General features: G+C 43.8%; 1 protein-coding gene across 2 annotated transcripts; it reads right to left on the bottom strand.

Moving 5' to 3' along the window:
* Window positions 1-33,537: 33,537 nt before the first annotated feature.
* On the bottom strand, window positions 33,538-97,553 carry NWD2 (NACHT and WD repeat domain containing 2). 2 transcript variants are annotated; one of them, XM_064149118.1, is made up of 8 exons: window positions 96,650-97,553; window positions 69,685-69,773; window positions 61,834-61,950; window positions 44,382-44,585; window positions 42,407-42,551; window positions 41,544-42,133; window positions 35,394-39,230; window positions 33,538-34,281 (listed from the first exon to the last, which is right to left on the bottom strand). In XM_064149118.1, exons 1-8 carry the CDS (start codon window positions 96,798-96,800, stop codon window positions 34,273-34,275), a joined length of 5,142 nt encoding a protein of 1,713 aa, XP_064005188.1. In that variant the 5' UTR covers window positions 96,801-97,553; the 3' UTR covers window positions 33,538-34,272. The 2 variants fall into 2 exon arrangements, with proteins under 2 accessions (XP_064005188.1, XP_064005187.1); XM_064149117.1 differs by having other exon boundaries at window positions 33,538-39,230; window positions 96,650-97,551.
* Between the last annotated feature and the right edge of the window lie 46,626 nt (window positions 97,554-144,179).

Below are 144,179 nucleotides of genomic sequence, written 5' to 3'. Positions count from 1 at the left end.
ATGTAGACATGGCACTTTGGGACATGGTTTAATGGTCATGGTCATCTTAGATTGATGGTTGGACTCGATCTTAGAGGTCTTTCCAACTGAAACAATTCTGGTTTCGTGACACAGTCCACCTACTGTCCAGCTCCACTAGGAGCTCCCGCCCTGAAGACTCTGAGTTCCATACACAATTTCTCTGTGTAATGTTGTGTGAAGCCAACCAGTACTTTTCATATGTTCAAGAGAGAGCCTCCATCACCTTAAGGATCAAAGAGAATTGTTTTACTCAAACAATACTCTGTCTTTCCAGAATATGTAACTTGTTCTTCCAAGCTGATCTGAAGATCAGTTAATTGCAGACATTGTATGCTTTGCTTTGTTGGTCAAAAATATTAGAATTCCATGTTGGCCCCAGCAGAAAGTGTTCAGCTATCACCACTTCTTCACCGTAGGAGTGGTGAGAGCTTGGAATGGGTTGCCCAGGGAGGTAGTTGAGGTCACATCCCTGGAGGTGTTTAAGACAGGCTGGATGAGGCTGTGGCCAGCCTCGTCTAGGATAGGGTGTCCCTGCCCATGGCAGGGAAGTTGGAACTAGATGATCCTTGTGTTCCCTTCCAACCCTGACTGATTCTATGATTCTATTAGACTAAATTGTTTCTGTGAATGCTTGGAGTGAAGAAACACTTTATAGAACTGCACACTCCCCTGGACTTCCAAGAAGCAGCTGAGGGACCTGTGGTTATTTAGCCTGGAGAAAAGGAGGCTGAGGGGAGCCCTTCTCACTCATTCTCCACTTCCTGAAAGGAGGTCAGAGGGGGGTGGGTGTTGGACTCTTTTCCCTAGGAACAAGTGATAAGACAAGAGGAAATGGCCTCAAGTTGTGTCAGGAAAGTTTTAGTTCTTAAACACTGGAACAGGCTTCACTGGAAGATGGTTGAGTTACCATCCCTGGAGGTGTTTTAAAGCTGCAGAGATGTGCTGAGGGACATGGTTTAGCACCATACTTGTTAGGGTTAGGTAATGTTTGGACTTGATGATCTTAAAGGTCTTTTCCAACCAACACAATTCTAGATCTGTCTTGGCTTGCTGGGGAAATTGAGAAGGAAGAGAAATGAACAGTCAGCTTTCTTTACGAGAAGTACCTAGGAAATACATTCATATCATAGAAGTGTAGAATGGCTTGTGTTGGAAGAGACCTCAGAGATAATCTATTCCAACCCCCATCCCATGGGCAAGGACACCCCTCAAACAGATAAAACCAGTTAAACTAGAAAATTAGAAACTAAATATCATGTTGAGGTCAGTTATTCCCCATTTCTTAAGTCATTCAAAACCTGCCTGGAAGCTGTCCTCTGCAACCTGCTGTGGCAGGGCAATTGGACAAGATGATCTCCAGAGGTCACTTCCAACCCTTATTATTCTGTGATTTTGTGAGAGATGTTGATAAACAGCTAAAAAAAGGCAGTAATCATCTGGAACAGCTCTGTGGCATTGTCAGTTCCTGGGAACATGGGCTGAGCTTCCAGTTGCCACTTATGTGAGCTGAGCTGCATTCATTTTACTATAATCTGTAAATGTTATACACTGGTAATGTGTTGGCCTGTAAGAAGGAATACATTCAAATATATACAAGAAATCTCTGGAGCATTGCCACCTTTCTGTTAACTAAGGCAGCTTGGGATAGTTCTGTCCATTGAGTTAATCTTGCAGTCGTGTGCCCATTTGTGTCTAGATAGAGGTTCTTAGCTATAGACATCTCCTAGACCCCTTTGAGTCATCAGCAGAAAGAGATATTTTTGTGTTCTGTCTGTTCCACCACTTTGTAGCAGACCATGCTGACTGCTTTATTTTCTTCCTGGCAGCTAGTGATCACGAGGTGGTGTAGATGGCAGTATCCTTGTTCCTAGCAGACTTTCTGCTGCCTGAACTATGAATCACAACAAAATAAATTTGTCTTATGTTTTATGAAGTGCTACAGAGAATCATAAAATAATTCTTTGAAAGGGAGCTCCAGAGTTCATCTGGCCCAACCTGCCACTTTGTAGAGGTCAACAATGGAGTATGAAACATGTAACACCCAAGTTTAGCTCATTAACGTGTAGGAAGCTTTGATCTTTGTTGGCAGTGTCTGCAGCAGCAGCATATGGCTCTGCTGGGCAGGTGGTTCAGTGTCAATACTCCGTCTGCGTTTGTGTAGTTGTTTATTAGTAAAAATCTCCCTGAAGCCCTGGGTGAAAGTTCAGCACCCAAAGTTTTCCACTCTGTGTTTCCTGTTCTTAGCTTGAGTATTAAACACGTTCTGGTTGCTTCCCTCCAGGCTTCGGCCTCAAATCCTAGCAATCTGTCTCCTGTAACCTAGAAGAAGAAAAGAACATCCTGGTGTCATGCTGCATGGTGCTCTTTGTGTGTACCCCTGTGGGCTGTGGCAGTACAGAGACATTCATATTCCTTCTAGAAGAAGAGATTTGTAGCAGTTTTCCTCAGCTTGTTAAAAAGAGCACTTTGGTTGCAGCAGATGACACTACCTCAGGTACTGCTTTCTCATTTTAAAGTTTTTGGTGTCAGGACAAATGAAATAGTGACTAGACAAGAAATCCCTTATGCCTAGGACCTGTTACAGCTTCACCCTGCAATCTGTTTGGGCACAGAGGTGTATGAGTACCCAATTCCTGTAGACACTAATCATCCATCGATGAAAGACCATGCCAGTGTGACAGCACTCTGCGTGGAGCAGCTTCCTTGTCTTCTGCCTGACAGAGAAGGACCTGGGGGTGTTGACTGACAGCCAGATGAATATGAGCAATCAGTGTGCTCAGGTGGCCAAGAAGGCCAAGAGCACCCTGACTCGAATCAGGAATAGTGTGACCAACAGGTGTAGGGATGTGATCGTCCTCCTGTACTCAGCACTGGGGAGGCCACACCTCCAGTACTGAGGTCACTTTTGGGTCTTTTACTCCAAGAAGGACATTAAGGTGCTGTAGCAGCTCTGGAGATGAGCAGTGAAGCTGGTGGATGGCCTTGAATACAGGTCATATAGGTAAAACTTGAGGGACCTAGGGTTGCTTAGTCTTCAGAAGAGGAGGTTGAGAGAAGACCTCATCTTGCTCTATAGCTCCCTGAAAGGAAGTTGGCATGAGATGGGGGTTGGTCTCTTATCACATGCAGCAAGTGATAGGACAAGAGGAAATAAGATTCAAGTTATGTCAGGTGAGGTTCAGGTTGGGTATTAGGAAAAAAAATCTTCACAGAAAGGGTTCTAAGGCATTGGAACAGGCTGCCCAGGGAGACACACAGTGACTCCAGGGGGACACAGTCTCAAGTTGTGCCAGGGGAGGTATAGGCTGGATGTTAGGAGGAAGTTCTTCACAGAGAGAGTGATTTGCCATTGGAATGGGCTGCCCAGGGAAGTGGTGAAGTCACCATCCCTGGAGGTGTTCAAGAAAAGCCTGGATGAGGCACTTAGTGCCATGGTCTAGTTGATTGGACAGGGCTGGGTGCTAGGTTGGACTGGATGATCTTGGAGGTCTCTTCCAACCTGGCTGGTTCTATGATTCTGCCATGGGGGTATTTAAAAGATGTATGGATGTGGTGCTGAGTGACACGATTTAGTAGCAGTAATGGTGGAATTGTAAGCAAGCTGTTGGACTTGATGATCTCAAGGTCTTTTCCAACCTCGCCAGTTCTATGGTTCTTTCTTTGTGGAAACTGAGACCATGTAGCCTTTCATGGGATCAGAATTTGAGTAATTGACCTGCCCAGATGCTTAGAAATTAATTAAAGAGAGGGATAGAGCAGAACTAGCTCCTGGTTCCTGTGGCTGTCAACACCCATAAATCAGCTCCGGTTTTCCTTTTGCAGCAGGACAAGAGCATGAATTTAATTAATGGGTTTGACTTGCTCTAGAAATACAAAGCAGCAAAATTGCCCTGCCCACACCTTTTGCAGATGCTGTAAACACACAAATGTTATTGTGTGTTTACCCGTGGAGGATTTCCAGCAGCATTGCGCTAGATATGGTTGAATGCCTCAGGCAGGTGGCAAGCCAATGACTGCAACAAATCCTTGTTCTGTGGACACTCAGATCAGAAGCAGCAGATTAGCTCCTGTGTTCTTGTTTCCACCCAAGTTCTGCTCAAAAAAGTCATTAATAGTGTCTACTAGGGAAAACTCATGGGGAAAACAAAAAGAGTGGAGTTTGGCTATTTTCTATGATTGGGAATTTAGTTAGCATATGCAAAATAAAAAGTAAAGAAAAGTAGCTTTATCCTGTCTAGATAGAATTATCTAGAATTATTAAGGGGAGGGACTTCTGACAAAGGCATGGAGTGGCAGGATGAGGTGGTGGTGATGGCTTTAAACTGGAAGAACATGGATTTAGATGAGATACGAGTAAAAAATTCTTCCTCATGAGGGTGGTGAAGCACTGGAACAGGTTGCTCAGAGAAGTTCCAAGTCTGGAAGTGTTCCAGGCCAGGCTGGATGGGGCCTTGAGCAAGCTGGTCTAGTAGGAGAGGTCCCTGCTTATGACAAGGGGGGTTGGAAGCAGATGATCTTCAAGGCCTTTGCCATCCTGACCCTGTGATTCTGTGATTCTATGATTGGCTTTTTTTGTTTACACAGATTTCTCCAAGATGTAGAGTTAATCTCCAAGTCAGTTGGGAGGCAGTGGTGCTTTGATGAAATACTGAAAAACAGGCTTGAAAATACCAATAAAATGGTTGAACATTGCCTCATATTCCCTGTGTTGCTTTCAGTATGAGAGTGTTCTGGAAATGTTAGGTGCAGGATGGCATCCACTCTCCTATGGTTACTTGAATCCTGTGACGTTGTACTGGCAGTTCTTAGCCTGGTTTTGTTTTATTTGTTGCTCAGAGAGAATTTGTAGGTAGGACCTATCTGGGGACTGAATGAGAAACAGGCCTTTAAATTTCAGAACAGCATTACCAGAGCTGTGGTGAGCACATTTATGAATATTTATCTAGGATTTAAGATTCAAAGTGATTGTTAAGAGTGTAAACCACTGTCCATTTTAATCAGGAGACATCCTCAGACCTCTCCTCATTTCCCTGTCACACTCATATCCTGACAAGCTCCACAACCCTTGGTTTTTAAAAACTTATGCCAAAACTACAACATCCATAATAAATTTCAGCCTCAAAAAGCTTCCTACTTTTTCTAAGTGTAAATATTTAAACAGACCTATGCTGGCCAGACACTGACACTGGGAGATGTTCACAAAGAATGCCAGACACTGGCTGGGTCTTTGTGTTTGTAACAAGAGAACATTTTTTTCCTTGAGCTGTAGAATAAATATTTTCACTTTCTCATCTATATATAAATGCTTTAATTAAAAATATTATAAGGATTTCTTAGATGATTATTAAAGCTATACCTGGCATCATTTTATCATGTAGAATTCTTCATCATCCTGATTTCACCAGCACAACTTCATGTATGGGTTGTGTTGCACACTTTGGGGTGTCATGTATTATGGCTGAAAAAGTAAATCATTGTCCCCAGCTCTTGCACCTCACTGCTGGACAAGGCCATTTTCAATTTAGGGAAGGTGGAAGAGGCAGCATTTCTTTGTTCCTTTTTACCAAGATTCACAGCACATATTAATGTGAGCTGCAATTTATTGCATAGAATCATAGAATCATCCAGGCCAGAAAGGACCTCCAAGATCATCAGGTCCAGCCACTTGCCCACTCCACCATGCTCCCGAGCACCAGATCTAGATGCTTTTAAAGATGTCCAGGGATGGTGATTCAACCATCTCCCTGGGCAGCCCATTCCAGTGTATGTTCCACCATGTCTTCTCCATGGCTCTGAGCCTTCCTCCAAAGGAAAGGAATTTATGTGGCACTTAAGATTGGTTTGTCAGTCACTTGTGATTTAGCTATGTGTCACTTTGTTACGTGATTCTGGAGAAGAGGTGTGTGAGGGCAGGCTGAGTGAACTGGAGTTGTTTAGTCTGGAGAAAGGGAGGTTGAGAGGAGACCTCATTGCTCTCTACAACTCTCTGAAAGGAGGATGGAGTGAGGTGAAGGTTGGTCCCTTCTCCCTAGCAACAAGTGATAGGATGAGAGGAAATGCACCAGGGATGGTTACAGTTAGACATTAGAAGAAACATCTTGATGGAAAGGGTTCTCAAAGTCTGGGATTGGCACTCCAGGGGGGTGATTGAATGCCTATCCCTGGAGGTGCTTAAAAGCCATCATGCTTTTACCTGTTTGTCTTGTCTGTGTGGTGTAGGAGAAGCTTCTTGGGGAGGTGATGGGGAGAAAGTCTTGTTTTCATCTTTTTATCATGCTCTGCTGGAGAACACTGAGACTGTAATGCCATGGTGTCACCTAATAGTAATAGGCAACTTACAGCTAGGCAGAGACAAGGAAATGCCGTAAGCCTGAGCTTGCACTGCCTCTTGATGCTCTGTTCCCTGCATCCCCTCTTGGCAGACCTGCCCTGCATCTTTCCCTTGCTTGCACTTAACAGAGACATTCTGTTGGCTATATTCTTGCAACAACTCCTATATCTAGCGATGGAGGGGACAGGGAGACATGTGTGCTGTGGATGTCTGTCTTCTCTTTCCACTGTCTATTTCATTAGAACTCTCTGATGTGGCATGCACCACCTGATGCAAATGTATCCATATGATTAGCAAGTCTTGTCAGTTTTAGCTGTGTTGCAACCATCTTGCTTAGGACCTGGCTCTGCAAGCAGCATTCTCAGCCAGCCAGTCATCTCTCAGTCTAACTATTTTCAGACAGTGGTGACAAAGCAACTTCTGAATAAGCTCAAAAAATTCTGAAGGTTTTTGAAGAGTGTAACTCACTGTCATAAGCTCCTTTGGCTGGCAAAGAGCCATGGAAAGCCACCTGTAGAAATGGGATTTTCCTCCGGTCATGTGTTTGAGGACATGGAAGTGGATGACTTTATACCATGGGCTATAATTTAGAGAGAGAGTAGATGGCAGGCTGAATCTGTGAGGAGAAAAATCTCTTTAGGAAACATATGACATCTCCAATCCTGTCAGAAGAGCAGAGATTCACTCGAACTCTAACTTCTATAAATGGCTTAATAGTAAAGATTTGGCCCATAAAGGTAAGAATTGTATTGTGCTGAAGGCTACAAGAACTGGGGAGCTTTGAGGAATGATATTTCTTTCCTTTTTGAGTAGATGTAGTAGCAAAATGTTTGGAGATATAATTAGTTGAACATGACTCTTGCAAGGTTTGAAATAACTGTCATTATGTGAGAGTTTATGAAAGAATCCTAATGTGCTTAGCATTCACTTGTAAGTCTGGATAATGTATGCAGCCTTTAAGGCTCCAAGTTTGGAGTGGGACTTGTTTGTTATGGTTCATCATTGTGTGAAAATTACATTGACACAATGAAAGAATGAATCAGTGTGGAGTAAAGGTGCTTCAGATGACATTTTGAACATGCAGAGCTAGCAAGCACAGGCTTGGATGCAGCTTTACCCCATCATCATATATATATGTGTGTGTATACATATTCCTGTTTGCTGTGTTTAGTTTGTGCAAAGCCCTAAGCTATCAAATTTAAGTTTTAAGCATGCAAAATCACAGAATTGTTTTGGTTGGAAAAGACCCCTAAGATCACGGAGTCCAACTACTGACCTAACACCATCACAGCCACTAAATCATGTCCTGAAGTGCCATATCCACACATTTCTTGAACATCTCCAGCAACCTCTGACCACACTCCAGCTGAAAAAGATAAGTGAGTCACAGTGCCTCCTCCTTCTTTGTCCTGCTTTTGGATACATGTCTATTTGTTATTCAGTTTCACAGAAAGTAGGGTCATTTCAGCTGGAAAAGACCTCTAAGATCATCAGCTTCAACTGCCAAACCAACACTGCTGTAGTCATTAAACTGCCTCAAAGTGCCATGTTCACATGCTTCTCAAACATCTCCAAGGACTGTGACTACACCACCACCTTGGGCAGCAGGTTCCAATCTATGATGGTTTGGGTGTTACTTGCCCCCCCACACTTTAGAGGTCACCCAGACTAGTCTCAGCTGGCTCTGGGAATTTAAATGAAGCTATTTATTTACAGCTAGAACAATATACAAGCAGCTATTTATAATATATACAGTTATATACAGAAATATACAAGGTAAAAGGTAATACAGAAACACAACAGCCCTCCCAGAAACCTGAGTCCCCAGGAGGGGCTCTCAACCACCCCTGCACCTTCCCCCTGCCCTTCTCAAGCTTACCCCAGTCCTAAGGAAGAATAGAGGTTCAGCCAAGAGGTTAAGAAGCAAAGGTGAGTGGAAGGTGAGGTTAGGGAGATGCAGCTCAGTCAGTGCCCAGCCAGAGAGTGCAGACAAAATGGCAAGAGTGTTATCTAGTGTTTACTTTCTTCTTGTTCAGCAAGACTGTGAGGGAAGTAGACATCACCACTGTTTTCCTTTCACAGCCTATAATCTAGTTCTCACCAAAACATTCTAGCCTGTTTCAAACTAGCACACAATCCTTCACCATTCTTTCAATGAAGACATTTCAGAGTCTAGAGAACATGTCTTATGATGAGTGGCTGAGGGAACTAGGGTTGTTTAGTCTGGAGAAGAGGAGACTGAAGGGAGACCTTCTCACTCTTTGCAACTTTCTGAAAGGAGATTGGAGAGGGACATGGTTTAGCCCCAGCCTTGGTAGCATTCAAGAATGGTTGGACTCAAAGATACTATCAATGATTCTGTGATGCAAAGATTTTGAAAATGGAAGCATTTCTTTAGTGTGGTCTCCTACACCCTTTCAAGATCTTTTCCAGGCAAGTTACTGCACCTCAGCTTGACACTGATACATTGTGTTGTGGTCTGAATGGCACTTGGGTTTCAGCACCATTAACTGACAGAGTTTAAATACAGGAAATGTTCCTTGAATGGTTGCCTTGTTTGTGCTATGTGCTCACCTGAACTAGGAAAACTGAAAAAAGGACTTTTGTCATTTGGGCAGATGAAACTTTTTGGAAGGAAAAGAAAGAGTGTTGCAGCCCAGAACAGATTCTACTTCTTCAAGTATTAGAAGTGGAGGTTATAGTCCCACTCCTCTGTATTTATATCATTATCTGTGTGCTAGCTGCCCACAGTGACATATTAAATGGTACAAAACTCTCACTAAACACCTATAAACACAGTCGTGTGCATCACATCCCATAGTTAGCAGAAGTGGGTTTGCATTTAAAGCAGTTTTATTTTGGAATAGCAACTCTTACTGGGCATTTCTTCAGTAGCATCTGTTTTCTTTATTTAACTTAATTAAAAGCTGCTTTAAAATGCACTGATGACATCAACATTTAGCTAAGATTACGGTGTGGTGGTTCTAGGCTTCAAGCCTCTGAAATAAATAAAAGTTCTTGATAAAGTATATTTTTTTTCTCTGGCAACTTATTCTTCAGGTTGAGGGAGCTGGGCCTGTTTAGCCTGGAGAAGAGGAGGCTCAGGGGTGATCTTATTACTGTCTACAACTAACTGAAGGGGCATTGTAGCCAGGTGGGGGGTGGCCTCTTCTCCCAGGCAACCAGCAATAGAACAAGGGGACACAGTCTCAAGTTGTGCCAGGGTAGGTATAGGCTGGATGTTAGGAAGAAGTTCTTCACAGAAAGAGTGATTTCCCATTGGAATGGGCTGCCCAGGGAGGTGGTGGAGGCACCGTCCCTGGGGGTCTTCAAGAAAAGACTGGATGAGGCACTTAGTGCCATGGTCTAGTTGATTGGATAGGGCTGGGTGATAGGTTGGACTGGATGATCTTGGAGGTCTCTTCCAACCTGGTTGATTCTATGATTCTAAGCATGAAGAAGGTCAACAGCATCATGGTCTGCATCAGGAATAGCATAACCCAAGAGGACCAGGGAAGCGATTTTTTCCCCCTGGACTCAGCACTGGTGGGGACACACCTTAAGTACTGCCTTTGGGTTTGGGGCCCTCACTACAAGAAAGACATTGAGGTGCTGCTACAAGTCCAGAGAAGGGCAGCAAGCTGCTGAAGGGCCTGCAGAACAGGGCTTGAGAGGACAAGCTGAGCAAACTGGAGTTGATTAGTCTGGAGAAAAGAAGGCTGAGGAGAGATCTCACTGCTCTCTACAACTCCCTGAAAGGAGCTTGGAGTCAAGTAGTGGTTGGTCTCTTCTCCCTAGTAACAATTAATAGGATGAGAGGAAATGGCCTTAGGTTGCACCAGGGGAGGTTTAGGGTGGATATTAGGACAAATCTTTTTAGTGAAGGAGTGGTCCTAGGGAGGTGGTGACATCACTGTCCCTTGAAATGTTCTAGAAGTAGGTAGATGTGGTGCTTCAGGACATAGTTTAGTGGTCATAGTAGTTGGGTTACAAGTTGGACAGGTATTTTCAAACCTTAATGATTCTGTGGTATCAGATCTTCTGTCATGTGATTTGATTCTCACAATGGATGGCTCCCCAGCTCTGACAAAACTTTGGACTTTAAAGTTAAAATAAGTCAAAATTAAAATCCTGGACCTTGGTTATTCATCTCAAAGACAATATCATTGCAATGATTTTCTGTCACAAATCACCTTTAACTGAGGGTCTAAGGGATCTATGGGAAGTAAAAATGAATATTCCCAATAATAAAGACTTTTTTCTCCTCATCTCTTTGTTTCTTATGACCTAGAGGCAGGAATGTCTGTATGGACCAGGAATGTCTGTGCTGTCCCTTGTACTGCAGTGTTGCAGATCTTCTGCTCTGGTAGTTCACAGTAAACACTTCCCAGCATTTTGACAGCTGGACATAGTCACATTTATTGTATATTTTCTTTTTCAAATGGCATGTGCTAATAAGATTGATTGGGGAATGGTTGAGTCTGGTTTACAGAAGCCAAAAAAAGGTATAGCTTTGTTCTGGTTGAGAAAGCACACAGTTTTTATTTGTGGTTTCCTCTTAAATTCCCAGTGAAAACACCATCTCCTCACTCAATTTATAGGATGATCTTTGTAGTGGCCCTTCCCTGGTTTTGGGAGTTTGAGGTTCTCATATCCCTGGAAAAAATATCAGAGCTTAGTTTCTCTGTTCTTCATCAGTCTGACCGTTTGATATCCAAAGAACAGAGCTTCTTTCCCAGTTTGAATCACAATGCTGGTAAAATGAGATGGTGAAGTGACAGGAAAGTGGTCAAACTGCTGATGGAGACCCAGATAGCTACTAGTCTCTATCCATTTCTGCCTTGTTCAACTCAGAAAGACACCAGGATTTATTTCAGCCAGAATGGACTGGCAAATCTGCATAAAAATGTAGTTGGGCAGCTCCAGAGTTCAAATATCTCCAAAGTGAAGAATTTTCTCCTTAAGTTCAAAGGAAACCTGCTGTGTTCTAGCTTGTTCCATGTACCCCTTGTCCTATCACTGGACACCACTCAAAAGAGCCCAGCTCCATCCTCATGACCTCTAACCTTTAGCCATTGATCAGCACTGGGAAGATCCCCTCTCAGTCTGCAGTTTCCCAGGCTGCAGAACCCCAAGTCCTTTCCAGAGGCAACAAGAGCAAAGAGTTTCCACATCCTTGTCCCACAGGCTACAGCAGGGCTGGTGCTTCAAGACCATGTCACAACAGCCCAGCTGCTGCAAATTAAACAGCAGGCTTGTTTTGCAAACTCCCTGGTTGCCTTCTGACTTTTAAATGCCACCTGAATAAGGAGACTCCTTTGTTAGAGGAAGAAAGGAGAAAATCAGCAGACAGCTGCCTCTCTGTCCTCTCAGCCCTGGGGAAAACCTCTCTTCCATTGCTACAGGGCACCAGATGCTGCACTCATAGCCAGTGCCCAAGGGGACACATTCAGCTGGAGATGTCGTAGGACAATGCTATGGTTTCAGCAGGTACAAAGTCTTTGGCTCACTTTATGGGTCAGATAAAGCTCTAGCCACAGCAGACTGGGGTTTTCTAGGACTTTTGCTCATTGTGAATCTTCAAATTCACTTTTTTACTTTGAAATACACACAGCACAGCACAAAAAAAATAATATTTCTGGAAAGAGCCATCTTTCAGCAGCAGTTGAGCATCACAGAAATTCAGTTGTGACAGGAGACCACCACAAGTCACTCACATGTCACCAGTTCTGGAAGGAAGGTTTGCTACAGAGAAAATAAAAATTATGAGCTCAATACATTTGAAGGATTTCAAGACTTAATATGGCAGAAAGCACAGCTTGAAAAAGCCTGCTTTTCTGCAAAGGACCAAAGTATCTCCTTCCCTCAGAGCCCAGCCTCACCTGATCACAATGAGGCTAGAACACAGCAGGTTTCGTTTGATCTTAAGGAGAAAATTCTCTGCTTTGAACTTGCTGGAGCTCTGGAGTTGCCCAGAGAGGCTATAGAGTCTCCTTCTCTGGAGTTATATCAAACCTGTCTGGACACATCCCTGTGCAACCTTGCTTCAGCAAGGGAGTTGGACCAGATGATCTCCACCAGATGCTCTCCAGAGGTCCCTTTCAACCTCTGTCATTCTGTGATTCTGTAATATATGGCACATAATGTAGAAAAGAAACAAAGTCTGCCTAGATCAAGCTATCAGGAAAGATCTCTTGCTGCTGTATTTTTTGCCCATTTATTACTTTTAAAAGATAATAGAAAGCTTTACAGGTGTGGAAGGAGCATGGAAAGGATGTCTCCATAGGCAGAATTTAAACAGGAGGCAAGCATTAATGTTTGGATGGAGCAATGATTGAGGGAGGACAGCTTTGTGATCAAGAGGCCTGCTCACACCCAGCAGACTGTTTGTGGCCTTCCTGCTGGCACCGTCTGCCTGTGCTCTCTGTTGCCCCAGCAGTGGGTGGAGTGCAGGAGTGGTTCATGAGACACAGCTCCAGCCCAGCTCTGGCAGTGGTCAAATGCCAGATCACAACAGAACAATTCCCAAAGTTCCCATCTAGATGTGAGGGATGTTAGTATCCTTTTATGTATAAGATTTCGCCCTCCAAAATCTGTGTAGCTCTCTGAAGTCCTGTTATCGGAATTGACAGCAGCATACTCATGGCAGGTACCCTTCTGAGCAAGACATCTTGACAACCACCTTGTTCAAATACATATAAGGTTCATAAAACCTGGTGTTTCCTTGATCTTGAAGGGATCTTGCTGCTCTAGATGAGCTCTGAGCCCACCTCATAGAATTACAGAATCATTAAGGTTGGAAAAAACCCTCTAAGTTCATAAACTGTCACCCAGCATCACCATGCCCACTAAACCATGTTTCCAAGTGCCATATCTATGCATTTTTTAACACCTTTGGGGATGGTGACTCCACCAGCTCCCTGGACAACCAATGCCTGACTACCCTTTTCAGTAAAGATATTTTTCCCCCAATATCCAATCTAAAGCCCTGGCACAACTTGAAGCAATTCATCCTGCTCACCACTGACACCAGAATCCACTGCTGGCAAAGCCACATGAGGCAGTGACCACCAAACATTATATAATACAAATAAAATCCTGATGTCATCCAGCATCTGGGATTTCAGGGCTCTGTGGCTAAGTGGCTCCTAATCCATAGGGATTAAAATCCAGCATGTTTATTTCTCAGGGATTCTTAACTAAAAAAGCAAGATGGGCTTGGGTTATGCTTCCTTGTTCTTTCTAAAGCAAGCAGATGTCAGATGCATGGATCCAATCTGGAATTGTCTAGGTAATTGGTAAACATTTAAATAGGCTTTATTTTATTAGTTGTCCCCCTGACAGCCAGAGCACTGAGGCTTTTATCACCTCTGGTGCCTGCAAATGCGGCTGTAACACAAACGGGAATACTGCACAAAACCCCTGGAGACAACTCAGAGGCAAAGCACTCAGACAGGAAAACCCTGCAAGGAAAGGAGGGAGCAAAAGCCCTGAAGTATAATAGGACCTGGGTAATTGCACGCTGTGAATAACAAGCATCTCAGAGTCTTCCAGGCATCTCACCTGGATGCTTCCAGAACACTATTCACTGAAAGCTTTGTGGCAATCAATTGCAATCTTTGTTTCCACAAAGCGAACTTCAGCCCTCCTTGAAAGCAAAAAAAAAAAACACCTGGAGGAAGAAGAAAGGTGAAGCCCAGGCCCTGTTGCTGTTTCTCTTTGTCACCAAGCCTTTCAAAAGGACTCATTGACACCAATGCTTTTTTTGTGTTGCTTTTTTGCATTGCTTTTTTGCAGTTTTTCTTAGCAGGAGAAAATTGCATGGGCTCAGTAAGGAGATTTTCTCACGTCAGGCTTTTCCAGGTTTCATGATGCTCTAGCTTTACTTTTTTCCACATAGGTGTGTTATTTTTTTCCATGGGAGGAAAGCAGCAAAAGATCTCTCCTTGTAGGAAGGTGGCATGGGAGGAGGGTGAAGCAAGTTCTGCAAACAGGCTTGTTTCAAATACCACTCTAGAGAGAAAGACTGCAGATTTTTGGAGACTGGGCTCCATGTGGTAGGTAGGAGGGGATTTCTGTGCTATTGATTAATTCCAAATTGTGTGGGATGTTTTTTGGCATAAATGAATGGGGTCTTTGCCAACTTCAGCTTAATTTTCCTTCTGTCAAATGAGCTGTGTGAGAGCTGTATGAGGAAGAAGTTTTGAAGGTGGGGGTTAGTCTCCTCTACCTAGTATCAGGTGATAGAACAAGAGGAAATGGCCTGAAATTGTGCCAGAGAAGGTTTAGGTTGGATATTAGGAAAAAAATCTTTAGTGAAAGAGTGGTCAGGCATTGGAACAGGCTGCACAGGGAGGTGGTGGAGTCACCATTCCTGGAGGTGTTCAAGAAACAGGTGTACATGGCACTTTGGAACATGGTTTAATGTCCATGGTGGTCTTAGGTTGATGGTTGGACTCGATAATCTTAGAGACCTTTTCCATCCCAAACAATTCTATGGTTCTGTGAAGGACTCTGGAATCTGCAGGGCTTGAAAGCATTAACTTTTCCTTCTTCCTGGGAGAGGGAGCATTGCTTTTCCTGAGCTGTAGTATATTTACACATGTAGTTTCTTTCACAAAGTTTGCAGAACCTTATTCTCAAGAAATCCTACGTATCTTCTGGAGCTCAAAAGGCTTTGAATATTAAGCTCTTCACTGGGAATGCCATGGAGATGAGGAAAACTGAACCAATCTGAATAAAGTGCAAATCCTGCATGACAACAACAGAAATTTGCATAGACTAGGAAACAGAAGGCCAAGCCTAAAAAATGTATGGCTCTTGATGAACCCTGTCCTTGTCTTAGAGAATCTGTGCCATTATCTAAGTGAGCTGCTCAGCTGTGCTAGCACTGCACTGCACGATGAGCTCTGTGGACAAAAGAATATTGCAGGCTGAAGGAATGTAAGGTAAAATAAAATTGAACAGATAAGAAAATAACTCACCTGTTTTACTGAACTAAGAATCCTCAATCTATGATCAACTTTATTTGATGTCGAGAGCAGAAGGTACAAACCTAGGCTCTTCCATGGCATGGTGCTGAACAATGCCAGCCCTGTAACACAAAGAGCATCCCACTCCTGGGTTATCTGTCCTAAATGTGCTCAGAGGAATTCAGTCAGGTTGGCTATATCCTGACAAATGCTCATTTAATGCAGTTATTGGAGCAGTGCAAGCTACGGATTTGCAGTAAGTCACATTTCTGGGGCTCATCTCAAATATTGGCCTCATGAAGGCTGAGGTTTTTTTTGAAGGTTTGTCTTTTTGCATCAGGCTGGAATGACACAGAGGGTGGAAAATAATTTCATAAGATAGAAGAATCAATGGTTTGCACCTCTAAAATGCTGTGACAAAGGCAATTTAACACAGAATTGTGGAATCGTAGAATGGTTTGGTTTGGAACATGAGTGGCAAATCAATGGGTTTTAAAGAAAAACATGAAACCAAATCCTTGAAAGGCAAATAGAACTTAGAGGGGAAAGGGTTGATGTTGATGTCACTGTCTCAAAGAAAATTTAGATAGGTAGATACAGAAGGAGAAAAGGATTTTGTGTGGCTGGCAGAATGGAAAATCTTCTGGGAAGTTACAACTGAATCTTCAAATTGGAATGTAAGCAGAAGGAAAAGACACTGAAACCTGTTTATAAATAGCTTGAGTTTGTGAGAAATGCATCTTTGGTTTGTTACTGCTACCCAAAGTGAACCCTACGCAGAGGAGTAGGTATGACCCACAGCCCAAATGTGTATTTTTCTGGCAAGACTGAAAGAGAACAGCCTGAATTGAATATTCAGCCTCCTCTCCCAATCTATGGCTGCTAGCAGGTCTGAGAGTCAGAATGCTGTGCACAGGACCTGGTGTTTGGGCTAAGGCACACACTTTGCTTATCTTAAAACAATGCTTTGGACAACGTGGTTGTGAAGGTGCCTTGCTCAGAAGGGTACCTGCCATGAGTGTGCTGATGTCAAGTCACATTTTCTGGGTTCAGTTTAGGGGCTCTCACTAGAAGGACACTGAGGTGCTGGACTAGATACAAACAATTCAAGAGAGATGTTGAGGCGCTGGAACGTGTCCAGAGAAGGGCAACAAAGCTGGTGAAGGGCCTGGAACACAAACCCTATGAGGAGAGGCTGAGGGAGCTGGGGGTGTGCAGCCTGGAGAAGAGGAGGCTCAGGGGTGACCTCACTGCTGTCTACAACTACCTGAAGGGAGGCTGTAGCCAGGTGGGGGTTGGTCTCTTCTCCCAGGCAAGCAGCAACAGAACAAGGGGACACAGTCTCAAGTTGTGCTGGGGTAGGTCTAGGCTGGATGTTAGGAGGAAGTTCTTCACAGAGAGAGTGATTGGCATTGGAATGGGCTGCCCATGGAGGTGGTGGAGTCACCGTCCCTGGAGGTGTTCAAGAAAAGGCTGGATGAGGCACTTAGTGCCATGGTCTAGTTGAGTGGCTAGGGCTGGGTGCTAGGTTGGCCTGGATGATCTTGGAGGTCTCTTCCAACCTGCTCGATTCTATGATTCTATAAGGGCAATCTGGTGACAGGTCTAGAGAGCAGGTCTGGTGAAGACAAGCTGAGGGAGCTGAGTTTGTTTGGTCTGGAGAAGAGGAGACTGAGAGGAGACCTCATTGCTCTCTACAACTCTCTGAAAGGAGACTGGAGTGAGGTGGGTGTTGGTCTCTTCTCCCCCTGCCCCTTTTTTTAAACTTCATTATTTCTAAACATTTCAGATTTTTTTTCTACTCAGCAGGGAGTAGAAAAGGATTATTTGAGCTATTGTTACAAAATACTGTGAAAATCAATCATAACCCTTTTAAAACAGAAAAATGCAGAAAACTCTGACAGTTACACTTATTTTTTTCCAAGAGTATCTGCTAAAATACCTTAATAAAGATCCTTTTATGCCATGTGACTTATTCACTTACAGGAGCTCTCCTTGATTCAAAGGGATTTTCTTTCCTTTTGAACACAGCACTTAATTAATGTGTAAATCATGGAGATAATTCAGTCTAGAGCTGTTGAGAGTGCAGGTGAACTCTTCCAGTTGCTTATTTTAAACCAATTTCCTGCACAGACATTGAGTGATGATGGGTGGCTAAGGGAATGATTAGTCACAACGATTTTATGAGCACAAGCAAAGAGGTTTTGTGTTATAAGTACAATAATTATTTCTCAAAATGAGGCACATCCAAAGTATTGACACCACATTAAGAAGGTCCAAATGTGGCTCAGATCTGATAATGATGAGATAGCAGTGAAATACAGCTGCATTTCTGCTGTGTTATTGAATTGCTCATCTTGATTGCATTTCCAACCTTTTTCAGACTCTCAGTAGGGCAAGACTTGAAAGCTACAGAGTCTACATTGTCTTGAAAGACTTAGTGTTGTCTGGCATTGAGCCAGCTTGAGAAAATTCATTTATTTATCTTCTTCTTTCTTTTAATCCCATGCAAAAGAATTACCTTTATTCACAGAAATTGCCAATAAAAATTGCACTATGAGGTCTGATCTGCTGGATCAAGGCCAGGTTGGACAGGAGTCCTTGAACACAAAGAGTGTTCAAGGCCAGGTTGGACAGGGCCTTGAGCAACCTGAGCTAGTGGAAGTGGGGTTGGAACTAAATGATCTTGAAGGTCCCTTCCAACCCAAACTGTTCCATGGTCCTATGATGGCTGTGTTTCAGCAATGGAGTTGGTTGGGATGCTCTATGCTAACAGCAGGCTGACATTTCCAGCAGAACTTCTTGTTCCAGGGAGTTTCTGCTGTGGTTTTAAGCAATGTCCCTGGTAGCTGTATCATAAAGCAAATACCTGTTGCCTGTGTGCTAGAACTTTATCCACCAATCTGTTTGACATACTGCACCATGACGAGAATGTTACTAATATAGAGATGAATTTTGAAAGAGTGTTTGTCTCTAGAGGCAGCTTTGAAAGGGTGTTTGTCTTTACATTTGGCTCTTGGAGTGTTTGGGAGACTTGGCTTCAAATTCTGCTTCTTGCCCAGAGCCAGCAGACTGATTTGGCTGCTTGCTTCTGAAACCTACAAGCCAACGTGGGTAAGTATGTGCGAGCTAGATAGGTGCTTTCTCACTATTTCCAGGAGGAAAGTCCAGCTGCATTGATTTCAGTGGTGCCACTGAAAAGCTTCATCATGGAAGGATGGCAAAGAAATGAAAGAAAACTCTTTGATGACTACTTGGTGCTAGTGTTGGCTGAGAAAGCACTGAGCTGGCCTTCCCCTAGCGTCAAGCTCTTTGTCCTTGGCTTTGCTCTGTTTTCTTAAACTGTCTCTGGAGGTTTTTGATCATCTGTGCATTAACAGAGCCATATGTTTGTGCTCTGTGCAACATAAAGTGAATAGAAATGTCTTTATAGAAGGTAATTAATTGGATAATTGAGCATGGATAATTGCACTGAGCAATTAGATTTTAATGTATATTGGTAAATATGGACTAACCTTTTAGCAATCTATGTGCTCTCATCCAAAGCAATGGAAAATATTCCCAAGTGATTCTAATTTCAAAAGAGATGTTAAGGAAAGAAATTGGACCTTGTACATGGCTGTACCTTCTCAGGCCCCTGGAGGCCTTCAGTTCAGGGCTCATGACCGTAACTTTTGTGTCATTTACATTGCAAATGAAATCTTATGGTGGTTTTGGTCTTTAGTCACGTAGGGAACCGGTGCCTGGCAGTTGCCTCTGTATCTTTGCTACACAGAGGTTGCCTGTTCACTACTGACACACACGTTCTCCAACAGCAGAAATGCAGAGCTGATGTCATGCCCTGCAACATCTGCTAAGTTCACGTGGGGAAAGAGAGTATGAAAACAAATACACAAAGGGCGCAGCTACTGAGATGATAAATATTGTTCTTTCCATGCCACACCCAAACCAAAAATAAAGACAGAGGCCCCCTTAACAAAGCTTTATTCAGGTTCCTGAGGACTGACAGTAACTGTTTGTTTTCCACTGAGCTGTGAGAGATCAAGACTGACAGCTTACTTCAGAAACATGGATTTGCCTGAGATTTACACCTCTTTTACTATGAGTAGATCAGAAGATGAGAAGAAAGCTCTGTGGAAATTGACAGTGTTAAAGATAATGTAAATGCAATCACTATCAAGCTTGCAAGCCATAAGAGGAATAACAGCTGGTAACATTATTTTTCATGGAATCACAAAATCACCAGAGTTGAAACAGACCTCCAAGATCATCAAGTCCAACCATTATGTAACTCTTCCAGGGCCACTGCTACACCATATCCTTGAGCATCTCATCAGGATGGCTTTTAAGTACATCTAGGGATGGGGATTCAACCAATTCCCTGAGCAGCCTGTTCCAGTGCTTGAGAACTCTTTTGATACAGAACTTTGTCCCAATGTCTAACCTAAACCTCACCTTGGTGCAATTTGGTGCCTCTTGTCCTATCGACTGTGAGTTGTGAAAAGAGACCAACACCCACCCATCTATAACCTCCTTTCAGTAGAGTGAGGTCTCCCTCAGCTTCCTTTTGCCAGAGTAAGCAATCCCAGTTCCCTCAGCTGCTCCTCTAAAGACTTATCTTATTTTGGAAGAAAGAAAGTGCCCATGACATCGAGCAGTTTGCATTGGCTAGCCAGACAAGAGGAGCAGCAGGTGAAGGAGCCCAGGAGCTGGCTGCAGTCCTGGAGTTGGGAGGTGCTGTACAAGTGAGCATTCCACCCAGGATGGAGAAGGGGAAATTGCTGAGTGGCTGTGTCAGGGCATAGGTGGTGCTTTCTGCATCTTAGACTCTTGCACAAAGCTCAGGTGCTTAATAAGGTAAAGCTGGGCACTCCCAAATCTGCTGCTGATTAAACTGTTGCAAAATAGCAGTGAGATGAAGGAGAAGGGAGTGTAATAAGTACAGCCCAGTCAAAAAATACAGTCACTGCAATAAATACAGTGGGGAAGACAGGAAGTTAGAGGGGGAACAGCCAGACATCTCCTTAGGAATGGGGCTCTTTAAGGTTCATCTGAGACATTCTCTGCCTCTCCTGCCTGAAAGCTGCCTTCAGAGACTCTGCACCATAAGGGGATATTAGGGAGTGACAAAATCATTGAGGTTGGAAAAGGCCTCTAGGCTCATCCAGAGAAAGCATCAACCCAACACTACCATGCCCAGTAAAGCATGCTCCTGTCTGCCATGTCTACATGTTTTTTGAACATCTCCTGGCATGAATGCTAACCTGCCTGGGCAAAGTGCCTTAATGCCCAGATGTACCTTTCCTGAGCATGGGAGACTGGGCAGAAGCAAAATGTCTGGTTTGTTACAAGTTCACAGAATCGTTTGCAGAGCTTCTGTCCAACACTAATAAACTGCTAATGTGGTGTCAATTCTGCTGCCAGCAGTGTCTAGGTAGCACTGGCACGGCTTGCACCAGGCTGATTCTTGTTCTCCTGGCCTCTGTTGCCAGCATGAAGATTTGATACTATTCTGACAGGAGCCAGAATGAAAAGTTACCTGGATGGGCTTCAGGTAGAAAGGGTTTTCAGTCTTCTTACCATGGGATATTATGTCCTGAGTAACATAGCTCTTTCAGAAAAGCAGAGTGCCTGCTACAGAAATCAACTGGACCTTGTTTACATTAAATGAAACAATCATGGAATAGTTTCAATTGGAAAAGACCTTTGAGGTTATCAAGTGCTACCTCTACCAAGTCTGAGGCTAAACCAGGTCCTTTAGCATAGAATCATAGAATCAACCAGATTGCAAGAGACCTCCAAGATCATCCAGGCCAACCTAGCACCCAGCCCTAGCCAGTCAACCAGACCATGGCACTAAGTGCCTCATCCAGCCTTTTCTTGAACACCTCCAGGGACGGTGCCTCCACCACCTCCCTGGGCAGCCCATTCCAATGCCAGTCACTCTCTCTGGGAAGAACTTCCTCCTAACATCCAGCCTAGACCTACCCCGGCACAACTTGAGACTGTGTCCCCTTGTTCTATTGCTGGTTGCCTGGGAGAGGAGACCAACCCCCACCTGGCTACAGCCTCCCTTCAGGTAGTTGTAGACAGCAATGAGATCACCCCTGAGCCTCCTCTTCTCCAGGCTAAACAACCCCAGCTCCCTCAGCCTCTCCTCATAGGGTTTGTGTTCCAGCATCACATCACTGTGGCTTTTAAACATCTCTAAGTATGGAATTCAACCACCTCCCTGTTCCAGTCTTTGAGGAAGTTTCTTCTAATATCCAACCTAAACCACTCCTGCTGCAACTTGAGGCCATTTCCTCTCCTCCTGTCACAACTAATTGTTCTTTAATAGGTGGGAAATGATGCCAGGTTAAGCCAGGCCCAGTTGGTAACATCAAAAAAAGAGTAAGCCTGAAGGAGATGTGCTACTCCTCACTATTGCAAACAGAAAAGTTATGTGAATTAATAATAGAATACTCAACCAGAAATACTTTTTGTAACCAGAAAGCATCTGTGGTTTTGCAGCAAACATCTGTGGTTAAAGTGGAAAAAAATGGAAGCTAAAGTTGTACAAAAACTGCAGACAGAAAAAAATCACAGAGAAAAAGAGAAAATTTGGTCTTTTTTCCCCCTTGCTTCCTGCTGTAAGTGATTAAATGTTTAGTTTCTAAACAATGTACTCAGCTCTTAATAAAATGCTGAAGTTCTTCCATATGTCTGACTGAAAGTGACTCAGAGGAGAGCTCGCAGAAAAATTGCTGCTTGCTTTCTTTTTTCCCCACGATAATCTCTTTTGACCTTTCTACCAAAACTCATTTATTCTGTCCATTTTGATACCAAGCTTTCAAGAAGTGAAACTCCATGGTGTTTTATAACTGTTCTCCTTAGCAATACACCCTGCTTGCAGCAAAAGTCAGCTCTCACCATGCATCATCGCTTGGGCATGAAGCTCTGACATTACTTCTCCTGCATGATCAGATGCTAAATGAGGTGCTCCTGGTTAAGGAGCAATGAGGATCTGGCCTCTTGCTCAGAGTCAGCTGTGCCTCATCTGTGATAACTTTGTTGTGTGTAAACCATGACCATATATAACCCTCAGATAAACAGGGTCTGAAGGAGGGCTTGTTAGTTTGAAACAAGTATTTATTACCTCGCTATGTTTCGTCATCTTTCGTTTGCTTGTGCTGACTTCCCAACCCCAAGTCTTTTGTGAAATGGCATCTGTGGAAGACGTAGACAACCCTTATTTAACCAGATCCTGAGCAAACATAGCAAAAGGCCATCTCTTCCTGAAAGACCTGCAGAAAGGCTTTCCTTGGCTTTCATTCAGTAAAGCCTGAGAGCAAACACTTGAAGTTAGATTGTTTCTTCGAGATCGGGTACAAACAGCCCTGTGGTTAGAGGAGGGCCTCAGCACTCATTAATGTTTACCTTGCATGGTGACCACATTCAGTCAGGCTTTCCAAGGAAGCCACAATTCCCTTCCCTTTGTTCTGGCTTCCCACCTTCCTAGAGCTGCAGAAAACTCATCAGGTTGGTGGCTTTTAGTATTAGCCTTAAGCCTGGCACAAGCTTCCTGAGATTTTCAAGTCTTTTGGAAGCTCTGGACTGGCTTTTGACCAATGCTTGTCTTGTTTGTGGGTTTGGGGTAAAGAGGAAACTTCCAAACTTCTGGCAGTGCTTTGATTTTTATATTTGTTTGACTTCCTTTGAAGTCCAAGTGAAAACCCCCCTCACTTAAGTTGCCAATAATCTGTTTCCAAGAACCTCTCTTTTCTTCTTTATGAGCAGAAATTACTTGATTTGTGTGTCCTCCCTGTGAAATACTACTTTTGACTCTATTGCTATGACAAAGCGAGGGAATAGGATGGGTTATTGCATTAGGGGAAAAAGAAAGAGTTGTTAAAGCAGTGTAAATTCCTGTAATGAACGTAAAATTGTGGGTATAAAGAGCACCTGAAATGCTGGTAGCCAGAGAGCAAATCAAGGAATGGTAGAGGTTGGAAGAGACCTCTGAAGGTCATTAAGTTCAACCTCCCTGCCAAAACAAGTTCAGCTAGGGCAGGTCAGACAGGGATGCAGCCACATGGGTCTTGAACGTCTCTGAAGAAGGAGTCTCCACAACCTCTCTGGGCAGCCTATTCCAGTGCTCCTCTTCTATTCCTTTCTTGAGGAAAGGAATTACAGCTCTCTCTCATTCCACAGCCAGCCAGTCTCTCTGGCAAAGAAACTTCAGTGTTTGTCCTGCCCTTCACCCCACAAACATACTTTGTGTAATTAACACTGAACAAAGTTACCTGCTGAGCTGCTAAGTGCTGGTTTACCATGGCACACCCCATTTGTACAAACATTTCTGGCTACAGCAGGCTGCTCCTAGCATGTCAGGTGCAAGGTTACTCCTCAGGGAAAGCCTGAGTAATAGGATGGCTGTTTATTCGTGAGCTGGTGAGTTCCCCTCGCTCCCTTAAGCTTTAAATTTAGGTTAGCAAATAAACTCATTATCTTCAAGAGTTTCTAAATGGATTTTTGTAAATAATTGAAGTTCAGAGGTGAGTTGCAGTAAATTTGGAACAGAAATGTAATAGCTTCTTGTTATGTTCCCATCAGTGTAGTTCTAAGCTCGGCTGCTGGGATGTTAGAGGCACAATTAGGTACAATGCTTTGACGTTTCAGGCTGAACATACACCAGGCCATACTAGGATCTTGATCCTTCTCAGCGTTAGACCTGCTACGTTTCGAGATTAGCACTCTGAAAGTGAATGACAGCACTCAAAATTTTCAGCACTACTGGTAAGCTTCAGGAGGAGGTGTCCCTACCCATGGTAAGGGTGTGTGTGTGTGTGAAACTAAATGATCTTGAAGGTCCCTTCAATCCAAACTGTTCTAGCATTTTAAGCTTGTTTAAGCTAAAATTTTAGAATTATAGGCTGGTTTGAGTCAGAAGGGACCTTCAAGATCAAGCAGTTCCAAATCTCTGATGTATTTTAAGTACTGGTGCTGATAAAACACTTTTTTTCCCCCCAAAGAAAATTGAGAGCTTGTGTGGGAAGAAGAAAAAGAGATGGGGTTTATAGAATAAACTAAGGGAAAATACATTGCTTGCAATCACCACCTAACCACTGTAGGAGTAGAACAGTAATCACTGCTTGCTGCTTTTATGCAGTGGGAATCCTCAGTGGGTGGAAATCTTATGATGCACTGGAGATCTTTTAGTAAATATAGATGCTGTAGCTCTATAGAACGTAGTCTGCAATTATAGTCCTATAAAGGGATTAAAATGCTGAATATTTAGAGCACTGTCTGCAAACAATCACCGTTCAAAGACAATCATGGTGACAAAAATAAAGATTTGTGGTACAAATGCTAATACTGTACCCTGAAAAAAACATTTTAGCACAAGTTAAAACAAAAACCCTCCTGCAATATTGCCAACAAGCGTCACCAAAACCTTCTCACTCCAAGTGAAAATGGATACTCTTTAGTGTGACCTGAATTTGTGCTTAACTGGGTTTTAACTGACTTCCCTCTTCCTCCCTGTGTTGTCTGTTTTTCTCACTGTAGTGCTCCCCATCTGCCTTTCATTTGCTTGTGTAAGATTTTCATTTTTTTGATTTTAAGTGCACCAGATTATAGGAGGGGAAATCAGAAATGCTGTAAGTTCCATGAGGAAGCCCCATCTGTTAACATTCACTTTGAGAGAAGTGACTGAAACAATGTGCAATTCATGGTGTAAGCAAAGCCAAGAGTTCTAAATCCCCTTGTTTCAGACATCAAAGACATATTAACTCCCCCTGCACCTCACGTACTCTAACACAACCAGTTCAACAACTAAGAAACAGCCTAAAATACTACTTTTTACATAGATTTGGCTTTAAAAAATCGTTTTGTTTACATCTCTCCTGAGCCAACCCTGCTTCTGAGTATAAAAACAATACCGACTCTACAACAGGTGGAACGAGTGAGGTCAGATATTCTCAGGATAAAACTCTTTAGACTACTCTGACAGCTAAAAAGAGAAAGAGGGTACAAAACACACCCTGCAAACAGTTTCTCTGGAAAGGACAGCGTTGCAAGTTTCAAGGCAGAAGAACTTTTCCTACCTGTAGCTTTTGTGCAGATCAGGAAGTGTGGCTTGTTTCTGCTTACAATCTTCCATGGCTTAGCTGGGCTTCTGCATTTGAATGTTAAATATGTAAGAATGCCTTGTGGAGCTGGGGAGTTTGTATGACCTCTTAATGAGACACTGTAGTTAGTGTCATTGGGTATTAAGGCGTCATGTGACTGCAGATGAAAATAAAATCCTTTAAAGTTTGCATTTAATACTTCCTAGAATCTGTAACCCTTTACCTGCAAGCTGGCTGAAAACCTGTGAGAGCTCACTGGTTTATGGGCTGGGTTTGAGAAAAGAGAAGAGGAAGGACACGTGCCAAGTCATTCCTCCAGGAGAGTCACTTACAAGAACCACAGGTCCGAGCCTGTCAGCCCGTGAATGATGCTGTTTTCATCTGCTTAAAATTAAATCTCCCCAGGTCACAAACGGTGCTGCAGAAAGTTGCTCTGGTTACATCGGTTACTTTTATCTAGCACTGACATTTAATCCCTACTGTTCTGGGTGATGTTCCCCGGAGCAGCTCTGCCCTAAGGTGGATTTGCAGGCATCGCAGTTGCCTCTGAAAGTTGTTGCTGACTTTTCTGGAATCATTTTGGTTTGCATGTGACGTTTCCAAAAGTGGTATGAAAGATGTTCTGCTGTCACAATCCAGTTAGGAGAGTGCTCCCTGGGCAGGAGGAGAGATTTCACCCAGGCAATACCTGCAGGGTCAGGGGTTTCCCAGCTGTAATCTTTAAAGTATATCAAGATACCTGGAAACTAAGAAAAACAGCCCACAGCTCCCGGAAACGGCTAGCACTAACATTGCATCATCTAAGTGTGTGTGCCACAGCTGGGGACAGTCCAAAGCAGCACTAGCAGAGCCTGCTCCATAATAGTTGGAAATGTTCTGCTAAATCCTGCACTTGCTTGTGGCTTGTGCTAAGCCACACGGAAGCAGCTACACAAGGTTCAGCTGCTGTAGGAGTAGGTGTGCTGTTCTCACCTTAAATAATGGTGCCTTCCTGCTGAAGTCCTGCTTGTCTTTCTCATGAAAAGTACCCTCCTCAAATCCTACTCCAGCAGCAGAAATTTGTCCTGTTGTGTTTTGTGAGGGGCAGGTAGGACAATCCTAATCCTGTCAGCGGTGGGCTGAGGAGAGCAGGTGGGTCCTGTGCTGGGGTGCAAAGCTGAGTTGCACCACCTGGCCCTGGCCTCCCTCGGTGAAGCAGTGTGCTGGGGGCTGAAACATCGGATGCTACAAAAAAATGAGTAAAAGCTACTTTGGATCTGGTTATTTTAAGCAATGTCATCACGTGAAGGCCAAGTATCATTCACAGGCTGCGAGCTAGCAAACTGCAAAGCTCTGCAGCAGCTCTTTGGATGATTTTAAGCTTTTTTTTCTCTCCTGCAAACTTTCAGTTCCAGCTGAAAACAGACTTTGAAAGCCAGGAAACGTGTCTCGAAAATCCCTTCACTAAACCTTCCAAAAATCTCTGCTAAATTCTCCCAAAGGCCTCTCTGGTCAGTGAGGGAAGAACTGTCAGGCTAACAGCCCCCCAAGGTGTTGGAGGAAGCGAGGAAGGTGAGAGATGCAACAACTGGGGACCATCTCTGCAGTGTCGAGCATGATGCTGTGCATAGATCCATGCAGGTGTTTACAGCCCTGCCAGGCCGGGGCTGGCCCCAGTGGGCCAACTTTGTGTCTAGTGGTGTGTTGCCATTAACTTCACGGTGGCTGGGCTAATGGGCTGAGAAATGTGGTGAACCAGGAGGCCACTGGATGTGACCTCAGGGAGACTGCTTCCCCCTTTCTCCTGATACCTGATCTCCTCGTCCTCAGACCCTTTTCAGGGCTCCTGTGTTTTTGGCATTCATCCTCACAGTTCCTTAAACCTACACCCAGTATTTTTGCATTAGCAGATTAAGTTCTGCCCCAGCTCCTGCACTGCTCCTATAGTGCTGTTTCTGAAACCTAACCTCTAAGTAACCTAGAGAGATGGGGAACTACTGGAGAAAGTCCAACAGAGGCCACAAAGATGCTGATGGGACCAGAACTTCTCTCACGTGAAGACAGGCTGGGAGACCTGGGGCCACTCAGTCTGAAGAAGAGAAGACCGAGAGGGGATCTTCTCAGTGCTTATGAATAGGCATGGGGCAAGAAGATGAGGCCAGACTCTTTTCAATGTTGCCCAGTGATAGGACAAGGGGCAAAAGACACAAAGTAGAACACAGGAGGTTTCCCTGAAACATGAGGAAAAACTTTTTTACTTTGGGGATGCTGGAGCACTGGAACAGGCTGCCCAGGGTGGTTGTGGAGCCTCCTTCTCTGAAGACTATCAAGACACTCCTGGGTGTATTTCTGTGTGACCTGCCCTAGCTGACCCTGCTTTAGTGGAGAGGTTGGACTCAAAGATTCCAACTCCTACCATTCTGTGATTCTGTAATGTTTTCTATGACTATGTGCAACTATCATATGATTCTATGAAACCTGCTGAGACCTTTCAGGCTGATAGTTTGGTCAGGTTTTCATAGATGTGCCCTACAGAAAACGATCACTTCTCTCACCAATCCATAGTCCTTGTTCAAAACCATGAGTGTGACAAATATTTTTTTCAAAGGAAAAGTAGTCGAGACATTCAGCCTGCAGAAATCCTCTTTTTCCTCTAATCTCATTCTTGTACCTTAGTCAACTGTTTTGGCTGAGTTTTTTTTGGAGAATGTTCCTGCTGAGACAGAAGTCTGCCTGGAAAAACTACAGCCCCAAAGGTCAAACCTGTAACTTCAGCTACTGTTGTCAACATGATATTACAGTGGTAAATGCCAGGCAATTTACTAGCAGGCAATGGAATATCACAGACAAAGGGCATCAAACTGTCCTCTTGCTTTTGGGAAGTTCTGTTTTCATCTGTGCTGCAGCACATCTGCATTTTAACTTCCTCTCTCATCTTGCAAGTGTGTGTATTTCACTTTAAATCCATTCAATAGATTTATTTTGATCTGAAGCTTTCTCACATACACTGAAGTGCCTGTAGAATCAAAGCCAGCAAAATGTGGAGATGGTTTTATTTCTGTTTCATGCTATGTGAAAATAAGACCTGTGCTGGTGTGGCAGTACTGTGTGGTGAAAGCTGTGACAGTGGGAACGTGTGAAGACATCTTAAATCTGCTTTTCTGTATTCTCTGCCGAAGCTGGAGAAGGACTCAGGGGACACAGCACTTTAAGATGTGGTTTAATGACAATATGGGTTTTGGGTCAATGGATTGGGCTCAATGATCTTAGAGGTCTTTTCCAACCAAAATGATTCTATGACTCTATGATACTAAAAAGGCAGGTGCTGCAGGTGATCCATGGCTGTGCTGAGCTGGGATGGGAGCATCACCCATCCTTTTAAGCAAGAGGAATATGAGCCTTGGTTGATGGGGCAGCAGAGGAAGGAAAAAGAGTTTGCCAGAGGCAGATTTTAATGTTCACTTTGGGAACCATTTGTGATTTGAAGAGCATGTACTGCTGGACTAGACATCTTGGGAGAATGTTCCCTGTGTTTTCAAGGGAATGTAGACCTGCATTGCTGGTCCTCCATAATGAAAGCCCCTTTTCCACAGAAGGACGCTGATAAAAACTGCCTTTTTTTGGAGAAGCATGTGATAAAATAGGTCACCCCACCCCAGAAAGGATTGTGATGACTATTCCTTCAGCAATTGACTTCCCTGCTGAAATTAGGAATTGGGACTATGACTTAGACCCATACTGAGAGTGTCACATTGCATCATATGTCAGGAGACTAACTCCAAAATGCAAAGAATTGTGCTCAGTGAGCAGGATGGAATGATAAACCATGGGAATAAAGGTAGCTCATTGCTCTACTTGCTGTGATGTTGTGTTCTGGGAAGAGATGTTGAGGTATCTTTTACTCCTTAACATGGCACAAGGACTTTGTGGTAGGTTATATCTACACCAGAAATGCTTGTTAATGCTGAGTAACAAACCCTCATTAACAAAACTAGCCAGAAGGCTTTAGCCCACATTTGAATGACCACACAACCTGAGCACAAGCCCTACGAGGAGAGGCTGAGGGAGCTGGGATTGGTTAGCCTGGAGAAGAGGAGGCTCAGGGGTGATCTTATTGCTGTCTACAACTACCTGAGGGGTGGTTGTGGCCAGGAGGAGGTTGCTCTCTTCTCTCAGGTGGCCAGCACCAGAACAAGAGGACACAGCCTCAGGCTGCGCCAGGGGAGATTTAGCCTGGAGGTGAGGAGAAAGTTCTTCACTGAGAGAGTCATTGGACACTGGAATGGGCTGCCCGGGGAGGTGGTGGAGTCGCTGTCCCTGGAGCTGTTCAAGGCAAGGTTGGACGTGGCACTTGGTGCCATGGTCTGGCCTTGAGCTCTGTGGTAAAGGGTTGGACTTGATGATCTGTGAGGTCTCTTCCAACCCTGATAATACTATGATACTGTGTGATACTGTGATAATGTGTGATGTAATTAGAAAAAATAGAATCATAGAATCATAGAATCAACCAGGTTGGAAGAGACCTCCAAGATCATCCAGTAATAAACTTCAGCACATGGAGGTGGTGGATGCCTCCTCCCTGGAGGTATTCAAGCCTAGGTTGGATGAGGCCTTGAGCAATCTGGTCTAGTGGAAGATGTCCCTGTCCATGGCAGGGGGATTAAAACTAGATGATCTTTCAGGTTTTTTCCAACTCAAACCATTCTATTAATCTATGAATCTATGTTTAAATAGGTATTTTTATCAAAAAAACAGAACAGTGGAGATTGTTGCCAATAGCCTAATGGTAATAACCCAAAGGACCTATTTTATGATGTATTGCACAGACACACAGAAGTTCCTTTGCCAAAGAGGAAAATCTCAGAATTTTAAACTGACATGGGGCTGAAATAGTACTCCCTGCATATGAACACCTTTATAAGTGATGTAGTTTTGCTTTTAATTCCCTTTGCACCACAGAGACAGCAGGGCTGGGGAACCCCTGGAACCTGAATGCCTTTTCCAGGCTACATGTTAACTCACATTGTGATGTTATCTGACAATAATGTGAAAGAAGTGGAATGGCCACAGGCCTTATGAAATGAAGTCACGGGCTGTGCATTCCCCAGCTGTGGTGCAAAGGAAATGACTGATGAAAATATTTTTTCTAGCTGACCTCTGGCTTACCTTTGTCTGCCAAAGAATTTCCGGCTAGTTCCCCTCTAAAGGCCACAGCCTATTCCTAGAATCTTCTGTGTCAGAAAATACAGACCCCATCTCAGCCTGTTTATTGATGTGCACTTTAGATAAAGAATAAAGGAAAGCTTTGTTCTAGGTATGCAAATAGTTCTCCCAAAAAGAAAGCAAATCACTTTATTCCTACCTAGGAACAGAACAGCGCTTGGCATTTGGATGGTTTATTGTTAGAGAAACTACTTTGTCCCTGTACCACTGCACAGACATACCTGGGGACACATTTGTGAGGGGCTGTGATGTGCTCACCCTTGCAGTACCAAGTGTTTGGACACTGAACAGCCTTTAATAACTACAGTTCAATACCTGAGGGCGACCTACAGGAAGGCTGTGAGGAATTGTTTAGAAGAGCTTGTAGTGACAGGACAAGGAGTAATGGTTTAAATTGGAGCAGGATAGATTTGGGTTGGACATCAGGAGGAAGTTCCTTACAATGAGAGCAGTAAAATACTGGAACAGGTTGTCCAGGGATGTGGTTGAGGCCTCATTCCTGATGATATTCAAGATCAGACTTGATGTGGCTCTGGGCAGCCTGATCTAGTTAGAGGTGTCCCTGACTGCAGGGGAATTGGACAAGATGACCTTTGAAGGTCTCTTCCAGCCCAATGCAAATTGTGAATCTGTGAGTCTGTTAATGCCAGTCAGAAACCTGTGTCTGTTGCTTAGGCTCAGTGCAAGGAGTGTGACTGCTGAGAAATAGATTCAGAAAGCTGGAAAGCTGAATGAGATAGTCTGTTAAGACACATACAACCCATGAGGAGGAACAGGACTTCCAACAGCATCCTTGAACCACAGAATTGTTTTAGTTGGAAAAGACCTCTAAGATCATTAAGTCTATCTATCAACCCAACACCACCATGGCCATTAAACCATATCCTGAAGCTCCATGTCTACATGTTTTTTGAACACTTTCAGGGACAGTGCAATGAGATTAGGAACCCAATACTTATCTGAAGGGTTTAAGTGGATTATGAGTCATATTGATGCTTGTCTTTCTCATTATTTTATAACTAAGAAAAGTAGTAGTTCTGCCCCACTCTTGGCTAGAAAAGAGTAAAGTTGAAAGCAGGACAAGAACACACATGCCATTTTATGTACATCATCACTGCTTCCATGTGTCAGCCTATTGCTTAGACTAACCAGAGAAAGCCTAAATCCACTCCTTCTTTGACTTGAGATGAAGAGAAGACTGCTCTCACTTTTAGGTTGATCCTCTGTTTTGCTGGGGACTATCTCCTGCCCCAGGAAATTGTGCCCTTGTGCAAAAGATCACAAGTTCACTGAGCCAGAAACCAAGACAAGCAAGTCCGGGTACTCTTATCAATGAGCCACTCAGTTGCACTGGGACCAGCTGGGTTCTGGTCATGCTTCCCCAAAAGAACGAGCATTTCCATTTCTGTGTTTTGCTTTGTTTCTGTTACACCCCTTTGCTACCCAAAGTAGCCCTCTCCTGGCAGACAGATGTATTTTCACTCTTCCATGGTACTACATTTCCAACATCATACAACTAATGCACAAGGAGTTCACGGCAAAAATGTATGAGTCATGTCTAGTGTTTGAAAGAAGGCAGAATTTGCTTACCTTCAGGACAGGATCCTAAAAGGCATGGATCCCACAGTCCCTTCCCATGGTACTAAAGGTCTGGAGGAGAATGGAATTTCAGGTGTTCCCCTGAGCTTTCTACTGTGTAGGTTATGTCTGTTAACTTGCACAGTGGCAGTTTGCAATGTAGTCATAAGCAGCATTTAAGCATGGATTGTTTTGGGTACTAAAGGTCTGAAGGAGAGTGGAATTTCAGGTGTTCCCCTGAGCTTTCTACTGTGTAGGTTATGTCTGTTAACTTGCACAGTGGCAGTTTGCAATGTAGTCATAAGCAGCATTTAAGCATGGATTGTTTTGGGTACTAAAGGTCTGAAGGAGAGTGGAATTTCAGGTGTTCCCCTGAGCTTTCTACTGTGTAGGTTATGTCTGTTAACTTGCACAGTGGCAGTTTGCAATGTAGTCATAAGCAGCATTTAAGCATGGATTGTTTTGGGTACTAAAGGTCTGAAGGAGAGTGGAATTTCAGGTGTTCCCCTGAGCTTTCTACTGTGTAGGTTATGTCTGTTAACTTGCACAGTGGCAGTTTGCAATGTAGTCATAAGCAGCATTTAAGCATGGATTGTTTTGGGTACTAAAGGTCTGAAGGAGAGTGGAATTTCAGGTGTTCCCCTGAGCTTTCTACTGTGTAGGTTATGTCTGTTAACTTGCACAGTGGCAGTTTGCAATGTAGTCATAAGCAGCATTTAAGCATGGATTGTTTTGGGTACTAAAGGTCTGAAGGAGAGTGGAATTTCAGGTGTTCCCCTGAGCTTTCTACTGTGTAGGTTATGTCTGTTAACTTGCACAGTGGCAGTTTGCAATGTAGTCATAAGCAGCATTTAAGCATGGATTGTTTTGGGTACTAAAGGTCTGAAGGAGAGTGGAATTTCAGGTGTTCCCCTGAGCTTTCTACTGTGTAGGTTATGTCTGTTAACTTGCACAGTGGCAGTTTGCAATGTAGTCATAAGCAGCATTTAAGTATGGATTGTTTTGGGTACTAAAGGTCTGAAGGACAGTGGAATTTCAGGTGTTCCTCTGAACTTTCTACTGTGTAGGTTATGTCTGTTAACTTGCACAGTGGCAGTTTGCAATGTAGTCATAAGCAGCATTTAAGCATGGATTGTTTTGGGGTGGCTTTAACTGATTTTAGAATGTTTTGATTAACTGAAGTGGGAAAAACACTGGATTTTTTTTCCCTTATGGATATAGCCCTTAAAAACCTATTTAAATACAGGCTGATGGGAGCTGTCAATGCCCTGTACCCCTCTGCCAGAGGGAAATTTCCCTGAAATTAAGGGAAACACACAAATCTGTTTCCTTAGTTTATTAGTACAAACAATGCATACACAAGACTGTATATTGTTCGAAGACTGCAATAGATTTCTAATTTAACAACTCTGTAACAAAAGTTAACTAAATTTGACATTTATGAAAATATAAATCTCTGATTGGGTAGGGTTATTTGTTTTTTTGTTTTTGTCTCAGTTTTTTTTTTTTTTCTCCAACAATACAAAGTTTACATAAAAACATTCAGTATGATCTATTAGTTGCAAACAAGTTAGGAAAAAAAAACCTCATTCAAGTCACTTAATATACTATATTGGCTTGTACATTGAACATTCACACACTACACCAAGTTCTAGCTCAGCATTCATTTCTTGGAAATTTGTGGCATGGAAATCTGCTTTGAAAAAATAAAATCCTTTTGTTGAAATAATTGGAGGAAATTTCCACAAGTGTGCCAACTTGAGGAGGGGAAAAAGCTTTTTATCCCTTTGGATGTTGTCCAGTGTTTTTATTTTACTTTATTTTCTTCAGTTGGGCAAATTGTTGTTTTCTTATTAAAAGCATTTGTCAGTATTTCACAATTTCTGCCTTGAAACTGGTAAAAGTGTACAAAAGGCTCAGAACAGTTCTAAAGCAGAAAGTGAAGCTCGTAAGTAAGAAAGAACCATTAGAAACTGGACCAGTAAAGAACCTTTGGACAGCCTTTATGTTTAGCGGAGCATTTCAGCGCATGTACAAGCAGTCCCAGAGTGTTTGGTCATCTGATCTGTATTTAGCATGGGAAAGAACAGAAATGACAGTAAGGCAAATGTTATCAAGATTAACACATGGCATTTCTGAAAACTTTCTGTTAAGATTACTTTGGGGACACAGGAGATACTTTAGATTTTCTTACCACAAAATGGATAGCAACCTTTAAACATAAAGAAGTGAAGGTGTTTAAACTGCTCATCCTTAACACCTTTTTTTTTTCATTATGACCTGTACTAATACACACCGTGAAGACAAAAAATTCCCCCAGACCAAAAAACAACCCCCCAAAACCTACATTCCTTTTATGACCTAGGTTTTTATCATTTTTATCACAATACAGAAACCTGAAATCCCCGCATGCAGTTAAAAACAAACAAACAAACAAACAAACAAACTCTTTCAGTCCATTCATTGAGGTGAGCAAATACTTAGCAGCTCATGGTTTGTTTGTTTTTTGCAGCTGACTGGTACCTATTCCTTTCAACTCAAAGATTAATCCTGGTTAAGGAAAAAAAAAAATCAACAGCAACAAAAAAGTAGCTATTTTTAAATGATGGAATGTATCAAGTGTTCCAGGTTGGCAGGTGACATCTTGTCATTGCACCATCAAGCAGGAAAACGTGTTTTTGCAAGTGGGTATAAAGTTGGTTGTTAGCTATAGAGCCATCTAGGCGACTTGGAATATAAAATAGTGGTCTGACTCTTCTCACCCATCACGTGGAGCTTTACTTCTAGTTAAAAGAGTTTGTCAATCCCAGATAAGATCACCTAAGAATTTTGATAGTATTGCTAGAATTTTTAATCAAGGCCCTGGTGAAATCCTGGACTGAACCTTGTATTCTGATATTTAACAAAAAACAACCCTGCAAATATCCTCTGTAAGGATATTTGTGGAGGAAAAACCATCTGGTCTGCCCTCTGCTGTTCCCATCTCTCTTCCAAGAAACACACTGATTTTTATGTGAATTCAGAAGACAAATCTACACATCTATACTATTATTCAGACAAGCTAGTCCAGAGAGTTACTCAGTTGTCAGCAGCAAAACCGTGTCCTCGGCAATCTATGGCTGCACACACCTTCTCATAGCAATAGCTGTGTCTTTTGGTTGGGGTTGCTTCACTCACCTCAGGCTCTGTAACTGTAATGGGGCTATCCCTTGCAAATACCTCAGTCGACTCCCTCCAAATGCAGTCTGCAGTTGCTTTGAAGCTGTAATTGTGACATTTTGGCCTAATCACTTGCGTTGTGTTGTTGAAAATCTGGCGGCTGTTTGAAGTGGCAATCTTGATTTTCAGCGCGGCGTCAACCCGATCCACTACAGTGTAAGTACCTATACTTCCGTCATCAAATCCAATGATAATATTTAAATGTCTCTGAGAGAGTGCAAGAAAAGTGGGAGTTTTATAAAGAGAACAGGCACCGATGTTTTTGCCATCTGCTAGCCTCATTACTATTAAAGTCGAGACTGCACCGTTGTCATCGTCTTCTTCACCGCGAAAACAGATGTACACGAGGTAGCGGCCATCCCGGGACAGCCTCTGCCGCCAGATGATACCTGGAGCATGAACCACACGAAGTTTACCACTGTACAGATCAAGCACATTGATGTTCTCATCACCACGGGTTATAATACCTAGCTTCCCATTTGGGGAGATTTCAAAGTCCTCCAGAGTTTTTAAGAAGTTGGTAGGCAATTGCACACGTCTGCAGATGACTTCCTCTGTCAGGCTCCAGATGTTCACAGTTTCAGTGGATGTTATAAATACTATAATATCTGGGCAGTCTGGTATCAGCTTAATATCCACGATGCTTGCCCCATCATCACAGCAAAACTTCTTGGTTATACTGCCTGTCCAGAGACTCACTGCCAACACCTTATTCTTTGCCATTCCGACCACGAACGTATTTGCAGTTGTTATAAATGCATTCTGTAAGGCAACCAAAATATTGCACACCCTGTGTCCTGTAGCCAGTCGCCAAACTCTGGATGCGTTCTGCTCACAGAGGGAGACCACAAATTGATCGTTATGAGTAATCATTAGCTCTGAGATTCTTTGTCCGTTAATGCGGAAGATATTTTCGCCACTAACAGTGTGCCACACGTACTGGCTGCACTTATCATCTGATGTAACCATTATCTCTCCAGATGAAGTCAGCACGCAGTTTTCAACAATACCTTCATGCTTGAACACAGCTTCAATAAATCCAGTGCTGAAGTTCCACTTATGGACAGAATCTGACCCATCCAAGGTGTATATCAATTCCCCTCTGGCTGGCAACACCAGTCTCTGGATAGGCTTGCCAGATTTGTCAATATTGGACATTGCGGTGATGATGTCTATATCCCAAATCGAAAGGACACCACTGGTGGATAAAGATAGCAGCATGTTATGATGATTTGATTTAATTAGCCTGACTATTGTTCCTGAGATTTCCTGTAAGCTTGCCATACACTGCCCTGTATCTCTCCTCCAAACAAAAATGGCTGAGGTATTTTCCATTGAAGCAATTATACAGTTGCCATTTTTGGACAGCACAGCAGATATGAAGCGCTCGTTGTGTTTAGCTCTGAACTTTTCAGCCACCTTCCACACATGAGTGTCAAGAAGTTCAATGCTAAGAGCCTTACAAATTAAAATTGCACTTTGGTCTTCAGAAAGCTCTATGCTGACAACTTCACTGTCTTCTCTCCTGCAGTCAAAGTCATCTGTAAGCTGGGGATTCGTGATGTCCTCTGTATTCCAAACAGAGAGGCTACCCTCACTGTCCACCATCACCATTTCTTGGGCCGTGTCCAGAATGAGAAGGAATTTCACAAATCCACTAGAAAATTCAGAGGTCACAGTGGTCAGCTTCTCTCCACTGCCCAAGTGGAAAATGGTTGCAGTGTTCAAGTACTGCCCACAGAAGGCATAGACTCCATCTGGGGAGCACTGCACGCAGGTCACCTCGTACCAGCAGTGGAAATGATAGAGAGGCCAACCATAAATCATATCTATAACAGTAACATCTTTGCTGGCTTCCAGCCAAGCCAGCGCATGGTTAACTGATAATGTAAATCCATTTATGAAACTGGAGCCCCCTCCAATCCCACAATGCTTTGACCCCTTAATTTCCACCTCAGACAAAAGACAGGAGTTTACGTTATCATATATCAAAAGAGTGTTGTTTGTGGTGGCCACTACAAGGTACTTCTCATCACTTGTGAGCTTCATCCCTAAGATAACTGAGGGAGCTGTTGTGATCTGCCTGAGTAACTGGCGGGTCTCTACATCCCAAGTGCTGATGGAGCCGTTTTCTAAAGCAGTGATAACAGTGCTGGGATTAAAAGTAGGCAGAATCTCAGTGACATGCACGCAGCTGGACGAGAGTGGGAGGCGCTCAGGGCTGTAGGTCACATCCATGGAGGAATGCAAAGGGACTATAGAGCAGTACTTGGGTCCATCTTTGTCACATTCTAAGAGGAGATGTCTGAGTTTAGGCAGTGAACTTACAACTGGGAGAAGCCTCTGCTGCAGCTCAGCAGAGAGTGAACCTGGGTATTTCACTACTTTGAATTTTATGCTGCGGAGGGTACTGGCCAGAAACTTCAGCTCCTTTTCTTGAGAGTAGCTGTAAGCCAGCTCTATGTCAGAAAGTGCTTTATCAAACTGCCCTATTCTAATCATGGTGTACAGCCAGCTGAAGTTCATAATGACTCCATATAAAAGATCATCTGTTTTTCCACATCTTGTCAAGTGATGAATAAGCTCTGTCATTTTTCTGTGATTGATGAAAAAGATGTCAGGCTCTAATGGATTACACTGGAAGACCCATGGCTGATCAGGCACCTGCCTGTCGAAAGCAATCTGATCCATGCAGTGCTTTTCATCCACATGCAGGCCTTGACTGTCACGGTCAGGACAACCATTCAGATACTGGTCATTGCTGTAGAAAGGTTTTCTTCGTCCACCTGACCAAACCCCAAGAAAATACTCTGCCATGACTGTGTGCATTTCATGTAAGTCTTCTTCATTGTGCAGGTACAGTTTCTGGGCAATGAGCTGCAAGTGCCTATTTGCCCATAGAAGAAGTGTCACGTTTTTCACCTGCCGCTCTATCAAGTAGCCCTGCAAACCCTCCTTCAGCCTTGCAATGTATATATATGGAATTCTCAGTGGGTTACTTTCCCTGACGCTCTCCCTTAGTTCGTACATGACGCTGTTATCAAGGGCTAAAATATCTTCGAGCTCCATTTCGCTCAGGCCAGATTTGGACATAGTGATGTAGCCAAGTGCTCTTGACAACAGTCTTGACCCACATTTATTTTCCAGTGACCAAAACAGCTGCTCTATGCTTTCGTGGACAGTGACACAGAGGGAGGACTCATCCACATCTTTGTGAGATCTCCAGTTCCTGACTTCTCTGAAGGTCAAGTTCACAAACATAGGCAGTGTGCACTTGGAGAACGCTTCATTGACGTAGATTTGTTGCCCTGATGTTACTTTTCTTTTAACTCGCAGCAGCTGATGTTTCAGTACTTGGCTACACATCTTTCTGTCCCTTGCAGTCAATTCAATGTAGTTGTCTTCTTCATGAATAAGGCACCTCAGTTTTTGCAGGATCCCATGCTTGTTTGGCAGTGTTGACAAAATGATCCGCACGGAACGGGGAAGGTGAATGGGAAGCCACCAGAGCTTCCTACCATCATCACTATCTGTTAGCTGTTCTAGGGCATCAAAGATTATTACCAGCGGTCTGTGGAATGAAGACTCATTCAAGAGATTGATGAACAAGTCCCGAAGGTCATGAATCTTTTTTGGGTAGCTTTGTACAAGGCAACGATAGTTGACTGCTAGTTGCTCACAGATGCTTTGAAGGATATTCTTCAGATCTGTACTTGTTTCGGTAGATCCCAAAAATCTTATCACTACCACAGGGTCAGAATCTGGTCCCATCTCTTCTTGCAGCCAGGAATAGGACTAGAATACAGAGCATAGTTTAGTTAATATCTAAACACACTACCAGAGTTTGTAACTAGTGACTGCCTATACACAAATCAACATTTGGAAACCTCACTAGTTGAATGGGTATGCTTTCACTGGCAGAGTTGAAGGCTGCTTTGATTTACATGCACTGAATCAAATTCCTATCCTACATCATTTCTTTAGACCAGGTAATATCCCAGAATGCTATGACCCAGACACACAAAAAGGCTTATGTCTAAGGAGACATGAGGACAATGTAGTCCATGAACCCCAGGGTACTCCTTGCAAAATCCCTGTCTCACTTCTGAAAGTAGCGAGTAGGCTGATCCTCTTATTAACAAACTTCCTCAGACACTAAGCAATGTCACCCTTGGCCAGCCAGACCAGCTTGCCACCTAAACCCCTTTAACACTGATTCCCAGCTGAGTTTAAACCTGCTAGTAAAGAGCAACCTGTACTCTGCTCCCTGTCCTGACAGCTTTGGAGGGCAGGGAGCAGAGTACAGGTTGCTCTTTACTAGCAGGTTACCTTAATTCCTGGATCACAGAAGTACACTCTCTCTTGGTGTGCCTGTGACTTTTGCTCTTATACAGTGCTGCAGTGGGTAAAAAAATCTCTCTTGCTGTTTTTTTTTCCTTTGCTTACCATACTCAAAACAACAAGAGGATGTGGCTTTAAATCCTCTCAGTCTGTGCAGGCTAACACACTCAGTTCTCTTACTTGGTAAGTCTTTGTCACCTCACTTTCAGTTATTACACAATATTCTAACAGTATAAACTGAGTCTCTAGATCAGTTTATGTATACAGATCTGGAATTAGATCTTGAGTGGTAAATCTCAAGTTCATGTATGCAACTAATAGCAACCTTCAGGAAGTCACATTTGGGAAAGATATGGGATTTTAAACATTATTATTCCCTTCTCCATTTCCTTCTGGCTGATTCAGCTGTTTCTCAGCCCTAAAGTCTCTGAGCACCCTTCAGGGAACTCAAAGTTGTAACTCTCAGCTGAAGAATTAAGCTTAGATATGCCATCTTGGTCTTCTTCTGCATCTGGTCCTGCCTTGCACAAAGTATTTTGCTCATCTCCCTGTAGTACTAAGCTGAATCATTTCAACAGCCTACAGTAGATAAAGGAGTACAGGTATTTCTGCAGGGCCATTACAGACAGGCTGGTAGCAGCTGTATCAGACTAATTCTGGAATAACTTCTGATGATAGCATGAGATGGCATGACTTGGCAAGGCATGTTGTATTTGGGAATAAGACTAAAACCAGCACGTGATGTTTATATGGTTGCAGATTCACAGGACCTCAGTGAGAAAAGAGAGAAAGAGACCCTTCTAAAAGAGATGTTGTTGATTTAAAACTCTATTGATTCCTCTTAGGTTTGTATTTTTGTTTTGGCTAAGCACAAGATACAGGCACCCTATTATTGAAAGTCTTTTTCTTAATATGCAGAATATATTTCATATACTGAGGTCTGACATCAGATCTGTTTTAGAAGGAGGAATGAGGACCAAGTTGGCCCTTGCACACTTAGGCTCCTGCCGCCCCTATGCTAGGAGAGGCAATGGGTACAAAACGGAACACAGGAAGTTGTACGCCAACACAAAAAAAACATGGATCTGCTGGAATGGGTCCAGCAGAGGGCCACAAAGATGACCAGAGGGCTGGAACACCTCTCCTCTGAAAACAGGCTGAAAGAATTTGGGCTGTTCAGCCTGGAAAAAGGAAGGCTCCTAGGAGACCTTACAGCTGAATTTCTGAAAGTGATCCACAATAAGGCTGGGGAGGGACTGTTTAGAAGGGCTTGTAGTGATTGGACAAAGGGCAATGGTCTGAAACTAGAGAAGGATAGATTCAGGTTGGACATTAGGACGAAGTTCTTTACAATGAGAGTGGTGAATATTGGAACAGGCTTCCCAGGGATGTGGATGAGGCCCTGTCCCTGGAGACATTAAAGATCAGACTTGACATGGCCCTGGGCAATCTGATCTAGTTGAAGATGTCTTTGTTGACTGCCAGGGGGTTGGACAAAATGGCACTCAAGGGTGCCTTCCAACCTGATACAACCTGTGAATCAGGAAAAACTTTACTTGTGAGGGTGCTGGAGCACTGGAATAGGCTATCCAGAGAGGTTTGTGGAGTCTCCTTTTGTGGAGACTTTCAAAATTTGTCTGGACACATTCCTGTGTGGCCTGCCCTAGGTGAACCTGCTTTGGCAGGTAGTTAGACTAAATGATCTCCAGAGGTCCCTTCTAACTCCTGCCATTCTGTAATTCTGTGACACGTGAAACATTAATTTACCTTCTTTGCTACTTCAGCTAACAGAAGAGTCTTCCCTGTGCAAGGCCCTCCGTAGATGATAAGAGGGTTAACATGTCCTATCTTGCTTGGCAGAATGTACTTGTGAACTATGTTTAGTGCCTCGCACCGATACTCATAGAAGGTGGAGTACATTTTACAGAGAGACGAGTGCTGGAGAACCTCATCGTACAGCAAGTCTGTCTCGGTGTCAAAATTCTGCTGCACTGTTGCCTGGATGATATCAATCATGTCCTCATAGAACTGTTTGCCCAGTCCTTCGATGTAATGGTTCTCCACCTCCTGGGAGTAGCCCAGCTTCATGTCGCAGTGAGTGACGGATGTGTAGACTCTCAGATTGGACGATGCGACGATGGTGGGAATGAATTCATCCCTGAGCTTGATCAGTTTCTCGTGGGCTTCAGGGTCTCGTAGGAACTTGCCAGCTGTATGCACCACATCCATGTATTTTCCCATCTCCGGAATTTTAACGAACCGCTCGATGTTGGCAATTTTCCGAATGTAGCAAACGCACTTCTTTAGGAAAGCTGGGGTTTGTTTACCCAAGGCAAAATCGAGTTCATCCTCAATAGCTGAAGGATAAAAAGAGAACACAGAGTCTCTGTTATCTTTCCTTTTGAAAGAGTTCAAGATCCAACCCCACCCCCAACATGCAGATTTGGAGATGTCTGCATCAGAAAAAACATCGTTGGGTGCTCTTGTGTGGGTTTTACTCTCAAGCAAAGACAATGAACTTTTTGTCTATCTCTTCGGTTAAATGAAAACAGAAACAGATTTTGTTGTGTTTGTGGAAAGGTTGATGGAAGAGACAATAAATGTATACACAGAAATAGTCTGAACTTTACCAGAGGAAAGGTATCTCTTTGCTTGGCTGTGTTTCATTTTTCCTTTCTCATACAGCAGTTTCACAGAGGTCTTAAAAATCTTCTTAATCTCTTCCGATATGTCTTGCCATTTGGTCTCAGCCATGGAGTTTGAAGAGGACTCCATCTTTTAAAAATACCCAGAATTAAACAGTAGCTGTAATGCACACATCTACAACTTCAGAAAGCAAAAGTTTACTACCCATGGCCAGAGTTGACATGGTAACAAAGAAATGCATACACTAAGAAGAACTAAAGGAGAGTTCAGCTTTTAATGCTGCAATCGCTATGTATTCCAGTTTGGAATGATGTTAGCTATGTGGAGTATTATCTGAATTCCTACTTGAGGCAGCTAATGCAGTATTTTTGAGGAATAAGAGCAGTAACACCTTTATAGAATGAGAATTTTGAGAACCAAGCCTGAAATAATGATAAGAAAGCAGTTACACTGCTAAAATTATCACTCCTTTAATGAGAAGAAATAATGATAATTTAAAATTGGATCTCAAAACTGAAAATTAGATTCCTTGAGGAACCTAAAATGACTTTCCTGTAATTATGTATCTCATATTAGCTACTATATTTGAAAAATACTATATTTGACACTACGTTTGTTCACTCGTTGCTATGGTAACAGTAATATCACTTTCATCAGAGAAGGACCTTGATAGAAATTCACTAATCCTTTCAGATGGTATCTCCACAATGGAGGTTCCTCTAAGGCAGTCACTGCTGCATTACTTACTGCAGGGAAAGTGTTTAAGAGGTCTCCAGTTTTCCTGAAGCGTGTAATAGGAAAAAGAACAACCCCCTGGATAAGCTCCCTAGCACTTCTTTCTTGACATGTTCAGAGCTGTGTATCTGTTATTACTTTCTGTAAGCTTAGGAGATATAACTCTGTGTTAGCTTAGAGTTATGAACTTCAAGTTATGAGTTTACTGCTGTGTATCAGTAGCTTGAGGAAAGGTAACAATAAAACAGCCAAGCTTTAATCAAAGGGATGCTGTGGCTGTTAGCAGAACAATGCAAAGGTACAAAACTTGCTTCCTCCCTATGATCAGTAGTACCCTAAATACAGAAATCCCCTAAAAAACTAAATGACCTTGTTTGTAAGCTATTAAAAAAAAAAATCTAAATACTAATTATTTTTAAAGCACTCATCATAATGAAAAGCTGTTTGCAATAATTAGCCACGTTATACTGTCTTCAGTCTATGTTTTTGGTGCTTTCAATGCTTTTTTTCCATACAACAGAGTAAGTAAATGTTGTGCTAATGTTAAGTGAACATAGTACAAGGGTTTAATTTTGTTTTCTTGCAAAATAACAGTGTGCATTCAAAACAAAGTGAGCACTCCGCTAAGAACTTCCCTTTATTGTACACTGAAATCTGTCCTTGGGTATACAGGATGTGTAGGAGGGTAGAGCTGAGCCCTGGGTAATACACAGTTTCTATTGTCATCAATTAAAGGCATTCTTCATTTAAAAATGATAATTAACAGAGTTAAAAAGTCTGTCAGAATACAATTAATAAGTTGAAAGTATGAGCTCTGACTCAGGGCAGCACTAGACACTTGTTTGGCTCTCAAAGAGCTTTCCTGTACAGGCTGAAGGGAAGATGTGCATCTCCTCTGCAAATCCTGTTGACTGAAATCTAGCAAAAGCTAGGGCAGGAGTGCCTGAGCTGCAACATCAGGGAAGAGAAATCCATACAACTGTCCCACTGCCCCCAGCAGCTGACCAGTTACTGCAATCCACTTGCTCTAGGTGTTGTCAACACCATGACCTATTGTGTTTCTTGCTGTTTCACAGCCACTCCCTTCACCTTGCCTGGGAAAGAAGCACCACCACAGCACCAGTTGCTTAGATGTGCACAGGGCTGGCAGTGCTTGGCCCCGGGGACTGCCCATCACAGTCACTGGCTGAGAAGAATTTTGTGAGGAGGTGACTAGGGACTTACCGTGTTCTGGTAGTTCTTCAGCATTTCAGATTTTGGTCTGAGGTAATAGGCTGGTGGCACCGCGTTCTCATCCCTGCAGTACCACTCCTCTAAAACCCTTGTCTCTAGCTTGGCTTCTACAGCAGCGTCCAGGATCATTTCGAATTCTGCTGACTCAACCTCCCCTGGGATTCGGATGTTCCCATACTTCTCTCCCAACAGGCCCTGTGGATTTGCAGGAAAGCAGGGATTAAATTTTTATTCTTAGCTATGTAAAAGCCCTCCTCAGCATCTGACTTTTCATAAGAATCAGGGTGGCAATACTTTAATGACTTTGAAATTTCTAGGAAGGGGAGCAAATCCTGTGCAATGCTCCAGGCTTGAGACAGCATGGCTAGAAAGCTGATTGGCAGAAAAAGATCCGGAGGTGTTGGTTGACAGCTCATTTGAGTCAGCAGGGTGCTCAGGTGCCCACGAAGGCAAACAGCATCCTGGCCTGGATCAGGAATCCTGTGTCCAGCAGGAGTAGGGAAGTGACTGTCCCCCAGTACTTAGCGCTTGTGAGTGTTCAGTTTTGAGGCTCTCAGTGCAAGCAAGACACAGATGCTGGAGGAAGTCCAGCAACAGAACTGGTGAAGGCTCTGGTGAGGTGAGGAGCAGCTGAGAGAACTGGGGTTGCTTATTCTGGAGAAGAGGAGGCTGAAGGGAGACCTCATTGCTCTCTGCAACTCCCTGAAAGGAGACTGGAGTGAGGTGAGGGTTGGTCTCTCCTCCCTTGTGTCAGGTGATTGGATGAGAGGTGATGGCCTGAAATTGTGCCTGGGGAGGTTTAGATTGGATATTTGGAGAAAATGTCTTTAACCAGAATGGGCAGGCATTGGAATGGGCTACACCAGGAAGTGGTGGACTCACCATCCCTGGAGGTGTTCAAGAAATGTGTGAATGTGGCATTTTGGGACATGGTTTAATGACCATGGTGGTGTTAGGTTAATGTTTGGACTTGATGATCTTAGAGGTCTTTTCCAATCAAAACCATTCTATGATCCTATGAAATACAGTGTGAGATGCTTTACTTTCGAGGGTACTAACTGATCTGCATCCTGATATGGTGACTTGGTAAAGTTTCAGGTGGGCACTAAACCCAAAGGCTTTCAAAATACATGAATAATCCCCAGGGAGGTGGTTGAATCTCCATCCTTAGAGGCATATAAATGCCACAGAGATGTGAGAGACATAATTTAGCAACAGACTGATAGAGTTAGATTACAGTTGGACTCAATGATCTTAAAGGTCTTTTCCAACCAAAATGGTTCTATCATTCTATGAAGAGATGAAATGAAAAAACACCCAACCTACTTTCTTAGCACAGTATTGACTCATGTATTATTGATTCCCATTAGTCACAGGTTGGCATTAATCATGCATAAAAAAGCCAGTGTTGAAACCCATGCCTTTGGACTCAGGCTGCATCTCTGGTCTATTTATCTCTGGGTTGGTTCTTAGTTTCCACACCAGTGAAACAGATTTTTATGTCCTGTTTGATGAGAATTGACATGATGTTATGTACAGCTTGTATTGATACCATTAAAAATGTGGCTATACCAGCAATGCCAAGGATCAGTGTTGCCCAACCTCAAGCTGCTTTGCTGTCTTAAAAATGTTAAATGTCTTTGCTCCAGCAGCTCTTCAGTGGAGGGAGCAATAGGTCAAGGGAAAAGTGTTTTTGATCAACTACTAGACAGAAATAGACATTTCAGTACATAAATTCACATATTTGGCATGCAAATGCCAAAGGCAGCTTACAGGAGAGCTGGAAAGAGATTTTCATAGGGATGTCTAGAAACAGGACAAAGGTGAACGGTTTTAAGCTAAGAGAGAGTAGGTTTAGGCTGGATCTTAGGAGGAATTTCTTCAGCATGAGGGTGGTGAGACAGGAATAGGTTGCCCAGAGTGGTTGTGGATGCCTCCTCCCTGGAGGTGTTTCGGATCAGACTGGATGAGGCCTTGGGCAACCAAGTCTCTGCCCATGTCAAGGAGGGTTGGAGAACATGATTTTTGAGGTCACTTTCAACCTAAGCCATTCTATGATTCTGTGATTCTATGCAGGCAAAGGTTTGAGAAAGTAATTTCTGAAAGTGGCACAAAAGATATTTCCCCTTCAAAACTGAGGATTAAAGTACTGCTTACAATGCTGTGAACACATATTTTGGAATTTATTTCCATATTCTGTTGTCCATAAATATTTATAAAAAGAAACTGGATAAAAACTTTATAGAAGATAAAACTGCAGGACATTCCTGCATTCTTTTGACAAATCTGTGATCATCAGCTTAATTCTGCATTCAAATCTTGGTCCAGAGAAGTCAATGAGAACTGTCACTTCCTTTGAAGTGGGATTTTTCTTTATTTAACTGTACTCAGTAAGACTCTGAGTTAATGAGGAGAGCTTAATGCAGAGGGGAAGCAGCAGTATCGGCATCTTGATCTGAATCAGCAAGATGTTAGAAAAGTAACACTAATGCAAGTACAGTGGTACCCTAAAAAATGTAAATGACCTTGTTTGTAAATAGTACAGATGTTAAAGTTCATTATTATGAAAGCACTCATCATAATGAGAAACTGTTCAAGGTTTTTTCATTTGGAACTAAAACCTTGACAATCAACAACTGATGATGATGATGATGAAGCTTACTTCAACCATTATAAAAGCATGAAGCTGCAGACCCCTTTTCTGAATCCAGTTGTGCTGAAGGTACTCAAAGGACTCATAGAATCCTAGAATGGTTTGGGTTGAAGGCACTTTAAAGATCATCTAGTTCTACCCCTGCCAGGGGCAGGCACAGACACCTCATACTAGAACAACTTGTTCAAGGTCCCATCCAACCTGTTTTCCAACACTTCCACCTGGGAGCCTTCACAGCCTCTCTGGGCAATGTGTTTCAGTACTGCACTACTGTCATGGGGAAGAATTTCCTCTTAGTGTCTCATCTCAGTTGAGCATCTTTCAGTTTGAAGCCATTACCTGTCATCCTGCCATTCCATGCATTTGTCCAATGTTGCTTTCCAACTCTTCTAGGGGCCCCCTTCAAATACTGGAATGAGGCATCATGCTAGTGTGGTGAAAGGTCCAAATTACACCTAGAATGCATATCCAAGACATGCCCTAAACACCTACATGAATACTCACCTCGGCCCCCCCACCTCCTTCCTCCTGGGTAGGAGGAATGTGGGAAAACAGACAAAAGCCTTGGCACCTCTCAGTCTATCACAGACACCATATTTGGCCTTGTTTTGCAGCTTGCTTTGTCCTTGGTAGACACAGGTCATGGATGCTAGGTATGTGCATCTCCTCTTTTAGGTGAAATAACTCAGGCTTGGTTCTAGGAGTGTTTTTATTTCTTGCTATTGGCCAAAGACACTCATCAAAATGCTTAAAAACCTAATCAAATTGTTTGTTGGCTGCCGCTGCCTTTGCTTTGTCTGCTACCCGTTTGTCTTGTGTGCCTTGCACTGTGTGCAGCTGGGGACTTGCCTTCCCAAGAAGGGAAGACCTGACCTTGTCTGTCTTCCACCCTGAGCCGAGGGGCTGAACCAACTTGTCCCACGCTGGGATACAGCTGTCCACTTGAGCTCAGCTGAGCCCGAATCTGTTTGACTCTGGCCGAGTCTAGCAATGAGTTGTGACACTGGGACCTAGCAATGAGTTGTGACACTGGGACCTGCCAGACCGCCACTCCGGCCCAAGGGCTGACTCCTTTGCTATACACAGCACCTGATGAGACTTTTTCAGCCCACAAACCTGGATCCTGCTTCACCCAGGTAGCTAACTGTCCTGGTAGGGCATAAATCCTGCCAGGACGGTTTCGCCCTTGCTCTGCTCCTCCTGTTGCGGGTCTGGGGAAGTTGAGGCAGATGAGCAAAGCCTTGAGGGCTAGGGCCTTAGCACCATGTGTCAGGTGCCTTGTGCTGCCCCTCAACATGCCTGTATGGTCAAAGAAGGCATGAAGCTTTGAATTCATTGGCCAGAACAATGGTGCTAGTGCTTGTTGGCCAGTTTGCTTTTCCAGCTGAAGTATTTAAAGGGAGGTGATTTAGAAACTGCACCTTTCTGCATTCAGCCTTTCTACGCTGAGCCTCTCTGCCATTCCTCATTCGTGGCTTGTTAACCAGGAATCAAACTGGCCACTTGTATACAGCTAGCACTGGCAGCTCAGCAGCATCTCTTCCCTCTGCCTGGAAGGTTTTGTGTTTTACCCAGGGATCATTATCATGAGTTTGAAAGCATCTTTGATACAGGAGACTTACTCAGGGACCAAAAAGCATCATGAGTACATATGCTGGAGTGAATGCCAAGACTCCATAAACATAGTTAGAACTTTTCCTGTTTTCACATTTCTATTTTCCAAGTTCTGATTGTTTAAACTGTTTAATTCTGTGCAATTACTTCCTGTTGACCAAAAACCCAAAGATTCTCAGGGAATTTTCCCAAATTTTAGCCTGGAGAAGAGAAGGCTCAGGGGTGACCTCATTGCTCTCTACAACTACCCGAAAGGAGGCTGTAGCCAAGTGGGGGTTGGCCTCTTCTCCCAGGCAACCAGCAACAGGACAAGGGGACACAGTCTCAAGCTGTGCCGAGCGAAGTATAGGCTGGATGTTAGGAGGAAGTTGTTGGCAGAGAGAGTGATTGGCATTGGAATGGGCTGCCCAGGGAGGTGGTGGAGTTGCCATGCCTGGAGGTGTTCAAGAAAAGACTGAGTGCAGCACTTAGTGCCATGGTCTAGTTGACTGGATAGGGCTGGGTGCTAGGTTGGACTGAATGATCTTGGAGGTCTCTTCCAACCTGGTTGATTCAATGAATTTTTAATATTATTAATAAAAAATAATATCCATACAGAAATTAATAGCAGTAATTCATAACTGATTATTAATTTCCAATACACTGACCACTCTGATGGCCTCCTGAGAGCCATGGAGGATTTGCCTTGTATCCATGGGTCTTCTCAGGCAACGTGCTCAATCTGAGCTACACAAGCAGCAAAGCCCTGCAGCATCATCACCACATGGAAGGCCACCACGTGGCTGGAACTGTATTTTTACTTGTTTATGCTTCTACCTATATTTTTGGATTGCAAATATTGAGACTTTAAGCAGTGAGTAAACCAAGTCTCTTTTCTGAAGTTTATGAAAGGTTATGTTTAACACTTAAGTGGCAGTTTGTGCTGCAAGACTCTTCAGTGGTTGAAATTTTCTAAAGCCTTTCCTAAATCATTTACATTTAATCTGGCTGTATATATACATCCTGGAAAATGAGTTTTACCAACCACGTAATAGAATCTCCAGATCTCTATGTGCCAACTGTAAGTAAGTTTGGGGAAATTTTCTTTATATGTTTAATAAATCATTTGATATTTTTTTATATCAGCCTCATTACAATTCACTTCTAACCCAGATGCAAACCCCTCCTTAACAGCTAGGTAGCTGCATCATGCTGTAGTTTCAAAACAGAGAGGTCAGAGCAGTGCATGTGAACACTTCCTAGGCTCTTCCAGGCCAAATCACTGCAGTTAGCTCAGATCACAGCTCACACTGTCTAAATTAACCTGGCTGATTTCTGCCTGGAGCAGGTCAGGAAGGGCTCACATGAATACAGAGCTTACTCTGATGGTAAGCCTCCAACAGAGGAGCAGTGACAAAAAGCTAGTGGACAGAAACAAGTCAGTGTCTACTGCTTAGGAGAGAGGAAGAACAGTAGGAATAGCAGCAGTTCACATACCGCATGTTCAAGTCCCTGACCAAAGCCCCAGCACCCTAGTCCTCCAAGAAGCTGCTCCAACAGAGAGGCACTAGAGGAAACAAATTTGCCTGGCTGCCCATTTGTATTCCAGAGTAGCTTCACTCAGGGGCACATTAAGGAGCCAGGAGAAAGCAAGAAATATATCCAGTAACTAGCATTAAATAATAGCATTTTCTTCCAAGTGATCATTCTAACCGGTAGCTCTCCTCATAGAGTGCTGCTTTGCTCCTTCACATAATGAGATAACTGGTGAAAATCTGTACTTTTTACTGTTCCTATCTATTCATAGAGCCCTGTAATTTTAAACTTCTGACACTGCAAAGGTTAAATAAAATATAATATTATTTTCCTTCTTTCTCAAGTGAGGTTAATAACTCATATCGTGTTGAATTGCAAGCATTTCCACATTCAGGTTGGTGCAGAAAGCTCAGAAATTTCTCTCAGAGGAGCTTGGCCATGCAAATTTTGTAATTATTTCAAAGCAATTATTGCTTGAGATTCATTAGGCTGCTCTTTTTCTGAACTGAAGTCCAGTGGATTCAATAGACAGTTGCCCAAGCAAAGATCAATAGCTGGGCCCCTCATTAACCATCCAAAAATGTCAACACTAAAATGCCTGGGTTTAATGTACTGCATTTAATCAACTAGATTTGTTTTGGAATTATTCTGTGTACTTTTCTGCTTCTCTGGTACAGTACATGCTGTTCTCTGTCCTCTGTACTACAGGGAAGTAAATAACAAAAGGCAGTACTTTAAAATGAAGAGAAAGATGTTCTTTCCTTCTATCTGGTCTGTCATTGCAATAGACATTACGTAAATAAGCCTGTGTTAGGGATCATCCTCCTGGCTACTAGAATGAAACACAATAAAAAGGAACTTGGACACTATCAGAATACTGGAATCGTCTGGGATCACAGAATCACACAGAAACATCCAGGTTGGAATAGACCCTCAGGATCACCAAGTCCAATCAATATCCCCACTCTACAAGATTCACCCTAAACCATATCCCCAAGCACCACATCCAAATGGCCTTTAAACACATCCAGGGTTGGTGACTCCACCACCTCACTGGGCAGCCTATTCCAATACCTGTCTGCTCTTTCTGTGAAAATACAGTTTCTCACAACCTTCATGTTCTTTCCTACTCAGTCAGCAAATAACAATATTGTTACTTCAGACCTGTGTGAAAAATACCCCACTACTCCACAGCAATAACCTCCAACTTAGATGTGTGATAACAACATTGCAGCATTTTGATGATGATTACAGGAAATTGTTTTAAAGGGAACAGTAATATTTATGCTATGTTCAGTACCAAGAGACAGAATCATAGAATCATAGAATCATAGAATCATAGAACCATAGAATCAAGCAGGTTGGAAGAGACCTCCAAGATCATCTAGTCCAACCTATCACCCAGCCCTAACCAATCAGATAGACCATGGCAGTAAGTGCCTCATCCAGGCTTTGCTTGAAGACCCCCAGGGACGGTGCCTCTACCACCTCCCTGGGCAGCCCATTCCAATGGGAAATCACTCTCTCTGTGAAGAACTTCTTCCTAATATCCAGCGTATACCTACCCTGGCACAACAGCTTTATATGTAGACCTGTGCATCAAAATCTCCCACCTGATGAGTCATTTTCCTTTAATAGTAAACCAACGAATTAAAGACGCATAAGATTGAAGGTTAATTGAACTGCTTAAAGCTACCAGCCAGCCAAACAGGCAAAAACCCCTCAGCAATCGTTTGTATCTAACAAAACTTTATGGCATTTTACATCGATTGAAGCACAGGGAGGGCATATTTAGACTGGATATTGGGAAGAAATTCTTTACAGTGAGAATGGTGAGACACTTGAATAGGTTACCCAGGCAGGACATGGATGCCTCTGGAGGTGTTCAAGGCCAAGTTGGATGAGGCCCTGACCAACTCAGTCTAGCTAGGAGGTGTGTCTGCCCATGGCAAGGGAGTTGGAAGTAGATGATCTTTAAGGCCTCTTCCAGTCCAAACCACTGCATGAATCTATGAACTAACATGGGGCAAAAATCAACAGTAGTCTTCTTAGTTTTGCTGAGCCCAAGGCTGAAGTTCCTATTAAATGAGTAAGAAATCACTGGTTAGATCCAGTTAGGGAATATTTTCCCCTCTGATCTTCTTGGTGTGCAAAGATATTAAAATTATAGGCACAGTCACAAGAAGAGAAAAGCAGATTTGAATTTAACCTTGATCTGGAGTATTGTGTACAGTTCTGGAGCTCCCAACACAAGAAGGACATGGAAATGTTGGAGCGAGTCCAGAGGAGGGCCATGAAGATGTTCAGAGGGCTGGAGCAGCTATACTATGAGGACAGGCTGTGAGAGTTGGGGCTCTTCAGCCTGGAGAAGAGAAGGCTTTCGAGGAGACCTTGCAGTAGCCTTCCAGTACCTGAAAGGGGCCTACAGGAAGCTTGGGGAGGGACTATTTACAAGGTCTTGTAATGACAGGATGAGGAGTAATGGGTTTAAACTGGCAGAGGGGAGATTTAAACTAGATGTTAGGAAGTTCTTTCCAGTGAGGGTGGTGAAACACTGGAACAGGTTGCCCAGGGAGGTTGTGGATGTTCCCTCCCTAGAGGTGTTCAAGGCCAGGTTGGATCAGGCCTTGAGTGACCTGTTCCAGTGGGAGGTGTCCCTGCCTATGGCCCAGGGAGGTTGGAACTGGATGCTCTTTGAGGTCCCTTCCAATCTAAACCATTATATGATTCTATGATACGCTGGACTCATACTGCATCTCATGTTCAGACTACATCACTAAAATGCCCAGGCTCCCTAATACAATACCTTTCATTAATACAGAACAAAATAAAATTGAATAGAATCATAGAATCACAGAATCAGTTTGGTTAGGAAAGTCTTTTAAGATCAAGTCCAATCACTGTCTAACTCTACCAAGTCTGCTGCTAAACCACATCCCTCAGCATCACATCTGTTTTTTTTTCCTGGCTTTATTAATATATTATAAATTTGTGGGAGGCTAGAAAGGGCAGTAGTGTAGTTAGAGGATGAAAGGAACAAACTCCTTTGAGAGGAACCTATAATCTAAACTTTAATTACACCTAAGGAGAGAAAGGAAAATGTAAAAGTGATTTCCAAAAAAAGCTCAACTGAAGAAAAAGCATTTTGATGACACAAGTTAAAGCTTCTCTTGGCTTTATAAACCACACCTCTTATACTCTTGCCTGAAGTTGATGAAGAACAGAATTACTTTAAGCACCCAGAGTGTCAACAATCTTTACAGTTAAACCTCATAATCAAATATTACAATGAGAATGCTAAACCTTCTAATTTCATTTAAATTAAGTACAAATCCATCTCTTCATAAAGCCACCTCCAGAACTGCCACATTTCAAAACCTCTTGTTCTTCATTTCTACTCAATATTAGTTTTCCATTTACAATACAGATGAAAACATAGAATCATAGAATCAACCAGGTTGGAAGAGACCTCCAAGATCATCCAGTCCAACCTAGCACCCAGCCCTAACCAGTCAACTAGACCATGGCACTAAGTGCCTCATCCAGGCTTTTCTTGAACACCTCCAGGGATGATGCCTCCACCACATCCCTGGGCAGCCCATTCCAATGCCAATCACTCTCTCTGTGAACAACTTCCTCCTAACATCCAGCCTATACTTCCCCTGGCACAACTTGAGACTGTGTCCCCTTGTTCTATGTCCTCTTTGGTTTTACATATACACCTTCAAAACTGGAATAGCTTAAAATCCTACCTTGCCTACAGTAGCTTTCTACTGGCATATCTTCATGCCTTTGCTAACACTAATTTTTAACTAGAAGGTAATCAGATCTACTATTAATTGTAAGTGTACAAGCACTAAATGCTAGACACTACCTGCAGGGAATAGGTCAAGTCATTAGCTAAATGTTAAAAATTTCTGTAGCAAATCCCCAGGGGAAACAAATGAAATATGGCAAAGAACATCAGGTCATGACACTTCTCTCATTAAAACACTACCTTGCCTATGCCATGCAATGGAATGGCCAAAAGGAACAGCCTGTGCTCTGCAAAAGTGTGTGGCCAGGCAGTGAACTGCTTTTCCAAGCAGGAGCTGCACTATTATTCTCAATTCTTTTAAACAGTAGTTTCTGTAGTATGCAAAACAGTTAACAAGAAAAGACTATGTATGTTACTCATCATAATTACAGGTTCCATTGCATCTCCATGGTACCTCCTCATGACGAGCTGACCTGCTTAGTAGATGAAGGAATGGCTATGGATGTTGTTTACCTGGACTTCAGTAAAGCCTTTGGCACTGGTTCCCATGGCATCCTTCTGGGGAAACTGGCTTGTATGGATGGACACTTCCCTGGGTGAAAAACTGGCTGGATAGCCAGGCCTGAAGAGAGGTGGTGAATGGATTTAAATCCAGTAGGCAGCTGGTCACTATTGGTGTTCTCCAGGACTCAGTATGGGGACTAGTTCTCTTTAATATCTATTAATAATCTGGATGAGGGAACTGTGGCATCCCCAGTAAGTTTGCAGATGACACTAGGTTGGATGGGAGTGTTGATTTGCCTGAGGGTAGAGGGACCCGCCCAGCCTGGATTGATGGTCTGAGGCTGTGCTGGTTTGAGGCTAATTGGAATATTTTAATGAGTTACTGCTAGGTGGATTTAGCAAGAATCAGACTGAAAACTGAGCTATTTGATTTGTGGATGGCTGTTTCTGGGTCTGTTACTCATAGCAACATTCCAGTACAGGAAGGGGGCTACAAGAAAGTTGAGAAGGGACTTCTACAAGGGTTTGTTGTGACAGGATGAAGGGGAATGGACTGAAGCTTGAGGAGGGCGGATTTAGGCTGGATATTAGGAAGAAATTCTTTACAGTGAGGGTAGTTAGACAATGGAACAGGTTGCCCATGGAGGTCATGAAGTGCCCCTTTCCTGGAGCTGTTCAAAGCCAGATTGCATGAGACCTTGAGCAATCTGAGCTAGTGGGAGGTGTCCCTGCCCATGGCAGAGGATTTAGGATCAGATGATCTTCAAGGTTCCATCCAACCCAAACCATTCTATGAATCTCTGAATCTCTGAAGTGAGTTTCTGTATTTGAGGAAAGGGAGGGTATATACCTGAGATGCAAGCAATATCATTAAGGGTTCTCTTCAAACTTATCAACTGCCTGCTTAGATACAGTAAAGTTTAGTCTTTTTTTAATACAAAACTAAGACTGCAAGATTTGGGATCTCACCCCCCTTCCCCTTCTTACTTCTGCAGAATAGCCAATGCAGACTTTCTGCTCTACAGTTTCATTTGTAGAGCAGAATGATACATCTAGCTTATGACAATACTACCTCAGAAGATGGTTTGGTAAAGCTCCTGAGGGTCAAGAAAAAACGAATTTCATACATCTCATGTATCCTGTTTTTTCTTCTACATATTATACATAGAATGATGGAAATCTGAGCTCATGCTAATCTTGTTCTCACTAATATGGTCATTTATATTAAATATAATACCTAACCTTTCTGGAAGGCAGCACCAAAAATTGTCATACTGTCAAGAAAAAGAAATACAGTGACTGAGCAGAAAATATGAGTGCAGGCTGAAAATGAAACTATTTTACCATCCCATCAAACCCCATGAAGTTTCTGTGTCCCACCAAAATGCTGCCTGATGAATCTTTTCAGTGGGAGATGTTTAAAAAAAAAAGGGTACCATTTTTAGACTCTAGATCTTAGATTTAGAGAATCACAGATGATTGACAGGAAAATATATTCCCAGCCCTAAAGCACATCAAGGAACTCACAATAGCTTAATCACAGAACTTCACCCTGTGCTTGATTCTGCTTGGTGTTATGTGTGGCATTCAGAGACAAACAGCAAGGAAATGGGTGTACAACCTTTGTATGTTAGTGTGAAGGCTGTGAAACAAGACCAGGTCTTGCTGAGGGGAAGGTTGCAGACTCTTGTCTTTAAAATGGAATTGCTTTTTCTGTTCTGAAGGATTGACAAAAATATACAAAGCTCCACTTTGACATTCACAGAGAAATCTTTCCTGTTGGCCAAGTCTATCTAAAACAGGATTAGTGTCCACAGACATGCACTTCACTTTAGATTAATGTCAGCAAGTTCCAGGGAGCAATTCCTGACACGCTGTATGACACCAAACCCACTTATGTTAGAGGGAGTTGTTGTTTGGATCAGATGCAGTGTGAGACGAAAATTCAGTCTGGTATTTGTTTTTTGGAATGTTTATTGGGAGTGGTGGGTTATCCTGCCATGTCTGGTTTCAGCTCTTGAGGATTAGAGGAAATGGCCTCAGATTGCACCAGGGGAGGTTTAAGTTGGATATTAGAAAAGCATTCTTGACTGAAAGGGTTCTCAAAGACTGGAACAGGCTCCCCAGGGAGATGGTTGAATCCCCATCGCTGGAGGTGTTTAAAAGCCACAGAGATATAGTGCTGAGAGACATGGTTTAGCACCAGACTTGTCAGAGTTAGGTGATGGTTGGATTTAATAATCTCAAAGGTCTTTTCCAACCAAAACAATTCTGTGATTCTGTGATTCTATTTCTCCCCATTCACTTAAAAACTACTTGCAGAGCTGCTTCCTGGATGAGGCACTTAGTGCCATGGTCTAGTTGATTGGATAGGGCTGGGTGCTAGGTTGGACTGGATGATCTTGGAGGTCTCTTCCAACCTGGTTGATTCTATGATTCTATGATTCTATGATTCTATGATTCCTTGAGGAAAATTCAGCTCTGAAATGCACCAAGCACATGTCACTAATGACTTCTTTAGGAGCACTGGGTGCTGGGCAGTCACCATAAGCTGTCTCACTACAGACACATTTGCCTGACTTCAGCCTTCCTGACCTAAACTATGGCCACTTTATCATAGAGCAAAAGCAAAAGGTAACACAGGTGTTCCAGACCGTGGATATGTTTGGTTTTCACATGAGGAATAAATCCTAATGTAACACCAGAACCGAAATGGGAGTTGATAAGATTTGGTAGGGCTGCAGTAATATCACTTGGAATTTTCTCTGAGATGGAATGTGATCAGAATTAATGCTCAGCCATTTGTCCTAAGCAAAAGAACCAAGTAGCAGTGTACTTCATGGGCTGATTAAAGCATGCATTGCACTGTAGGAACAAAGAGATCCAGGGATGTAAAAAAAACATTTCACTCCTCAAATTTCCATCTTTTTTCTTCAGTTTCAGGGTGATTTTAAAACGTGCCAAATATTGTAAATTGTTAATACATAATTCCTACAAGAATCTCAGTTTTATAATGATCTGTCTTTTAAAATGGTTTATTACTGCTGAAATTAACAACAAGCTGTCAATAATTGGAGAGGAATAATGTAAATTACAACAGCTGTTTGGAGCAGATAAAAAATGCTTTTACTCTTTTTGGGACCAGATGATTTAAATGATGGGTGGAGAGAATCTCTTAGGTTTGTGTAAACTCAAACATATCAAATTAAGCAGATCATGGCAGGCTACAAACTATTTAATTTACATTTATCCCTTTCATTTCACACTTTTTCAGGACACAGTCATGCAAGAACAGCAGCTCTGGCAGAGATTGTGTGGTGTTGCACAGATGGAACAGAGCACCCATGTGTTAGAACTTGCAGGATGTGCTTGAAGAGAAGTGCAGAGAAGCTTGCCAGTTCTCTCATCTGAACTAAGGCATAAGGTTTAGACTGGGTATTAGAAGAAACTTCCTGACTGAAAGCATTCTCAAACACTGGAACAGGTTCCCAAGGAAGCAGTGGAATCCCCATCCCTGGAGGTGTTTCAAAGCTGCAGGGTCGTGGTGCTGAGGGATGTGGTTTAGCAGCAGACTTAGTACTGAGTTAGGTTGGACTTAAAGGTCCTTTTTAAACAAAACTATTCGATAATTGTAGGATTCTACAAGCTGGAGAACATATCAGTGAGTCCTGATAAAAGGGCAATATGCCTATTCTGCAAATAATAATTACAAATAATCGTTAGCCTAATGAGCTTGGTGCCTTAATTAGTATCAAGCACTATACTTGGCTTCCTAACTTATTAGTTCAATTCCTTAGTACCTCCTTGCTGTTAATGAAAAACTCTCATCCAGGAAGTGACTCAGATATTCACAGAGCTACCTCTATCTTTCTACTAGTTATTAAAGGTGTCCAGACTATAATAGACAAATCCCATTCATGATCACTACTGAGTGCGTTAAGAAAAGTCTGTCCAGCAGGTTGAGGAAGGTTCTCCTCCTACTCTGCTCTGCCCTGTTGAGACCACATCTGGAGTTGTGTCCAGTAAAAAGTCTCTTCCTGGCTTTCTTGTATGCCCCTTTCAGGTAGAAATTTTGCCAGTTTACTGTCTGGGGGTGCTATCATTGTGACCTGGAGAACCTAGAATCAATACTGAGGTTGTTGTCTCACTGCAGCCTCTTTGTTAACTTCTATTCTGTTTTAAATGCCTGGTTTGCCTTGATTTCTTTGCTCAGTAACAATTTTGGGCATGGACTTCTTAACAGCTTCAAAATTCTGAGCTGCTAAAATATGCAGCAATGGCACATGAAGAGGTTTCCTTCACTGTTTGAGAACATCCATGCCTAAGGACACTGGGTGTTGCTACAGTGCCGTGACTTGCTGCTCCAACTCTGTTTCTTCATCAAAGGGAAGATAAAAAATAGAAAACTAAACCCAGAAAACTAAATTTAGTCATGAAAGATGGAAGCTACCCAAACTGTGTAGAGATCTGGGCCAGTGTGTCCTTGTAAAAAACAGTGTCTTGACAGCTTCAAACTCAGCCTAGACTCAGAACTCCAAGAGCTGGACTTGTTACATCAAATGTAGGATGGCCTTTGTTTCCCAGGGCTCTGAAGCTAAATGACAGTGAGGCAAGCAGGTGAATGAAACAGAGCCAACAATGTGGTTGTGAGGGTGTGATGAAAGTGTAGAACAACACATGCTACAGCTTGCTTTTAGCCTATTTGGTAAGGAAAGACAGTATCTCTAGTCTTCACAGCAGGCAGTGCTTTATATCCTCTCCATTCCCATGGGATTCTGTGCTCTTAGTTCACTACATCTTTCAAATTCTTTCCATAGGAAAAAAACCAAACCAAAACCATTAATGGCCATAAGGATGATCCCAAGGGCTGAAGAGCCTCTGCTATGAGGACAGGCTGAGGGACCTGCAGTTGTTCAGCCTGGAGAAGAGAAGATGCTGAGGAGGTCCTTTACAGCTGCCTTCCAGTACCTGCAGGGAACCAGCAGGAAGGCTGGAGAGGGACTTTTCATAAGTGTCTAGTGATAGGACAATGGGGAATGGTTTTAGGCTGAGGGAGAGTAGGTTTAGACTAGATCTTAGGAAGAAGTTCTTCAGTACGAGGGTAATGAGACTCTGGAATAGGTTACCCAGAGCGGCTGTGGATGTCTTCTCCCTGGAGGTGTTTAAGGCCAGATTGGATGAGGCCTTGGGCAACCAAGTCTAGTTGAGAGAAGTCTCTCTGCCTATGGTAGGGAGTTTGGAGCAGATGATCTGTGAGCTCCCTCCCAGCCTAAGCCATTCTGTGATGCTATGACATTTTTTCAGAACACCTCATTATGACAAGTCAGAGTTGATTTAGCTGTGTACAGAGGAGAAATCTACCTTCTCTAGATTATTTTCTTAGGAAATATGGCAGAAAAAAACTGGAGTAGTAACATGATGGTTTTGAATTGTTTTTCCATTGAAATCTTAACACCAAAACACCAGCTAATAAGTTGGCATTAAATCTATCAAAGAAGAATGGCAAGTGTTCTTTAGACATCTGAGTGATGTGCAGTTCCACTACCCTTCCCACTGTGACAACAGACTGTGGAGAGGACAAGCAGTAGTACATGGACAGTAAACAGAAGCAAAGCTCATTTACTTTCAGAGCAATCCTTGTAATAAAGACATGTAAAAGCAAAATCCCTGTAGTTCAGTAAAACTTCTATAATTGTATAACTGATAAATTCGTTAAGAAGGGTGAGGCATCTTGAAAACATCCAGCCTGCCAGATACTGAACATGTCTGTCTTTGCCCTGTGTGCTCTGGTAGGTCTCCAGCACTGGAACAAAAGTGGAATTGAATTTATCTAATGGAGGCAGGATGCCTGTTTTCCTCTCTGCAAGCACTTTTTTCTTAAAATAACATTGGTTGTCTTCTTAAGCACAAATGAAGGTTTGCAGATGTTATTTTAACGTTGGAGTTATCCTAATATAGATTAATAGCCTGTTTTTTTTGAAAGGGATCAAAAAGATAATGTAGTTCCAACCCCCATGCCATGGACAGACACCTCCTACTAAACCAGCTAGCTCAAGGCCCTGTCCAACCTGGATTTCAACACTTGGAGCTTCAGCAACCTGTTCCAGTCTCTCATCACCCTCATGGGGAAGAATTTCTTCCTCATGTCTCATCTCAATCCATTTTCTTCCAGTTTGAAGCCATTACCATTCATCCTAGCATTACATGTCGTTGTCTGAAGTCCCTCTCCAACTCTCTTGTAGCTTGCTTCAAATATTGGAAGGCTGCTTTAAAGTCTACTTCTGGATTTTATTGTGTGACACTGAAATTATTATATCTAGTAATAAGTGATAGGAGGAGAGGAAATGGTCTCAAGTTGCACCAAGGGAGCTTTAGGTTAGATATTAGATGAAACTTGACTGAAAAGGCTCTTCAAGACTGAAACAGGCTGCCCAGGGAGGTGGTTGAATCTCCATCTCTGAAGGTGTTTAAAAACTGCAGAGATGTGGTGCTGAGGGACGTGGTTTAGCCCCAGCCTTCACAGAGTTAGAGGATGGCTGGACTTGTCAATCTTAAATGTCTTTTCCAACTGAAATGATTCTGTAATTCTGAGATTCAAAGCTTGCAGATTTCATCCCTGTTTAGCAGATGAAAATCACAGTAACAGCAGAGGCTGGAATTCATTCACTGTTGCTCTATCTTCTAGTTCAGTCTCTTCACTCCCAGACCACTCTTCCTCCCAGCCCTGTAAAGGGCACGCAGGTTTCAAAGAGCTTTTTGAATTACAAAGACATCACTATTAACAGTTGCATGCTGTTAGAAGCTAAGTTGGAAGCTAAGTATTATGTAGTGATATACTGAGGCTGGCTCTGTGATCTGGTTGCAGTCAGAATCTCCGTTTTGGTAACAATAAGGAGAAGGCAGAGAGTAGGAAGAACACAAAGATTCATACACTCCTCAGGTGGTCACCAACCTCCAGTCTTTTCACATTCTCTTACCTGGATGCTATCTTGTCCTGTCTTTACAACAAACAAGCAAAACAAAGATCACAGAAGACAGGTTTGGGCTGCTCTGCTTTTGTAAGTCCTCCTAGGCCAGATGATAATGTATGTGTGACAAGTGCCAATAATTAATTACTGGCCCCCTTAGCAAATAGTCCATACTTCCGTAGGGACAGCAGCACAGGTGTACCTTGTGCTTTCTAAATCCACCTTGCAATGGGAACTGATCATTACAGATCCTTCTTTCTTTTCCATTAATACTGAATGATCACTGCTAGTCTACACTGCTGTGTAGGGAAGCATTTGGATGCAAACCAGCAAATGTAGAGTCAGGAATATCAAAGAGAAAAAGAGAATGCATTTGTCACTGAATCATACATGCGTTTTTGTGGTAAAGTAAAACAGTATTTTTATACCCACAACAAAACATGGACCTGCAGAACTTTTCAAGCAATCTTCTAACAGCTTCATTCGAGTCTTCTGCAGCTCAGGACTGTCCCATTCATCTGCTTCAACTCCCCAGTATAAGTCTATGACCTGGAAAAGAGGATGCAACGTTGGTACTCTATCAGATTCCCTTTTTACCCATCAAATTAAAAATGAACTTGGTCAACCTTTCATGTACTGCTATGTATTGTCAAAGTCAGTGACCTCTATAAGCAGTCCTGGCACTGACTGGCAAGGTTTCCTGAGGTAAATGGCAACTCAAGTCTCTTACTTTCCTTCCCAGGTAGTCCCTCCTGGGACAGTCTCTCATTTCCTCTTTGTATTTTTTGTGCAGAGCTTAGCATGACAAGATCTTGATTTGATGTAGTCTTTATTTTGCTGCTGGACTGCACAGAATTGATAGGTAGGGACAGTAACAAAAGCATTGATAAAATCCTGGCTCCATGGAAATGAATGGGAGTTCTGCTGTGGATCACAGTCAAGACCATGACTTGTATCCACAGGATATAAACTCATCCTGTGCACACGGCTAGAAAGAAAGATGAAGTGGAGCTCTGTAATATGCGACTTCCTTTGTCAGCTGCTCTTTGTTACTTTGGGAGCAGAGATGAGAGATATGCAGTGGCAGACAGCTTGCTGTTCTGCCTTTCATCTCCAGCTACTGTCTCAGTTTTGTTATGCTAATTAGCTGCAAACAAACTCCTGGAAGAAACTGGAATATGGATGTTAAAAATTCTTGGAAGAAATTAAGTGACAAAGTGAGATTTCACTTCATATTTTAACTAAAAGGCTGAATTCTTACTAAGGGAAATTGACTTTGAAAGAGTAGAAATCATACATATATACATTTGTTTTAGAACACAACTTTTGGTGCATGCTCATACTCTTTTATTTAAGCAACTGTTGATTGTCAGCATCATGTGTGCACCTTGAGCAAAGAAAGTCCAAATGGGTAGCTAAAAGAAATAACATTATGTGTGTACCTTGAACAAAGAAAGTCCAAATGCATCGCTAAAAAAATTAATATCATGTGCATGATCCTACTTTTGGCAGGGAGGTTGGACTTGATGATCTCTGGAGGTGTTCTCCAACCTCTAACACTCTGTGATTCTGTGTGGAGTATGAAAGAAAAAATTCCAAATGGATAGGTAAAATAAAATAACATTAAGTATGTACCTTGAGCAAAAGAAGTCCAAATGGATAGCTAAAAAAAATAGGATTGTGTATGCACCTTCAACAAAAAAATTCCAAATGGATAGCTAAAGAAATTAATCAAAAGAATAGTATTAAGACAGGAAGTTAAGACATGAAGATATGACAGTAATGTTTATTGGAATATGATTTATTCTGTAGAAGCATCCTGCTGTTTCCATAAGAAACAGAACCAAGGAGCTAGCTGCTGTCTAAACAAATGACAAAGTTGTCCTGAAGACCTAAAATGCAAATGAATACCAGGTTGATGGAAAATTTACCAGCCTGCAGCTGGGTAATCTTGGGCAAACTTCTCCTAACAATAAATGCCAAGGTTTAAGACCTAATCCTAGAAGCATTTATGCCCATGTTTAATTTTACTACCAACAGCCTCGTTGGTTTCTTCTGCCAGAAAAGTTTGGGATGTGTGTCAGTGTTTGCTGGAGTGGGCATGCTGTTGCCAAACAAGAGAGGTAACATACAGTCTGATTGATGATGAGTGAAACAGCCCGGTGTGTAAGATACATTCTTGCTATACTGCCAAGAAAATACACTTAATATACACAAGCTCTGTTCCAAAATTCTGCTGAAACAAGCAGCTTTGGCTTTACAAAACTGCATCTCAAACAGCCTTCTTATCTCCCCTCTACTCTGCACTGGCAAGACCCTACCTGGACTACTGCATCCAGTTCTGGAGCCCCTATTACAAGAGGGATATGGATGTGCTGGAAGCTGTCCAGAGAAGGGTCACGAGGATGATCAGAGGGCTGCAACTAAGTCCCTAAGAGGGGCTTCTTAAGATGTCAGGTAGTGATAGGACTGGGGGGGGAATGGAACAAAGCTAGAAATGGGTAGATTCAGACTGGGAATTTCTTCACCATAAGCATGGTGAGATCCTGGAATGAGTTGTCCAGGAAGGTGGCAGAAGCCTCATCCCTGGAGGTGTTTAAGGCCAGGCTGGATGAGAATTTAGACAGTTTGATCTAGTGTGAGGTGTCCCTGCCCATGGCAAGGGAGTTGGAACTAGATGATCCTTGTGGCCCCTTCCAATCCTGACTGATTCTATGATTCTATAGTACAGTCTTTTCCTGCCCTCTCTTTAGGAAGAGGGCAGGTAAAAAGTGCTCCCTTCTTCCTCTCCCCCTTCTGTTATTTATCTATATGACTTCATTACTGAACTTCACACTGCATTCAGCTGTCTGATTACTTGAATGATGTATGACAGATCTTAAGTATTCCAGCCATAAAATTAGAGCATCTCAGCATACAGTCAAGAATATTTGAATTGCTAGTCAAATGAACTTAATGTGCTGCTTGAGTCCATCTGAGACAGAAAAGCAATTTCTATTCTAATTAACTGTTCAGAAATCACACTAACTCTGTCAGTGAAGAGCAAATTCTCTGGAATAGAAGATATCATAGGGGTTGTCTCCTCTGCATTACAACATTCTAGATTATTTTCATTGAGCAACACAATTTTGGCCCATACTATCTTAATGTGTACTCATTTTGTCTGGCAAGAAGTATTTTAGCCATCAAGTCTCTATGGGCATCAAGAATTTCAAAATGAGAGGCTTATCAGTTATTCCTTCTACTAGCTGCAATAAATAAGGTTTACAAAATGAAAGAAAGAGAACAGAAAGAAAAAAATGAGAAGGAGTTTCTTTACTGTGAGGGTTGTGGAGCACTGGAACAAGCTTCCCAGAGAGGTTGTGGAGCCTCCTTCCCTAGAGACTTTTAAGACCTGTTTAGATGTGTTCCTGTGCAACCCACGCTAGGTTATATGGTCCTGCTCTGGTAGGACAATTGGATTCAAAGATCTCCAGAAGTCACTTCCAACCTCTAAAATCCTGTGAACCTATGAACTGTATCTTAAAGCACATTTTTACTTCTATGTGGTAAAATTGAGACAAACCTTGACTCCAACTTCAAGTAAGGCTGTCAAAGTGAGATGACAACCAGTGCCCTGTGTGAGAGCAACTCACAAACAGTGGGCTGACACTGGTCTAGCTCAGTTCCACATGAGTCACCCAATGGAGGTTTTTTAATTCTTCATTCAGTGCTTCCTTTTGATTTTTTTAGCTTTCATCCTACCAATCTTAGAGTTTCACAGTTTTTTCAAAGCAAATGAAATACTTTTATCTTTGTCATAGAATCATAGAATCATTTCAGTTGGAAAAGTCCTTTAAGATCATTGACTCCAATCATTCTCCAACTCTACCAAGTCTGATGCTAAACCATGTCCCTCAGCACTAAATCTCTGTGGCATTTAAACACCTACAGAGATGAGGATTCAACCACTTCCCTGAGCACCCTCTTACAGTCTTTGAGAACCCTTTCAGTCAAGAAGTTTCTTCTAATATCCAACCTAAACCTCCCCTAGTGCAACTTGAGGCCACTTCCTCTCCTTCTATCAGCAGCTACTTGGGAGAACAAACCAACCCCCACATGCCTCCAGTCTCCTTTCAGGGAGTCACAGAGAGTGAGGAGGTCTCCTCTCTTTCTGATTTCTCCAAGTGCCTAAAAAAACACTAAACATTTTCATCCATGCAAAATTCCACTTTCCTTCTAGCAAACATCATATGGTGAGAATGATTTGAACTGGTTTATTTTTCCTGAGGAGGAAAGAGTGCACTGCTAATTAACTAGGGAGAATGGATCCAAGCTAGAGGAGGGTAGAGTTAGATTAGACACGAGGAAGAAGTTCTTCACCAAAAGAGTGGTGAGACACTGGAAGAGGTTGCCCAGGGAGGTGGTGGAAGCCTCATCCCTGGATGTTCTTAAGGCCAGGCTGGGTGTGGGTCTAGGCAGCCTGATCTAGTGTGAGGTGTCTCTGCCCATGGCAGGGGAGGTTGGAACTAGACGATCCTTGGGGTCCCTTCCAACTCTGACAATTCTGTGATTCTGTGATTAATTCTTCTCCAGATTTCTATATTACAACTCCTCCTTTTACCCTCTCCTTTTTTATCCTCCATTAAAGTACACTCTCTTCCAGGTACAGAACACCACACACTCTGTAGGTCTTTTTCTCAGCTTACTTGCATTCTGCCTTCATCAACACCTGTTTGTCAGAACTATTTTCTGATTCAGTGGAAAACAAAGCCCATTGAGCAAACTGATTCACAGAGCAGTTGAATATATTCAGTTCTGCTTCCACACACATCATGTTCTCTAACATCTCCCCCAAACTTGATGACACCTGACAGATCTCCTGCTTTGCAACAAGTGGAACACTTAGCAGTGCAGCCAGATGACTCAGAGGAAGCTGGAGCAATGAATACACTCAAATGGATTTCATTTGGGGCATGATCTACCAGGAAGAGGGTGTCTTCATCACACCCTGTATTTTAGCATGCAGGGCAGTGCTTGTTTTAGCAGTAGATTGCACAGCAGTTACATGTTCTGCTCTGTTCAGGGAAACAGAAATGTATCCCCCTATGTGAAAATTACATAATGCTTTCTTGACACCTAGACTGAAAACTCTAGTCTTGATACTAAGTTCATAGATTCACAGAATGGTTTGGATTGGAAGTGACCTCAAAGATCATCTAGTGTCAACAGCCTGCCATGTCCAGGGATGCTCTCCACTAGATCAGGTTGCTCAAGGCTTCAACCAACCTGGCCTTGAACACTTCTAGGAAAGAGGCTTCCACAACCTCCCTGGACAACCTGTTCCAGTGTCTCACCACTCTTACAATAAAGTTGATGCTCAGTTGATGGTAAGCTAAGAAGTTCATTCTATCAGGAATAGAAAAAGAAAACAAAACAACAAACAAACAAGCCCAAACACTTTTGCTGAGTTCTACCTCCAAGCCTCCTCCAAAATGCTTTACTATGCACCCAGGTGGCCATAAGAGCCTGGCCAGTGGCATCCTGGCCTGCATCAGGAACAGTGTGGCCAGTAGGACAAGAGAGGTTATTCTGCCCCTGTACTCAACACTGGTCAGGCCACACCTTGAGTACTGTGTCCGGTTCTGGGCTCCTCAATTCAAGAGAGATGTTGAGATACTGGAATGTGACCAGAGTAGGGCAACAAAGCTGGCAAGGGGCCTGGAGCACTGCCCTGTGAGGAGAGGCTGAGGGAGCTGGGGGTGTGCAGCCTGGGGAAGAGAAGGCTCAGGGCAAAACTCATTGCTGTCTACAACTACCTGAAGGGAGGCTTTAGCCAGGTAGGAGTCAATCTCTTCTGCCAGGCAACCAGCAACAGAACAAGGGGACACAGTCTCAAGTTGTACCGGGGGAGGTATAAGCTGGATGTTAGGAGGAAGTTCTTCCCAGAGAGAGTGATTGGCATTGGAATGGGCTGCCCTGGGAGGTGGTGGAGTTGCTGTACCTGGAGGTGATCAAAAAAAGACTGGATGGGGAATTTAGTGCAATGGTCTAGTTGATTGGATAGGGCTGGATAACAGTTTTGACTGGATGATCTTGGAGGTCTCTTCCAACCTGGTTGATTCTATGATTCTACATTCCTTGGGCATTTTTTGGTAGAGGTTTTCCTACTTTGCTTCCACAGAGATGTGAGAGCTTTCTAGCTGCTTTCAGAAATGTGTCAGTGGAGCTGTCTCTCAGACCTCATATCACACAGAGATGCTCCTGGAACTGAAGCTTTATAATAAAATAATTTGCTTCCATGAATATCAAGTAGACTAAACTTAATTATTCCTCCCCTGGAGACTGCATTACAATCCATTTGGAGAAAGACATGTTTCCTCTCACAAAGTATTTGGTGGATTATGATCTACTTGGAAGAGACATTTCCCTCCTGTTGCTGAGATGTCTCCTTGAAGATGACTGAGAAATAGAGTTTATATTTTCCATTAATATCACACAGTAGTAGCAGGAGAAGAATGCTTTATTATTTAAATACCTTTTGCTATTCCTTGCATGTGCCACTGCAGCTGGGACTTCCCAATCAGCTGATGAGCTAGGACCTTCAGATGAAATTCTTTTATGGCTATAATCAAAAATCCCTCTGGAATTTACCACCATGCAGATTCAGCAATTCCCTGTGACTCAGGGAATTAAAACCAAATATCCTAATTTAAGAAGTTGTTATTTTGATTAAAAACCAGCTGCATGTGCATCAAGAATCATACACTGGGAGGAGCAGGATGTTGCAAAAATGGCATTAACTGTTTCCAGGCTGCACTCTGGAGAGCTGAGTTTTTGGGTCACTAAGATGGGAGGTTACTACATGTGTGTGAGGAAGGCTTGAGGATGTAGAAACAGGGTTTTTGAAAATCTGGAAAATATTTTACATCCTCACATGCTCTATTTGTATCTCTCAGCACAGAACCAGCTCCAGGCCTGCTGACATCTACAGGATTTTACTGGATGAATCCTGGACTGCGAATTAGGATATACGTGACCTAAGGTACAAGTGACTTAAGCTGTGATCCCAAACTCATGTCTTTTAAATCAAATGCAAGTGTATTTACCACCAGCTGGTTCTTACCAAAGGTGCAGATGGGTCTATGCCTTCCAGAAAACAAAGGAAAACATGAACTGACTGAAGCAATGGGGATTTTACAACTGACATGGAAGGAAGCAAGTTCCACAGTGTACAATCACAGCTGAAATGTTCCACATTCAATTGATTTTGGTAGTCAGTTTCAGTATTCACCTCCTTGGCTTATTTTCTACATACCTGAATGGACATTGTAGCCAGGTGGGGAGTGGCCTCTTCTCCCAGGTAACCAGCAATAGAACAAGGGGACACAGTCTCAAGTTGTGCCAGGGTAGGTATAGGCTGGATGTTAGGAAGAAGTTCTTCACAGAGAGAGTGATTTCCCATTGGAATGGGCTGCCCAGGGAGGTGGTGGAGGCACCGTCCCTGGGGGTCTTCAAGAAAAGACTGGATGAGGCACTCAGTGCCATGGTCTGGTTGATTGGATAGGGCTGGGTGCTAGGTTGGACTGGATGATCTTGGAGGTCTCTTCCAACCTGGTTGATTCTATGATTCTATGATTTCAGTGAAAGACAAACCTGAAGTCATATGCAGGGGTTGCTACTTCCCTGATGGCTTCATGTAATTAAAAATAGGTAGCATTAGGTATGGTTTATAGAATTACAACACATTAGTTTAGGTGTAACATTACTTCTTCAGAAATACTTCCAGTATTTAAAATAGACCTGGTTTCAGTAAGTGTCTAATGTGAAAGTCAAAACCTTGTTGCCAAATTGTTTCCACAGTGTTGGATTGTAAAACTGTGTGGGTTGTGGGGTTTTTTTTCCCATCTGTTCAGAATTTACCTGAAATATGACAGTAAAACAGTTTTACTGTATCAGTACAATTAACATACAAAAGGAGTCTTTTTGTAGAATCATAGAATGGTTTGAGTTGGAAGGGACCTTAAAGATCACCGGGTTCCAACTTAGAGACACCTCCTACAAATTGTTCATGGCCCCATCCAGCCTGGCTTTCAACACTTCCAGGCTTGGAGTCTCCACAGCTTCTCTGGGCAATCTGCTCCAATGCCTCAGCACCCTCGTGGAGAAGAATTTCTTCCTCATAGCTAATCAAAATCAAGGTTCTTCCAGTCTGAAGCCATCATTGTTTTACCAATGATATTTTAAAATGTTTTAAAGGAGTTCAAGAAAAAATAATGCAGGATCCAACACAAGAAAACCTACCTGAAATTCCAGACCATAGTTTTCCCTGCAGAATTCTCTCAGCTTTGGATACACATGTTCTCTTAGGGCACTCCTCTCAGCTATTGTATCTGTGGTGGGGAAAAAGCTGTTAGTAACAATCCTAGCATGGTCTGAGTTGGAAAAAAAGCTTTAAGATCATCGAGTCCAAGCATTTCCTAAATCCACCAAGGCTGGTACTAAACCATATGAACTCCTTTCATTCAGAGATAAGATTTAGCACCTGAAGAGCCCTTAGCATATACAAACACACACAAACTTAATAAACATCAAGTGCTGGGATTTAACCTTCAAACTGTATGTTGTACAAGCACATAGATGTGTCTGTAAGTGCCTCATTAGGCTTCATCTGCACCCTAATATTGCAGCATATTTCGATGGAGGGCAGATGAATGAATTTTGTAATTCAGCAGCCAGATTTTATCAGTTTGCCTTCTATTTAATTTTCAATAAGCTGAATTCTATGCATTAGAAATCTCACAGAACAAAGAAATATATCACAGATAAAAAAAGATTTCCATACTTAGAAAGAAATCAATCACACAAATTAAAGACATTGTGCCAAATTATTACTTCCTTCCCCATTTCTAATCCTTCTTTCTTCTTAATAAAGGAAGAAAGCTTTTGATGGCATTATTTATGGTATCTTTTGGTTCAGTTAATTCCTGCTATCATACTAAATGCTGACATAAATTCTGACTAAATGCTGTCATACTGACATCAGATTATTCTTACCACACAAAATGACCTGTGTTTTGTTAACGAAGGACAATATGGTAATGACACCAAAATTATGATTAAGTTCTGTCTGTCCAGATTAATCTGAACACATTTATATCAACCATATCACTCAAGAAGCATCCTGTCAAAAATAACCTTGGCTAGGAATGCAACCTTGCAGAGCTAATACATTTTATTGTCTTTCCCAACAAAACTAAGGTGTGAGATGGATTTTGCTAGGTAATGGCTGATGAGCAGTGTCAACTGAGTTAAGACACAGAAGGATGACACCACTGATGTCATTATCCATGCCATATCTATTTCAGGGCATTTTACTATAGATTGAGGTCGACCCCCACAAACTTTTGGAGCACGTTAGGTGACATCCTAGAGTTATACTCCTGTTTTTCATCCAAAAGAAACCCAGTTTATCCATATAACAGAATCACAGAAACAGCTGGTTGGAAGAAACCTCAAAGATCATCCAGTCCAACCCTGGACCCAGCACTGAAGGGTCAACACTAAATCATGTCCCTAAGTGCCAGGTCCACATGCTGTGGCTGCTTGAACACCTCCAGAGATGGTGACTCCACCACTGCCCTGCGCAGACCATTCCAAAGTTTGAGAGCACTTTCAATTAAGTATTTCCTAGCATCCACCCTGAACGTCCCCTGTCACAGCTTGAAACCATTTCCTCTAGTCCTGTTGCTTGACACCAAGGAAAAAAGACTGTCCTCTTCTTGCTCCAGCCTCCCTTGCAGGTAGCTGTAGAGAGCAATGAGGTGTCCCCTCTGCCTCCTCTACCCCAGACTGAAAAACGCCAGCTCCTTCAGACACTACTTGTGGCCAGATTCTGCAGGCCCTTCATGAGCCTTGTTGCCCTTCTCAGGACAAGGCTCCAGCCCCTCAATATCCTTCCTGTAGTGAGTGGCCCAGAACTGAACACAGTAGCTGAGGTGTGGCCATGCCAGTGCTGAGTACAGGTTACAGGATCACAGGATCACAGGATGTCAGGGGTTGGAAGGGATCCAAAGAGATCATCAAGTCCAACTCCCTTGCCAGAGCAGGACCATACAATTTAGCTCAGGTCACACAGGAACACATCCAGACAGGCCTTGAAAGTCTCCGGAGAAGGAGACTCCACAGCCTCTCTGGGGAGCCTGTGCCAGTGCTCTATGACCCTTACAATAAAGAAGTCCCCCTTTGTGATGAGGTGGAACCTCCTGTGCTGCAGCTTACATCCATTGCTCCTTGTCCCATTACAAGGAGCAAGCGAGAGGAGCTTGTCTCACCCTGGATGATCACCTCCCCATTCCTCCTCTGTCACATGAGATATTTTAGGCAGTGATGAACAAGGAATTCACCTCAGAAATGTACTACAGATCTGGATAAAGACAAGTGCTACCAATATTTAGGAATGGAGTGCAAAATCCAGTGCCCTCAGCCCAGAGCCGCCCGAGTCACTACATAAGGAACAGGACAGATGAGTTGCTCCCTCCTTAGGAACCACAGTCATTAATTTCCCCCCACAGTTTAGTGCCTGAGTCAACCTTTTCCTGCAGAATGTAGTGCACAGCTCACAAGGCTAATTAGCCAGAGGCTTGTACTGTGCCAACACAGCAGCATTAATTTGGCTCCAAAGCAACTCTTCTCAGTGCTAGGCTTGGAATCACTGTATTGCTTGGTGCTGTTGCACCTTGTGTTAAAAGCTGCCTGCCTGCTTTGCATCATTTGAAACACTTGGCTTTTTGTTTTCACCTTTCCAGTAACTGAGGCCCGTAGATCAGTCAGGGATGGAAGACTCTATGTCCTATATTTTTTGCCTCAGGACAAGTAAATTTTGGCACACAAGTCGGGAACAACACAAAGGCATCATATCCTCACAAATGAGAAGAAGAAAACCTGTTGAATACCAACTTACTACTTGGGTACTATGATTAATATGGTCTGGAAAACAATTCCTATTGGGACCAGCAGAAGGAATTTGGATTGTTTAGTCTGGAGAAAAGGAAGCTGAGCTGAGACTGCATAGAATCATAGAATCACAGAATCAACCAGGTTGGAAGAGACCTCCAAGATCATCCAGTCCTACCTAGCACCCAGCCCTATCCAGCCAACTACTCTATGGCACCAGGTGCCTCATCCAGGCTTTGCTTGAACATCTCCAGGGATGGTGACTCCACCACCTCCCTTGTTCTCTACAGCTCAATGAAAAGAGCTAGGAGCCAGGTGGGTATGGCCTCTTCTCCATAGTAAGAAGTGATAGCATGAGAGGAAATGGCCTCAAGTTGTACCAAGAGAGGTTTAGGTTGGATATTGGAAGAAAGTTGACTGAAAGAGTTCTCCAACACTGGAACAGCCTCTCCAGAGAGGTGGTTGAGTCCTCATCCCTGGAGGTGTTTAAAAACTGCAGAAATGTGGTGTTGAGGGACATGGTTTAGCAGTATACTTGGTAGAGTTAGGTCATGGTTGAACTCAATGCTCCTGAAGGTCTTTTCCAACTGAAATAATTCTATGATTCTATAAATCAAAATGAATCTTGCCTTCCTGAATGGAAATTAATCATGACTACAGCTTTGTTAGTGAGGAAACAGCGATTCGCAGCTACTGTCTGCAGTTAATGAAATGATCAATGTGAGAGCAGACAGAGTGGTCCTACTAGAGAACTCAAAAATAGTTGCAGGAACAAAAGTATTGGAAAAGGGCAGAAGTTGATGATGATTAAATAATAAATGGGAAATATATTATCTGAACTACAAAACAGATAAAGCCATATTCTGCTGTAAATCCCAATGCCCATGGGATTTACACTGCAAGCTCCACTGGCTCTCATTTCAGAACAAGGTGTTTGCTCTCATCAGTGTAGTTTGGGAAGTCTTGCTCAGAAAATGAAACAAAGCACAGCAAGAGTAATGCTATCTTTCTATCATATAGAATGAGAAACATTACAAAAACACAAAATCATAGAATGTCAGGGACTGGAAGGGACCTCAAAAGCTCATCCAGTCCCCTCACCCTGCAGAGCAGGATCACCTATATCAGACCACACAGGAATGCATCCAAGCAGGTTTTGAGTATCTCCAGGAAGGAGACTCCACAACCCCTCTGGGCAGGCTGTTTCAGCATTCCTTCAGCTAGGCCTGTGTTATGGATAAGACCCCTGGCATACCCATGCTGCATTTTTTATTCTCATGTCCAAATCTAATGGGATGGTGCCCACCTAAATAGAATTTGAGTCTGGTGCTTATACAAATGGATTTTAAGAATTCCTGTATTTGTCTTAGGTTGAGAAATTTTAAGGAAACAGAAGTGCATGCAGTTAAGATGAACTACAGTAATTAGTATGGATGGCAGATAAGCTGGTTCAATTAAATAATATCTAACCTGATTTACAGTGACAGCAAATCTGTGAAGCTGGCAGATCCTAACAACAAAAATGTCACACAGGCAAATTCCACCTTCCAGGCTGATGCTGTAGATGAACAGATTAGCCAAATGACATTCTTCAGGCAGCCAAAAAGAGACAGTAGCTGTGAGATGAGCTTTATACACCTCCTAATGCTAATTCTAATACTATAAAATCCAAATGATAGTCCACAGTAAAAGACAGGAATGAAACTACATATGCAAACCTAAGATGACATAAAAAAACCCCAACCCTGAAATTGTCTTCATTATTTCACTGAAACCAAAACATGACATGATCTTGAGCAAGACAGTGGTTTCCTGCATGCAAGGAAATGCTTCTATACAAGAACTTCTCTACAAGTTCTAACTCATGAAGATGGTTTATAGGCTGAGGCCAATTGTATGAGATTCAACAAGGCCAAGTTCTAGGTCCTACACCTGGGTCACAACAACCCCATGAAAGCTACAGGCTTGAGGCAGCATGGCTGGAAAGTGCCCAGCAAAGACCTGGGAGTGTTTGTTGACAGCTGGCTGAACAGGAGCCACTGTGTGTCCAGGTAGCCAAGAAGGCCACCAGCATCCTGGTCTGCACTAGGAATAGTGTGGCCAGCAGGACCAGAGAAGCGATTATCCTCCAGTGCCTAACACTGGTGAGCCCTCAACTTGTGTGCTGTGTTTAGTTTTGGGGCCTTCATTACAAAAAAGATACTGAGGTGCTGGAGTGTGTCCAGAGAAGGGCAATAAACCTGATGAAGGGTTTGGAGAACAGGTTTGGTGAGGAGCAGCTGAGGGACTTGGGATTGTTTAGTCTGGAGAAAGGGAGTCTGATGGGAGACCTCCTGGCTCTCTACAATGCCCTGAAAGGAGGCTGGAGCCAGGTGTTGATCTCTTACCCCTAGTAGCAACTGATAGAACAAAAATAAATGGCCTCAAGGTGTACCATGGGAGTTTTAGGATGAATATGAGAAAAAATTTCTTGCCTGAAAAGGTTCTTAAACACTGGAACAGGCTCCCCAGGGAGGTGGTGAATCCCCATCCCTGGAGGTGTTTAAGAGATGCAGAGATGTGGTGCTGAGTGCCCCTTGGCAGAGTTAGATAACAGTTGGGCTCAAGGATCTGACAGGTCTTCTCCAACCAAAACAGTTCTGTGATTCTGTGGTTCTGAACTGCCTGGGGATGTCACAGCAGCTCTCCTCCCCACACATCCGCCGTGCAATGCTGAGAACTTCACTGAATCACCCTCACAGGCATTTACAATATCAGGCAATGGCTGTTCAAACACGACTTTGTGTTAGGTGTGATTTCTGGAGGCTTGTGGCTCAGTCAGATCACTGCCAGTTTTCATTAGAGCACTCCAAGATTATGCTTCTTGGCATGAACTATTTCCATGCCAAAGCCTGACCTTCAAACTCAAGATGTTCTGCTATTAAAATTGCTTCTTACGTTTTTAGTAGGAAAATTGCATTTCACATCCCTGTGTTACTACACAGATTATTTGTATTTACAAACAGTTGCCAAGCAGTCATCTCTGGGATGAAATGGGTCATGGAAAATAGAATCATAGAAGGATCTGGGTTGGAAGGGACCTCCAAAAGTCATCTAGTCCAACCTGCTCTACAGTCAGCAGGGACATCCTCAACTAGATCAGGTTGCTAAGAGCCCTGTCAAGCCTCGCCTTGAATATCTTCAGAGATGGGGCCTCAACCATCTCCCTGGACAACCTGTTTCAGTGTTCCACTACTCTCATGGTAAAGAAGTTGTTCCTTAAATCCAAAATAGCCAACTTAAAATTTCAAAACACTTATGCAAATGAACTGAAAGAATTAACATGGAAGCCTGAAGGGAATTGCCCACCAGCTGTCGTGCCCTAAGACCAAAAAGCTTCTCTTCTTGCTGGTGGTGATACTGGTTCAGCCACAGTGATGGGAGTGGCTGTTTCATAGATTCATAGAATGGTGCCAACTCCCCTGCCATGGGCAAGGACACCCTCCACTGGATCAGGTTGCTCAAGGTTTCATCCAACCTGGCTCTGAACACATTCAGTGAGGAGGCACCCTGCTTCCTCAGGCAACCTGTGCTAGTGTTTCCCCATCCTCACTGTAAAGAATCTCTTGATCATATGCAGTCTAAATCTACCCTCCTCAAACTTGAATCCATCCATTCCCTCTCATCCTGTCACTGCAAGCCCTTGTAAAATACGTACATAGGCTGCAGTCACATGATGGCTCTTATTCAACCAAGGCTTGATGCAGCTGAGTAAGGAGTTTGCTCAGCCCCACGATGCAAGCTGAGGCCCTCAAGCAGGGGACAATCCTAAGCAGGGAGGATGTTTGTGCTGCCATGGTTTGACTGGCAGAGCAATGCTGCATGATCCAGTTAGCGGGAGCTGGCGCAAAAATTACTGACTGACACTAACAGGTTGAGGCAGGCAGCTGAACCTGGAAGAATCAAGGCAGAAAAATAAAGAAGTAAAAAAGCTGCCCTTGCAGCTGTTCAAGGCCCCAAGAAAACAAAGTTATGCAAGGTCACAGAGCTGCCTGAAGGTTTCACCTCCAGCCCACCAGCCAGGAAAGAGCAGCTCCTTGTATGCAGGAGAAGAAGCAATTTCACAGAATCATAGAATGGTCTGGGTTGGAAGGATCCTCCAAGGTTATCCAGTCCAACCCCCTCTGCAGCAAGCAGATCAGGTATCCCTCCCCTGTCTTTGGTGTTTCTGCACTTCACAGTGGGTTGGGACAGAAGGTTGTTGGGGGTCTTGACCTCACCTTTTTCACAGCCTGCTTCTCAGCTAGCTTAGTCTCCTGCACAACTGCACACAGATATAACAGGATTATAGAATTGTTTTAGTTGGAAAAGCCTTCTAGGATCATCAAGTCCAACCTTCAGACCAACACCACCATGGTCATTAAAAAATGTCTCCAGCTGCCATGTTTACCTGTTTTTTGAACACTTCCAGGGACAGTGACTTCACCTCCCTGAGCAGCCTGTTCCAAAACCTGACCACTCTTCTAGTCAAGATATTTTTCATAATATCCAGCCTAAATCTCCCTACATGTTTATTATTATGTAATGTCAGAGTCTCTTTTGCAACTCTGGAAGGCCTGGATCAGCAGAGAACTTTTGATGTAGTTCTGAATATCCATCTACTATGATACCCAGCTCTTTGCTTCCTCCAAAAACTCTACATCCTTAGATCTGCTGGGTGCATAGGACAGATTCTTGCCATGAGATTTCTGTCTTAATGGATTGCACTATTAAAGAATGTGAGTATTTTATAACCATTGTATTTTAGCTGCAGTGAGAATTTCTGCACTTGATTTACCTAAGGATGTGATGCCAATAAGGTTAAACATTACTCGGCAGCAGTAGTAAGGAAGGAAGTGGCTGGCAAGAGCCTTAATGCTAGCATGTCCTTATCACATATGACTATTCAGCTGAATCATTCCTTTTAAACTGCCTTCTTTTTAACCAGTAGCACAAAATAGCATTTCTGTTACCTCTACTACTAAAACTTTCAATACCACTAAGTAACAAATATCCCTAAATATTATGGAAACTTTGTCTTTGATAATAATACCATAATAAGAAGTCATTTGCATTTCTATAGTGCCTTTCATCTGAGAATCTCAGAGCACTTTGCAAGCAAGGATTTTGAATCCTAGTTGGTAAGAGAGGAAAAAATGACTTGAGCTACCTAGTACAATTGTCTTCTTAGAAAATGAGCTTCAGAGATTGTTATTGATGAGGCATTTAGTGCCATGGTCTAGTTGACTGGCTAGGGCTGGGTGCTAGGTTGGCCTGGATGATCTTGGAGGTCTCTTCCAACCTGGTTGATTCTATGATTCTATGATTCCCTTATGGTTTCTGTGAGTATGAGCAGAGAGCATTATAATAAGCACCCAAAGCTTCCCATGACTCTTCTTAGGTAAGAGACTAGTCTGGGTCACTTCTTCCAGTGTCATCTCCCAAAACCACACTGCCAACCTTCAGGTCTCTACAGGCTCTCTAAGAAGACAAATGAGAAACTGAACAGACTGAAAACCATTCATGAAAGAAACTAAACCCCACAACTGACTTCAACCCTCCAAACAAATTCTGACTATGAAAATACTGCAGTGTTACTGTGATGTCCTTATCCAGAATGCTGGTGGGATCTATCTCATGGGATGTGCAGGAAGGTTGCTTAGGGAGGTCATAGATGCCCTCTTTGTGGAGGTGTTCAGGGCCAGGTTGGCCTTAACCAATCTAGTCTTGTGGAGGGTACCTCTGCCCATGGTAGTGGGGATTGGAACTAGATGATCTTGAAGGTGCTTTCCAACTCAAACCATTCTATGAACCTATGAGTCTATGTATGTACAACTGTGCCTGACTCTATTAGACTAGGGAGAACCTGGATTGTAGTCCCTTAGTGCAGAGCTTAGCCCTCCAGCCACCCAGCTACAGTATAAAAACACTGGTGGCATCATCCTCTCTTCTGCCTTCTCAGTTCTTAAACAAAAGAGCTACAATCAGAGTGGGCTGAGCATTTGAGCCCAAAGGAATGGCTGGTTGGCATGAAAATCAGAAGAAAGCAAGAAAAATAGAATGAAATTGGTAATCAGTCCTGAAATGTGTCTCTCGATTGTGAAGGAATGACAAGATTTGACTACAAATTTGTGGTCTACAGCAGAACATTTAAACAAACATATTTTCCAAACAAAAGCACTAACTGGCTGAGGCAGGACTCAAAATGTAGGGCATAATTATAAGCCCATAATGTCTACGTGCAGCAATGAGCTCTTCTTTTTCAGCCCCAAATGAAGCAATGTCCAATTTAAAATAAGAGGTCGTTCTAAAAGCTGTCTCTCTGAAATGTTCCTCACTGTTGGAGCTGGAATAGGACAAATTTAAACCATTTAAACCAACATGTGGAATACAAATCTACTATTTTCTTTCATTATAACATTCAAGAGCTGCCCACACTTCACAGTGACATCTTACTTCTGCATCTTGACTGGCAATACGATTGACCAGTGCCACCTATTGGCTCAGCAATGACACTCAAGTGGCAATTTCACAGAATCACAGAACCTTAGGGGTTGGAAGGGACCTCTGGAGATCGTCTAGTACAAGCCCCCTGCCAGACTAAGACCACCTTAGAGTACGTCACAGGAACTCGCCCAGGTGGGTTTGAAATGTCTCCCTAGAAGGAGGCTCCACAACCGCTCTGGGCAGCCTGTTCATATGGATAAAAACATGAGGCAAGTGGTAAAAAGGGGGCAAGATCCAAGCTAAAATACAGAACTTAGCAGAAATGTCTCTGTGCAACTGACATGACAGAAGAGCAACAAAGCTGGTGAAGGGTCTGGAGAACAGATCTTGTGAGGAGTGGCTGAGTGAACTGTGGTTGTTTAGTCTCCAGAAAACAAGGCAGAGAGGAAACTTTTTCATGCTCTACATCCCTCTGGAAGGAGGTTGGACCCAGGTGGCAGTTGGTCTCCTCTCCCTAGTAAAAAGCAACAATCATACAATCATAGAATGGTTTAGGGTGGAAGGCATCTCAAACATCATCTAGTTCCAACCCCCCATCATAGGCAGATGAGAGGAAATGGCCACAGGCTGCACCAAAGGACATTTAGGTTGGATATCAGAAGAAACTCCTTGACTGAAAGGATTCTCAAATGCTAGAACAGGCTGCCAAGGGAGATGGTTGAATCCTCATCCTGGAGGTGTTTAAAAGCCACAGAGATGTGATGCTGAGGGACATGGTTTAGGACCAGCTAAATCCAATGCTGGTTGGACTCAATGATCTGAAAGGTCTTTTCCAACCAGAACTATGTTGTGATTCTATGTTTCTATGAAAAGCTGTTCCTAGAGTCAAATTGCCAATATTTGCACATGGAATCATAGAATCATAGATTCTCAACCACCTCCCTGGGCAACCCATTCCAGGCTCTCACCACTCTCATGCTCAACAACTTCCTTCTCACATCCAGCCTGAATCTTCTCATCTCCAGTTTCGCTCCACTCCCCCCAGTCCTGTCACTCCCTGATAGCCTAAAAAGTTCCTCCCCAGATTTTTTGGAGGCCCCTTTCAGATACTGAAAGGCCACAAGAAGATCACCTCAGAGCCTCCTCTTCTCCAGAATGAACAGCCCCAACTCTTTTAGTCTGTCCTCATAGGAGAGGTGCTCCAGCCCTCTGATCATGCTTGTGGCCCTTCTCTGGACACACTCCAGCATATCCACATCCCTCTTGTAATGGGGGCTCCAGAACTGGATGCAGTACTCCAGGTGGAGTCTCACCAGAGCAGAGTAAAGGGAGAGAATCACCTCCCTTGCCCTGCTGGCCACACTTCTCCTGATGTGGCCCAGGATCTGGTTGGCTCTCCAGGCTGCAGGTGCATACTGCTGGCTGTATCTGTGCTTGGGATTGCTCCGACTCAGATGCAAGACCTTGCACTTGGTCTTGTTTAATCTCATGAGGTTGTCTTGTGCCCACTTCTCCAGCCTGTCCAGGTCCCTCGGGATGGCATCCCTGCCCTCCAGCCTGTCTGCTGCACCACACAGCTTGGTGTCGTCAGCAAACTTGCTGAGGGTGCACTCAGTGCCACTGTCCATGTCACCGACAAAGATGTCATGACTGGGTTCTCAATTTAAACAAGTATTGGTTTCTGAGACCTCTCTGTCCCATCATGTCTGCAGTATGCTTACATGAGACACATTTGGAGTCTGATCCAAAGGTTGGTGAAGCTAATGGAAAGATCTGTTAATCTCAGCAGATTTTAAAGAAGCTCTACCCTGATGGCACATTGACATCCTGTACCTCCTGATGTCTTACTGTCTTCCATAGAGCTCAGATGAAACTTTCCATCCATAAATAAACTAATAAACAAAGACTCCTCATTAAATCTAGTGAGTATGGTATGACTGAGGACTCTGAAGCATTTTTACCTTAACTCACCTCACCTCACTCCTTGGAAGCACAGCACCTTTAAGAACATCTGCACAACACGTAAATGTCCTTCAAGAAAAAAAAGAGGAGCTGAGTTGACCTGGAATCCTTTGCCAGCATTGGAAAGAGCTTGGGTGCCTAGGCAGCTCTTGCTTCCCTCGACTCTCATTTGTGGCAGACACTGCAAGTGTATCTGCATACGAATGCCAAGGCACAGGTGGGAGCTTCAGCAGCACCACGGGTGGAAAACTGCATCTCTCTCTACAGGGGGACACTTTTGCATCCTGCAAACTGCACGAAGTGGAAGAATTCAACAAAACCCAATTCTTTTGTTTAATAAAGCAAACTAAGGAAAGGCATTTTACAAACAGTTGTTGTCATACAATGAAACGATGTGGCAGGAGAAACTAAAGATACAGCATGCTCACAAACAGCAAGATTGAGTCTGAAAATTATCTCTGCAGAACAACAAAGCTTGTCACAACTAAGTGCTGGATAACCACAATGCCTGCAAGGACAAGGAAGAATTTGCAACCACAATCAAAATAAATGTGGAAGAAAAACTACTTGTGACATCTGAAATAGGACTTTTCAATGAGCTGAGCAGAAAGGAGTAAGAGAAGACCTAAGAAGGGCCAGCACAGTAACGGAGGTACATGCAAAAATCCCACTAACTCATCTGGAGGTGTCAACTCTTACTTCAAAACATGATGGAATTACCTAGAAAGCAGAAAAAAAATGCTGAAGATGGAAAATGCTTTCAAGAATGAAGTTGTGTGTACTGCAGGAGCTTTAATTTCCGCCCCCCTGACATCACTAGACCAAAGAGAAAACAATCAGGGTACATTACTAAAGCACTTGAGGTAATGAGGCAGTGGCAATCAATAGAGCAATGGGATGTTACAGACATTTTGCCTCCTAGCTGAACTGCACAGTCAAGTGCTGGAAGCCCATGAAACAGTAGGTTATAGGTTTTGAGAAGGTATAAAGCAGAGGTGAGACATAAAAACCCACGAGAGTAAGGCTCATAAAAGCACTCACAGATTGCACAGTGCAGGCTGGAAGAGGCCCATTAAACACACCTCATTCTGAAGATATTCCAGTCAACACTCCTATAGGACTTTTCATCTGGACAAGCTCTGAAAGAGCTCTGGAAGCATTATTTGCTCCCTTGTAAAGTTGCCCTTGCTTTCTCTAAATATTCTACTCAAGTTCACAGATCAAGTTCTAGAAGAGGTCTTATGAGGAGCAAATGAGGGAAGTGGGATTGTTTAGTCTGGACAAGAAGAGTTGAGAAGACTGGAGTGAGGTGGGTGTTGGTCTGTTCTCCCAGGTAGCTAGCAACAAGGTGAGAGAAAGTGGCCTCATGTTGTGCCAGGGGTGGTTTAAGTTGGATATTAGGAAAAATTTCTTTCTTGAAGGGAGTGGTCAGGCATTGGAACAGGCTGCCCACGGAGGTGGTGGAGTCACCATCTCTGGAGGTGTTCAAGAAATGTTTGGACATGGCACTTTGGGACATGGTTTAATGACAATGGTGGTATTTGGCTGACAGTTGATGATCTCAGAGGTATTTTCCAATCTTAATGATTCTATGATTCTATATTCTTTCTTAAGTTGTGTGGAAAACTGTAACCTCACTGTTTGGGTCACTACAGCTGAAGTCAGTCAAGTCAGCTGGAAAAAGCATGACTGGTAAATGTAGTTTTAGTGCATGGGCTTTAAGTGGAAACTTTCAGATAATAAGATGAAAAAGACTTGAACCTGACACTTGTGGGTGTGTAGAGACACCCACAGAAGAAGTGAGAGGTGCTGCTTGCTACCAGTGCAGTAAGCCTGCATCAGTAAAAAGGAGTTTTCTTTACAACAGACTTTTTTTCCTCCTTGATGCTAAATGTAGAGGACTATTAAATAGCACTGCACAGTCAGAATAGATCTTGGCTGCCTATAGAAGCAGTTACCAAAGGTAAAGAAACTGAATGACAATCCCAACACAGGAGAGCAGCTGCAAGAGGGCATTAAGCCCAGAACAGCAGGACTGTAAGAGGGAGGGATGCCAGAAACTCAACCACACCTTACCTAAAAAAAGAGAACCTGAGTCAACCTTTACAGGACTACTCCACATAGTGACAGACAACTGCTGCCTAGCGCTAACCACCCACTCTCAGGCACTGCAGTACAGTAGATTTTAAAACTGAGAATTCCAGGTGGGGTCTCTGCTAACAAAGTCATTGAACATGACCAAATAATTCATAAAACTGGCTCGTTTTGACAGATTATGTAACATCTCAGAGGAAAACAGTGATTGACATGTAAAGGAAGAATGATTTATCTTACCTCTGTTCTCCCTTAGCCTTTTCTAATGATTCATTTAAGCCTTATTTTTAGGGAGGATTATATAATCCAGTTGAAAAGGCCATTTAAAATAAATTCTATAGTGGATCTATTTTCATAAGTCAAATATTTCTTGATGCCTTGATTTTACTAGATGTAAGGTTGGATGTGGCACTTGGTGCCATGGTCTAGCCTTGGGCACTGTGGTAAAGGGTTGGACTTGATGATCTGTGAGGTCTCTTCCAACCTTGGTGATACTGTGATACTGTGATACTGTTGTTTTCTTGTTCCAGATTTTATTACTCTCTTCCACTTGCTCACCACATTGACAGGCTGAGGGAGCTGGGGTTGTTCAGCCTGGGAAGACTCAATAACAACTTCCAGTACCTGAAGGGGGCTACAAGAAGCATGGAGACAGACTGTTTACAAAGGCCTGCAGTGACAGGACAAGGAGCAATGGTTCAGACTAGAGAAGAGTATATTTAGATTGGATGTTAGGAACAAGTTCTTTATCATGAGGATAGTGGAACAGTGGAATAGGTTGCCCAGGGAGGTGGTTGAGGCCCCATCCCTGGAGATACTCAAGGTGAGGCTCAACAGGGCTCTGGGCAACCAGATCTAGTTGAGGATGTCCCTGCTGACTGCAGAGTTGGACTTTTGGAGATCCCTTCCAACCCAGACCATTCTATGATTCTATGATATTAAGGCAATAGGAAAAGTGCAGTTTCAAATTCTTGAGGGGTTCACCACTGAAGAAGGACAATGCATGTTCCAGTCACTAGCTCTGCCTGACAAGCAGATGTAGCTGAAACAATTAAGTTCAGTTTCTCACAGATACCTTTCACAAACTTGACACAGAACTTCCACAGCTGGCACACCAATTTAATCAATCAATGATTGAGCTACAGACTCTCTTCCTAATTAGGACTTGTAAATGACTTCAGTCATCTTCCCCAGCTCTGCTCTTACTCTGGTTCCAATCCTGGAAGTGCTGAAAGTCAGGTTGGAGGGGACCTTGAGCAACCTGATCTAGTAGGAGGAGTCCCTGTCCCTGTCTAGTTGGAATTAGATGATCTTCAAGGTCCCTTCCAACCTAAACCATTTTATTTATAGATCCAGAGAATGGTTTAGGTTGGAAGGAACCTTAAAGATCACCTAGTTCCAAATCCCATGTCATGGGCAGAGACACCTTCCACTAGAACCCATCAAGCTAGCCTTGAACACCTCCAGGGAGGGGGCATCCACAACCTCCTCAGGTAACCTGTTCCAGTGTCTCACAACTCTCACTGCCAACAATTTCCTCCTAATCTCCAGACTACATCTCCCCTCCTTAAGCTTCAAACCCTTTTGTCTTTGTTCTATCACATCAAGCCTTTGTCAAAAGCCCCTTCCTAGCTTTCTTGTAGGTACCCCTCAGGTACTGGAAAGCTTCTAGAAAGTTTCTCTAGAGCCTTCTCTTCTCCAGGCTGAACAACCCCAACTCACAGCCTGTCCCTGTGGTGGAAATGCTCCACCCTTCTGTCATCTTCATGGTCCTCCTCAGTAACTGCTCCAGCAGTTTGATGTCCCTCATCTGGTGCTGGGGGCACCAGAACTGGATGCAGCACTCCAGGTGGGGTCTCAGGGAGAGCAGAGTAGAAGGGGACAATCACCTCCCTCATCTTACTGGTCACATTTCTTTTGGTGATTCTTCTATGATTTTCACAGCAATGAAACCCAGCGAGCTACCTTTAAAGGAGGGTAAAGATCTTCTATGATGCTATACTCTCAACAGCAGTGCAGAAGATGGCTGAAGCTGTGGGCTTTGTTTCCATTTCTTTCTCTGCCTGTAAAGGAATTTGTCCCTGGCTAAATAACAGATAAATCATCTCCTACCTTTCACATCTGCATACAGTTAAACACAACTGAACCCACAGCTGGAGATCACATTTATTTTATGGGAAAGGACTTTGCATTTCTATAATGCCTGTGAGGAGCTGACTGTGGTATTTACCACTGCAACAATAGCCAGCCATGGAACTGCTCAGTAGGATGATAGGGTATTATACATGGGCGATTATAGGAAGCATAAAATAGAACAGTCATCATTAAAGCAGGTGGAGTGCAAGGAGATCATTTGCATTTTTTAGCTGTTTCCTATAGAAAGGAGGAATAAATGATCTTTGTCTTCTGCATGTCTTCTGTTCTCTTGGGAGAACTATTTTTAACTCATTGCCTGGCATTAAACAAATCTGACCAGGTTATATTCTGCTATAAGGACAGGCTGAGGGAGCTGGAGTTATTCAGCCTGCAGAACAGAAGGCTCTGGGGAGACCCAATAACAACCTTCCAGTATCTGAAGCGGGGCTAAAAGAAGGATGGAGACAGACTGTTTACAAAGGCCTGCAGTGACAGGACATGGGGCAATGGTTTCAAATTAAAGAGTAGATTTAGATTGGATGTTAGGAACAAGTTCTTTAAGTTGCCCAGGGAGGTGGTTGAGGCCTCATCCCTCAGGGTGGGACTTGACAGGGCTTTGGGCAACCTGATCTAGTTGGGGATGCCCCTGATTATTGCAGAGGGAGTTGAACTAGATGACCTTTGGAGGTGCCTCCCAACCCAGATCATTTTATGTTTCTATATTAATCTCAGATAAAACAAGCATCCTTCAGGAGAAGAAATCACAAGGTAAATAGGAGGAATCTTGTGAGCAGCTCTCCTCCACCCATTCATAATTAAACCCCCAAAGGAAAAGCTATAATGTGAGCTATCAGACAATTCAGAAATGTCTCACATGTAGGTAAGCTTAACCTGGAACAAATAAGCCACTGCAGGATACAGAGCCACGGTAAAATAATCCTTATGGGAGTTTACAGCTTCATGTTAGCTATCTTCTGGCTGAGGCACCTGAGGCTGTTTAGCCAAGAGTGCAGCCTGATAGGGCATCTTCTCAATGCTGATCAACACCTAAAGGGTGGGGGGGGGGGGTCAACAGGATGGGACTGAGCTCTTTCCAGTGATGCCTAGTGATAGGACAAAAGACAACAGGCACAAACTGGAACATAGGAGGTTTCACTCAAACATGAGAAACTTCTTCACTTTGAGGCTGCTGGAGCGCTGGGCCACGCTGCCCAGAGAGGCTGTGGAATCTCATCCTCTGGAGACTTTCAAAACCTGGACAAGTCTTTGTGCAACCTGCTCTGGGTCACCTTGCCTTAGAAGGGGGCATTGGACTAGATGATCTCTGGAAGTCCTTTCCAGCCCTTACCATTCTGTGAGATTTCTAGAGCATAGGCGAGGCTGCGAAGCTACTCAGTTGCTAGAAGAGTGAAATGGTGATGAAATAGTTAAAAATACATAATTACATGTGTGGTTGTAACCATTCATGTACATTATCTACATTATATATATATATAAATGTGTATATATATATATATATATATATATAATGTACATTAATTAATGTAACAGTAATTGTAACTAGTAATGAGTAATGGTTGGACTTGATGATCTTAAAGGTCTTTTCCAGCCTGGATGATTCTGATCCTGTGATAACTGGACTCTAGTATTAACCATTTTCAAGTGTTTAATCACACCACAGAAGCAAGCTACTGTACTGAAGGCTGCAGCTGTGCCACCCCAAGCAAATGCTAGGAGCAGGCTGTATAAGAGCATTGTCAGCCCCTGACAGTTTGAAATCTCGGTTTGTTGAGCTATTTAGTCAGCCCCAATGGCTGATACTAAGCAACGGCATGACTCTGGATTAAGTCCAGTGTTCAAGTCCTGCCATTTGCTAGTCTTTCCAGCTTCTGGCACCAACAGAGTGTGTTTTCAACAGCCTGATAAATCTGAAGTCTGTAGAGGTGACTTTTAATCTCTAGATGGAGATTCTGTACAAGAATGGCTGTAGATTGCCAGTCATAAGGGCTGCCCATCACAGCATCTTGTTGTCAACAATGGGCAGCAGCAGTTGCTTATAAGGGGAGTTTAAGACCAAGTCAAATTATGGTGGTGATGGGGTGGTTTGTAAGTCGTATGTGGTACAGCTCTCTCTTGCCCAGCACAGCAGCATGCACATGGTGAAACTCTGCACTGACCCAGAGCTCCCTTCTCTTCACCTTGCTACACTTCTCATGTTCAGCTAGCTGTGATGTAGCCCTACTCCCCTTCTGACTAAAGATTTTGTAAGTAAAAGCCTCTCTCTGATACAAACCCTAAATTAATATGAGTAGCATCAGGCCAGTGGAGTTATTTTAATGTTACACTGGCACTACCATGATTAAATTAGGTCTCTAATTCTATCTATTATTATCCTTCTTTAATTAAAATTCCAGTAAGGGGATAAAGCAGTTGCCTTGAACAGCAGTGCCCAGATTAAAACCTGCCACATTTCTCTGTGTTGCTTGCACTTGACTATCTGTCACCACATTAGATCTTCACCTTCAATGTATCAAACCCTCCAAATCCTGCTAGCTAAATATTACTAATGTATTATTACTGCAGCCTGAAATAAGGTCTTTGAACAGAGGAAAATTCAAAGGAGTTTCGTTTGTTTCAGATAAAAATTTCTTCTGCTGAGACATTGCCCTCATATCTTGAAGTTCAGTGACTCTTTGATCTAAAGTTTGCTTTCCATAATATTCTGCAAACAGAGCTTAAAGCCCAGTGTAGGACTCTCTCTTGTGTTTGCACATCTGTGGGCACATGCAACTGCCCTCACAGTCATGTATGCAAGTTCTTTAAAAGCAGTTATTTTACTGCATAAGCTTAGAGGTAGGATGCCAAATGATCCACCCTTTCTACTGCCCAATTCTTATGTGATTACACAAATCCCATCATGGACTGCACATGGTCTCCTTGAAACACAGCCTTGGAAATCCTCCTGAGTTTGCTGCACAGCAGACTGCTGCTTAGCTGCGAGGTCATCCCACTGCCCTTCATCAAGCTCAAAAGAAGCTTCTGTATTGATGGGGGAAGGCACTGCAACGGTGCTGCCTCTCGTTTTGAGCTAGGTCTCACATCTTGCTGTGGGAACAACTCATTCAGTCAGAATCTTAGACTGGTTTGGGTTGAAAGGTACCTTGAAGATTATCTAGTCCCAACCCCCCTGCCATGGCAGGGACACCAGGTTGCTTAAGGCCCCATCCAACCTGGTTTTCAACACTTCCAGGCTGGAAACCTCCACAACTTCTCTGGACAGCTGGTTTCAGTGCCTCACCACCCTCATGGGGAAGAGTTTCTTCCTCATGTCTCATCTTAATCCAGCTTCTTTCAGTTTGAAGTCATTATCCCTCGTCCTGTCGCTCTATGTCTCTGTCAAAAGTTCCTCTTCAGCTCTCCTGAGGCCTCCTTCAAATCCTGGAAGGCTACTGTATGATCTCCCCAAAGCCTTCTCTTTTCCAAGCTGAATGATCCCAACTCTTTCAGCCTATCCCCATAGCAGAGGTACTCCAGCCCTCTGATAATCTTTGTGGCCTCCTCTGAACTTGCTCTAATTGTTCCATGTTTTTGTGGGCTTCAGAACCGGACACAACATTGCAGGTAGGGTCTCACTAGAGCAGAGTAGAGGAGCAGAATCTCCTCCCTCAACCTCAATCTGCCCAGGGAGGTGGTTGAGTCACCCACTCTGGATGTGTTTAAGGGTTGTTTGGATGTAGTGCTTAGGGATATAGTTTAAAGTTAATCTCGTAGAGTAGGACTGGACTTGATGATCCTGGGGGTCTTTTCCAACATGGATGTTTCTGTGATTCTGTGATTCACTGTAAGGATTTGATCAATACTTCTGCTGTCCATCATCTAACCTATTATTTGAGAAATGAACAACCCATGGAATTTGCACAAGAGTTTTGTTGTCCCTCACTGTACTGGAGCTGGGCCAGTGTAGAGGAGCTGCAAGCTCCTCTTTGTCATCAAAAGGCTGGCCACTTGGCACACCATCAAGGTATGCCCTGGTGTTGTATGCACATCTGGGCCAGTCTAAGTCCCTAGCTGAATTAAAAAGATGTATACATATATACATAAAGGGCATTACGTGGAATCAGTCTGCCATGAAAATACTTCTGAAGAAATTAAGTCATGTTTGTAAAGTTCATAGATTGGTAGAATGGTTTAGGTTGGAAGGGACCTTAAAAATAATTTAGGTCCAATGCCCCTGCCACGGGCAGGTACACCTCCTCTAGATGAAGTTGCTCATGACCTCATCCAATCTGCCCCTGAACACCTCCAGGAAAGGGGCATCCACAGCCTCCCTGGGCAATCTGTTCCAGTGTCTCACCACCTTCACTGTCAACAGTTTCCTCCTAATCTCCAGTCTAAATCTCTCCTCAAGTTTCAATCCATTCCCTCTTGTATTATCACATCAAGCCCTTGTAAAAAGCCCCTTCTTTGCTTTCTTGTAGGCCCCCTTCTGATACTAGAAGGCTTCTAGAAGGTGTCCCCAGAACCTTCTTCAGGATGAACACCTCAACTTTCTTAGCGTGTCCCCATAGGGGAGATGCTCCAGCCTTCTTCACAGTCTCCTCTGGATCTGTTCCAGCAGTTGCATGTCATTCTTATGCTGGGGGCACCACAACTGGATGCAATACTCCAGGTGAGGTCTCAAGAGAGCAGAGCAGAGGGGGAGAATCACCTCCCTCATCCTGCTGGTCACACTTGCAGCCCTGGATACAGTTGGCCTACTGGGCTGCAAGCCCCATTCCACTCTGGTTTAATATTACTTATTTCATCAGAGCAAAGAAAAAACTGTCATAGAACCTAAGCTTCAGGTGGCAAACAATACCTGAATGTTTCTAAGTTTACTTGTAGACCAAAGCTCCTCTGTAAAGCTTTAACTTTTAGTTTTACAACAGCATTTAACACAGTCAAGGCTGTTTTTCAGTACTGCCAGAGTTGTAGCCTTGAGTGATGCCCTTGGAACAGAAATAGTCAGTTCTCACAAGGAGCTCTAAACAAGAAGTTTGAAAACAATCCACTTATAACATTTTATACTATTTTATACAGTATATTTGTGTATCTGTGTGCACACATAGACAAAAATAAGAAAACATGTGGATTTGAAATGTTAAGTGCTCCAAATTTTTGTGGCTGATAATACCATATGCTGCTTGGCAGGAAGGTGACTGGGTTCCAGGTAATTTTGCTCATTTCTACTCTATCAAGAAAGAAAACAAACCCAATAAACTGAATAGTTTCCTAGTTTACTAACAAAAACATAGACACGACCCCACACCTCTTGGTCTTAGTTTTCCTCCCCAAACTCACATTCTACCTTTTGAGTACCTGAATGAAAAAAAAATGGCTGAACATTAAACAAAAGTTACCAATGTTTCCAATTGAATATTTGGTACATTTAGAGCAAACCCTTAGCCCAATCCCTGCATAAGCAAAGACCCCACAAAAAGAAGATGAGGACATGAAGGGCAGATCTTTTCATACAGTTTATCAACAGTTTCTCAACTTTATCTGTTGAAGCAGAATAAACTTCAATCCAATTCAGTCTCCATCCTAGTCCAAAAAAAGGATCATTTCTTCTAGCAGGAAGAAAGGCTTAGAGGATCCACCCAGCAAAATGTCATCTCCTACTGGTTCTGCTTGCAAGCTGCCTTGTAAAAATAGTTAAAGCCTACATGAGACTTATCATACAGTCTCAAAGTCTTGGTTTTTGCTCAACCACACAAAAAACTGAGCTCTTCTGTGGCATAAAAGAGAAACTTTCACACAGAGGCAGAAACACTGAAAATGTCAGCTTTCTTTCCAACCTTTCTCTGACTTCTGGGCCTCCTGAAATCGGACATGTTTCAAATCAAGGCCCAGATACTTGAACTATGCTACTCTCCCAAGCTCTTGAAATACTCAACTTTTAAACTATTGAACATTCTTTTCCCCCCACAAGGGTAGCTTGGTTTGTAGCTCAAACACTACAGTGATGTGCGTCACGGAAACCCATAAATAGGTCCAAAGTTAGGTAACCAGAACTAACACTTAGCACAAAAAAATTCTGGAGTTATTTGTCTCCACATCTCCGCAACACCTCCCTTGCAATTTCATACACTTGAACATCTGTGTTTTCCTTTAGCTAAGGAATAAATTCCACCCAGATTATATAAAATTGTCTTTATAAAAAGATCTTTGTGCACTGCATCCAAGTGGGGACACCATATGGTATTTGGGGCTGGCCAAAATGGATCATCATTAGCTAAGCATTATCCTGACTTTTGAGTATTCTTTCACATTAACATTTTTTAATTGTATTTTTATTAAAACAATAAGATTTCAGGTGAAAATAATACAATGCAGCTGGAACATGCCAAGAATGCAAAGTGATACCTTTCTCTTGTCACACATGGCAGGAACTTTGCAATTAAAGCAATCACAGTTCTTCATCTGTTAGGGAGCTATCCACCCTCGTGTTCAGCAGCACCAAACTACAAATGCACATAATGTTTTGGGGTTTTTTATTTTCACATATATATGAACATGCATAAAATCATATCTAATTCCTGCAAAGCAGCCTCTAACAATAGGCTCAAAATAAAACATGGATAAAATCCATTTCTGCAATCATAGTTTACAGGAATAATCCTTTTGTAACCTGCAGGTGAGAGAATTTCCCTTTCTGTATCATGAGAAATTATGTAAAATTGGCATCAAACATTTGACCTTCATTGCTGGGTGCTAGGTTGGACTGGATGATCTTGGAGGTCTCTTCCAACCTGATTGATTCTATGATTAGACTTGAGTGTGCTTCAAATTAATACAATGTTTTGGATGATGGAAATGAAGAAGGTTGAAAAAGTCTGTTATAGCTCTAGTGAACTCCAACCCATTCAGTAGTGTAAGGCAATGAAATCTCTCTCAGGCAGTCTACAGGGAAGCTGGTGAAGTTCACAGGATCACAGGATCACAGAGGATCACAGGATATTAGGGGCTGGGAGGGACTCAAGGAGATCATCAAGTCCAATCCCCCTGCCAGAGCAGGACCACACAATTTAGCACAGATCACAGAGGAATGCATCCAGACAGGCCTTGAAAATCTCCAGGGAAGGACACTCCATTACCTCTCTGGGGAGCCTGTTCCAGTGCTCTGCGACCCTTACAGTGAAGAAGTTCCCCCTTGTGTTGAGGTGGAACCTCTTATGCTGCAACTTACACCCATTGCTCCTTGTCCTATCACAGACAGCAAGTGAGCAGAGCCTGTCCCCCCTCTCCTGACCAGCCCTCAGATGTTTATAAACATTTATTAAATCCCCTCTCAGTCTTCATTGCTTGTACCATGGAGGCATTGAAGTAGTATGAGTGATATCTCTATTAAAAGATTATCTTTATTTCACATTCCTTCCTGCATGCAGAGGACTGAGTACTTAAGATTACCACACCAAATCTAGTATCAGTTAGGTTTTTTTGTATTTGGCTGGTTTTATGGTTTAAATGGGTACTTGAGGCACAGAAACCCTGAGTATAGCCTTTCTGTATTAAAAATGGCTGTAAAAACAAAACTTGTTTATGATCTCATCATGGTTGTTTCTGTTTGTGCCACAGAAATGTTCTGAATGGATAAAAACTGTCTAAAAAGTACTGACTGGCAAGACCCAGAAGAGGCAGTGCTGTAGTGGAACTTCAGAAGCTTGCAGAGGTGCTGCAGAGAGGAGAGTGAGCAGCTTGCAGCTGAAGTAACGGATGAAAAGGGAACATCCTTGCTACCTGAAGTGCTAGATGCAACCTTGTTTACACTTGAGGTAAGACTGGCTAACACCACCTCTGCCAGGACACACTCAGATGCTATATAAGGTATCGTCATCCTGTCTTCAATGGAGCCACCTGTGTGTAAGATTTGACTTCATACAATCCCTCAGCACCACATTCATTTGTCCCTGCTAAATTACATATGTCAAAGGCATTTTCATAATCAAACTAAAAGAGCTAAGAGTAAAAAACAACAACAACAACAACAACAACAAAAATCAATGGCTTAATTAATCAAAGCAATAACAAGACCTGAAGTCAAACTGGCAAAGAGCTAACATTCCCACTTCCAGGAGAGCCAAGAGAATTTAAAGTTGTCAGAGTTTTGACTCTGGGTTCCAGTTAAAGGATTTAATTTTCAGGACAAACTCCTAACTGCAGTTAAGGCACCAGTTTCAACCCAGGTGTGTAATGCTGTCTTAGATCACCACATCATTTCCTGAAATAGCAAACTTTGTAAGCCCATTTTCTCTTTGAAGCAGTGGTGAGAATCACTGGATGGCTCTGAATCTACACAGTGCTGATGTTGAGGCTTCATGTAATGGGAGCATCTGGAGTTCTATACCTGTTGTCTTTACTATGAGTTGTATGTTAATGGAAGGCATCTACACTGGCACTGTCAAGCAGCAGAGAAGCTGTCATTAACTGATTGCTGTTACAGTCCACAGGTTTCTACATAAAACAGTAAAAGCATTTATATTTCAATCAGGTGAATCCAACTTACTTTTTGCTTTGAAGCAATAAAAATATCCTGAGAAAAATCAATAATTTTTTACAAGCAAAATCTTCAGCTCCTGTTAGCCAAAACATATATGTTTAAAAATATATCTGATTGCTTTTATGTACTGAAATAGAACAAGTAATTATTGACAGGACACGAGGAAATGGCTTCAAGTTGCACCAGTAGAGGCTTAGATTGGAGATTAGAAGAAACTTCTTGAGTGAAAGGGTTCTCAAATGCTTAAGCTACCCAGGAAGGTGGTTGAATCCCCACCTCTGGAAGTGTTTCAAAGCTACAGAGATGTGGTGCTGAGGGACATGGTTTAGCACCAGCCTTGTTAGAGTTAGATAACTGTTGGACTTGATGACCTTAAAGGTATTTTCCAACCAATATGATTCTATGATCTATAAATGACAAAAGAAACTTATTTCTATTCAAGTAATAAATAAAGGAACTTCAATGTTGCTAAAGTTCCAATATGTTTAATTCACAGATTGCATCAGGTTGGAAAAGACCCTCAAAGGTCCTCTTGTCCAACCCCACAGCAGTGAGCAGGGACACCTCCAACTATATAGATCAGGCTGCCCAGCTGATTGATTAATCAGTATTAACAGTGTGAGCAAACCAATACTGTTAGTTACTAGGGGAAGAGAATTTCATTTAGCTACAAAATTCCTCCCAGAAAACAAGAGATTATAAAAGGAAACAATTTTGGTCCTATATCCCATACTCATCCTTTGTGTGTATGGGATACTCTTTTGTTCTTTTCAGGCATTTCTGGTTAAGGAATTCTACAGATAAACATAATTTCCCTAGTTGCATTATAAACCCACACAATATATTTCAGTTCTATGAAAGTATGTTCATAAAGAACAAACCAAACACTGACACACCAGACTTCTCCAATATAACATTATCTCCAGTAGTACAAGTATTTCCTATATTAAATTGATATAACTCAAGAAAACTACTTTTAATTGGTACAGTTTAAACTGTGGATGAAGTTTCTTTGTGATCCTTAGCAGGATTAATCTCCAAGTTTCTCTAGCACCACTACAGATACACATAGAGCTGTCATGGTTTAACCTCAGCTAGCAACTAAGCACTGAAACACAGCACTGTTCTAGCTAGCAAGAAGGAATATTAGCTCCATCCCAGTCAAACTAGGACAAGAGCACAGCCAAGGGATACTCATTACTTACCTCTGAGAGTCTGAGGACTCAATATCCCTCTACACTTAAAAGGATGAGTACAAACTGTACTAAGATGCTGGAAATACAGAAAACTTTAGTCTTGCAAGCATGCATTGTGAGCTGGGGCTTCAATATGCTAAATAGTTTACTAAATTGGAAAAGTTTAACCTTTTATTCCACCCCAGAACTCTTCCATTGTCAACTCTTCTAGGTATCTGTAAATATTTTTATTTCTAAGTAGGTTTATCCATGCACTCTTTTTTTTTTTTAAGGTGACCTGCAGTAAATAATACCTGTGTCAATAATACTATTGATAAATAGCCATGGCTGCTTCATGGTTGTTTTGAATCAAAATGTGTAATCCCTCTGAAATTTCCATTCCCCAAACAATCACTTCTGGAAGCATTCCTGTTGCAGATACATGCAAAGTGTTAATCACTCTGCCTGTCTAATTCTGCAGAGAACCTAACATAAATAATCCTCAACTGACCAAATTATTTTCTTCCTTCCCCTTAGTTGTTTGTTTGCTTTGTTTTTAAAGCTGAAATGTTGAAGTAACCATGCAATGGAGGGATATAGCTTTAAACCCTAACTTTTAGAATGAGTTCAGTGTTGTTTTTTGTCCTGAGGAGAAATGCCTCTCACTTCGAACACAGAGTCATCAGTAGCTCCATGGTTAGGGCAAAGCTGGCAGAAATCCTCCTCTCATGAATAATACAACTTCAAATATCCTTTATTTCAGGAGCCAAATGTATTTTCCCCCTCCTTCAATTATCACTCTTTATATAACTTTGCTTATATTTCAACAATAAACCACAAACATTTGCATGCCCTCCTTAAGGAATGGCACCTTTGTAACAGGGACATTGGATGTGAGAGCTGAGTTTTCTTGTGCTGAGCCCTGGAGGTGTGGGATTTTTTTTGCTTGTGAGCACTATTTCTCATCCTTTCGTACGTACTGGTGCCAAGGCAATTTTCACTTCAAAATTCAAACTCTTTTGTCATTTCAGGCTCTCTGATGTTGGCATAAAAGGTGAGGGTATTGTTGAATTAGGAGTGCTGGGGGGAGGAGAAGGTGGTGGGCGGTGGCGTGGAAGAGATTTGTGAATGCAGCCGGCTCATTTTTACAGGCAAGAAAAGTCATAGGTGTGAAAGCTTAATTAATTATTTCCCTGCTTCGAGTGGGACTATGCTTCAGCGACTTAAATCTTCCGAGTGGGAATGACACCTCCTGAGTGTATGCAAATGCCTCGTCTCAAAGGGTGGATTTAAAAATAGGTTGTAAGTAGCAAGCTGCCTAATTAGTTTGGATACAGAGTAGCGATCCCGACTTGATGGGATTCAAACCGCAGCTTTCAGTGCTTGCTTCCTTGGAAGCAGGGCAGGACCGGAATCTAAGGAACACGTCTGCTGTAACCTTAGTCGGCTGAGACCTGCTTTCACTGTGCTGCGAAAGCATCGCAAACTATTAATCAGCCTCCCCAGGAGAGCTCCACAAAATACCCATCCTGGGAAACGTGCTGGAAAGCAGCTCGCTCCCATGTCCTCAGCCCCCGTATGCCCCACTGCTCCGACACCGCAAAATAGAGGCACCTTCTCCTGCCCGGTGACTTCCAGACGTGTCATTTACCGGGATAAAACTTCAGGAGAGGTGCATTTCGGCTCCTCCAGCCCCGCTCCGAGCTCGCACGCCCCGCGCCTCGCCCCGCCAGCCCACATCGCCCGCGGCCGCCTCGCCTCACACGCTCCCCGCAGCGCTCCGGTAGGAACGAGGAGCAGCTCCTGACCGCGCCGCGCAGCCCCCTCAGCCTCCCGGGAGCGGCCGGGCTGGGGCCGAGTGGCAGAGCGGTGGCCGCGGGCGGCAGGGGGAGCTGCGGGGCGGGCCTGAGGGAGCGGCGGGGCCCGGCGGGCCTCGGGTTACCTTCGGGGTTGGCGCTGATGAAGACGCGGACGCTTCTGCCGCTCGGTACCAGGTGGGACGGCAGCGCCGAAAGGTTACCGGAGAAAGCTGCCCGCCTCAAGGCTGCCTCCCGCGGGCAGGGCAACCTGCCGCCCGCCCCGGCCGGCCACATCCCGCCGCGCTGCAGGGCGATCCTGGCAGGCGGCCGCCGCGCCCCGGCTCAAGGCTGCCCCAGGACGGCGGCGGCAGTGACAGTAGCGGCCATGGGGACACTTCGGCTGCGCGGCGCGGCTGGGGCTGCGGCCGCGGGAAGAAAGTTTGCGGTGGAGCGGTGGCAGGCGCGGTGGCAGCCGCCCCCCTCCCCGCGCCGCCCGACCGCGGCCCCGAAGAGCCGGGCGCCGGCAGAAGCCGCGGCGCGCTTGGAGCGACGAGTCTCTCGGCTTCCCCTCTGCCAAGGAGGATTCGTGATGTCCAAGGCAGGGACGTCTCCGGCGAAGCTGCCGACGCCTTCCCTCCTCCGAGTGTGTCACAGCCCCGGGACCGGGTTTTTATAGGAGAACTGCTGCCGGCTCATCCTTGGGGCTCCGAAGAGTTCAGAGCCCTGCCTGGGTTTGTGATCGCCTGCGCGGGAGTCCCACCTGCTCAGAGACAAAAGGGATGCTCTTGCTGTTTGTTTTGTTTTGTTTTGCTTTCTTCTTTTATTTCTTTGTAATCAGTTATTCATTTATCGGAATAAATGCAAAGCCGCGGTTGGAAGAGTGCCAGAGGAAGGAAGGCAGGAAGCAGCGAGAGCAGCGGCGGCGGCGGGATGCGGTTCCCTTTGCAGCAGTCAGCGGCGGGGCGTCCCGGCGGGCAGCGCCCATCAAATATTCAGCAGGGCGGCGGGGTCGGGGCCGCGGGGCTTAGAAACCTCCCCGGGAGGGGCTAGGCAGGCAGGGAGCCGGCAGCAGAGAGGAGAGGAGGGGAGGGGAGGGGCTGTAGCGGAGTAAGGGAGGGGTGGCACCCGTGTTTAAGTTAGCCCGGTGGGGCTGGCGGCAGGAGGAACGTCTTCTAACGGGGACGGGGCAGCTTTTGGCAGCGGAGTTTGCAGGGGTTTCTGCAGGCTTAGGAGCTTAGAATCGCAGAATTGGAGAATCTTAGAATCCTGCAATCGTAAAGACTTCTCAGATCATCGAGTCCAACCATTATCTAACTCTACCAAGTCTGTTTGGAAGGGAAAGCCTTTAATGCAGCTGGTATCTCTATAGGTTCTTTCGTATGGTATATAAAAGACAAAGTTGATACAAATGTGTAATGTACCATGCTATGTATTTAACAGCTTTAGTGTGTGTTCATACTCAGTGTCTGGAAGCCAGACTCTTCTCAGTGGTGTCCAGTGATAGGACAAGGGGCAGTGGACACAAACTGGACCAAGGCAAGTTCCACAGAAGAATAAAATTCTTCATTTTGAGGCTAACAGAGATCTGGAACAGGCGGCCCAGAAAGACTGTGGAGGCTCCTCTGGAGGCATTAAAACTTCACCTGGACATGTTCCTGTGTGATTTAATCCGGGTCATCTTCCTTTAGCGGGGAGGGGGAGTGGACTAGATGATTTCTAGAGGGCCCTTCCAACCCTCACCATGCTGAATCTGTGATTTAAGAGGCGAGGTTTTGCTCTCCCTGTCCTTTTGGTCTTCTCTCGCTGTTCCTCAGCCTCGCTGCGGTCTCAGCCAGAGGAGCAGCCTGCTGTGGCAGGCAGTGCCAGCAGCAGAGGCTGAGCTGGCTTTCACAGAGGTGATGCTGCTAAAGTAGGCAAAAGCAAACTGCTCAGCTCTGTTTCAGAAATGGCAGTGACAGCCAGATGGGTTCTCTCAGTATTGCTGAGCAGATTTTTTTCCCCCTAAATCCTGGTTTCTTAAAGGAATAAGTCATAAGCAAAAGCATTCTCCCATGTGTATTTGCATGTGAGTATAAGGGAGTAATTTTGTTGCTCTTTGCTTGCTCTTGCTTTATTGATTCTGCACCATGCAAATTTGGGGCTACTTTTAACCAGATGAAACAGAAGGGTAGCTTTTAATATACTACTTCTCCAAAGGAGTGTTTCTGTAAGTTCTGTGAGCACAGCTGGCAGGGGGGAGTGTTTACCTGCAAGAAGAAAGATCTGCAGCATGCATTTAGACCATTGATACTGAAACGTCAATGCTGGCCTGAGAGGTTGTGTTGCTGTGTTGGGAAGTGAATGCCTGCGAATTGGAAACCCTCTCTTTTGATTAGAATGTGCATCACTCAGACAGGCTACCCAGAGAGGTGTTTGAATCCCCATCCCTGGAGGTGTTCAGAAGCTGCAGAGATGTGATGCTGAGGGACATGGTTTAACACCAGACTTGGCAGAGTTAGGTTATGGCTGGACTTGATGATCTTAAAAGTCTTTCACAACCAAAACAGTTCTATGATTCTATGATGTAGGATTCAGTGGTTTCCAGCAAAGAGCAACTCCCCCTTGAAGCCCCTCTTAGTAGACATGGGTGTTTCTCTTCTCTGTGGATTCTCTGATGCTCTGTTTAAGACAAACCTGAAGCTTTGGTATTATTCAGTTAAAAAATCTGACAGTCATAAGACACAGTTCCCTTGGAAATGAGGTTTCATATATGTCAGTGCTTAACAAAACTATTGGTCTTATCTGCACTTCACTTCTCTTTGTGTAGCCATTGTACTAGACCTGCTTTTTCCTGGCTTGTGTCATGAACAGGTAATTTCTCTGGTACAGAGCTGAAAAGCAGCTCCTTGAGGCTGCAGACAGATAATTAATGCATGGAGGAAATGATTTATAGTGTAGGCTGAATGATGTCTTTGGTACTTTGCTAGGACTGGCTCTCAGCTGGGCTATCTCCTTGACTTCTCCAGCAGAAAGTACAAGGCAGTTCTTCAGTATGAATGTGCTTCTGGAAGCAGCTCCTGGTAAGGGTGCAGAGACTCCCACTTCAGATTTCCGCTCCCTTAGTGTTGTCATTGATGCATTTCCCAGGCAGCTTCTTTGGAAGATGAAGCTCATTAATCTACCCCTTTACCATGCCTGCCGTAATACAGTGGATTTTTAAAGACTCCTTGGCAGTCATCTCTACTAAGTTGAAAACTTGAGTTTGCATAATTTGAATTCTTTTGGAATTGTGTCTTTGACAGCATTGACAACAGCAGCAGCTTTTGACTGAATATATTGTCTCAGGAAGCCAGAGGCTGGATGAAACAGGACCAGGCTTGTCATTTCCAGCTGCTCACCCTGTCTGTCTGCTGTCTGGGTGTTACCTCTTCTGCGGCAGGCACAGTTGCAGGGCATATGAAGCAGGTAGTCTGCGCAGCTTGCAGGTTCCTGCTGTGCAGGTCAGAGCCAGTGCTGATCTATCTTACTATTTTGATCTGAAAACTGGCCTTTATGCATGACTCAGCTTGCTGTCATGGTGCCTGCCACCTCTGCCGAAACTGAACTGGACAGATACCTCTGAATGGTGATCTCTTCAGCTGTCCAGCTTCAATCTGTTTGTGTTTGGGACTCGACATGCTCAGGTTCAGCCCCTGTGAATATAAAACACTGGGAACGAAGTACAGTCAGGCTGAAATGGAGAGGATAAAGAAGCGATTACACAGAAACCAGTTCACTGCTTTACCTGATCAGGACTTCAGTAGTGTGAAAGCATCTTGGGTTAACTCTATTTGGAGATCAGTCGATAGCTTCTCTTAAGTAAAAAAAATAATTACTCTGCTAATTCCACAAGAAGAAAAAGTGTATCAAAGGATGCTATATAAACCCAAACAGGAGTCATAAAGAGCATACAGCTGTGTTCATGAGAGAACATGCATCAAAACGATCCTGTTTCTTGTTGAATAACAGAGTTTGTAAAATTTTCATTTAGGCAAATGCACTACTTTGGAAGTGATATTTTAGAATCAGTGTCTGGGTTTTGAGTCCCAACCTAGTTATGTGCAAGCTGCCTGAGCAGAGAATCTCATCCTCTAGAAAAAGATTGCAGAACACAGCCTGAAGGCATGAGCCCTAAACTTTCACACTGACTTTACTGTGCTTGAAGCAGATCTTTTGTGTCTGTCAACAAAGATAACGGAAAAGGTATCCTTGTGCTGAACAGGAATAAAAAGAGATCTGTAGTTCTGCAAGTGACATCGTGTAAACATGGCTAGTAGCTTGATCCTGAAAAATTAGATCAGCAAAATGGCAGGGAATCTTTACGTGTATGCATTTGGGATCTGTGTTTTCCCTTTCATCTGGATGGGTTTTTGTCATCCTCCTGGCTTCATTTTCTCTGAGCTCAAATGCATTTAGATGAAGCTACAGAATGCATCCCTTGGTAAATGAGTAAACCCAAGGTCTGTCTAATAGAATCAGAATTAGTCAGGGTTGGAAACGACCACGAGGATCACCTAGTTCCAACCCTCCTTCCATGGGCAGGGATACCTCACGCTAGATCAGACTGTCTAGAGCCTCATCCAGCCTGGCTTTAAACAACTTTGGGGACGGGGCTTCTACCACCTCCCTGGGTGACCCATTCCAGGGTCTCACCACCCTCATGGTGAAGAACTTTTTGCTAACATCAATTCTAAATCTCCCCATTTCTATATTTGCTCCATTCCCCCTAGTCCTATCACTACCTCATATCCTAAAAAGTCCCTCCCCAGCTTTCTTGTAGGTCCCCTTCAGATACTGACAGGTTGCAACAATGTCACCTCAGAGCCTTCTCCTCTCCAGACTGAACAGCCCCAACTCCTGCTGTAATTCAAAGCAGTGCTCTGCTTTACTTCTTGAGCAATCACACAGGAAACGAGGAGACACTGAAGGTGTGAAGGACACCTCAGAAGTCTCGATCCAGATCCATGGAGATCAATGAAAATTGCACCAAGTTGTTTGGCTTAAACTCGGCATGGAGAAGGGTTTGCAGTTCACAAACAACTTTCTGAGATATGTCATTTTGAGTCAAGATTTGTGCAAAAATGAGCATTATAGATCAGCTCTAAATGTCTGAGGAACTTGGGAGATAACCTGAGTGATGGCTACAGGCAGTGTTGTGATACAGACTTAACTATGAGAAACAAATTTAATCTGTCTGCAAGTTAAATTTATGTTCTTGTTCATAGGTGCCTTAATACCTTAATACATGTTGTGGCATGTGTAGAAGTACTCACAGTGGTTCAGTTTGCTCTCCCTGCAATCACTAGAGACACTCAGCAATATTGTTTGAGTGAAGATATGCCTGTAGGTAACACTTCTGGAAAGCCTAGACCAAATATGCAATGGGGTCATGATAGCTGAGGGGTTTTGTTTAAATGGTTTTTAAGTAAAATGAAAGACTATGGGGAGAACTTCTCACTTTTTATATCTGCCTGAAAAGAGATTGGAGACAGGAGGCTGTTAGTCTCTTCTCTTTAGTGACAAGTGGTAGGACAAGAGGAAGTGGCCTCAGGTTGCACCAGGGGAGGTTTAGCTTGGATATTAGAAGAAGCTTCTTGACTGAAAGTGTTCTCAAAGACTGGAAGAGGCTCCCCAGGGAGATGGTTGAATTCCCATCCCTGGAGGTGTTTAAAAGCTGCCTAGGTGTTGTGCTGAGAGGCAGGGTTTAGCACCAGCCTTTTTAGAGTTAGAGAATGGTTGGATTTGATGATCTTAAAGGTCTTTTTCAACCATAACAGTTCCACAATTTTGTTTCTGTGATTCTGTAAGTGTTTTGTCCTGCATTAAAACACAGCCACTGAGGTATGACCCAGGTACTTAAAATACCCTTTGGGTCTCCTCAGATGTTTAAAGCCTGCTTCTGCCAGGAGCTGCATGTTCAGCCTTCCTGCTGTCTTCCTTCCAAAATGGTAACTGTTTGCAGGAGTTGGGAAGGCAGAGTTTTAAGATCAGGGCAAAAATCAAAGTTCTGGGGTCATCAAAGTGACCAGTATTTCCCCTTTCATGTGGAAGCTAAAAGACTCCTGTATGGAGTGACATCTTCTGATTAAACACTCACTTAAAGCCAAGTGGGCTTTGCAGCTCCCTAGCAAACTGGCCCAGTTTTAGGAGCAGGCAAAGTAGGCAGTTGCCTAGAACGACAGGCAAAAGGAGGCAATAAAATCTCATTTTAAGCAAGAAAGAGTCCCAGGTTCCTACCCATTTAGTAAGGATTTCCTAGGAGTCATTGTCTCCCAAGCTATTGAGGTGCTGAGACTGAGCAAACTCCTTGCTACTAGAACCGTGGCCACAGCCTCGTTGTTTCAGTGTCCCACCTCTTTGTTCTTGTCTCTTCACCTTGCTGAAGCTGAAACTGGAGGGAGGAACTTGCTATGTTCCTTCCCTGCTCCTTTTCCTGTAGTACTTTCTCTGTGGTGATTGGATTGGCAGGAGAGCAGGGGCAGATGTGCTGAGACTAGAGAGCTCACAGAATTCATGCTTCACTTAAGAAGAAGAACCAAAACCACCCTGTTACTATTATCTTTGCAAATTAGGAATGACAGGCTGCTGAGACTTACTGACTTTATATTTATGTCAGAAAACTGATTGCAGGAAATAGGAGATGTCTTAGCAAATCTTACATTGGTACTGGATTCCCATGAGGACCTTTTGCAGGCATTTCAGGGCTCAGTTAACTCATTGTAGACTTCCATTTTCCATCCATTTTTGAGGGCTAAAAATGTTTGTTTCCTTTCTTCCAACCCCCCCCCTCCCCACCTTGTGCTCTAATTCCTCTAAGTTTTTGGGCTGAACCTCTTCCATGCTGTGAATAGGTTGCTGTATCAGACTTTGCCAATAGGTAGACTCAACAGTAGCCTTCAGGCTCACAACATGGTTACAAGCTGCACCAGAGAACCTCTCCAAAGTGACAATCATTTTGCTTTACTGCTCTTCAGAGGGGCCACTTGGAGCCCTAGATTTGTGAGGTGACTGCAAGGTCTGTATTGGTTTGTATTAGGTTCACAGTTAGGTTTATTTTGTCCACTAAAAGCAGTGGTAGGTCGACCTTCATCACACAGCAGTGTAGGAAGTTTTGAACCTCCATCCTTGGAGGAGTTTGACATCTGCAGAGATGTGATGCTGAGTGCCATGGTTTAGCCCCAGACTGAGTAGAGTTAGGTACTGGTTGGACTAAATGATCTTAAAGATCTTTTCCAACCACTCTGGTTCTTTGATTCTATAGATGAGAATTACAACAAAAGACATCATAAATAATATGAATTTGGAAAGCATGTTACATCTTATTGGACTGTGGAACTTCACTGTCACATCAAGAGGAGATGTATGGCAGGCAGATTGGCCCACCAGAATGTTCTTACACTTTCTCTGAAACATCTGCAATATTACATCCAGAAAAAGATGCTAAATTCTGGGCTCATAGAACAAAGACAAGCTTGAGCTTCTTTCTTTTTCCAGTCTGTGAATACATTTCTGCCATGGGTGAGCCTGTAACAAAATCTGGTAGCTTCTCCATGCTCTCTGCATAGTTTTGTAGTGAAAATAGTGGATTTCCCCCCCATTTTGCTATTGTGCTTTTGAAGCTACAGCAGTGGCATAAGTGTTAAGCTTTCCAACCACAGCACTTTCACAAGTGCTAAGGAGGGACTCCAGTGTGCAATAAGATTTCCAAACAGAGAAGCTTAAGAACCATCCTGGTTTTCAGGGGCTGCCAAGCAATGTAGTTATGCACCTGCACAATGCACAAATGAATCTATATTTCAAGGGAAACTGTGAAGATGATACCTCCAGGCTGGTGAGGTGTATACCTTCGTAGGTACAATGCTACTTCATTCTCATCTCCAAGCACCTGCCTGATTTGCCAGCTGGCATTGGCACAAGGAATTCTACTTCATCCTAAAAACAGTGCACCATTAGGAATCTGCCTTAACTCCCAGAATGATGATGGCCTGGAGATAGGAGAGTTCTGTATGGTTGGGTTTTTGAGGAGTTTTTGTTCTTCTTGATGAGCATCTTTAGAAATGTTCTGGTTTTCTCAAGGCAAATATAAGTTCTGAAATGTAAGCAGCTACACCACTTCTTTATTCTTATCTCATGTCACACTTGATTGAAAGATTCTATGCAGCTAAAATAACATGAAGACATGGAAACTATTTTTGTCTCAATTTCTACTAGAAGCTTAAAAGAAATGTGTTATTTGTTTGTTTTTTCCCCTACAGAATTAGTGTCCTCTTGCACACAAGGATAGATGCATACCCACAAAAGCCCACTCAAAGGCACACCAGGATGTATGGCTTGCTAAATTCATACAAGGACTACACAGTAGTAAGATTTACAAGTTAAGTAATTCAAATTTACCTATATGACTTTAAATTTTACCCTGTTACTCATACAGATTGTGGCATTGTTTAACTAACTGCCCCAGTACTCTGTCATCTCTTGATGTAAGTCAGTGCAGGCAAGAGAGATGATCACTTTGTGAGCAGTATTCATCTGCTGCTCAGTGTGCATGTGGTGGCATGCTTGAGGCTCACCATTCAAACTCTGCTAGAAGACAGAGTTGTCTTTTTTTCCCTGAGCTCTTCCATACCATTTCTCAAGCTAGCAGGTATATAAGCACTTCCAAAATCTGAGTGATACCCAAACCAGAGAAAGTTTTGTTACTGCAGCACACTTGCTCCACTGAAGTGCAGGGAAACTAACACCTAAAGTGTCTGTTAATTTTGGATTAGCCCCTCTGAGTGACCAAGGACTGTTTTTTTCCAAAGTAACTGGTACAAGACATGATTTTGATCAGCTTTGGTTGTAGTTGAGAGCGTTAAGTGGGTTTTTTTTTGTGTTTAACCTTCAGACCTCCAAGTCAGGTGCCCAGAAAACAACAAAGAACTTAATGACCACTCCCAAAATATTTACATTATTTACTTAACATCCTGGAAGAATCTAGGGTGGAATGCAATTCCCTCCTCCTCTGGAGCAACCTGCACTTTCTTAGCCATGAAATTATCTTTTCTTTTCCTGAAATTCTTTGCCTCATTCTTGCACCTCCTAACCTCAGCTAAAAATAGATCAGCAGTCTGCTTTGTTTTACAGTCATCCCTAAAGGTTAGCCATAGTTACAACCAAACAGGCAAAATATGTTCCCACCTGTCTTGAACTTCATTAGGTAAGCTGTAATTTCCCTCCTTAGCCTTCTCACGTGCTTAGTCTGCTTCCCTAGGGACTTTATCCTGCTTCCCTTTTTGTTTCTTTATCCTGGCTTACTCAGTCCTTTTATCCTTTTCCCAGATTCTTCTCCAACATGCCTATCTCTTTCCATTGCCCACCAGCTATTTTTAGCTTTCAGTTGTAGAGCCTGGTGTCCCCTTGCACTCTTTGTGCAGTCTCAGTGTTTGGTTTTTGTCTCTGCCCTTGTCCTCGTTAGCCAACCTTCCATTCCTATGCTTTCTAGGGAACATGACTCTGCAGGGCTGTCTTTAGTTTCCTTTCTCACCTCAAGGTTGTGGAGTTTCCTTCTCTGGAGACTTGCAGATCTGCATTCCTGTGCAGTCTGATCTAGGTAATCCTGCTTGAGCAGGGGGATTGGACTAGGTGATCTCTGGAGGGCCTTCCCGGCTCTTACTGTTCAATGATTCTCCCTAGTTCCACGTTTCAACCCTTTCTGCTTTGCCTGCTATGCTCCCTTCTGTCCTGGGGTTAGGATGGCCCCTGCTACTTTCTGACACACACTTCTCCTAGGACAGTATAAAGGAGCTTTAGTCTTTAAAATTATGTACTGGTAGTGGCAAAGTTCCATATGGTGAGAACATATGGTAAGGCTGCCCAGGGAGGTGGCTGAACTGCCATCCCTGGATGTATTTAAAAGCTGTCTAGATGTGGTGCTCAGAGATAGGCTGTAGTAGTGGTGCTGCTAGAGTTAGATAGTGGTTGGACTTGGAGGTCTTTTCCAGCAGTAGTGATTCTGTGAATCTGTGAACATTTGAGGTGAACCTGGAGGCTTTTGGGTGCAGGAGTTGCTTTCGGCAGCAAAGAAGATACACATTGCACTTCCTCTGAGGAAACACAATCCAACTAGGAACCAGAAAGTGAAAGAGGAGGAGGGACAGAAGGCTGAGATGTTTCTCTGCGAGTCTGTCCAAGTTTCTGCAGCACAGCTTTTGCATAGATTGTTAAGGCAAGTCATCTTGGAATCGTACCCAAAGCAGCAATTAGGGGGAGGCTGAGCCTGGGGAGCACGTATGTGTCTGCAGTAGAGTTTAGATCAGGCCATCTGCTCTGCAGCATTTCAGGAGGGTTTTCTTCTTCAGTGTGATCTACATCTGCTGCACATGTGGCAAGTGAATTTGAAACAAGCAGGTCCAAATATTTCCTGCTGCAAGGCTGCTGAATAAAGCTGAGTGGTCTGATTATGCACGTGTGTGTATGTGTGTGTTTCTATTTATTTGTGTGTATTAAATGGAAAACAGAATCACTACACTCTGATCTTTCTGTGCTAATAGAAAATGAAGCCATTTACACTCCCTTGTTAATGTGGTTTTATGGGATTTAATGACATGGCAAGTTATTTTGGGCATATGAAGACCCAGGGACTATAATAGCATCATTCATTTGTCTTCTTAGCACTAAGAAAGAAAAAAATCCCCAACAATCCAAAAACCAAACTCAAACCAAACTTGCTAAGCTTTATTTTACCTGCAGGGCTTGTGAGAAAGCAGCTGTCACTTATTTTAGTCTTCTTTAGTATATGCCATCATTTTTCATCTGGCTCCTGAATTGATACTGCAGCACTGCTGGGGGAAAAGGAAGCTCTCCACCTGCTCCAAGTTCAGAATGAAGTTATTTAATAACCTTGGACACAGGCATTGGGAATTTCTCTGTGCGAATCTGGTCGCTCTGCCACGAAGATGATGGCAGTGGATTTCTGTCTCTAGTCTACTGTTGCTAATCCTGATTTCTGTAAATTGATGGAGCATGGAGTACCTTATTACCAAATGCCATCACAGACATGTTTTGCAACCATTGCCATGCCACAGTTGTACAGTGCTGTGCTCTGAAGTGTTATGAAGGCGTTTAGGCAGCCAGGATGTAAAAACATTTGCTGAAGAGCCATGAGGACAACTATCCAAGGATTAATTTTAGTTTGAAATAATCTTTCTCCCCAAATAAAACCTGTAATTGCTTCTGTAAAATGATTTTACATTTTTTAAACACACTAGTTCAGATCTACTCTTGAGAGTTAACCACATTTGATATGCCCTTTAAATAATTCAGTCAGTCTCTATAGTGAGTTGGGCATTGCTCCTTGCAAACAATGGCATCAGATTCTACCCTTTCAGCAATTTAGGTGTCAATAAACTAGCAGGTCCCAAAATGTTTCAAAGCTCTTGGCTATGTAGTTGATCTCTTCTCCCAGGCAACCAGCAATAGAACAAGGGGACACAGTCTCAAGTTGTGCTGTGGGAGGTCTAGGCTGGATGTTAGGAGGAAGTTCTTCCCAGAGAGAGTGATTGGTATTGGAATGGGCTGCCCAGGGCGGTGGTGGAGTCACCATCCTTGGAAGTGTTCAAGAAAAGCCTGGATGAGGCACTTAGTGCCATGGTCTAGTTGACTGTATAGGGCTGGGTGGTAGTTTTGACTGGACGATCTTGGAAGTCTCTTCCAACCTGGTTGATTCTGTGATTGTTACGATTATCAAGGTTGCTGCCATGGTGAGATCATAGAATTATTTTAGTTGAAAAAGACCTCTAAGATCATGGAGTCCAAACATTGACCTGACACCACTATGTACCAGGCCCTCTTGTGCATTGTGAAGAAAATCTGTGTGGTTGGGCTGCAAACAGGCACCAGACAGAGAGACAAATGTCCCTATACTCACTGACTGCTTACTTTGCAAAGTATTCTGTGAGCAGGCAAGTACTGAATGTGTGATTTAGAATCACAGAGCCATACCATCATTTTGGTTGGAAGAAGACCTTTAAGATGATCCAGTCCAACCATTATCCAACTCTGCCAAGTCTGGTGCTAAACCATGTCACTTCATGCCTTTGAAACACCTCCAGGAATGGGGATTCAACCACCTCCCTGGGAAGCCTGTTACAGTCTTCTTTCATAGAATCATAGAATCATAGAATCAACCAGGTTGGAAGAGACCTCCAAGATCATCCAGTCCAACCTAGCACCCAGCCCTATCCAGTCAACTAGACCATGGCACTAAGTGCCTCATCCAGTCTTTTCTTGAACACCTCCAGGGATGAATTGGTGCCTGGTCTTTCAACAGACACAGTTTCCTCTTCTTTGTCTGGATGCCAACTGAAATGAGTTGGACAGCTTTAATTCTTTTCTAAAAATTACTCTCTAGTTAAAAGCTTTGCTGTGCTTTAAGGTATCCAACTACCCACAAAAAACCCCAACCAACCACCACCACCACCAAAAAAAAGCAAACCCACAAAAACTCCCCACCCTAAAAACAATGAATCCCCTCTCCTGCAGAAATAGAGCCCTTGTCTAAGGAATGTGTGAGTTTTTGGTTTATTGTCCTTCTGGTGTGGCCCTCTTCCATTGACAGAAGGCCTCGAGATACTAAGTGACAGTTCAAGCATTTGGGCAACCAAATCCTGAGTTCTTGAGTCTCAACAGAAATGCCTGAAACTTAAGTTCAGGTCTTACTCTTTTTCTGTTAATAAAAAGGAAGAAGAAAAAAGTCAACTGAGAGCATTTTATGACACCCTCCCACTCCCCCATCTCTGTCTTGTTCATGAAAGCACATAAAAGCAGGCAAGCTGAAGAGAAATCCCTTCCTCTGAGAATATGAGTCCAGTTGATTTCAGTAAGAGACAGAGCTCAGCTAGAGCTGGGATCATAGAATTGTAGAATTGTTTTGGCTGGAAAAGAGCTCTAATATCATTGAGTCCAACTGTCAACCTAAGACAACCATGGTCATTAAACCACGTCCCAAAGTGCCATGTCTGCACAGTTCTTGAACTCTTCCAGAGATGAGGACTCCACCACCACTCTGGGCAGCCTGTTTCAGTGCCTGTCCACTCTTGCAAGAAAGAAATTTTTCCTAACATCCAACCTAAACCTCCCCTGGCACAATATCAGGCCTTCTCCTCTCATTCTATTGCCTTGTACTAGGAAGAAGACACCAACTCCGACCTCACTACAACCTCTGCTTCCAACTAGGTTATGTTTTGTGTTGCTAAATCTGAGTCAGGAGGCTGATTCCTTAGGGGCCTGGTGGGCTGAGACTGCTGGCTATTGTTCCTCTTCACTCTTATGGGTGGCTTGATCTGCTTCAAGTGGTCAGTGAGTATTTTCACCCCACTACAATCTCTGCTTCCAACTGGGTTGTATTTTGTGTACACTCATAGCTGGGCTCAGGGGAGACCTTATTGCTGTCTACAACTATCTGAGGGGAGGTTGTAGTCAGGAGGAGGTTGCTCTCTTCTCTCAGGTGGCCAGCGCCAGAACAAGAGGACACAGCCTCAAGCTACACCAGGGGAAGTTTAGGCTTGAGGTGAGGAGAAAGTTCTTCACTGAGAGAGTCATTGGACACTGGAATGGGCTGCCCGGGGAGGTGGTGGAGTCGCCGTCCCTGGGGCTGTTCAAGGCAGGATTGGACATGGCACTTGGTGCCATGGTCTAGCCTTGAGCTCTGTGGTAAAGTGTTGGACTTGATGATCTGTGAGGTCTCTTCCAACCTTGGTGATACTGTGATTGCTAATTCTGAGGCAGGAAGCTGATTCCCTATGGGTCAGATGATCTGGAACTGCTGGCGGTTGTTCCTCCTCACTCTTACGGGTGTCTTGATCTGCTTCGAGCAGTCAGTGAGTATTTTCACCCCACAAATTCTCATGCCTACAGTAATTTTGTGACTTTATAGTGTTGTAGAAAATATACAACCTTCAGTTTGTTGCTGGGTGTTGAAAAATGTGTTATAGTGTGAAATAATATGTAACTAAGTAAAATGGATTTCCTCATAGGCTTTCTTTGGCCCAAATATATGTTACGTGTTCTCTTCAACTCATTGTGAGACTCCTCTGCTGAATGAGGCAAGTTCAGGGTGTCAGGAAACTTGGATTTAATTCACAGGCCTGTCACAATTTTCCTGTGCCATGACTCAGCAAGTAAATTACAACGAGGTGTACTGAGAAATTTAAAGATATAACTCCAGGTGATCACAATCCTTGTTTGACTGCTGAATCCTTAGCTCCATAGTTACTAATTTAGGGCTCTCTACCTTCCAGCTTCTGAACGCTTCTTTTATAGAACCATAGAATTGTTTTGGCTGGAAAGACTTCAAAAGTAGTTGAGTCCAACTGTTAACCTAACACCACCATGGCCATTAAACCATGTCCCAAAATCTGAGGGCTGCTTCCAGGATCAGTGTTGGGGAGGGTGCCCCTCAAGAGGAGACTGAGAGGGAACCTCATCAATGGTTATAAATATGTGCAGGGTGAGTGCCAGAAGGCTGGAGCCAGGCTCTGCTCGGTGATGCCTGATGACAGGATCAAGGGGCAGTGGGTGGAAGCTGAAGCATAGGAGATTTCATTTAAACATGAGAAGGATTTTTTTCCCTGTGAGGGTGACAGAACACTGGAAGAGGCTGCCCAGGGCAGTCGTGGAGTCTCCCTCTCTGGAGATATTCAAAACCAGCCTGGACACATTCCAGTGGGATCTGGTATAGGTGATCCTGCTCTGGCAGGGGGGGTGGACTAGGTGATGTTTTGATCACTAGGTGATCTTTTGAGATCCCTTCCAGCCCTTCACATTCTATGATTCTATGAATCTGTACAGTGGGAAGATCTTTTCCACCAAGTTTTGGGCCCTTCGGTATTAGGATGTTGAGTTGCTGGAGTGTGCCCAGAGAAGGGCAATGAAGCTGGTGAAGGGTCTGTAGAACAGGTCTGGTGAGGGTTGCTTGATCTGGAGAATAACTCATCCCAAGGATGTTCAGGAGCCAGGGAGTCAGATCTGGGGCTGAAGACTGAACAGCTTTATCAGTGAGTTTCCGTGCACCCCTTCCTCATTTGTAAGCTGTGAGGAAGCTAAGATACAAGCAGTAGTATCTCCTCACCTCACAGCGTGCTGGAACCATTAGACATCATGAGCAAAACATAGACATGAGACCCTCCAACTGCTACTGGATTTCCTTACAGATTTCAGTGGTTGTGATAATTAAAAAAGGAAGAACTTAATTAAAAATAAATGAAATGACCTAATTTACCAAGTCAGAGGTTGGTCAGGAAAGGGGACTTAAATCTGCTCCTCTTGACAGACTTGCATCTAGTACTCTTGTAACCCAAGTGCATAAGATGCCATTTAGCTTTCTACCTGGAAAACAACATTTTGATCCACATCCTGTGCTAAATTCATCCTGTGGCACTGTCTCTAAGAGAGCAGATGGGTGTTGCAAGTTACCATGGCACCTCCTTAGTGATTTTCATTTCATGGTTCCCTTGAGCTGCAGGGTCTTTGATACAAGAACACTGCTTCCTGGGACAATGTGTTTGTATTGTGTTGGTGTTTCTGGTCTAGTTTTCATGTATATCACTCAAACCAAGCTCTTCAGATCAAGCACTTTGATCTAAAACATGAATCTGAGGTGGTGATCTAAGGGATCTGCATTGGGACCACTTCTTTTTAACATCTTTATTGATGACCTTGATTCAGGCATAGAGAGTGTCATCAGTAAGTTTGCAGATGACACCAAGTTAGGTGGCAGGGTTGATTTGAATGAGGGTAGAGAGGCTCTGCAGGGAGACTTGGATAGGCTTAGATCAGTAGGCCAACATTAATGGGCTGAGTTTCAACAAGGTCAAATGCCAGCTCCTGCACTTGGGTCACAACAACCCCAAGCAATGCTACAGGCTTGGGGCAGTGTGGTTGGAGAGCTGCCTGACAGAAAGAGACCTGAGGCTTGTAATAAACAGAAGCTGAATATGAGCCAGCAGTGTGCCCAGGCAGCCAAGAAGGCCAATGGCATCCTGGCTTGGATTAAAAATGCTGTGGCCAGCAAGAGTAGGGAGGTGATTGTCCCCTTGGACTTGGCTTTGGTGAGGCCACACCTTGAGTATTGTGTTCAGTTTTGGACACCTAAATACAGGAGAGAAGTGGAGGTGCTGGAGTGGGTCCAGGGGAGAGCAACTAAGCTGAGGAAGGGCCTAGAGAATAAATCTTATGAGGAGCAACTGAGGGAGCTGGGGATGGTTAACTTGGAAAAGAGGAGGCTGAGGGGAGACCTCATTGCTGTCTACAGCTACCTGAGGGGTCATTGTGGAGAGGCTGCTGCTGGTCTCGTCTCACAGGTAATGGAGACAGAACAAGGGGAATAGCTTCAATCTGAGACTGGGAAGGTTTAGTTTGGATATTTGTGAAAAGCTTTTCATGGAGAGAGTGGTCAGGGACTGGAATGAGCTGCCCAGGGAGGTGGTGGAGTCACCAACCCTGGATGTGTTTAAGGGTCATTTGGATGTGGTGCTTAGGGATATGGTTTGAGGTGACTCTTGTAGAGTAGGGTTATGGGTTGAACTTGTTGATCCTGAAGGTCTTTTCCAACCTGGATGTCTCTGTGATTCTGCGAAGTGTTGAGATCTCAAACCATGTGCTGAGGCTGCTTACATTGCTGGACCTGGCCACCCCATCAGAGCTGCTTGGCAAGTATTTTGGGAGGCAAGCAGCACAGAGGCTTCTTGACATAGAGGTAGCTTGTGTTTAGGAAAGAATTAAAGTTTCATTCTTCACATTAAGGATGTCACCAAGGTCTTCTCTGGAAGACATGGACAGCTAAGCTGTTCAGAAGCTAAAAGCTCACTGCCAGATAATCTGTTGAGCAAATAACTGCCTTCAGAGTGTGATGGTACCGTGGTTGTTCAGAGAAAACAGCACTGAGAATGTCTTAACCAGAGTAAAGTCTGACAAACTCTCATCTCACAAGCTTATTACTCATAAACTTAATTAGCTATCACAGTGAAATGCATAAAGCTGTTTACTTCTGTACTCTCAGGGGCTTTGGTGACATTTTGCACCAGTATAGAAGTAGGTGGCACCTTACAGCTGTTACATCTCAGTCTTGCTGTTTGCAGGAAACACTAAGGTGGGGAGGTATCTTTTCTCTTGGTTAGAATCATAGAACCACAGAATGGTTTGGGTTGGAAGGGACCTTAAAGATCATCTAGTTCTAACCTCCTGCCCTAGGCAGGGACACCTCTCATGGCTGGAGGGCAGCCCTAGGGAAAAGGACCTGGGGGGCTGATTAAAAGCTCAACATGAGCCAGCAGTGTGAGTGCAGCCCAGACAGAAACCATGAAGAGAAGCGTTGCCAGCAGGGCAAGGGAGGGGATTCTCCCTCTTTGCTCTCCTGACACCCCACCTGGAGTCCTGAGTGCAGTTCTGGAGCTCCCAAAACAAGAAGGACTTGGAACTGTTGGAGTGAGCCCAGAGGAGGCCACAAAGGTGCTCAGAGAGCTGCAGGAGCTTTGTTGTGAGGACAGGCTACAAGAGTTGGAGCTCCTCAGCCTGGAGAAGACTTCAAGGAGACCTTATAGTGGCCTTCCAGTATCTGAAGGGGGCCTACAAGAAGGTTGGGGAGGGACTATTGACAAGGTCTTGTAGTGTCAGAATGACAAGTAATGGGTTTAAACTGACAGAGGGGAGATTTAAACTAGATGTCAGGAAGAAGTTCTTTCCAGTGAGGGTAGTGAAACACTGGCAGAGGTTGCCCAGGGAGGTTGTGGCTGCTCCCTCCCTGGAGGTGTTCAAGGCCAGGTTGGATGAGGCCTTGGGCAACCTGCTCTAGTGAGAGGTGTCCCTGCCTGTGGAAGGGGGTTGGAACTGGATGATCTTTGAGGTCACTTCCAACCTAAACCAGTCTGTGATTGTGTGACACCTCCTGCTAGACCAGCTTTCTCAAAGGCCCTCTCACATGTATTCCAAGTAAACAGGACCAGATTTCATGAGCCGTGGTTTTCTGAGATGTGAATTGCTTTGCTGTCATACCTATGCCATAATGTAATTAATGTTTTATGAGATACTGACATTAGTATTTTCTGGTCAGAGATGGGTGCTAGGTTGGACTGGATGATCTTGGAGGTCTCTTCCAACCTCATTGATTCCATGATTTCATAGAATCATAGAATCATAGAATCAACCAGGTTGGAAGAGACCTCCAAGATCATCCAGGCCAACCTATCACCCAGCCCTATCCAATCAACCAGACCATGGCACTAAGTGCCTCATCCAGGCTTTTCTTGAAGACCCCGAGGGACGGTGCCTCCACCACCTCCCTGGGCAGCCCATTCCAATGGAAAATCACTCTCTCTGGGAAGAACTTCTTCCTAATATCCAGCCTATACCTACCCTGGCACAACTTGAGACTGTGTCCCCTTGTTCTATTGCTGGTTGCCTGGGAGAAGAGGCCACCCCCCACCTGGCTACAATGCCCCTTCAGGTAATTGTAGACAGTAATAAGATCACCCCTGAGCCTCCTCTTCTTGATACTAATGAGAAGAGACTAATCCTTGCCTTACTCCAACCTCTTTTGTAGAGAGCAAGGAAGTCTCCCCTCAACCTCCTCTTCTCCAGACTAAACCAGCCGAGTTTCCTCAGCTGCTCCTCACCAGACCTGTTCTCTAGACCCTCCACCAGCTTTGTTGTCCTCCTCTGGACTATCTCCAGCACCTCACTGTCCTTCCTGTGGGAGTATATAAATATAGTAACACATATATCTTATCATAATACTATGGCATGATAATAAGTGTGTAATATTATAAATCTATGAATACACTGGAGTGAATGAAGTCAATATTTAGCCTTATAAATGATAAATATTTTTCCCTGGAAAGTTTTTCCTGAAACATTCAGCCACACAGTGTCTATAACAGAATAAAATGCAGAGCAAGCAGATATGGAAGCATGTATTTAATTCATAATCAGACAAGAGAGAGCATGTTCCTTAGGTCCAAACCAGCCAACTTTTTATTTGTTTCTCAGTGTTTTGGCCACAGAGATTCCATTCTCTTAAATCTTTGCATCTGCTTCACTTCCATCAGCTGGGGCTGACTTCTGTCTCTGTAGCTCAAGGAAGATTTTCATTATGCTCACTCCAGTGGCCATATCTTCACAGGACAGGTACTTTGCTTTGAAATCCTGTTTTCTGGGACCCTGCAGGAAAGCAGTGGAGCAAGACTTATAATGAGTTATTGGAGTTACTGAGTCAGGCATGTGCCAATAGCTTGTTCTAAGTGAAAAACAGTGTGCAGTGAATAGAGGCAGTTCCATGTGATTTTCTTCTTGTAGTGGCTTTTCAGCCTCTAAGAAGTGAAACTGAGAATGTATTTTGAAGTGGAAGCTGGAGTGTTTTCCCATCTTCTGAGCTGGTGTGAGCTGTATGTCTCTTTGAAGCACAGGGCTTGGGGAGCACTTGGGCTCTGCAGTGTCTGTCTTGGTACAGCCAAATGCTCGGTTGTGCTTTTGGTTTCCAGAGGAGGTACACACAACTCAGGGAGAGGAAGATAGGATGTGGGGAGTCCAGGTGTTAGGGAGAGAGACTTTGGACACAGAATCTCTTTAAGGACTCCTCAGTGAGAATGCCATAGAATCATAGATATTAGGGGTTGGAAGTGACCTCAAAAGATCGAGTTCAACCCCCTTACCAAAGCAGGATCGCCTTGAACAAATCATGCAGGAACATATCCAGATGGGTCTTGAATGTCTCCAGAGGAGACTCCACAATCTCTCTGGACAGCCTGGTCCAGTGCTTTGGCATCCTCACAGTGGCGAATTTTCTCCTCATACTGAGGTGCAGCTTCCTGTGTTCCAGTCTGTATCCACTGGCCCTTGTCCTAACACAGGTCACTACTGTAAAGAGCCTGACCCCCTCTTCTTGGCACCCACCCTCCAGATATTTATAAATACAAAGAAGATCCCCTCTCAGCCTTCTCTCCACTCCTCATCTCAGCCTTTTCTCATTAGACAGCTGTTCCAGCCCCTTCATCATCCTCACAGCCTTCATTGGACACTCTGTTACTCTTGAACTGGGAAATGCCTTTAAAATCATTGAGTTCAGCCATTAACCCAGCATTGCCAGGTTAACACAAAATCTAACTCCTCAGCACCATGTAGGAAGACTTGAAGAGAAGGATCTTGGCTGTGGTCTGCAAGAGGTCTGTGCAGGCAGGGGCAGTGGAGAAGGCCTAAGAGTAGGTACTGCTGGGAGGGTTCCTGGGCAATGGTGAAGGAGGTCAAGTTGCCGATGGGAAGAGATCACTTCCCACTGATTTAACAAGCTAAGCCTCCAGTACTGCACGTAGAACATTATCCTGTGTCCTTGATTCTCGTCTGGAGGTGGTGGCAGAGGAGGAATCCTAAGCTTTATCAGCGGCTACCAAGCGTTAATATGACAAAGGAGCCCTGAAATATGCACTTACTGGGGAAAGCCAATTTGCCTTGCTTGTTTAGAATGATAATTATTTACTGGGGGGGGGGGGAAGAAGACATATTTGGAGACACTGTAAATCCAGGTGGCACATAGCTGTCAGGAAGAAGAATAAAAAACCACAACCAAACAAAAAAAACCTAAACCACCAGAAGGGACTATTTTTGTTCTGGAGCAAATCTTTTCACTTTCCTTCTTTCAAAGCACAATGACAGTTAATGATTAATAGACACAATCCTCAGCACTCCCAGCAGGAAGCCAGCCTAAGTGTGTGGGAAGTCTAAATAATTGAAGGGAAAAGGTGACAGAGGCAGCCATTAGTTCTTTGGGATGAGAAAGTCTTCATTGCCTGGCTACTTGCCCAAATAAAAGGGAAAATTTCTTATTTGAGTAATGCAATCTCTAGACTTCATAAGGCTCTTCCTCTGGGGGGTGAGGGCAAGAAATGACAAGGCTTACTGTTTCTAAATTGGTAGAAATGATGCAACCTCCCTTCATTTCTAATTGCATTACAGCACACCAGTGGGCTTGCAACAGAACCATCTTGTTAGGAAGAAGTGGGCAGCATTCCAGAGCAAAAACTGAACACCCTATAGCAGAATGAATTACATTGCCATGGGCATTTGCTCTCCATGGATGTCCTGGTGGTCATGGGAAACCCTGCATGCTTGCAAAGAGAGTCAGTAAGTTTTAGGGCTGAGCAAATTATGAAATCCCAGAATAGTTTGTGGTGGCAGGGACCTTCAAAATCACCTAGTTCTAATCCCCCTGCCATGGTCAGGGATATGTCATTCCAATCAATTCAAAATCACTTAGTTCCAATGCTCCTGCCATGGGAAGCAACACCTCCTACTAGACCAGCTTGCTCAAGGCCCCATCTGACCTGGGTTTGATGACTTCCAGGCTTGGAGCCTCCACAACTCAGCTACCTGAAGGGAGGCTGTAGCCAGGTGGGGGTTGGTCTCTTCTCCCAGGCAACCAGCAATAGAACAAGGGGACACAGTCTCAAGCTGTGCCAGAGGAGGTCTAGGCTGGATGTTAGGAGGAAGTTGTTGGCAGAGAAAGTGATTGGCATTGGAATGGGTTGCCCAGGGAGGTGGTGAAGTCGTCATCCCTGGAGGTGTTCAAGAGAAGACTGGATGGGGCATTTAGTGCCATGGTCTAGTTGACTGGATAGGGCTGGGTGGTAGTTTTGACTGGATGATCTTGGTGGTCTCTTCCAACCTGGTTGATTCTATGATTCTCTGATTCTCTGGGCAACCTGTTCCCCATAGTGGCAAACGTTCAATCAGAGTGGCACATAGTGAGAAGAAAACTGGTTCAAGTCTTCCCAAACTGTGTGGTGAGAACTAGAGTTGTCCAAAATAAGCAAAGATCTTTCAAAGAGCAAGCTTTGGTTTGTTTGCTGAAGGGTCCATTTTGAAGCTCTGTGTCATGGACATAAGTAGAGAGTATGGAGAGAAGAAATAGGTTGAGGTCACAAAAGGGGAGCTTTAGTTAGATATTAGAAGAAACCTCTTGACTGAAAGGGTTTCTATAATTTCTATGATTATTCTCCTCCTTATTCTCTTATAAAAATATGGAGTGTCCTCTTAGGGGAACAAGAGGATCCTCTCCACAGTTTCTGAACAAACTGTCTTTCACTGTTTAACTCCACCAGCAGTAGGCACCACACAGGTGCTTAATTGTTCCTGTCCTGCTGAGTAAAAATCATAGGTTGAGATATGAACAGTTTAATAATTCAAATCAGGACAAAATATAATGATATTAAATATATCAATTGCAACAATAATAATGGTAATGAAAAGGAAGATTACAACAAGAAGAAATAAACCCCAGGAAAGACAACTGTGCGCAATGCAATTGCTCACCACTGCTTAACTTGAGCTTAGTATCCCAGAAAAATCCTGAAACAACATAAAGGAGGGAGGTGTAGTAGAGGTTAATGCCTTTTTCAAGGAGGTTTTGGATTAAGGGGAGCCACAAATATGTTGGATTCTTTTCCCAGAGTAGTCATTCTGGATAGTAATATTACCAGGAACAAAAGCTAAAGAGAGAAACTAGAGTTAAGGGACTTTATTTGAGAGCAGAAAACGTTAATAGTTCTTTGGATGTCAATGAGAAGGAAAGATGCCAAAGCAGAAAAAAAGTAGATGGAAAGTAGCAAGCAAAGTCAAGCAGGAGAAGCTTATGGAGGAGGAAAGAGGCTGTAGCAGGAGAAAGTTGGTTGATTACAGGAGTAGGAAGAGTGGCAAGACCCAGACTGAGAAGCTTTTAGCTAAGTTACAGACAGCTCATGAATGAATGAAAGTCAATGATGTATTCTGTTGCTTATTTAAGTGTGAAACATCTATAATAGTATTTCCTGGTGGCATTTTGCCTGCACAGACTCAGGATGTAGCAGCTGCCTTCCCACAGTGACAGTCAGCACAGAAAACCACAGAGGCCATGTCCTGATCCCACCACTATTTCCCATCTGGTGAGGCTGAGATGATTTGCACTTCCCTACTTAAGAACTTTGCAATCAAAAGCGGCTGCAGCCAGGTACCAGAGCAGTGTCTTTGGGAAGGATTTCAGAGAGGTGGCATGGGAGAGCATGACACAGATCATAGAATCACAAAATGGTTTGGATTGGAAGGGACATTAAACATCATCTAGCTGCAACCTCCCTGCCCCGAGCAGGGACAACTTTCGCTAGCCCAGATTGCTCAAGCCCCCATCCAATCTGGCCTCGAACACTTCCAGGGAGGGGGCATCCACAGCCTCCCTGGGCAACCTGTGCTAGTGTTTCACTACCCTCACTGTAAAAAGCTTTGTAATCTTCCCTCTTCCAGCCTAAATCCATTGTCCCTCATCCTGTCGCTACCAGCCCTTGTAAAAAAGGTTTGAGATGGCTCCTGCCAAACAAAACAAAGATAATAGAAGGGACTGAGCCCTGAGGGCTTAATCTGGGACCATCCAGGTATTCAAGAAGGGGCACATCTAGTCCTGATGGGAGGGTGTGCTGGAGACTTTTGCTGCCTTGGGTTTTCTGAGGCAAAACTCACAGAATGCACCAGGTTGGAAGGGACCCTTGACAGTCATCTTGTCCAACCTCACTGCAGTAAACAGGAACATCTTTAACTAGATTAGGTTGCCCAGAGCCCCATCAAGTTTGACCTTGAATGTCTCCAGGGATGGGGCTTCCACCACCTCTCTGAGCAACCTGTTCCAGTATTTCACTACCCTCACTGTAAATAGCTTCCTTCAGGTCTCTCCTGTGTGATCTTGCTGTGATCTTTCAGAGGAAGTGAAATTTAAGTTGGTTTTTTTTTGAGCAACACTTTCTGTGCAGGCAGTTTGAGTAGTGAAGCTGTGGATGGCAGTTGTAATGCTCTTCCTAACACGGCTAAATTTTGGTTTATCAGGTAACACATTCTAAGTCTGCAGTGATTCTGAGAGAGACTGGGGGGGGGGGGGTGGGGGGGGGTGGGAAATGAAAATTGCATGTGGCTTATTTTGATTGCTGCGTCCATCATGTTTCTCTTCTGATTTCTCTCTCCACAATTTTAATATCTTTAAGCTTGATAAATAATTTCTAAGCTTAGAAAAGATGAAACAACAAGAGCTGCCTGGCTGTAAGACTGCTTAGAAGCTCTGCTTTGTGGGGACAGTTTTCATTAAAACCCTACCATGTTTGCAAAACACTCAGACATTGGGATTTTTATGTCTCCTAGGCACCCTGCACTGCTTAAGCTGATGTGAAAGTCTGTGTTAGAGGTAGCTACTATCAGTTTTCAAATCCCAGACTAATATTTTCAACCCACATTTTAAGCAGGTCATTGCTCAGCTCCATCATCACAGTAATTTCAAGTTGACTTCTTCACACGAAGCTGACTGAAGTAATATTCTCAGTGCATTGATATCCTTAACTCTTTCTGTTCTCTTGTGCTTTTTTGAAGAAGGGAAAGGTGCTGCAGGCTCTTCCTACTTTCATTTCTCATCTGGCTTGCAAAGGAGTTTAATTGGCTCTTATTCACTGAAGAGTATCTCCGTCCAAAGAGTTCACTTACTGGCAGAAAGGTCAATGAAGTCATAAGGGAACCATTAATGTCTCCATTCCACATCCGTGCTGTAAAAGCACTCTTAGTCTCTCTGCTAGCAAGAACATCAACATTTCTCAGACAAAAAAAGGGCAATCTTTCTCTCTCTTCAGTGGCTGCATCTGTATTTCAAGCTTTCATCCCTGGGTTCAGACAAGTAGGCTTCTCTGGAGATCAGTTGCTCGTATGCGGGTGTTGATTGGTTGTTAATAAGCAAAGGCAGTGGTGAAGAGTGAGTCCTCCCCCTCCATAAGTATATGATGACAGGAGTTGTTTTGATGATGGTAGGATGCCATGGCCTTTCTGAGCTCTGCACCCACCACGTCTGAGGCAGCTTCCCAGGTGGAGCTCCTGTGAAACCAGGCAGCTGCCTGGGTGCGTCAGGCTGCAGGTTGTGCCTTACCCTGACACTGCTACAGGACAGCAGCAGTGAGCACACTTGGGTGAGTTGTGCCCACCTAGAGGAGCTCCTCCACTTAGTGACAGAGCCTCAGGAGAAGCACTGGGGAGTGCGAGAGGGAGATTGGCTGCTGGAATTGTACCCTACTTTCTATGGGCCTGGCCCAACAGGCAGACAGGACATGGCCCTAGGGGTTACCTATACTGACGGAACACAATGACTGAAGGGACAAGGGGCAATGGTGACAAGCTCCTGCTTGGTGTAGCAGGCACATCTCCTCTGGGCCTACCCCACCTTCCCAGGTGTTGTTGTGTTACAGGTACGAGGCTCTGCAAGTGGAACCTGATGATAGCAAGAATAATGTCTTGTCTAGCTTGCAGGCCTTGCTGAAGTTAAGTTAGCCTCTGCCTGGCATCAAAACTGCTTCCATAAAGAGAAACAGATGGGTCACTGTCATGGGTGACTCCCTTCTGAAGGGAACAGAAGGTTCCATATGCAGACTGGACCCACTTCTTAGCAGAGTCCACTGCCTGCCTAGGACCTGGGTTAAGGATGTGAAGAGAAAGCTTCCTGCCCTGGCAGAGCCCTCAGACAAGTGTTTGTTTCTGCCTTTTCAGGTAGGCAGTGATGATACAGCAAGAAATCTGAGGGCAATCAAGAGAGACTTCAGGGCCTTGGGATAGCAGAGGATCAGGAGCACAAGTAATGCTCTCTATCCTTCCAGCAGCAGGGAACGATGAGGGCAGAAACAGGAGGAGCCAAATGATCTATAGCTGGCTGCCAGTCAGGTGTCACAGGCAGAAATCTGGGGCGTTTGACCCTGGGTTTGCTTGCAGAACAGCAGGGCTGCTGGTGACAGACAGGGCCACAAATAGGGACAACGATCCCAGCACAGCAGGCGGCAGTGTGCACTGAAAGAGCTTTACACTGGGTTTGAAGGGAGGGAGATATAAAATGAGACTTGCTGGGGATAAGCCTGTGGGCAGCACACCCATGTTTGAGGGATGGTGTGCTAGGGAGGTCCTTCAGTCTGCTGTCTCAGTGGAGGCAGAAGACAGTGATCCACGCAGCTGCAGGGACAAGGGTTGTCGATGGATTAAGAGCAGAAGCTCCTGAGAATGGTCACAAATAAATTAGGACTTCTTATCCCCAAAAAATTAAGGGGATCCACAGTCCAAGCAAGTACCAATGCACATAGCATGGACAACAAATAGAAGGATCTGGAAGCCACTGTGGCAGCAGGGAGACTGTGACATCATGGAAACACTGTAGGGTTGCTCTTGGTTGTTCATCGAAGGATCCACCCTGAAAATGTGGACCTGGAAAGGGCTGTACTGCTGACTTTGGGAAGATCCTAGGGACAGGCACCTCTGGACCAGCGAGGGCTCTTGATTTTCCTAAGTTCCATCTCCTAGAGCACTCAGTCAGCATTTGGCAAAAGCTTGTCAAGCCTGTGGGATATTTTTAATAAAGCAGTTTGAGTTCCACGCAGATTTTCTGACAAACACTCATAAGAACATTTCCAGAACAAATTTAATTCCTGAGTAACAGGAGCAGTAAGATTTCAACAAGCAGACCTACAACAATGGGATATATTTGGGTCAAGCTACAGTATGGATCTTCAGTGCTAAGTTAATATCCTCTCTGCTATTGTCAGTCCAGGCAGCTCATATCTAGTTGAAGCACAAGAGAAGCTGATATGAAACATTACTGAGCCGTGGCTAAAATGGCCAGAGAAATGATAATATGTCTTGGAATTGTCTTGATATTTGAGGAGGCAAGTTAGATATTTTACATATGTATACAAGTCCACCATATTATTGTCTTTGGACTGATTTACCTGCCTTTGTCTAGTCAGAATTAAACACAAATTCTGTGAGTGACTCTGAAATGTGCAACTAAAAATATTCAGACTGACCAATTATTCAAAGTAGAACTTATGGACAAGGATGGTTCTCTACTGAGTTAGTTATAAATGATGAGGGACTTAGCCCTGGGGTTTTGAAATAGTTTTGCAGTGGGTTTTCTCAGGAGTGAAGCTCAAATTCCACATTGTGTTATCTCTGCCATATGGATTATCTTTGCCTCCCCCACCTAGACATCGCAAATTGTCAGTGACAACATCTACAGCTCCTGCTCTGATCCTGTGCTAGATTATTTTGCAGTGGAGATAGAGCAGTGCTTCAGAGTTACTGGCCACAGATGAGGTTCTGCAGAGGCAGCAGAGCATGATATAATAGCAGAGCTTCTTTACTACGTTGCTAGGAGGATAAGATTTTATGTACCTCCTCAGATACCTGTGATACATTTACTTCACATATCTGTATGCTGAAAACTCATTTTGTCCCAAAGATAAAAGTAGTTCTTTCTGCCAAATCCCTGAACATCCTCTTTTCAACCCAGCAACCTGCTGACCTCTCAGAAGCAGTCAGTGCCTCCCAAACTCAAATCAGCTGCTTCCAGATGGAACAGGTCTGTGCATTGGAGCAGGTTGTTGAAGAAGGTGATTGGACTCAAACTACATACATGCCCTGGTTGCCACTCTTTCAAATTGCCCCTAATATGTCAAATCTTTAGGACTGATGCAGAGTAGCTGTAGCCCACCTGTGGAGAAAAAAAGTATTCAAGGGTTTTGTGAGAAGTATATGAGCCCTATTAAGAGGTTATAGAACAGGATGGAAAAGGTCTGTTTAGAGCCCAGAGAGCAGGTCACAAATGTGATGGAGGTCAAATGCTAGGTGAGTTGGCTTGATCTCAGTTTGGTGCTTTGTATTTTTTATTGTGTGCTTGGATGACTTCAGGTGTAGCAGACAGTAATGGTGTGTGCATATGGCAACAAATCAGATGGAAGTGTTGGTCTGCTCCAAGATAGGAAGGCCCTGCAGAGTGATCTGCACAGGCTGTATCCATGGGCTGAGGTTGACTGTATGAGATTCAACAAGGCCAAGTGCAGGCACTTGGGTCACAACAACCCCACGAACACTCCAGGCTTGGGACAGAGTGGCTGGAAGCTACACAGCAAAGACCTGGGGGTGTTGACTGATGGCAAACTGAACACAAGGCAGTGTGTGCCCAGGTGGCCAAGAAGACCAGCAGCATCCTGGCCTGGATCAGGAATAGTGTGGCCAGCAGGGCCAGGGAAGTGATTGCCCCTGTGTATTCAACACTGGTGAAGCCACACCTTGAGTGAGTATGGAGTCAAATTTTGGGGCATTCACACCAAGAAGAACACTCAGGTGCTGGAGTTGGTCCAGAGAAGAGCAACAAAGCTGCTGAAGGGTCTGGGGAAAAGCTCTTGTGAGGAGCAGCAGAGGTTTTCTAAACCTCATTTTGAGTGAGGATTTTGTTTAGAAGTGAGAAAGCTCTGCAGAAAATAAGAAAAACAATCATTGGCAAGTTAGATATTATTAAGCTAAATCATAATGAGCAGATCTGTGCAAATTAAGTGCAGAATTTACTCTGCTGCTTAAATGAAGCCTGTACCATGAAGCAAATTTATCTGCACTATGTGAGGATTAGTTCATTTCCTATTCTGCAGGACATGCCTATAGTGGGAGTAATTCTTCAATGTCAGTTTAGCAACAATATGTCTATTTGTCTGTACACCTCTTCTGAGATAGAGCTGGTAATCCATCCATTAAAGGCTTAAATACTTCTTTGATGCTAAAATGTTTGTATTTATTCCATAAACATCTGGTGGCACCTTATTCTAAACTGCAGAGGGATGTAATGCCTAATGAGACACAGCAAGCTGTGAACTCAGAGCCAATGAGCAGCATCAAAAATGCCTTTTTCATAGCATTTATTCTGATAAAACTTTCCTGAATGCATTCAGTATAGGCTGGGGGAGGAGTGGTTTGAGACTGGTCTAGAGGAGAAGAACTTGGGAGTGTTAGTTGATTAAGACTCACCGTGAGCTGGCAATGGTTGCTGCCAACCCAGAAGGCAACCATGTCAGAGAATCATAGGATCATGGAATGGCTTAGGTTGGAAGGGACCTTAGAGATCATAGAATGGTCTGGGTTGGAAAGCACCTCTGAAGGTCATCTAGTCCCAACCCCCCTCCAGTCCAGCCTCCTCAACTAGATCAGGTAGCCCAGAGCCCTGTTGAGCCTCAATTTGAATATCTCCAGGGATAGGGCCCCGACCACATCTCTGGACAACCTGTTCCAATGTTCCACTACACTAATGGTGAAGAATTTGTTCCTAACATCCAGTTTAAATCTGCTCTTCTCTACTCCACTTGAGAACATCTACTCCAACTGCCCCACCTTGGGCAAGGATGCCCCTCAACTAGAATTGGCTGCTCAAGATCTCATCCAACCTGGCCTTGAACACCCTCAGGGAGGAGTCTCCTCTCAAGATTTTCCAGGCCCACCTGGATGTGTTCCTGTGCAAGCTGATCTAGGTTATCCTGCTTTAGCAAGGCATTGGACTAGATGAACTTCAGAGGTCCCTTCCAACCCCTACCATTCTGTAATTCTGTGGTTTTCTTAGTCTTGGTCAGAGGAATAAATGTGCCAGATCTTCATCAAGAAGAAATGCAACAGAACCAAAGATAAATGACATTGCAATGCACTGACTTTGTATTTATCTCATAGGCTTTTACCTGAATTAAAAGAGATGTGGCTCATATCCCTGTCTGATTGCTGTCCTGTGTAAGGCAGGAGGACAAGCTGGATGAAGTAGCAGATGTAAACACAAGAGCAAAGTTATTTCAAATGCATGCTGATATTTATTGACACCTTGCAGAGTCATCATTAGATTGAATTCAATCTAAAAGTCTTTGATAGAAACAGCAGCAGCAGCAAGTCTTGCACTGCTGCTATTGCTGCTTTGGGGATTTGATTGATATTACAAAGTCGTATGAAAGCTTCAGAGCTGTTGCCAAGGATGAGCAAAAGCTGGAGCCTTCAAATTGTGGTGTTGAACCAGCAGAAAATTAATGGAAATTGGTAAGTTTTTACAAAGCAATCTGTGATTTCTGTTGGGGGGAAAAGGAAACCGTTAGCCCATGTCAGTGTCTGCATGAAAGTCACTTTGATTTCTCATCCGTTAAAGGTTAGTAGTAATAGAATCACAGAATCATAGAATCAACCAGATTGGAAGAGACCTCCAAGATCATCCAGGTCAACCTATCCCCCAGCCCTATCCATTCAACTATGCCATGGCACTAAGTGCCTCATCCAGGCTTTTCTTGAACACCTCCAGGGACAGTGACTCAGGAGAACTTAACAATGACTTCATCTTAAAGGTTGGAGGGGCCTGATCTCTTGACATGATACGTATGCAACATTTATGGGGCCTGTGTTACTCACTGAGCATCATCTCTTTAGAATGGAAGACATCACCTCAGCTGGTGTTACACTGGGACAGTCTATGTGTATTTCTGAATGGAAACTCAGAAAGCTTTTTTCTTTTAGAAACTCTGTGATCCTGGGCTGTGGATGACCCCATGGCATTTTATGTAATTGTTTCCTGACACATCCATAGTGGAATGATGTCAGTGATGAAATGTGGCCAGCAGCTCAGGACAGGGGATTCTGCCGCTGTACTCTGCTCTGGTGAGGCTTATTGATTTGAGGAATTACAGGATCACAGGATCACTGGGTCACAGGATGTTAGGGGTTGGAAGGGACCTCCAAAGATCATCAAGTCCAAACCCCCTGCCGAAGCAGGACCACAGAATCTAGCTCAGGCTGCACAGGAATGCATCCAGACAGGTCTTGAAAGTCTCCAGAGAAGGAGACTCCACAACCTCTCTGGGCAGCCTGTTCCAGTGCTCTGTGACCCTTAACAGTAAAGAAGTTCTTCCTCAGATTGAGGTGGATCTTATTATGCTGTAGTCTATACCCATTACCCTTTGTCCTAAAGAGCATTAAAGTGAGATATCCTGAATCTTTGTGTCTTTAAATTGCAATCAAAGGCAGGCATTATTTTCATCATTGTTCTAGGATTTTGTGGCCATTTGTGATACTCCTCATCTTTGATGACTCCTCTTTATGTTAGGAAGAGATGGTGGAGAGAAATCACAGTCCAATTTCTTTGGACAGTTTGCACCTTTGAGAAGACAATGTTTAGTTATTTCACGAAGATCCTGAAGTTGATTAAAGCCAAAGAGGATCTGACATAGGTAGAAGTGTATCTATTTTTGCTTCTTCATGTTTTCCTAGTGAAGCACATAACAGCTTTGGTTTTAGATTTTTCTGATCTAGGAGGGAGAATATTGATAGAAACCAGATTGAGGTATGATGCTCTGTTTGTGATTAAATCACTCAGATGACTTTAGGAAGCAGATCAGTAATTTCCATCATGATTTGCATTAATAATATTCTGGAAGAAAACATGTCAGAGAGTGATTTCTCTCTGGGTCATAACAGTTCTTGACAGCTGAAGAATTCCCTCAGTAAGTGCAAAGGAAACATCAGAGACGAAGCAGTGGAGGGGCAGAGGAGTCAGCACAGATAAGCCAGATGCAGTGACTGTAAGAAAAATGCATGCTGCCAGTGTCTCCTTAGATCACAGTACTCACCCCCTCCTTCTGTGACCTACACTGGCACCACACTTCTGCACATCCCTGGCTTTCAGGTCTTTGTTGAAGTCTTTAGAAACATGGTGATTTACAACACAGGGTGCAGTCTCCATTTCTAAACTATTCCTCCACTCCCTGGCTTCAGCATGTTTGAGGAGAGTAGGTATAATTTATCTGCAATGGGGATGTTCCTCATAGTTTTCTTACTTGTAGAAATGGAAGAAATTTTGTGCAGTAAACTTGGTGAGACCCTGGAGCAGATTTCCCAGGGAGACTGTGGATGCCACTTCTGTGGAGGCATTCAGAGCCAGGTTGTATGAAGCCTTAAGTGACTTGGTCTAATCAAAGGTGTCCCTACCAATACCAGGGGGTTTGGAACTAGATGATCTTGAAGGTGCCTTTCAACTCAACCCATTCTATGAATCTATGAATCATGGAATGATAAGAGTTGAAAGGGACCTCTGGAAATCATTGAATCCAACCTCTCAGCCAAGGCAGGTTCACCTAGAGAAGGTCACAGAGGAATGCATCCAGACAGGTTTTGAAACTCTTCAGAAAAGGAGACTCTATGACCTCTCTGGACAATCTGCTCCAGTGCTCTATCACCCATAAATTAAAGAAGTGGATCATAGAATGCTTTGGATTGGAGGGGACACTTGAAGGTCATCTTGTCCAACCCTTCCACAGTGAGCAGAGACTTCTTTAACTAAATCAGATTGCTCAGGGCCCCAATCAAGTTTAATCTTGCATGTTTCCAGAGATGGGGCCTCCAACACCTCTCTGGGCAATCTGTTCCAGTATTTCACTACCCTCATTGTGAAGAACTTCCTCCTAATGTCCAGCCTAAGCCTGTGCTGCTCTAGGGCTGCACAAAGAAGCTCTGAGGGATGTTTATGATGTTCTTAGTCTTATTTGTGCACTTCTGAAGCTTCTCGTTGTGACTGGAGACAACATATGCATGTCTTGGGCCATTTAAATAAATGAATGTCTAGGCTGGAATCATCTCTGCAGGGATGAAAAAGAGAGGAAGGTTAAAAGCTAAATGAGACCATTCAGAAGATTTCCAATCAGCTGTGAAAGATGTCTCCCTGCACTAGGGCTAATCAAGACAAGGAATTTTCATGTTTGCCTTGTAGAACAGAGGAAATTGAATCAGATGTCTCCTGGGGATTCCTTTATTATTTGGTATTCACACACTGGCACCCACACTTCCTCAGCTGCTGGCAATCAGATAACTTCCATCACATATGGTAGCTAGGCTTCCTGCAAGACAGTGAGGTAACAACATTTCCCAACAATCCCAAATGGCATCTAGAGAAGAGACATCCAGCTCTTGGATAAGGAATGTCTTCTTTGCCTGGCTGTAGGCTGCCACAGCTTTGTCAGCCTGGGACAGATTTGGGCTCCAAGATCCCTTGTGAGCTGGTTTTTTTCCTCACTGCTGGCCGTGGGGAAATGACTGTTGCCTAATACAAAGAGCTGGTTGGTGCTAGTGGGTTGTGGGCAGTGCTTGTGAGTAGTGGTGAGAGGTGAAAGCTTCCCAGCTGTAAGCAGTAGGAGGCACTGTTCAGGCTGAATTCAGCGAACAGACTGCTTCCACAGAGTCACAGAATGCTGGCGGGTGCAAGGGACCTCTGTAGATCATCTAGCCCAAGTGTCATGCTGCAGAAGGGTCACCCAGACCAGGCTGCACAGGAACATATCCAGGCAGATTTTGAAAGCCACTGAAGAAGGAAACTCCACAACCTCTCTGGGCAACCTGTTCTAGTGTTCCATCCTCAAAGGAAAGTTTTTCCTTGTGTTCAAGTGAAACCTCCCATGTCTTAGTGTGTGCCTGTTGGTCCCTTGTCCTGTCACTGGGTACCACTGAAAGGAACCCAGTCTCATCCTCTTGCCTCCCACCTTTTAGCTATTGATAAAATCCTCTCTCAGGCTGCTCTTCCCCAGGCTAAATGGCTTCAGGTCTCCTAACCTCTCCTCATAAGAGAGATGCTCCAGTCCCCTCAGCATCTTCATGGTCCTCTTTCAGACTGTCTCTAGTAGCTCCCTTCTCCAGGCTAAAAAGCTCCAGATCTCTTAGTCTCTCCTCGTAAGAGAGATGCTCCAATTCCCTCAACATCTTCATGGCCCTCCTTTGGATTCTCTCCCTTCTTCTTCGAGTAAGGGGAAGCCTTACTCAAGGCATGGCTGCCAGTTAGGCCAGGCTGCAGAAGGACTGTAAATCAAAGAGAGCTGAAAAAACACTGTGCCTTGTTTCTAGGCACAAGCTTATTATTCTCTAACTGGTTCAGCTTCTTATTCTTTTTTTTTTAAAGAGGGGCACAGAATGAAAAGTGACCCTCTGAGTGCCTCGCTGTGCTAGTTTGAGGCTAGCTGAAGCATTTTAGTGAGAGGAATTAGATTATAGGCTGTGAAAAGGAAACAGTGGTGATGTCTGCTTCACTCATAGGCTTGCTGAGATGTACAAAAACAAGAACACAAAACACAGATAACACACTTGCAGTGGGTCTCTGTTGCAGCTGGTGCCTGTACTTTTCTCCCTAACCTGCTTTTTGTGTAACTAATTGTGATGGTTTGGGTGTTCCCCGCCCCCTCTACTTTGGAAATCACCCAGACTAGACTCAGCCAGCTCTGGAAATTTGAATGAAGCTATTTATTTACAGCCTAGCACAACATCCAAACAGATATTTACAGGACATACAGTTATATACAGAGATATACAAGGTAAAAGGTAACACAGAAACACAACAGCCCCCCCCAGAAACCTGAGTCCCCAGGAGGGGCTCCCAACCTCCCTTCCACCTTCTCCCACCCCTCAACCTTAGCCCAGACGTTGCCTTGTGCCCTAAGGAAGAATGAAGGGTCCTCTGGGGGGGGGGGGGGGGGGGGGGTTAGGAAGCAAGTGGATTAATCAGAGAGATGGAGGGTGAGGTTAGAGAGAGAAATGCAGCCCAGAGCTCAGGCAGTGCCTGAACACCTTATCTATGTTTATACTCTTGTTCTTATACATCTCAGCAAGCCTATGAGTGAAGTAGACATCACCACTGTTTCTCTTTCGCAGCCTGTGATCTAATCCTTCCCACCAAAACATTCTAGCTAGCTTCAAACTAGCACACTAACCCTTCTGCTTTCTAACCCCCCTGGCCAATCCTCCAAACTCACCTTGCACGTAAGGCAAAGTCTGGGACAAGGTAGAGGAGTGGAAAGAAAGTGGAAGGGTGATTGGGAGCCCCTTCTGGGGACTCTGGGAGGGCTGTTGTGTTTCTGTATTACTTTTTATAACTTGTATATTTCTGTCTATAGCTGTATATATTGTAAACATCTACTTGTCTATTGTACTAAGCTGTAAAAATAAAGCTTCATAGAATCATAGAATCAACCAGGTTGGAAGAGACCTCCAAGATATCCAGGCCAACCTAGCACCCAGCCCTATCCAATCAACTAGACCATGGCACTAAGTGCCTCAGCCAGGCTTTTCTTGAAGACCTCCAGGGACAGTGCCTCCACCACCTCCCTGGGCAGCCCATTCCAATGCCAATCACTCTCTCTGTGAAGAACTTCTTCCTAATATCCAGCCTATACCTACCCTGGCACAACTTGAGACTGTGTCCCCTTGTTCTATTGCTGGTTGCCTGGGAGAAGAGGCCACCCCCCACCTGGCTACAATGCCCCTTCAGGTAGTTGTAGACAGTAATAAGATCACCCCTGAGCCTCCTCTTCTCCAGGCTAAACAGGCCCAGCTCCCTCAACCTCCCCTCATAGGATTTGTGCTCCAGGCCTCTCACCAGCTTTGTTGTCCTTCTCTGGACACATTCCAGCACCTCAACATCTCTCTTGAATTGAGGGGCCCAGAACTGGACACAGCACTCAAGGTGTGGCCTGAGCAGTGCTGAGTACAGGGGCAGAATAACCTCCCTTGTCCTACTGGCCACACTGTTCCTGATGCAGGCCAGGATGCCATTGGCTCTCTTGGCCACCTGGGCACACTGCTGGCTCATCTTCAGCTTACTATCTATCAGTACCCCCAGGTCCCTTTCCTCCTGGCTGCTCTCAGCCACTCAGTCCCCAGCCTGTAGCGCTGCTTGGGGTTGTTGTGGCCAAAGTGCAGAACCCTTCATTCCTTAATTTCCAGCTGTCTCATCTGGATGATTTCCTAAGAGTGGGGGTGCAGGTAGCACCCAAACTGTCACACTTGCTTTGGTAAAGAGAGAGACTACAAAGTAATAACTCTGCTGAAACTATGATGAACAGGTGCAGCTAGAGTTAAATCTGACTCAGGTCATCTGCTTCAGAAGATTAGTCTTGGTTGGGATTAACTTCCTCTGGTGCTAGCACATCATGTTTTGGTAGTTAAGACTTATTTAGTCAATTGCTTTCTGGTATGTCTAGGTTCATAAACTGTAAGCCAGTTTCTTACTTTTCAGGCTCTGTGAAAGGCTTAAATCAGTAAAAGAAGACTATTCAGCAATCCCTGGCACATAGAAAAAGTCATAGAATCATAGCATTAGGTCCATGACAGATAATTAGGGCATGTTTTTTTTGTCTGCAAAAAATGAATGCAAGATGCTATTTGCTTGAAGAAAATGTGTTGCAGACTGCAGAGAACTGAAGTTTTCATAGATCATGTAAAACCAGCTAAAAAAAACCCCAACCCCTCAAGCTGGTGGTTCCTAAAAGATAGTGCCTGAGCAGAGACACTTTCAAAAAGCAATGCCATAGCTGTCTCTAAGAGAAACACCTGTGGAAATCTGGTGGGGGGGGGGGCACTGGAATGAGTGCAGTTGCTGACATTGCAGATCTTTCTAAGCTCTGAAAACTAATTGAAATTGCTATGGGCTCATTGCATAGAAAGAACAAAACCAAACCAAACCAGAGACCAGCAGCAGGTGTTCCCCATTTGGCCCTAATGGAGACCAGGGTGGACACCTGGTCAAGCTGGATACAGAGAAGGCTGAGGTGATCAGCAACTGCCCGCAGCAGGCAGGTTGGAACTGGATGATTGAAGTTCAAAGTCTCTTCCAACCTAAATCACCTGCGATGCAGCACGTGGGGTGGGGGGCACCTGCACCTAAAAGGCTTGCTGCTGGTTGCTGGGGAGTGCTTTGTGCTCTTCGCTTCTCCCGAAGTCGCAGAGGTACCTGGAGGACTGCTTTTCTGGCTCTCTTTGGGATTTTGTTTTTAGAAGCAAATGCGGTGGGATGGAACTTTCTGCCTGCTTGTTGAGACAACAAAAGGGTAAGTAGGCGCTAACTTTTCCAGGGTTTAGGGGAGAAAATGAGGCAGGTAACAGTTTCTATGGCGGGGCTGTGGAGTTCTTGTTGCGGTAGAATCAGAAAAAGGATTTGAAAGGGAAGGAGGACCTTGAAGATGTGTTTGTGTTGTTGTAGTATGCTTTAGCATATTGTGATTTCTTTAGACTCATACCCCGTGAATGTTCCTGCTCCCCTGTAAGTGTTGAAAAGGAATTTGTGACCCCATTGAGAGAAGCTGTGAACTAATGTACTTATGTGTGCAACTGCAGGAGAACAGAAGCTGTGGTTTTCTGTGACCACGGCAGTGTGATCTATTGGCTTGTAGATTGTGGTGGTTTGAGGGGTTTCCATGGAAAGAGAAAGGGGGACAGAGGAAAGGCTGATAAAGGGATTCCTGGTAATCTTTCTCCGATTTTCCTCTGGAGAAAAACTTGCTCCTGTTCTTCAGGAACATGGCAAGGCTGCCCTGAAAGGGGAATGTGCAAAGGCTGAGAAACTCCTTTGAGGCTGGTAGGTCACCGAAACAGACTGCCCAAAGAGGTGGTGGTGTCTGTCTCTGTAGTCATTCAAAATCTGCCTCACATCTATTCACAGATTGCACTGGGTTGGAAGGGACCCTCAAAAGTCATCTTCTCCAGCTTCCCTGCAGTCAGCAGGGACTTCTCCACCTAGAGCAAGCTGCTTCGAGCTGTATCTAGTCTAATCTTGAATGTCTCCAGAGACGGGGACTGAGCCACACTCCTGGGCAGCCTGTTCCAGTATTCTACCACTCTCATTGTGTAGAACTCCCTCCTTATGTCTGTCCTTAATCTACCCTGCTCCAGTTTCAGACTATTGCCTTTGTCCTATCACTACAATCCCTTCCAAACAGTTTTTTGTAGGTCCCCTTTAGTTACTGAAATGCTACTGTAAGACTCTTCTCCTGGCTGAACAACCCCAGTTCTTTCAGCCTCTCTTCATAAGAGAGTTGCTCCAGTCCTCTTCTGCAATGTGGTCTGTGCGATCCTGCTCTGGCAGGGGGGTTGGACAAGATGATCTCCAGAGGTCTTTTCCAACCTCTATCATCCTGTGATTCTGTGAGGAAGTGCTTCCTTGTGTTGTAGGTTTTGTGAAGTGGTTATTATTAGTCACAGGATCACACAACTGCACGTCTGATACCCCTGTGAAGTGGCAGTGCCAGAGGAATTGCTGTGATCCAGAAAGAGGTCTGTGAAAATGTGCAATTCAGGCTGGAAAAATAGCTGCATTGGGGATTTTTTTTTCCCCCCTTTCTGTGTTGTATTTCTTTTTCCCTTCCCACAGCTGGAGCCCTGATGCTGTAGCTGTATTTGAACAGGCTCTCCCGTGGAGATGCTTTTTGCTAATGCACATAAATGCTCTTCTTTAATGACTGGAATATCTGTAAATGGTAGGGTATTGAACCATCTCCTCCTGTACGTGCACAGCCCGTGCACGTTGGCTTGCTGCTGGCACAGTGAGATGACTTCAAATGTCACTGCTCCTTCCTGCAGGATGGGTTTGTGTGTGAGTGACTGTGGCTCTGTGCTGTGCTCGCAGCCTCCTTGCATGTGGCAAGAAAGTAAACAGACCCTTCAGCAGGAGGAAGAGGGGAGGGAGGAGGGAGAAGATGACATTGCTTGGTTTTTAAACCGATCAATGACCACTGAGTTGTGCTGATCAGGTAGTTTACTTCGTCTGAGTATAGAAATTAAAACATTGCTTACTTCTTACAGGCTGTTCTCTCAATTTGTCTTATTTTACTTCGTATTAAGTGTAGTTTTCCTCTGAAACAGGCTTGGTAAACCCCTTTCTAGTGTGGGTGCTGTACTTGTGCTGTTTGCTCGTCCATACATCTGTTTGAAGCTGTTGTCTGTGTTCTGAATGAGCAATTGGAGTTTTGCAACAGGAACCTGCAGAACTTCTGAGGAATGGCTGCTGTTCTCACAGACAATGCTTCTCTGTCAGATAACTCTGAGCTTGGATGAAACAGTTGCTCAAAATGTGTGCAGGGAAATCGCTTTAAACTGACCCTTGGTGGAAGGGGAATTGGTGGCTTTAGTGAAGCCTGAGATTTGTCTGTATAAGTGTGGTGGAAACATGAGCATGCAGGGAAGCAATTCTGAATTTCAGGAGGTGCAAGAAAAACTTTCAGCTCCAGCAGGCCAGCCTGTAGTTGCTTGGTGTCTATGAATGCCTATCTCTTTTCCATGCCTCTTTATCTTCAAAACAGCGTTGTGAGGCCTACAGGTGCTAGAGCGGAGGGCTGCTGAGCTTGCTGTAATGGCTTTCAGGTGTCTGACCTAAGCTCTCAGTGTAACAGGCTGTTGAATGTTATCAGGTGCTGATGCAAAGAGGTGCTGTCCCCAGATGCTCTGGATGTGCTTGAGTGGAAGCTGGAACAAGCACTTTCTCAATGTTTAGATGTCACCCTGTCTACAGGGGTTAGGCTATGCTAATTTGACCTTGCATTAAATCACAGATAGGTTCTGGTTGGAAAAGACCCTCAGAATTGCCAAGCCCAGCTGATATCCCTACTCTGCAGGATTTGCCCTAAACCATATCCCTAAGTATCACATCCAAAGGACCCTTAAGCACATCCTGGGATTTTTTTTTCCCCAATGTCCAGTCTAAACCTACCCAGTTTTGGCTTGAGGCCATTCCCTCTTGTTCTATCATTAATTACCTGTGGGAAGAGACCAGTACCAACCTCTCCACAACCTCCTTTCAGGTAGCTATAGACAGCAATGAGGTCTCCCCTCAGCCTCCTCTTTAAACTAAAATTACTTGTTACAAATAAAACAAATACTCAGCTATTATCAGTCTCTTTCCCTGAATCATAAAATCATTTTGGTTGGCAAAGACCTTTAAGATCATTGAGTCAAATCACCTTCTAACTCTACCAAGGCTGGTGCTAAACCATGTCCCTCAGCACCACATCCCTGTGCCTTTTAAACACTTTCAGGAATGAGGATTCAACCATTTCTCTGGGCAGCCTGTTCCAGTCTTTGAGGATCCTTTCAGTCAAGATTTTTCTAGTATTCAACCTAAACCTCTCCTGGTGCAACTTGAGGCCATATTCTCTTGTTCTTGAAAGTAAAGCAAAGATCTAAAGCATTCAAATGCCACTTAGGAAAGCTGCTTATGGCATAAAGAGTATGATCATCCTTTTTAAAATGGTGGGTGAACCATACTCAGTACATCAGGGAAAATGGTGATCATGACCTTTAGTTTCTTATTTGAAGGTGTCTAATAATGAGGTGTATTGACATTAATTGCAGAGAACATTGAATTTTCAGAGGAAAACCTGCACTTTTGGAAGGTGCTTAATAAAATGAGACACTAGGATGTCATGATGCTGTGTCCCCTTACATTTATGAATATTAAACTTGAGAACAAAGTACAAAACTTTAGGCCTGCCTGGAGAGACCTGTTGAGGGTTTTTTGTTTGAGGTAGACAAATGTATGCAGCTATCCTATTTAGATGATGAAGGTAGGTGAAATGAAAGCTCTTTGACTCTTGCTGTAGCTACTTGTTACTGTATTTTGAAGATAAATAACTGGGTCCCCTTCCTGAGCAGGATTTGTGCAACAAGGAAACATTAGACCTGAAGTCTGTTTAATCTGCTGCTGGGGAAGGATATGATCATTTCATAACAACTGAGGAAACTGGAGTTGTTTAGTCTAGAGAAGAGGAGGTTGAGGGGAGACCTAACTGCTCTCTACAACTCCCTGAAAGGAGGTTGTAATGAGGTGGGTGTTGGGCTCTTCTCCCTAGTAACCAGTGATAGGATGAGAGGAAATGGCCTCAAGTTGCACCAAGGGAGATTCAGGTTGGATATTAGAAGGAACTTCTTGGCTGAAAGGGTTCTCCAAGACTGGAACAGGTTCCCCAGGGAAGTGGTTGGGTCCCCATCCCTGGAGATGTTTAAAAGCCTCGGAGATGTGGTGCTGAGGGACATGGTTTAGCACCAGACTTGGTAGAGTTAGAGAATGGTTGAACTCATTAAATTATCTTCCAACAAAACCAACTCTATGATTCTATACATGCCCATTGTATCTTTCCATCTCTTCCTGGCTCTGCTGCCATCCAGGGAGATCTGGACAGGCTGGAGAACTGGATGAAGGCTAGCCATATGAAGTTCAATAAGGACAAGTGCAGGGTCCTGCATCTGGGGAGAAATAACAGGCACCAGTATAGGTTGGGGCTGCCCTGCTGGAGAGCAGCTCTGTGGAGAAAGTCTTCGGAGTCCTGGTGGACAGCAAGTTCTGCATGGGCCAGCAATGTGCCCTTGTGGCCAAGAGAGCCAATGGCATCCTGGGGTGCATCCAGAAAAGTGTACCCTGCAGGTCTAGGGAGGTTCTTCTCCCGTTCTTCCCTAGTGAGACCACACTTGGAATACTGTGTCCAGTTTTGGGCTTCCCAGTGTATACAAAAATAAGAGGGGGTGTCAAGTGGAGGCGGCCAATCTCTTTTTGGTGGTGCCCAGCAGTAAGACAAGGAGCAATGGATACAAATTGGAACACAGGAGGTTTCACCTCAACATGAGGAGAAACTTCTTTACAGTGAGGGTGACAGAGCACTGGAACAGGCTGCCCAGAGGTGTTGTGGAGTCACCTTCTCTGGAGGCTTTCAAAATCTGCCTGGATTCATTCCTGTGTGCCCTTAGGTGATCCTGCTTTGGCAGGAGGGTTGAACTGAATGATCTCTGGAGGTCCCTTCCAACCTTTAAAATTTGAGATTCCTATCTTCACTGCAAAGTATTTCAAGGGAATCAATGACTTGAGTGCTTTTAATGCAGTGTAAATTAGCTGAAATAAAATTAGTTGAGGACTCAACTTGATTCAGGCAGGAACCTGAAATCTAAATTGAACTTTGGAGTTACCTACAACGTGACCTTCACACAGTCAGTTTGTGTAATTTCTTCCTAAATGGGCACAGATCTGAGTCAAACTGGGAGTCTTCCATACCTGCATATTTCATTTTTCTTAGGAAATGCTTGGGGGTTTTTTAGGACCTTTAGTTGATAATTATGAATCTTATCTGTGATGCCAGCTGATGCAGCAGTCACTAGAGTTGAACAGACAGGATATGTCATCTTTGCAGGATGCTTGAGGAAGCCTTCCAGGGAAAGAAGTCACAAATAGGTATCCTCTTGATTTCTTTCTTGTGAATGCTTTGATGGCCAGTGACTTGTGTGTACTAGGAGTACAAAATCCATTTGCTTATTAAAAAACACCCAAGAATCAGGTTATCTGGAATGCTAGATGGGAAAAAAATTAATGGGGGGAGCATTGATTAGACTGGAAGATATTGTAGAGTGAGGTTTGCATTTTTGAACACACTGAAAATCTACATGTTTTAAATGCTAAGGCAAAATTGTCTGATAAAGTCTCTTTAATCACAGGATCTGACATGCTGCAGACACTGTGATGAGGTGGTCATGAAGTGATAAATTCCTGTTAGTTTTGAGGTTTCCCCCCGAATGCTAAAAACAATAACATGTCAAAGCATTCCTCAGGCCTAGTAATGAAGAAAATTTGAAATGGGTCATGGTGACATTGACCTTTGAAGAAAACTCAAAGTTGATTTGAAGAGGAGCCTCAAGGCTTTTTTTCCAGCCTGTCAAACTTGACCTTTCATCAGAGTCTGTTTTGTTTTGAACACAGATTTTCACATATCTACATATTCATGTCAAATAAATGCTCCTGATGTCAGTTACTGAGTATTCAGAAGAGAGGAGCAAACACTTCTGCTTTGGTTGCTAGCAAGCTTTTTGCACAAGATCCATTCACCTCACACAGCATCACATCTGATTTTAGAATGAGCCCTGTTGGATATCATACAAATGCTAAGTATTGTGTGTGTTGGTTGAAAAAGGACCTCTAAAATCATCACTTCCAAGCATCAACCCAACACTACCATGCCCACTACACTAAATAGTTTTTGAAATAGCTTCAGGAGTGGAATGGCTACTTTTATTCTTACTATGGACCTAAGCCATGGAAGTTTGCTTTATTTTTGTCTCTGTAAGGCTGCTTTCCAAGGGCCAGATGGCAGCCTATGAAATGTAGTGTAGCTAGGGAGGAAACAGACCTTCAGCACAAGCAGCAAGTCATCACAAATCAAAGAGCTGTGTTAGTCTTGATACCAAGGTGCACATAAATCTGGAGTAGCCACAGTACTGATGGGTGTAATTGTGCTGGTTCCAGTACACTACCTTGTTTGTTGAAGAGTGAATTAGCTGAGAGCAAGGCTGCTACTCATCTTCAAAAACATTCTTTTTTAAGGAGATTTGCAGATGGTTTTTGAAGGAGGAATTCAGATGTTTTCTGAAAGGTTGGATCAAGGAGGGTAGAATCATAGAATCAACCAGGTTGGAAGAGACCTCCAAGATCATCCAGTCCAACCTATCCACCAGCCCTAGCCAGTTAACTAGACCATGGCACTAAGTGCCTCATCCAGGCTTTTCTTGAGCTTCTCCAGGGACGGTGCCTCCACCACCTCCCTGGGCAGCCCATTCCAATGGCAAATCTTCTTCCTAGTAGCAAGTGATGGGAGCAGAGGAAAAGGCCTGAAGTTGTACTAGAGGAGATTTGGGTTGGATATGAGAAGAAACTTCTTGACTGAAAGGGTTCTCAGAGACTGGAATCAATTTTCCAGGGATGTGGTTGAATCCCCTCCCCTGGAGATGTTTCAAAGCTGCACAGATGTGATGCTGAGGGACACAGCATCAGTGATGGACTTGGGTGTGTTGGGTCAATGGTTGAACTTGATTGTTAAAGTCTCTCCAATCCAAAATGATTCTATGATTAAGTCTGAAGACAGGTGAGTGCCAAAGCTTGCCTCCAACTAATCAAGTGAAATCCCTGTAGGTAGGGTTTGGCAGGTCTTAGAGCCTCACGAGTTTAATCTGAACTAGAGGTGAAGTAGTAGTCCTTTCTGACCTCGCATGGATTAGCTTGTAAGTCCCTAGGCTCATGGTCCTGGCACTGCACTAAGGATGTTTCACTTAGCACATTGGAGAGAGGAGACCATAAACAGCCCAGTTTTGTCACCACTTGATTTTGGCAACCTACCTCATACCACCTGAGCAGGCTTTGGAGGCTACACTGAGCTCTGTGTTGCTAATAGTTAGTTCAAAGCTGCCTTACCTGCCATGCTGGTTGTAGATGATTAACTCAGTGTATCCCTGTATTGTTTTGTCTGCTCCCATCTGAAGAGCTCTCTGTGTCCTGCTTGTGGCTTAGGTGCATATCAAATACAAGGTTAATATGTTGTGACCTACAGAGCTGAGAAAGAATGAGGTAAATAGCAAGCAGAAACCGATGCTTTGCATCCATTTGGACAGGGATACCCTGTTTTGAACAGGATAGCAATCAGGAGGTCATTTGTGTGGAATTGCTTGTAAGTTTGTCCACGGGTGAAATGTAAGGAACCAAACTATGGAGACTCCAATCCTGGAAGTGTTTAAAGCCAGTTTGGAAGGGGCCGTGAGCAAGCTGGTGTAGTGGGATGTGTTCCTGCCCATGACAGGGGGATTGAAACTAGATAATCTTCAAGGTCCTTTCAAACTCAAACATCCTAGGATTCTGTGGAAGCAGTCACACCAAGAAGTTCATAGCTGTGGAAAGAAATGCAGTCTGTGAAAATGAATGTGCTGCACTTCAAAAGGGTCATGGGTTTGTTTAGCTGATGATATGAAAATCAATACATTGCAGGTGAAAGCATATCAGACTGGGAATCTTAACTCTGGAGATCAATAGGAATAGAAATATTTAAGCCCTGTGGTAGGAGTCCTCATTTTCCTGACTTACTTTGGTTCAAGAGTTAAGCTAGAAGAATTGGTGATGCATGCACCACCATGCTGGCTTTCTCAAAAGAAACAAGCTCTGTGTAAAGCTAGTATGCTGGCAAATTTAAATGCAGCTGTGCAAAAGGAGAGCTATATTAGTCCTTTTTTTGTTGGCAGTAAACACTTGCATAAACTGAAACACTTGTTAGAAACCTGCTAATTAGCGTTTCAGTTCCTCTTCATGAAAAGCAATCACTTATTGCTTCTAGTATATTGTAATTAAACTGGGGAGAGGTACTTAATGCTGTTATTTACCATGGAATGCATGCTTTGGGCTTGTATTTGTGCAATGGGCAGTTGCTGTGTTGAATCATAGAATCAACCAGGTTGGAAGAGACCTCCAAGATCATCCAGGCCAACCTAGCACTCAGCTCTGTCCAGTCAACTAGACCATGGCACTAAGTGCCTCATCCAGGCTTTTCTTGAACACCTCAAGGGATGGTGACTCCACCACCTCCCTGGGCAGCCCATTCCAATGCCAATCACTCTCTCTGTGAAGAACTTCCTCCTAACATCCAGCCTATACTTTCCACAGTACAACCTGAGACTGTGTGCCTTTGTTCCGTTGCTGGTTGCCTGGCTAAAGCCTCCCTTCAGGTAGTTGTAGACAGCAATGAGGTCACCCCTGAGCCTCCTCTTCTGCAGGCTGCACACCCCCAGCTCCCTCAGCCTCTCTTCATAGGCTTTGTGTTCCAGGCCTCTCATCAGCTTTGTTGCCTTTCTCTGGACATGTTCCAGCACCTCAACATCTCTCTGGAATTGAGGGGCCCAGAACTGGACACAGCACTCAAGGTGTGACCTGACCAGTGCTGAGTACAGGGGCAGAATAACCTCCCTTGTCCCACTGGCCACACTGTTCCTGATGCAGGCCAGGATGCCATTGGCTCTCTTGGCCACCTGCTTTAGTCCTGCAGATTTGTGGAATTGTAGCATGACATAGGTTGGAAGGGACCTTGGAGATCATCTACTCCAACCCCCCTGCCATGGGTAGGAACACCTCTCAACTGGTGTTGGCTGCTCAAGGCCTCATCCAACCTGGCCTGGAACACCTTCAGGAAGGGGACACCCACAGCCTTCCTGGTTGACCCATTCCAAGTCTAACCATCCTTGTACTGAAGAACTTCTTCCTAAGGTCCAGTCTAAACCTACTCTCCCTTAGGTTAAAACCATTCCCCCTCATCCTGTGGCTAGACACTGTTATGAAAAGTCCCTCTGCAGCCTTCCTGTAGGCTCCCTTCAGGCACCAGAAGGCAGCCTTAAGGTCCTCCTAGAGTCTTCTCTTTTGCAGGCTAAACAATCCCAGCTCCCTCAGCATAGCAAAAGTGCTCCAGCCCTTGGATCATCTTTGTGGCCCTCCTCTGGACTCACTCCAACAGAACATTTTTTGGTTTTTAGTGACTAAAATCCAATAGATTGAGTGAAAAGACCTGTGTGAAGCTGAAAAGCAAGTGATAATAAAAAACTCACCTGAGAGTTAATGGATATCTTAATTTAACTTGCAATATGCTTAGAACCAGACAAAGAATCATTTGGCAAGCTCATCTCTGGTCCCTCTCACAGTAAAACTTCCATGTTAGTCTTGCAGTAAAATATAACCTTGTAGCTACTAAGTGAGCTGTGGAAAAATGCAGCATTTCCTCTCCTGGCTTTATTTTAAGCCATAGTAACATTTAAACTCTCATGTTCTTTAATCTTTAGGTTGTATGAGGCCACACTTGTAATTCTATAATTAAAATGGCTTTCAAGTGACTTCATCTTTTCCTGGTAATTTCTGCAGTTGGAGGGATGTAGGAATTAACAGTTGGGGGAAAAAACTATGCTCTTATTCTAGGGAATGAAATCATTTCTGGACTAAATTCAGTGGCTACTGAACAGGCCCCCAGGAAAGGCATTTAAGAATAATGAGTTTGTTTTCCTTGGTTTTCTCTCTAATAAATCCTTCTCATAGGCTTGTGAAGAACTATATTCACACTGTATGTATTTATACTCATTTAAGCTCTTCAGCTGGATCAAGGGATTAATTTATTTTCTTACAGGATTTGTTGGCAGCTTTAACTTAAGGAAACATTTTTTTTTCTTGAATTATGTTGTCTGCTGATGTGGGCATCTTCAAAACTCAGCGGGTTAGAAAGCTGCCTGAAGATTTAGCCCTACAGAAGAAAGGAAGATCTATCATTCTCTCATCCTACTGAATAAGGAATCTGTGGCTGGAGATCCTGAGCCTGACCCTTCATTTCTTTGTGCCTGGCAGTCATTTCATTAGGAGTTAAAGTGGAGAGGTGCTCCAGCCCTCAGATCATCACCTTGTTGTGGACATGCTCTTAATAGTTTCCTCTCTTCCTTGTGTTGGGTGTTCCAGAGCTAGCCATAGTACTCCAGATGAGGTCAAGAACTTAATTCTGACTTGGCTAGGAGGAACTCGTGACCTAATTATTCTAGATGCAATTAGCTCTTGTAACTTTATAACTACAGACCGTTAAGGTCGTTGAGTGGGACCATTATCTAAGTCTACAATGCCAGCATTTAGGCTCTATCTACATAACACAATGCATCACCTTTGAATGAGGGTGCTTAGATTATGCAACCATTAGACATGCATCCCAGAGTCATAGCCTTGGGGATAAATAGCTCTCTGAGAAGCAGAGGCAGAGGAAGTTTCATGTAAACATGAGGAGGATTTTTTTTCCCTGTGAGAGTGACAGAACACTGGAACAGGCTGCCTGGGGGGGGGGGAGTGTGTGGAGTCTCCCTCTCTGGAGGTACTCAAAACCTGCTGGGACATGATCTGGTATAGGTAATCCTGCTCTGGCAGGGGGATTGGACTGGATGAGCTTTTGGGGTCCTTTCCAGCCCCTAGACATTCTGTGATTCAGGACAGCTGTGTTGATTTTGATTTCTTGTTCTGCAGATATGCCCTAAAGTCTTCTTTCTTACATACATAATTATGTGTAATGTAAGCTTGGCACTTTGGGACGTTGTTTAATGGTCCTGGTGGTGGTGGGCTGATTTTTGGACTCCATCTTAAAGGCCTTTTTCAACTGATAGGATTCTATCATGTTTAAAATATGT

Source organism: Pogoniulus pusillus, chromosome 9, assembly GCF_015220805.1.
Source record: "Pogoniulus pusillus isolate bPogPus1 chromosome 9, bPogPus1.pri, whole genome shotgun sequence".
In the NCBI taxonomy this organism is placed as follows: domain Eukaryota; kingdom Metazoa; phylum Chordata; class Aves; order Piciformes; family Lybiidae; genus Pogoniulus; species Pogoniulus pusillus.
This window is presented reverse-complemented; position numbering and strand designations above follow the sequence as displayed.

What these genes read in the sequence shown, in the direction of transcription:
- NWD2 (XM_064149117.1), bottom strand. Translation starts at nt 96,800, where the DNA reads ATGTGGCCGGCCGGGGCGGGCGGCAGGTTGCCCTGCCCGCGGGAGGCA. An exon ending in CATCAGCGCCAACCCCGAAG is followed by an intron (nt 69,774 to 96,649) that starts GTAACCCGAGGC and finishes TCCCCACCACAG; the next exon opens with ATACAATAGCTGAGAGGAGT. An exon ending in AAAGAGATACCTTTCCTCTG is followed by an intron (nt 42,134 to 42,406) that starts GTAAAGTTCAGA and finishes TTTATCCTTCAG; the next exon opens with CTATTGAGGATGAACTCGAT.